Source organism: Microcaecilia unicolor, chromosome 7, assembly GCF_901765095.1.
Source record: "Microcaecilia unicolor chromosome 7, aMicUni1.1, whole genome shotgun sequence".
Taxonomy (NCBI): Eukaryota; Metazoa; Chordata; class Amphibia; order Gymnophiona; family Siphonopidae; genus Microcaecilia; species Microcaecilia unicolor.
The window spans coordinates 3,441,232-3,571,829 of NC_044037.1; the positions used below are offsets into that span (position 1 = coordinate 3,441,232).

Below are 130,598 nucleotides of genomic sequence, written 5' to 3' on the forward strand. Positions count from 1 at the left end.
AATGCTTGTGGTAGTAGACACAGACTGGAACTGTACTGTTACATACTGTATGATCGGTTGATACTGTTTAATAGCTACACCTATACACATCCACCACCGGCGGGCTTTAAGAGCTTTGTACAACAAGCTATTCTATTTAGTATCAAAGCAATTTTGTTGAATTGGCTGACGGCCTCTGGCCCAACGCTGTCCCGATGGAGAACACTTTTATTGGTTCAGATGTGCATAGACAGACAAGGGATTTCATCGCTGGATACGGGGCCCAATCTCCGGTTTTGAGACTTGGGAACTGCTTTGGCTCACGTTATCTTTTAAAGCCTGGAGTTATTTGTTAAATATTTAACCTTGAACTTTGAATTGACTTCAGGGAGGGAGGGTGGGAATGATGGTGGTGGTGGTGGTGGTGGTGGGGGGGAGTTGGATGGTAAGTTGTAGCTTTACCTTATTTCTGCTGATTTTTCATTATTTTGAAATTTCAATTAAAAAAAAAAAAAAAAAAAAAGATTTCAACATAAAAGCAAGCCGGGAAAAGAATCAGTTGGACTGCTAGATGACCAAGGGGTAAAAGGGGCACTCAGGGAAGACAAAGCCATAGTGGAGAGATTAATAAATTCTTTGCTTCGGTCTTCACCAAGGAAGATTTGGGAGATACAGATGCCAGAAATGGTATTCAAAGCTAACGAGTCAGAGAAACTGAAGATGTAATGGTGCAATTTGACAAACTAAAGAGTAGCAAGGCACCTGGACTGGATGGCATTCATCCAAGAGTACTAATAGAACTGAAAAATGAACTTGCAGAACTATTGTTAGTAATATGTAATTTATCTTTAAAATCAAGCATGGTATTGGAAGAGTGGAGGGTGGCCAATTTGGTGCCGATTTTTTAAAAAGGTGAAAAATTAAGGATTCTGTGGCGGGACAAATTGCCAAAACAACAGATGGAGAACCGCGTGACGGCTGCTAAGTCTAAGCTAGAGGGAGTGGAGGCATAACAAACTCCTTCTGGAATGTATGGAGGGTCAAGAAAATCATGGAAGGCAAAAAAAACATATTCAGATTGTGGGCCTCCCGGAAAGTGTGAAAGATTCAGAGTTGTTGATGTGACCGAGAAATGGATTCCTCAGGCTCTGGGACTGTCCAATTGTGGGCCTGGTGCACATGGAACGAGCGCACTAGGTGGGTCAGTGGTGAGAGGAAGGGGTCGGCTGAGGCCTGTTCTGGCTCACTTTCTCAATTACTCACTCAACACAAAACTTTGGGAATTAAATAAAAAGAAACACGATTTGAATTACAATGAGCACAAACTGCTACTTTTTCAGGATTTTTCACAGCGGGTGGCTGAATGGAGCACTGACACCATACTGCTCCCAGTTATTTATGAGGGGCATTAAATCTGCCTTGCAGTATCTGGCCAAGGTATGGATAAACTCATGACAACCACACTGTGGTTCTTACAAATGCGGAGGAGCTCTGTGCCCTTCTGGACTATTTGCTGCCCTGTTAAGTGACTAGCAATGCTTGTTGGCAAGTGCTTGTTTTGTGGTGTCTCTTGACCACTGATGCATTTTGAATACTGGTGGTTTGTAACATTTTGAACTGAGAAGAATGCATGGAGGACCCTCTCTATGAGCTCCCTCATGTCTGCTGTGGTTGGTTGGATTGTAGACCATGAGCACATAGCAACTTATTTCTGTGGATGGGAGGTGCCTTCTGAGAGGTGTTCTGTTTACATGCTGGATGGTGGGACGATTATGACATTGACTGATGATGGTATTTCGACTGGAGATCCCCCTAATGAGAACTGCCTCTTTTTCCTGGGTGATGCCCTTGGTCAGCGGGTTCAGAAGAGACTAGATGCCCCGCAATCTGGTGATGCTCACTTTAGCTACATCCTACTACTACTACTTGACATTTCTAAAGCGCTACTAGGGTTACGCAGCGCTGTACAATTTAACATAGAAGGACAGTCCCTGCTCAAAGGAGCTTACAACCTAAAGGACAAATGTACAGTCAGTCAAATAGGGGCAGTCTAGATTTCCTGAAAGGTATAAAGGTTAGGTGCCGAAAGCAACATCCTACTGTTCTCACCTGCCTGAACATTGTTTTGATTCTCATCTGTGGGTTCCTTCTTGTGCTGTGGCTCTGTCACTGTTTTTCTTTCAGGTTACTTTGGTGGCCCAGCAGTTGTGATTATTTTACATTTTGGGTGTGTGTAGGGGGGGGGGGGGGGGAGGCAGGCTGCAATGATTGTGTTTGGAGAGTTGCTTAGGGGCTGGAGTAGGGGTAGCTTGAGGATGACTCTGCAGGTGCAAATACAATTGATGGGTGTTTTGGCAACTGTGTTAGGCTTGGTGAGAGGGGCTAGTTTTGGGGGTGGAAGAGCTACAGGAAGCTAGGGATGTTGGGAGGGAGGGGCAGGAGGCCTTGAGTCCTAATCATCAGGGAAGCACGAACACCGTGAGTTTGTACCTGGCTGCTGGACGATCAGCTAGGAGGCCATCTCCAGCAGAACAGACATCACGTGATCTTTGATATATCTCTCCCCCTTACTGGGCTATGGGTAGTGTGAGGGTTGCTATGTTGAATGTGGATGGAATACATTCCCCTGTGACACACACAAAAACTTAAGCTACTGCAGGCGTACATAAGTATTGCCATACTTGGCCAGACCAAAGGCCCATCAAGCCCAGCAGCCTGTTTCCAACAGTGGCCAATTCAGGTCACAAATACCTGGCAAGATCCAAAAAAAGTACAAAACATTTTATACTGCTTATCCCAGAAATTGTGGATTTTCCTCAAGTCCATTTAATAATGGTCTATGGACTTTTCCTTTAGGAAGCCGTCCAAACCTTTTTAAAACTCAGCTAAGCTAACCGCCTTTACCACATTCTCTGGCAACGAATTCCAGAGCTTAATTACACGTTGAGTGAAGAAAAATTTTCCCCAATTCATTTTAAATTTACTACATTGTAGCTTCATTGCATGTCCCCTAGTCCTAGTATTTTTGGAAAGTGTAAATAGACGCTTCATGTCTACCTGTTCCACTCCACTCATTTTATAGACCTCTATCATATCTCCCCTCAGCTGTCTTTTCTCCAAGCTTAAGAGCCCTTGCCGCTTTAGCCTTTTCTCATAGGGAAGTCGTCCCATTCCCTTTATCATTTTCGTCGCCCTTCTCTGCATCTTTTCTAATTCCACTATATATTTTTTGAGATGCGGCGACCGGAATTGAACACAATATTCAAGGTGCGGTTGCACCATGGAGCGATACAAAGTCATTATCATGTCCTCATTTTTGTTTTCCATTCCTTTCCTAATACCTAACATTCCATTTACTTTCTTAGCCACCGCAGCACACTGAGCAGAAGGTTTCAACGTATCATCAACACCTAGATCCCTTTCTTGGTCGGCGACTCCTAACATGGAACCTTGCATGACATAGCTATAACTAGGGTCCCTCTTTCCCACATGCAGGTAGGCATCCTGCTTATGCAAGAGACGTCACTATTTCTGAAAATGCTAAAAATTACAGAAGGATTGGGTGGGGAATTTGGCATTTGCATCCTTTAATGGGAGACAGCAAGGAGCTGTGATTCTTATTCATAAGCGCACACCATGTCTGGGTCAAACTTATACAACACCTGGAGGGAAGGTATGTGTTATGGGCAGGAGAGATTTGGGGTAAGAAGCTTGATCTGTGCTCCATTTAGGCACCTGTTTATTCTCATACATTTTTCTCCCATCTTCTGGCTGTTTTGGCTCCCCTGTAGTAATAATTAATTTTGGGCAGGGATTTCAACATAACATCTGACCGCCCCTCAAATCGAGAACAAGAGGCGTAGCTGATAAAGGGGTTAACTTTGTCATGCAGGAGCTGGGGCTTTAGATATCTGGCAAATGTTACACCTGGATGATTATGATTTTACATTTTACTCCCATGTCCACAAAGTGTATGTTCGCTTAGACTATATCTTGCTGTCACCATCTCTTAACTACAGCCAAAAGTGCAGGTATTGATAGGGTGATCTCTGATCGTCATACGGTGTGGGTGGTTCTAGAACTTTTGCAGGGTAACAGTACTCCCTGCTAGAGGATGAACCCAACTTTATAATTAGATTCAGATTTCAAAACGTTTCTCCGGCAGGAATGGGAGCATAATATTGTGGAGAATGATCCCTAGGATGTATCTCCAATGACATACTGGGAGGCTAATAAAGCAGTTATGAGGGGGAATATTTTGGCATATACCACTAGGACGAGAAAGGAGCAAGATAAAGCACTTTTAGACTTGGCATACAAACTGCACTTCCTCTGGGGTGCGATGACGAGCAAGTCAGATAAGAACACAAGACAGGAATTTTTTTAATCTATGGAAGCAATTAAATGCAGTGCTGAACCAAAAGGCCTCCAAGAATATACAATTATACAAATATAAAATTGCATATGTGGGGGAATAAGACAGATAAATTAGCCACTCTAGTTATGCAGAGAACTGAGACGCAATTACATGAATTAAAACTCTTGAGGGCTCGATGTTACAAGCTGCTGTTGCAAAATTTTACACATCTTTGTACGATAAAGGGACACAGACAAGTAGACTGAATTGTTTCAGGAATGAGCACTGCTCTCCCTAACTCAAAAGCAGAGGGAGGAGCTCAACTCTCCCATATCTGGACAGTTGGCAAATCATGCGACTGAAATTGGCCAAGGCACCCAGGACCCGATGGCTTGGGACCAGTATATTGCAAGATCTTAGGGGTTAAGTTGGTGGGGCCTTTTCAAGTTTTCTGTCAAGACTTGTTCAAATTGGACTCAGAACAGGTAAGACTGACACATGCCACCATTGTGGTATTATCCAAGTTGGGAAGAGGTAGGGAGCAGTTGGGCTCTTATTGCCCAATCTCTTTGAGACATTAAGCTTTTTGCTATGATTTTGGTCAGTCGCCTAGGGAAGGTTCTTCCCTTTTTGGTGCATGCGGACCAAACAGACTTTGTCCCTTGCAGATATGCATCTACCAATATTCTTCAGGCCTTGGAGGTGTTACAGGGAGAAGACCAAACAGGATGATGCTCATAGAGAGCTTAGATGTGGAAAAAGCATTTCACAAAACCTTGTGGGACTCTTGGGTACTAACCTCAGTTTGGCAGAATGGCAGAATTTTTAATGGGAGCCCTGGCATTCCTATAGCCCAAATTCTTATTAATGGCGACCTTACTCCCACTTTCACAGGGAACCTGGCAGGGATGTCCCCTTTTCCCTGTTATTCATGCTTTCTCTGCAGCTTTTGGCCGTCAAAGGGGATTATGTTAGACCCAAAGGAATATAAAATCTCTTTGCAGATGACATGCTTATTTTTCTGGGACAAGCTTCCAGGGGAGTTGGTCACTCAGCATGGCTTTTATGTTCATGTGCAACATTTCTGCCCTGGTCTCTTCCTTTCTCCAACTTTGGAAAGGGAGTGGTTAAGACTATGCTGCTGCAGTTGGAGAAAGGAAGAGACCAGGGCAGAAATGTTGCACATGAACATAAAAGCCATGCTGAGTGACCCGATGTCCTTTGAGCCCAGCATCCTTTTTTCAATAGTTGCCAATTCAGGTCACAAGCAACTGGTAGTTACTAAAAGGTAGCTCTCTCTCATAACTCATTTCCAGAGAATAGCAATAGCTTTCCCAACTCTATCTTTGGTGAGGGGGGGGGGGGGGGGGGGGGGGGGAGGGGTTAAGGGGGACTGGATACTGGGACCAACTACCCCTTTGACCACAGAGCTGCCAAGTGAAATCCTCTATCCTTGGGTCACTGCAACATTTTCTTTTTCACAGAAAGGGACTTCACAAGTTAAACAATGCAAAAATATCCTCTGTGTGAAATAATCACAACACTTAGCATATCAGGGCCCTAAGCGTGCCCCAGACACTAGTACCCTGTACAAGTGCCAGCACAGGCACCGTCACTGTCACCCATACTCTTAGCATTAAGGTAATCAGATATAATGCAGGCACATTTTTACCCCAGTGGTGTTACCTTATTCAGGCATGTACAGCCAATAGTGGCATAAAGAACCTTCTCAATGAATGACTTACACTAAATCTCTTTATTGTTAAGACCTACAAAAATTAATGGTTTATGACAATGACTTAAAAAACAGGCCAGAAGAGAAAGTTGTCCAATGTTTTCAGAAGAGCAAAGGAAGAACAGTAGCCTTGATCATGCTTCAAAATCCAGCGTTTGTGTGCGCTGTTTTTCAAGCTCCACTTTCAAGTTCTGGGACAGATGTATTCAGTCTGTCTTTAAAGGCTGCAATTTGAGGCATCTGTTTGGGCATTTCCTTATCCTACATGTCTCACTACACAAGTTCAGCAGACCATGCCACCACCTCGCTCCAGTCCTGGTACTGCTATTCTGCCCCATGTTTTCACACAAATATTTACATGAGACTGAGCTGAGTTCACTCCCTCTCGTCAGTGTGCAAGTCAAAGAAAAAGCTGGTGCTGCTGCCCAGAACACGTTTGTTTTTCTTTAGCACAGAGATCTGGTTTTCCTGAGCCTCCATATCAGAGCTACTGGTAAAGATTCTGCTGGGACTTGGCTTCTTCTGCAGCTTTAATGTTGACCCCACCTGGCTGAAGTCACTGATCTCTCTCAGCACCTGTCACAGAATTAAAAAGGACTTACTACAAGAGCCATACTTCTGTACATTGCTCAGCCCTGCTCCCATCAAACGTCAACCTCCACCAGCAAGGCTTGACACAGAGCCATGTTTCAGCGTAGCCACCTGTCTCAGGAGTCTAAAATACATGCAAAATTAAAAAGGTAAAAAAAGTAAATAGATACAAATTTGTAAACATAAAAAATACAATGTGTAACACACAAAGATTAAAAAGGCAAATTTTACAAAAATGCGATGCATTAAAAAAAAAAAAAAAAAAAAAGATGAGAGCCACAGATGAATATCTGAGTATCAAATCTGAATATCCTGTATAATAATTTGCAACTCCAATGTTCTACGTCTGGATGCCTGCATTTGTAACATCCATAACTACTCATTGCCCTGCCCTCGCGTCAAAACATAATGACATCAGAGGGCGGAACAGTGAGGGAAGGGAAGCCAGCGCCAGCCAGCCAGATAACGTTCAGGTACAAATCGAGGGAAGGAGAGAATCGCCCCCCTCCCTCACCCCCGAGTTACAGGCCCCCTCCCTCACCCCTCTCCTCCGAGTTCCAGGCCCCCTACCTCCCTCTCCGAGTGCTAGCCCGACCTGCGCTGCCTGCCCTCTTCTCCTAGTCCTTTGCCTGCTCCTCGCCTTCCTATGTGCTGGCCAGAATTTAAAAGTTCTTAACTCAGGGTCCGGCGGCAGCAGTGAAAGGCGAGCAGGCACGGTGCTTCAGCCTGCCTTCCCTTCTCTCTCAGCTCTGCCTCTGGTCCCGCCCTTGCAGAAACAGGAAATGAGGGCAGGACCAGAGGCAGAGCTGAGAGAGAAGGGAAGGCAGGCTGAAGCACCGTGCCTGCTCGCCTTTCACTGCTGCCGCCGGACCCTGAGGTAAGAACGTTAAAATTCTGGGCGGCATGCAAGGAGCAGGCAAAGGACTAGGAGAAGAGGGCAGGCAGTGCAGTCGGGTTAGCACTCGGGGGGGGGGGGAGGAGCCTGGAACTCGGAGGAGAGGGGGGCCTGGAACTCAGAGGAGAAGGAGAGGGGCCTTGAACTCTGATGAGAGGGGGGGAGGGAGGGGGCCAAGATGGAACTCAGAGGATAACCTTGCTAGCGCCCGTTTCATTTGTGTGAGAAACGGGCCTTTTTTTACTAGTGTATAAATCAGTGAAAAACTCTTACCAAGAGCCATAGCCACCATAGAATGTAATTCATTATCTGTTGTGGCTCTTGGCGAGCATTTTTCACTTATCATTTATACATATTCAGATTAGATACTCAGATATTCATCTGTGGCTCATCTTTTTTTTTTTTTTTTAATCCTCTGGTTTTATACATCGCATTCTTGTAAAAATTTGCCTTTTTAATATTTGTGTTTTATACATTGTATTTTTTAAGTTTACAAATTTGTATCTATTACTTTTTTACCTTTTAATTTTATACTCCTGTAGCAGGTGGCTACACCAAAACACGGCTCCATGTTGAGTCTTCAAGATGTATTTATAACAACACTATATGACAAGATTCCCAACTCTCATATTCCTACTCCACTAGAACTTTTTCTCTATGTTCCTGTTCCACCACCCCAGTGGTTTCTCTACCTTCACCCCATATTGTTACATACTGCTGAATACCTCCCATGTAAAGCTATCCCATTCAATGCCAACCCTCTACGCCTTTTCATACACTGCATGCTGCCAACTCTACCTCCACCTACCAATCTCGATATGCACGGTTAGTCCTCTCCATAACTCATTACCACCCTCCAAGAACAATGCCAGTTCTTTTCTATCCCAGTTATGCCATGAAGTGTCAGTTCCCTCCCGATCTAACAGACCCAGAAGAATCTGTACCTTGCCGGGAAGTGAAACACAAGGTGGCGTGAAGAAGGAATCTGCTGATGCCACCTCGGTGAGGTCTAGAAGCTTGGGAAAGATTTCAGAATCTTGAGAGTGATCCTCACTGCTTGTGCCATCCTTTAAAAAAAAAAAAAAAGACAGGTATATTATTCTGCTCATCATTGTTTCTGCTGGTACTGGCCTTTTGATATTTTCTGCAGGTTGCCGTGAGCATATTAATGTTATATAAACGGACACCTCAGTGAAAAGGAAGTCAGTACCCCAAATCTTCATCACTTTAACACAACAGCAAAGGACCCACAACGGAATAAGAGGCAAGCCCCTTTGTATTGAAAACACTCCTCCATATTGGAAATTTGCCTGGATGTGTTTCAGCTACTTGTCCAAGTTATAAAATGGTTCTCAATTCCAGTAGTTAGGAACAAAGGGCAATGCCAGACAGATTTCTACAGGCTGTCCCCCACATATGGCGAAAGACAGAAAAAGGTCAAGTCTGTGCATGCTAAAAGTGAGGGTGCTGTACATCTCAAGGGGGAGGAGGAAGACATCTTCACATTGAAATTAACATAATACTGTTAGAAATACTTTTGGTTTTGCAAATATAATGCAGTCTTGGAATAATATATAAGTGCCTATATGTGGCTGGCATGATGGCAAATTGCCAATGGTAATGATGCTTGTAGTCTGCCAACTCCCAAATACAGATTTAAAGCGGATATCAAAATAGAATTATACAATTATAACAGATGAAAAGAGGAGCATCAATTAAATAACCAGCCTAATAAAAGAATTTATTAAATAAATACGCCTTCAATTGCTTGCAAAGCAGCACATAAGAGGGAATCTAAAATCAGCAGGTAAAGAACCCCATGCAGAAACGATGAGGAAATGAAGTTGATAAAGACTTTTTAAACTTAACTTTTTTGTAAAAATAAATAAATAAGACAAGAATCAATAGCTTGTGATGAAGGTGACAATAGAATAAGGAAAATATTCTGGACATGCGCCATTAAACATCTTTAACACCCAGCATAATATAAAAATACATGCTTTAATAGGTAGCCAATGTAATTTAATTAAACAGGTGTAACATGACCTCTTCTGGTCAAACCAGTGTTTAATCAAGAATGACTGATCTGTACAGAGTGGTGGGTGTGACCCTGGCTGCTTTGCTGGGCAGTCTGGATGGACCAGGCAGACCTTTACCTGCTGTTATTATAGATTGTGATTTGCCAGGCAATCCCATGTGACTGGGTCAAACCTCCAGTGTAGTTAGTAGAGCTGTATCGAAAAGCATATTTTACTATTCGGCCGAATACAATGGTGAAATTAGGCCTTACCTGCTCATTTTCTTTCCTCTAGATCCTCCAGACCGTTCAAGACGCTTGGGTTATGCACTCCTACCAGCAGAGGGAGACTGAGAACACTAAAACTTCTTATACAAGTAGCCTGTGCAGACCTTCTACTAACCAGTAAAACAGTAACAAAGCAGAGGAACAACACACCTCCACCTAAACAAAACCACTGAATCCACACTCAGATCTCCTCCCCTTAAGACGGGGGAATTCAACTGCAGATGGCCACAAACGGTACCACAAACTGCCCTTAGTAAAACTCCAGGACCCAAATCACAGGAGCTACTAGAAATATCAGCAACAGAAGTCTAAAGAAATTATTATACTGAACTGTCCAATACACTGGGTGGGCTCTTGAACGGTCTGGAGGATCTAGAGGAAAGAAAATTAGCAGGTAAGGCCTAATTTCACCTTCCTCAGGAATCCTCCAGACCGTTCAAGACGCTTGGGACGTACCAAAGCAGTAAACACATCTAATGGTGGGACCTGCAAAGCCCAGAGGACAGAACTGCAGCTCCAAAACTGGCATCCTCCCTTGCCTGTACACCCACTTTGTAATGTTTGACAAAAGAATGCAGGGAGGACTACACTGCCGCTCTACAAATGTCCACCGGTGGAACAAAACTACTCTCTGCCCAAGAAGCCGCCATCCCCCTAGTGGAATGTGCCTTGAGCCCCACCGGCACCGTACGGCCATGCAATATGTAAGCCGAAGAGATGGCATCCTTCAACCACCGAGCTATAGATGCCTTAAAAGCAGCCGCTCCCTTCTTGGGCCCCCCATGAAGGACAAATAACCTGTCCAAAGACCTGACCTGAATTCCTCCAACCTGCGCAAGTAAACCTTCAACACTCTGTGCACATCCAATTTCTCCAAACGACGCTGAGAAGCATCCCCCGTCCGGTCCCACAAGACCGGCAACAAAATCACCTGAATGACATGAAAGGAGGATACCACCTTAGGCAAAAACGAAGGGACTGGACGCAGCGAAACCTTTTCCTTAGAAAACCACAGAAACGGAGGCCTACATGAAAAAGCCTGAATATCCGAAATCCTGCGAGCCGACGATATAGCTACCAAAAAGAAATATAAAATGCCCCAATCTATCCACCCTATCAGATTAACTGTTCACTCGTCCTCTAGATTGCTCACTTGTCTTTAGTTTGTTCTCTTGTCTTTTAGATTGTAAGCTCTTTGAGCAGGGACTGTCCTTCTATGTTTAAATTGTACAGCGCTGCGTAACCCTAGTAGCGCTTTAGAAATGTTAGTTAGTAGTAGTAGTAAAAAGACCACCTTCATAGTAAGGTCTTTTATCGAACAAGACTCCAAGGGCTCAAAAGGAGAACCCGCCAAAGAGTCAAGAACGATATTAAGATCCCACTGTGGAACTACCGGCCGCTGAGGAGGACAAAGCAACTTCACCTCCCTCAAAAAACGGACCACATCCGGGGAAGACGCAACCGACCTGCCCTGCACCTTACCCCGAAAACACGCCAAAGCAGCCAGCTGCACCTTCAAAGATGACAATGAAAGGCCCTTCTCAAAACCATCCTGCAAGAAATCTAAAATGCACAACACAGAAGCTGTTGAAGGGACACATGCCCGGTCCCCACACCAATCTTCAAATATGCGCCACACACGCATATAGGCCAAAGACGTCGAACTTTTGCGAGACTGCAGAATCGTCTGAATCACCTGAGGGGAAAACCCTTTCCTTCTCAACCGTTCCCTCTCAAGGGCCACACCGTAAGAGAGAACAAATCCGGATCCGGCATGACAATTGGACCCTGACACAACAGCACCGAGCCCCCCAGCCGCAGAGGCTCGTCTTCTAACAAGCACATCAGATCCCCAAACCACGGCAGACGCAGCCAATTCGGAGCCAACAACAACACCGGACCCGCATGACCTTCTACCCTCTGTAGGACTTGACTTATCAAGGGCCACGGGGGAAACACGTACAGCTGAGGCCACGGAAGGACCAACGCATCGATCCCTTCCGCTCACGGATCCCGACGCCGACTGAAATACCGAGGAACCTGAGCTTTCTGTGCTGAAGCCATGAGATCCACTACTGGCATTCCCCACTTTAAAACTATCTGGTCGAACACCGACCGGTGCAGAGACCATTCTCCGGGGACCAACATGTGTCTGCTTAGAAAATCCGCGTTCACGTTGTCCACCCCGGCCACGTGCGCCGCCGAAATCTGCACTAGATGCCTTTCCGCCCAACTCATGAGCAGAGCCGTCTCGACTGCCAACCGAGGACTCTTTGTACTGCCCTGCCGGTTGACATACGCTACCGCTGTCGCGTTGTCGGACATGACTCTTACCGCCTTTCCAACCACACTTGAGCGAAACACCAACAGAGCTAGCCGAATTGCCCTCATATCCAACCGGTTGATAGACCACTGAGCTTCCTCCGTCGACCACCACCCCTGTGCAGACCACAACAACACTTCCCTCAATCTCCGCGACAGACCACCTTGCTCCCGATCCATCGCGTGATCCGCGGCTAAACTAGGCGCGCTTCCCACCACACATGGGTCCCCTGGCGCCAGTACGGCATGCGCGTCCAAAAGGGCCGCGCTTCCTGCCAAAAATGGCTCCATCGAGGCCGTCCCGGGATGCGCAGCCAAAATGGCCGCGTTTCCCGCCAAAACCGGCCCCGCTGTTGCCTGCCCGGAATGTGCGGTCAAATCGCCGCCCAACACCTCCGCCGACTCAGGGGAAAGCACAGGGGGCAAGAGCGCTGACAACGTAGGCTCTCCACAAAATCTACATTGGCCACCTTTCACTTCAACGCCGCGCTTCGCGCAAAACAGACACCTCGCTGGCTTAGACATAAGGGCCGCGAACACAATAAAAACAAACAGTTGCTTTGTGCTCTGACAGACTAATAGGCAAAACCGCTTAAGGCAAGAACGCCCTTGAAGACGTTTTATCTCTGAACTGCCACAAGAACGGCCAAAATAGCCGCCTTTTAAAAATGTTTATTTTTTTAAAACCTCATTGCTGATGCCTAAACTCCTCAAGGGTACAGAACGAGGTCTGTAGCCGAAGTTAAGCAGTCCTCCAGAGGAACAGCACAGGGGGAGGGACCCGGCCACCCGGGTGTGACACCCCACAGGGAATAAGAAGCCCCTTAGGACTTACACCCTGTAATAGAGATCCAAGTGTGGGTTCTCTTAACATTTACAACCCAACCTAGAAACCCCAAACGGGCTTACCAGACTGAGTACACTGCACAGGCTGCACACCCTCTGCTGAGACTGAGAAAATACTGGTTAGTAGAAGGTCTGCACAGGCTACTTGTATAAGAAGTTTTAGTGTTCTCAGTCTCCCTCTGCTGGTAGGAGTGCATAACCCAAGCGTCTTGAACGGTCTGGAGGATTGCTGAGGAATAATGAAAATTATTTGGCTGAATATATAATAAAAGCAGCAACATGAAATCAGGTCAAGTAGGACTTAGCATGGTAGAGCCCCAGATTATATTTGAATTTAAAATTGATATTTGGCAGAATACGAATAATGTATTTTAGGCACTATTTGGGGCCAAATCAAATAAGAATATTCAGTATAGCCCTAGTAGTTAGTGTAGTGGTGAGGGTGCTCTATTAGTGATTAGACTTAGAGATTTCACCACCATTAAGAACAAATCAAAAGTCACAGCCTAATCCAGAATTTCAGGACAAAATACAACCCAGCTGGGATCTCAGTAGCACTTAACACACCATGAAATTTTCACGGTTTCGACACTTAACAGGGTCACAGTTACAGCCCTCATTGCACTCCATCTTATGTTTCCGACAGCCACACAATTTATTTCCACAGCAGCCTTTGCAGGAACACTGTAGAGACAAAAGCAAAAAAAAAAAAAAAGTTAGACCGTCTGCTTTTGCACCTTCTACATCCAGAGTCACAACAGGGTGTGAACCCACAGCTGTTCTTACTGTCCATATGCTGCCCACACTGGATGGTCAATAGCTCTTCCTGGAAACTTCATTTACTTGGTCTCTACAGCTGAAATGAGCTCAGTCCCAGCCAATCCTGTGCTAGCCTGAAAGACCTGATCTCCAGAGAGAGATTCCAGCCAATGTATTGATTGATTGCCAGTTCATTCCTTTGGCTAGTCCTGAACCAGGTCCATTTACAATAGCTCATGTTTCCTCAGGTTACAGCAGCCTCCAGACTTACCCCAATCTTCTTAGCAACTTTACTAATATTACTGGGAATCCATTCTATATCTTCTTCCTCATTCTGTGATTCCTCCGATTCCGAGATGAGCTCCTCTAGCTTCATGCGTGGTGTCAAGCCTGGAGCCCTGGCCGTAGTACGCCTGTAGTTCCTTGGCTGAGACAAAAAGGTCACATGGCTGCTGTTACATAAGAATAGCCATACTAGATCAGGTCAGCTACCGTCCCCCCTAAAGTATGCTAGACAATGGGAAGAAGATCTGGGAACGGGAAGGGATTTATAAAAACCTTTTGAAGGTCTCTATATCTAGTAGTCTAACAGAGAATGGATATAAAATGTTATACCATTGGCATCTCACCCCAGTACGCCTGAAAGCTATATATGGGAAGGCATCTGATAGATGTTGGTGTGGCTGTGGGGGTCCGGGCACCTTTATACACATTTGGTGGTCTTGTCCCAAAGCTCAACGATACTGGGGTGAGATAGTAGGTTGGGTGTCAGATATTCTGGGAGTTCGGGTGAACCCAACTATAGCCAGCTGCTTGCTCCATTTCGGACCCAGCGAATTACATACACAGTCGCAGGCTAACATCATATATTTATGGCAGATCGCCTATCACTCACGACAGCCTGGAAGCAGCAGGAGACCCCTGCACTTCTTCAGGTCCAGAGCAAAGTAAATTTGTGTACCTTATGTCTAAGCTCACTGCCTTTCGCAGAAATAGATTAACGTGATTCCATAAGACATGGGAGGCATATATTGGCTGGCTCGAGTTTGCCTGCTCCGTATTGAGAGAGTTATGACCTCTTGGAATTGGGAGTTTGTCTTACTCACATTGTAACAGTTTTGTTCTATTAGCTTAATACTAGACACGAGGGGGGGGAAGGGGGGAGGGAGTATGAGTTACTTGTAATTGATATGAGCCTCATACTGAAGAGTGACAGTATGTTATTAGCTATTTTCCTGTATAGGTTTGGGGATTGAGACAATTGTAGTGGGAGTGGGGGGGGGGGGGGGTCCGTTTGTTGCATTACGTTTAAACTTTCATTAAAAATAAACAAGTAAAATAGAATAGCCATACTAGGTCAGACAAAATGGACCATCTACCACAGTGTCCTGTTTCCAACAGTGGCCAATCCAGGTCACAGATACCAGTAGAAACCCAAATAGTAGTAACATTACATACTACCAATCCCGGGGCAAGCAATGGCTTCCCCCATGTAATAAAATAAATGTCTCTCTCAAACCTTTTTAGATATGCTAACCGCCGTTACTATATCCTCTGGCATTGAGTTCTTTGAGTGAAAAAATATTTCTTCCTATTTGTTTTAAAAGTATTGCAATGTAATTTCATTGAGTGTCCCCTAGTCCGTACTTTTTGAAAGAGTAAAAAAAATCAATTCACTTTTACCGTTCTACACTACTCAGGATTCTGTAGACCTCAATCATCTCTTTTCCAAGCTGAAAAGCCCTAACCTCTTTAGCCTTGCCTCAAATGAGAGGTGTTCCATCCCATTTATCATTCTGATCGCTCTTTTTTTGAACCTTTTCTAAATTCTGCTATATCTTTGGAGATATGACTACAATTGAAAGCAATACTCAAGTTGAGGTTGCACCATGGAGTGATACAGAGGCATTGGTCTTATTTACGATCTCTTTCCTAGAATAGTTTGCTTTTTTTGGCTGCCACCGCACACTGGACATAAAATTTCAGCATATTGTCTACAATGACACTTAGATCTTTTTCTTGGGTGCTGACTCCCAAGGTGGACCCTAGCATCAGGCAACTATGATTTGGATTATTCTTCCTATCACTATAGTGCACTTGCGATCATTCCACCCCTTCTCCTAAATAAAAGATAGCTGTAAAGAGCCATGTCCTTACTTTATACATTAAGAGCACATGTTCACGTTACCTTAGGAGGGACATAATCAAAGGGTGAATCAGAGATCTCAATGACCACATCATTCTTGAGTCCACACAGTTTCTTCCCACTTGCCACCTGAATCAGGGTTAGTTTCTGTAAAAAGAGGAAATTGGATGTTACTACAGGAGTTGGTAAAAGTGGGCCAAGGCAAAAGGAAGAATCTGGAGGAGGAGACATGGAGGGTTAAAGAAACAAAGTACCTGCTTCAATAATTCATTCTCTTGGATGAGATGCTGGTTTTTCTCACAAAGTTCTCTCATTTTCTCAAGCTCCTCATCCTGTAAGCCAAATGAAAAATTCTTTAAGATGAATCAAACAGGAATGCTAAATTCAGAGAGGGATGTAGGAACATATGGGGAATTATGAATCTTTCCACTTGTGTGCTCAGCATAAGGGCAGCTATGTCAAGCCCATTCTGTAACCAAATTGCTTTATCTGTAAGTTTAGCTACAAGGCCATGTTTATCTGTAACAGGGGTTTCTCTGTGGACAGTATGATACATCAGCCACACATTGACAATGTTATCCAATGATGCCACATCTGGAGTAGCTTCCTTAGAGCTCAGAAAAGCATGTAATGGACATCACAAGAGATGTATAGCAACTGTGACTTTCTACATGGAATGCTAGATACCAAAATTAGATTTTACACACTTCCTAGAAGTCATTGTTTTGGTTTTTTTTACCATCTTAAAGCAACTCTGGCCGTGTCGGGTTTCTGCATATTTATAGGTGGCGAACAGTTGAGCCACGGGATAAATAAAGAAGTGGTGTGGATTTAAAAAGGGATGTTTGATACTGCAGTGCTGACAGTTCCGGTTTATTAGGTGGGGCTCGCTTGAGCAGTTCGAGCCACCAAGCAGGGTTTCTTGTTCCCTGGGACGTATCCATGAAAGATTTAATTGAATGACTTGTAAGCACTTTATAGTAATTTTCAAGGAGACCAATGTTTAAAATAAGAGATTTATTGTGACTAGTAACCATTAAAGTGTTCGGAACCCACTATAGATAGTACAGATATTTCACCAATAAAGTGTTTTCTGCCATACTGATGCTCTCTTCCATTTCTTGTTTGGAATTTTTTTTTAACCTAACCACTTTTACCATCTAACTTTGTCACCAAACAGGTTTTCACCTGTGCTAGTGGTGTCTGTGAGATGCACATAAATGTCTTTAGTTCTGATGCTCTGAGCTACAGAAAGTGATCCTGTAGCCAAGACCTACATTCCAAGTGATGTAATATCCTCTCGCACCAAGGATAACTCTCCAAAGGCGTGTGCACAAGACCAACCAGGTACCAATTAACCTAGAACTTATATACAAATCCTGTTGTGTAGGTGCAGCCTGGAACAGAATGAAAACTGACCTAGGAAGGTGGGGAACTGGATTCTAGACTTCAAATTCTGCAGAACTGTCTAACCGAACTGACCGCCATGTTGGGAATCCTGCTCAAGGTAGTAGTGAGATGTGAATGTATGGACTGAAGACCATGTTGCACCTTTGCAAATCTCCTCAGTGGAGGCTAATTTCAAGTGGGATATTGATACAGCCATGGCTGACATTGTGAGCCATGACACGACCCCTCCAGAGTCAGCCTAGCCTGGGCATAAGTAAAGGAGATACAATCTGTAGGCCAATTAGATAAAATGCTTTTACCAATGGCTGCCCCCATCCTGTTTGGGTTAAATGAAACAAAAAGCTGAACTGTCTATGGGCTTTAGTTCACTCCAGAGAGAAAGCTAAGGCTTGCTTGCAGTCCAAAGTGTGTATTACGCTTTCACAAGGATAAGCAAGATTTTTGGAAAAAATGCTGGCAGAACCAACTGATTAAAGTGGAAATCTAACACTACCTTCAGAAGGAACTTCGTTCCTTTTGTCTTGCGGCACCTTATGCCTGGAACCATCTTCCCGAACCCATACGTCTAGCTCCATCTCTACCTGTTTTTAAATCTATGCTGAAAGCTCACCTTTTCACTACTGCCTTTGGCTCCTAACCACTACTCATTTGCCCTTCTCCTCCCTGTTCCTCTTTACCCTGTAATTCCCTTGCACGTAATGTCTTGTCTGTCCGTTTTACCTAGATTGTAAGCTCTTTGGGCAGGGACTCTCTATGTCAAGTGTTCAGCGCTGCGTGCGTCTGGTAGTGCTATATACATGCTATTAGTAGTAGTAGTAGTAGTAAGATGGGTGTAAAGAACCACTTTTATGATGACATGTATGATGTGGATCAATTACTATGGTCTGAAGCTTGCTAACCTTCAGGTGGCAAGTGTCAAGTGGCTCAAAAGGAGCTTTCATCAGCTGGGTGAGGATAACGAAGTCCAAGGGCACAGTGGAAGGTTTGATTGGGGGTTTCATCAAAAGTAAACCTCTCAAACTGAACTAGAGGCTGTAGAGAGATGGGTTTACCTTACACATGGTGGTAAGTGCCAACTGCACTGACGAACTCTTACACAGTTGGTTTTGAGATTAGATTCAAAAGGATGGTATTCAAGCAGTTTTTGTGCAGGGCAGAAAAAGGGATCTAATGTCTTGCCCTCACACCAGACAGCAAACAGATTCCATTTGAAATTATGACTTATTGGTGGAATCTCTTTTTTCCTGGAAGCAAGCAGAACCCTGGAGACACCCTCATGCAGCTGGACGATGCTAGCTCTATACTCTCAATCTCCAAGCCATGAGGGCTAGGAATTGGAAGATGGTATGCCAAAGAGACCACTCATTCAGTGTGATGAGGGTCAGAAATGACTCCAGTCTCCACAGTTGTTTGGAGGCTAGCTCCAGAAGTAGAAGAAACCATATCTGCCTCGGCCAAAAAGACACGAGGATCATGGTTCCCTGGTTCTGAGTTTCAAAAAAGTCTTTCCTATGAGAAGATGGAGGATATATATACAGAAGATCATTCCACCCAATGAAGGAGGGTGTTCTATGCTAGTCTGCCATGTAATCTCAGCATAGAGCAGAACTGATGGACTGTTGAGATGAGTGGCAAAGAGATCCACCAAGGGGTTGCCCCGCTTTCGGAACAATGTCCATGTTTAGAGACCACTCATGCAGTTGAGTGAAAAAAAAAATTCCTCCCATTTGTTTTAAAAGTATTTTCAAGTAACTTCATTAAGTGTCCTAGTCTTTGTAGTTTTTGAAAGAGTAAAAGATCACTTCTATTTTTTCTACACCACTCAGTATTTTGTAGACCTCAATCATCTCAGCTGTCTCTTTTCCAAGCTAAAGAGACCTAACCTCTTTATTAACTACTACTACTATAAATCACTTCTATAGCACTACCAGTCGTACGCAGCGCTTTACAATTGAACATGAAAAAGACAGTCCCTGCTCTAAAGAGCTTACAATCTAAATCAGGACCAAAAAGGATAAGGGAAGGACAGACAGAAGGACACATAAGGATAAGATAAAAGTTACACGTCAGGAGTCGAAAGCAGCATCAAACAGGTAGGCCTTTAGCCTGGATTTGAGGGCAGCCAGGGATGGAGCTTGATGTAATGGCTCAGGAAGTCTATTCCAGGCATAAGGTGCGGCAAGATAAAAGGAACGGAGTCTGGAATTAGCGATGGAGGAGAAGGGTACAATTAGGAGAGATTTGCCTAGTGAACGGAGTTCCTCGGAAGGAGTGTAGGGAGAGATGAGGGTGGAGAGGTAGTGAGGGGCTGCAGAGTGAATACACTTATAGGTCAACAAGACCTATAAGTGTATTCTGCCCGCAACCTCTGAGTCATCTTCGACTCCTCCCTCTCCTTCTTTGTGCATATCCAGCAGATAGCCAAGACCTGTCGCTTCTTCCTCTACAACATTAGCAAAATTCGCCCTTTCCTCTCTGAGCACACCACCCGAACTCTCATCCACTCTCTCACCACCTCTCGCCTTGACTACTGCAACCTACTACTCACTGGCCTCCCATCTATCCCTCCTTCAGTCCGTTCAGAACTCTGCTGCACGTCTAACCTTCCGCCTGGACCGATATACTCAAATCGCCCCTCTCCTCAAATCACTTCACTGGCTTCCGATTAGGTACCGCATACAGTTCAAGCTTCTCCTACTAACCTACAAATGCACTCAATCTGCAGCCCCTCCCTACCTCTCTACCCTCATCTCCCCCTACGTTCCTACCCGTAACCTCTGCTCTCAAGACAAATCCCTCCTTTCAGTACCTCTCTCCACCACAGCCAACTCCAGGCTCCGCCCTTTCTCCCTCGCCTCACCCCATGCCTGGAATAAACTCCCTGAGCCCATTCGCCAGGCCCCCTCCCTGCCCATCTTCAAATCCTTACTCAAAGCCCATCTCTTCAATGTCGCCTTCAGCACCTAACCACCATACCTCTTATTCAGGAAATCTAGACTGCCCCAACTTGACATTTCGTCCTTTAGATTGTAAGCTCCTTTGAGCAGGGACTGTCCTTCCTTGTTAAACTGTACAGCCCTGCGTAACCCTAGTAGCGCTCTAGAAATGTTAAGTGGTAGTAGTAGTAGGAGCTTGAATTGTATACGGAAATGGATAGGGAGCCAGTGAAGTGATTTCAGGAGAGGGCTGATATGGGCATAACGACTTTGGCGAAATATTAGTCGTGCGGCAGAGTTTTCAACAGATTGAAGAGGAGACAGATGGCTGAGTGGAAGACCTCAGAGAAGCAAGTTGCAGTAGTCTAAGCGAGAGGTGATGAGAGTGTGGATGAGGGCTCTGATAGCGTGTTCAGAAAGTTAAGGGCAAATTCTGGCAATGTTATAAAGGAAGAAACGACAGGTTTTAGCAATCTGTTGAATATGGGCAGAGAAGGAGAGGGAGGAGTCGAAGATGACCCCAAGGTTGCGAGCAGACGAGACAGGAAGAATGAGCGTGTTGTCGACAAATAGAGAATGGGGGAAGGGGAGAGGTTGGTTTAGGACAGTGGCGTAGCCAGACCTGACATTTTGGGTGGGCACTGTGCATATAGGTATGAATAGTGTTTCTTGGGATACTACAAAATAATGCCTTAGAATGCACTTTTTTTTTTTTTTATATTTGTACCCCGCGCTTTCCCACTCATGGCAGGCTCAATGCGGCTTACATGGGGCAATGGAGGGTTAAGTGACTTGCCCAGAGTCACAAGGAGCTGCCTGTGCCTGAAGTGGGAATCAAACTCAGTTCCCCAGGACCAAAGTCCACCACCCTAACCACTAGGCCACTCCTCCACTGTTGCTACTATTGGAGATTCTACATGGAATGCTGCTATTCCACTAGCAACATTCCATGTAGAAGTCGGCCCTTGCAGATCACCAATGTGGCCGCGCAGGTTTCTGCTTCTGTGAGTCTGACTCACAGAAACAGAAGCCTGCACAGCCTTCTACATGGAATGTTGCTAGTGGAATAGCAACATTCCATGTGGAATCTCCAATAGTAGCAACATTCCATGTAGAATCTCCAATAGTATCTATTTTATTTTTGTTACATTTGTACCCTGCGCTTTCCCACTCATGGCAGGCTCAATGCGGCTTACATGGGGCAATGGAGGGTTAAGTGACTTGCCCAGAGTCACAAGGAGCTGCCTGTGCCGGGAATCGAACTCAGTTCCTCAGTTCCCCAGGACCAGAGTCCACCACCCTAACCACTAGGCCACTCCTCCACTTGATGATGAATTGCTAAGTAGTCTGCCCAACAGCTGCCCTGCATCGACAAACCACAGACATACTTAAAGGAGAATCGATATTTTTAAATATATTTACATTATGCCATATCAAATTTGACCAGACATAGATCTACTATAATGGCAAACATATCAATGCATGTGACAGGATCCTGCAATATAATTACAGCAATGATGTACAGCAATGTATTCAAATTCTGATAGCAACAAAATCCCTTCACTGCCAGGTAGTTTGTAAAGTAACACTAAATCCTGCAGAGGCTTCTCAGATCCTATGTTGCAAACCTTAACACCAGTTCCAATAACAGAACCTTTACAAAGGCAGCAGTGAATATACACAACAGCACTACATATCCCATTGGGAAAGCCAGACAAGTCATACTCAAAGATCCCCAACAGCACTACACATCTCATTGGAAAAGCCAGACAAGTCATGCTCATAGATCCCCACACAAACCACATGCCAGCAGAATCTCTCACCTACTCGGACACATGCAGGACATACACAGACCAACCCTCATCAATTACAGAATAATGGAATAAAAATTAGAAATTGTTCTTTAACCCAACATCAGCTTTTCCCCTCCCTATCCCCCCCATCCATCTCCGTAGCCCAGAATCTGCCCTTTCTTTCCTTCCCCCATCTATCCCAGTAGCCCAGCATCCATCCCATAGCTAGGCATCAGCCCTACCCTGCCCCCCACCCCTCCCTGTAGCCTAGCATCAGCCCTGTCCTACGCCCATCCATCTCCCCCATGGTCTGGCATCTCCCCAACCCCACCCTGAAGGACACAAGCATTAAATATAAGACCTTTTTTATTTTAATGTCCTGGGCACTGCAGAGTTCACCTCCACCCAGAAACCCACCTACATTACATGTAAAACTTTTTAAAAAAATGTTAACCAAGGCACTGCAAAGACCAACCCCATCCAAAAACCCACAAAGGCACCAACCTATATCTTTTTTTTGCCCTACGCAGTGCAGGACCCACCCCCACCCAGAACCCCACCACCAGCCAGCATTAGACTGTACACATTAAAATTTTAAAAATATATTTTACCTGGGCTGGGTAGCTGTGCTTCGGCGGTGGCAGGCACTGGTGCAGATTCAGAAAGCACTGTGCTCCGCTCCGTGTGCGCTGTTGTGGGGCCGCAGGGGAGTGCTGAGGCTAAGGCCTTGGGGGGGGGGGGGGGGGGAGATCAACAAAAATGGCTGATTCATCCATGGAAGGGTCAGTGAGGAACGCAACACCGATGGTGATGAAAGCCAGCAAATTTTCCCACGCAGCAGATCCACATGACAAAACCAGAGGACCAAATAACATGGCTTCAAAGTTTCCAGACATTATACTTACTTGTCCACGTTTAGGCAGACTGTCAGTTAAGTGAGTAAGTTTGAAGTAACTTCCCCACATGGTTTTACACATGTGAGAGCAGTGAAAGAAGCAGACTCGTGCTTTCCAAACCACCCTGGACAATTTTCAAAACACACACACACACAACAAAACACGAATTCCATTTGTAGCACTATGTAGCACAAAACAGGGACAAAAACAATCTCCTCGAGAATGAAACATCTGACAAATATTTTGTTTAAAGTTGGCATGGTCAGCTTTACATTTTCTCTGGCTCGCTGGCACAGATTTCGATGCCCTGGATCAAATTTGCACTTTCCCAAAGGGTTTTTTTTTCTTAGAGTCTAACTGGTTTCACTATACCTCACTCGGACACATATCTGTTGTAGCAAACTCTTTGGCACTTTTAAGATTCAGCAAACCTTCATTTCTGTACAGTTCTGCACATCTCCTGATACTTCAGGTTTCCTAATTCATATGTTATGTACTTGCTTTACTACGTTCCCAGTTGCGATTTGTGTATGCCGTGCTATTTTTCCCCTCTCCTGTCTTTTCATCTGTGATTACTAAATGCACTTTTTTTTGCCCCAGTAAAAAGGTTCCTATAGCAGGATTTTATTTTTGTTACACTTGTACCCCGCGCTTTCCCACTCATGGCAGGCTCAATGCGGCTTACATGGGGCAACGGAGGGTTAAGTGACTTGCCCAGAGTCACAAGGAGCTGCCTGTGCCTGCAGTGGGAATCAAACTCAGTTCCTTAGTTCCCCAGGACCAAAGTCCACCACCCTAACCACTAGGCCACTCCTCCACAACAAAGCCCAGCGTGCTTTTGTCCTTTCCCAGCCAAATGCTGCTTAGCTCTAGAATGACAAGTGGTCAAGGGACTGTTGTAAAATAATTAGCAACATTTGTTCACGGCACTTCACCCCATGATGAAACTCAGCCAGTCTGAGAAGAAAGAACGTTTGAGGATCACTCATCTTGTTTTTCCAAAACCAGTTTATCAAATGTCAGCGTCCCTCTTCTCAATGCCTCGCTCGTCTATCATAGTTGTCCATGATGAGGTGGGAGTTCGAACTGCATAATTTGGGTGGCGAGGAAGAGGTTACCCCTGGTAAGTTGCCGCTCTGCCTAGTGGTTTGGAGCTGGTGTTGGGGGGCAGCTGCACTGTGATGCCGTCATGCGCACTGTAGTGTGGAGGAGGAGCACAAAGCAGCAGATTCCAGAGTGAGACCGGATGGGGAGTGACAGAGTAGCGGTGCCGACGTGCAGTGCTACAATGCCTACGCCTACCCACTTCCGGATCAGGACCTGGCCCACACTTTTAAAAAAATGTGGTAGGTAAGAGGAAGAGGACCGGAGAGTTGTCAGTTGCGTGGGTGGGCCTGAGCTGAGGCCCACCCGTAGCTACGCCCCTGGTTTAGGAGGGAAGATAAGGAGTTCAGTTTTGGACATATTGAGTTTCAGGTGGCGGTGAAACATCCAGGTAGCAATGGACTGGATTTCTGCTGAGATTACTGGTGTGGAGAGGTAGATCTGGGAGTCATCAGCGTAAAGGTGATATTGAAAGCCGTGTGATGATCAAAGCACCAAGGGAGGAAGTACAGATGGAGAAAAGGAGAGGTCCTAGAACAGATCCTTGAGGTACACCCACTGACAGCGGGATAGAGGAAGAGGAGGAACCACCAGAGTATACATTAAAAGTACGCTGTGAGAGATAAGCAGAGAACCAGGAGAGAGCAGAATTCCGAAATCCAAGTGAGGACAGCGTGTCAAGTAGGCTGTGATCAATAGTATCAAAGGCAGCAGAAAGATCAAGAAGGAGGAGGATAGAATAGAGTCTTTTGGATTTAGCCAGGAATAGATCATCCCTTCCATCCCCTTTATCATTGTGGTCACTCTGAACCTTTTCTAATTCCACTATACCTTTGAGATATGGTGACCAAAACTGAACCTAATACTCAAGGCGAGGTGGCACCATGGAGCAATGTAGAGGACAATTCAGTCTACTATAATGCCTCTGTATTGCTCCATGGTCTACTATAATGCCTCTGTATTGCTCATTTGTGACAACTGCTAGGTTCTCTGAAGCTTGACAGCATTGGGAAACTATGGTTCATTGGGCCTCTCTCAAATGGAGATGTGCTATGTGTGTGACATGCACTGTAGAGGCCATGTGGTCCAACAACCCCAATATTTGCTGAACTATAGCCTTCTTGCTCTGGCAGGCATTCAGGGTGATGGCGATCAAGACCTTGTCTTGAACTCTATTTAAGTAGGGCTTACAAAGCAAGGGAGGCTAAAGGCTCATGCCGCTGTAAGGCGCGTTTTCTAAAGCTTTGGGGGCCATTGTTAGACATATTAACCCAAAGAGGACGGAGTCTTGTACTTAACACGTTATAACCGAGAAGCAGTCAAAGATACATATTTATGACCATATTTTTTAGAAACACACATTCGATGAGATTCAAGGAGGGAGGGGGTAATGGGGGGGGGATAAATGGATTGGGGGGGGGGGGTAGGAGCATTATAAGGAGTGTTCACTTGCTAATTTGTTATAAAAGTTCCTTTGAGTGTTGGTTTAATTGGAAGAGGAAAACACTAAGATGCAGGTTGTATATCATGTTCATTATGGCTGACAATCTTTGTTGCCACAATTAATAAGGCCAAAGGTTAATGTATACTCAAACTGCATGTAATCTGATGGCATACAGGTAGAAACAACACAATGCACAGACTGATGAACAACTGGCTATTAGAAAACCTGTTTGTTTAATTATAGATTCGCAATAGATTTACTAAATAAAGGTTTAAAGACTATATAGGACACAGTTTCATAGTTATCAGGGTATATGGTTTACATACTGTCCATCTAACAGCGAGCAGACGAGGATAATAGTCACACAATTGCTGATTGTATGGAGCCTCTTGTACTGACTGCACGAAAATTTCAAATATTTACCTGAGGATCAGATCCATAATCTGTGTGAAAATTCCATGTACAGTCATTACTAAAGCAATGCGTAAATGACATGGGGACATCCCTCCTATCAAAGAGGGGGAAGGGGATAAAATGTGATAATTGGTTGGCACTCTGTATTAGCTTAACAAAAAAAGTTTTTCTTTATGAACATTTGTACCTGTGAGGCTGTATATATATGGTCAAGTATGTATTTTATTGAAGTGTCACTAATAAAAATGTTGTAAAATAAGTAGGGCTTACAGGCTCCAATAAACTCCAATAGCTGAACGGAAAGGAGCTGGGACTTTGGGTAGTTTAGAACAAATCCTAGTAGCTTTAATACTTGAATGGTTCTCTGGCTGGTCAAGAGCACATCCAAGGACAGCCCAGGAATCAATGCAATCGTCCGAATAGGGAAACGTGCACTCCCAGCCTACACAGACATGCTGTGACTATGGCGAAGCTCTTGGTAAAGACCTGGGGAGTGGATGAGAGGCTGAAGGTCAGGACTCAATACTGGTAATGGCATTTCCCTACTTAAAATCTGAGAAAATTCCTTGAGTGGAACATATCTGTATATAAGTGTAAGCATTCATTATGTCCAGAGAAGCATAGCCTATCACTTGCCTCAATCATGGAAAGCAGGGTGCCTACAGAATACATCCTGAACTTTCTATAACCAGATATTTGTTCAGGGCCTTTAGGTCTAGGATAGAATGAAATCCATCATTTTGGAGGGTACAAGGATATACTTGGGAACAGAATCCCTTGCCATCTTTCCCTGGTGGCACTGGCTTGACTGAGTAGTCTGTAGAAGGGAAGAGTGTCAAAGTTCAGCTTATCACTTATCAAGTGGCCCCAGCTACATTACCTCCTGCACCAGATCATGCGCTCCACTAAGGACTAGGTCTAGAATTGTTCCTCCTTTTTTGGTTCCTGAACCAGCTGCTCCATAAAGCAGTCATTGATTTTATCAAGGAATGTTACCTCCTTACCATGCCCTGATATATTATATTTACCCATATAGTGGCCAGGAAGCAATATACACAGGTTCCAGAGCCTGATTTTGGTGCTTGGCAAAAGAGTAGAGGGTATTATAAAGAACAAAATTACTGAACATATACATAGGCATGGATTAACAGGACAAAGCCAACGTGGATTTATTTATTTTTATTACATTTGTACCCCGCACTTTCACACTCATGGCAGGCTCAATGCGGCTTACATGGGGCAATGGAGGGTTAAGTGACTTACCCAGAGTCACAAGGAGCTGCCTGAAGTGGGAATCAAACTCAGTTCCTCAGGACCAAAGTCCACCACCCTAACCACTAGGCCACTCCTCCACTCCAATCCCCCCTCAGGCACAGATCCAGCCAGCCACTCAAAGGGTTCCCTCCCAGGCTTGCTTGATGCTTCCAAGTTCAATGGCTCTGCTCGTGTCACTTTCTATATTATCTTCCTTGCCAATCTAAAGCCTGTAAGCTAGACTCTGGAGCTGAAGAGAACTTTACCTCCAATTCCAAGAGAAGTGTCAGCCCGAAGACTCAACCACAAGGGATGCAAGCTGCAGGTTGTGTCCCAGGGAGTCGGGTCTACTGCACCATCCCAGACCTACACCATCTGCTAGAGGTAGAGAAATACTGGAGAATTCCAGGCTGCACCAGCCTTTATATCAGTGGTATCACTGGAAAAGTTCACTATTTTCTACCTCCCTCTGTTGTTCCACTGACATCACCTGTAAAAGGGCTGGTGCAACCCTTGTGTAAGTTATTGCCCAAGCAGAATAGGTTATGACACGGAATGGAACACTAAATAAAACACTCCTTAAGAAAATCTCTGCAGAACTATCGCTACTCACCAAAGACCCCCTTGAATCAAACCTCTGTCAAAGGCTGCATCATCTTTGGCAAACATGCCAATTTTGGAGTGTGGTGATGACCATGTTGCTGCCCTACAGATATCCTCAGATGCCACCACTTGGGCCTCCGCCCAAGGCATCATATGTTCCCGCAAGTAATGTGCCCGTAATCCCTCCGGAACCAACTTGTGCAAAACAATGCAAGCCACCTCAATAGGCAACCTGATCCAGCTGGCCATCGAAGATTTGAAAGCTGCTTCACCTTTGTAAGTCCCATGGAACAAGATAAAACAGCATGTCCAACCTCCTAAATTAATTTGTGACTTCCAAATAATGCAGCAGAAATATATCCAATTTGTGAATTCTGCGTGGGTTCTTCAAAGGCAGGGAAAGACACTACCTGGTTCAGATGGAATGGAAAGACTATCTTTGACAAGAAAGACAAAACCATCCTAGTAGACACCATATCTTCTAAGAATAGTTACAGGTCCCTACAAGACATGGCCTGTAGCTGTTACTCATTTGGCTGAGCAAATGACCATCAGGAAAACAATCAGGAGTGAGATTCTTCAAGAAGGCTCACTTTGAGGATTGAAAAGGTAGTCAAGCAAAAAGATCTAGACTCAATCTGCTACATTTTCTACAAGGTGAGCTGGTTGATATTGTATCTGGATTTTCAGAAAGCATTTGACTTCATGAAAGACCCTTGAGGAAATTTTTAAAAAGCATGGTACGGGAGGCAGTTTCCTACTGTGGATTAAGAGTCCAATAAAATATACAAAACACAATAGGGTTAGAGGGCAAATATTCTGAATGGAGAAGGGTAAATAGTAGGGTTCCCCAGGGCTCTCTGTCCTGGGACCCAGTGCTGTTTAACATTTATAATGATCTGGAAACAGGAATGAGCGCGGTGATCAAATTTGCTGACTACACAGTTATTCAGTGCTGTTTAAACCATAAAGAGATTATGAAAAATTGCAAGAGGACCATATGAGTCTGGGTATCCAAATGGCAGATGATATTTAATGTGAGCAAGTGCAAGTGATGCATGTAGGGAAGAACCCAAACTAATTAAATAATCCACAGTAGAAGTCCCTGCCTAGGAAAAGAGTCTTAAGTGTCACTATGTCAAAATCCTCTGTTGTGTGTAGCCGTGGCTAAGGAAGCAAACAAAATGTTAGGAAAAGAATGGGGAAGAAAACAGGTTATGCCTTTTGTATCACAATTCTGGTCATTGCATCTCAAAAATAGATATAGGAATTAGAAGGGGATGAGACTACTTCCCTATGAGGAAAGGCTAGAGAGGCTAGGGCTCTTCAGTTCTAAGACAAGACAGCTGAAGAGACAGGATACAGGTTTATAAAATCCTGACTGGAACAGGTAGTCAAACTGCCCGTTTACTTTTTCAAAAGTACACAAGGACTAAATACTGCTGGGCAGACTTGTACGGTCTGTGCCCTGAAAAAGGCAGGTACAAATCAAGGTAAGGTATACACATATGAGTTTATCTTGTTGGGCAGACTGGATGGACCATGCAGGTCTTTTTCTGCCGTCATCTACTATGTTACTATGACTAGGGGGCACGCAATGAAGATACTAAGTAGTATATTTTCTCCAATTTTTTAAAACTATTTCTTCACTCTGTGTAATTAAGCTCTGAAATGTGTTGCCAGAGAATGTGGTAGAAGTGGTTAACAGAGTTTAAATAAGATTTGAACAAGTTCCTAAAAGAAGGGTCCATAAACCATTTTGGGATCTTGCCAGATTCTTGTGACCTGGATTGGCCACTATTGGAAAGAGGAAACTGGGTTTGATGGACCTTCGGCCTATTCCAGTGTGGCAATACTAATGTACTTATGTAGCCATGCCATGCGTCTCTTACCAAGGGCCATTCTAAAAATGCAAGTGGATTACATGTTTTCCATGTCCAAGAACTCCTTGAGATGAAATAAAAATCAAACAGCGGTTAATTGCATGTTCAAGTAGCTTGGATTAGAAAGGGAGGAAGGAGACTGGACAATAGTTGGAAAGGCAGATAGGGGCCAAAGTTGGAGTACTGTAACCACAGCATGCAGAAGTAATGTGGTAGTGGCATCAGGTCCATTAATGAAACCCTCTGATAGTTGTAGTGGGAAGTGTTGCATCATGAATTTGTTGTGGAGGTCTAGGAGCTTTCCTTTAAGAACATTCAACATGATTTACGATATTGAAACACACACAAAAATCCCCTAAGACCCCTCCTCCCCAAATAGAAACACTGCAACCATTTGCCCCCATCCTACTGCACAGCCCTTAATATACTCTAGCTTAAAAAAATGCTTTCTTCTTAGAGAATGCCAAGATTGGAAGCGTATTCCACAATGGTGAGGCAATCACTGTAAATGCATGTGATCTTCAGCAATCCATGCACAGCTCTGCTCCAGTAGGGCTTAAGATATTTACGATTTTGCTGTATACCCTGACCTTAAAGGTTTTTGGCAGGTTCCTACCATCACACTCTTCCCTAAGCCTTCCTAGTATGGAGCACCTTAAAAGCTAGTTTCATAACTTTTGTAAACTGACACAGGTCTTGCTGCTACAAGTTCTGCTAAAGCGAATGCTACATACCTGTAGAAGGTATTCTCCGAGGACAGCAGGCTGATTGTTCTCACTGATGGGTGACGTCCACGGCAGCCCCTCCAATCGGAAACTTCACTAGCAAAGTCCTTTGCTAGCCCTCGCGCGCCCGCGCGCACCGCGCATGCGCGGCCGTCTTCCCGCCCGAAACCGGCTCGAGCCGGCCAGTCCAGTATGTAGCAAGACAATACAGTTCAAGGGAAGACACAACTCCAAAGGGGAGGCGGGCGGGTTGGTGAGAACAATCAGCCTGCTGTCCTCGGAGAATACCTTCTACAGGTATGTAGCATTCGCTTTCTCCGAGGACAAGCAGGCTGCTTGTTCTCACTGATGGGGTATCCCTAGCCCCCAGGCTCACTCAAAACAACAACATTGGTCAATTGGGCCTCGCAACGGCGAGGACATAACTGAGATTGACCTAAAAAATTTACCAACTAACTGAGAGTGTAGCCTGGAACAGAACAAACAGGGCCCTCGGGGGGTGGAGTTGGATCCTAAAGCCCAAACAGGTTCTGAAGAACTGACTGCCCGAACCGACTGTCACGTCGGGTATCCTGCTGCAGGCAGTAATGAGATGTGAATGTGTGGACAGATGACCACGTCGCAGCTTTGCAAATTTCCTCCATGGTGGCTGACTTCAAGTGGGCTACCGACGCTGCCATGGCTCTAACATTATGAGCCGTGACATGACCCTCAAGAGCCAGCCCAGCCTGGGCGTAAGTGAAGGAAATGCAATCTGCTAGCCAATTGGATATGGTGCGTTTCCCTACAGCCACTCCCCTCTTGTTGGGATCAAAAGAAACAAACAATTGGGCGGACTGTCTGTGGGGCTGTGTCCGCTCCAGATAGAAGGCCAATGCTCTCTTGCAGTCCAATGTGTGCAGCTGACGTTCAGCAGGGCAGGAATGAGGACGGGGAAAGAATGTTGGCAAGACAATTGACTGGTTCAGATGGAACTCCGACACAACCTTTGGCAGAAACTTAGGGTGAGTGCGGAGGACTACTCTGTTGTGATGAAATTTGGTGTAAGGGGCCTGGGCAACCAGGGCCTGAAGCTCACTGACTCTACGAGCCGAGGTAACTGCCACCAAGAAAATGACCTTCCAGGTCAAGTACTTCGGATGGCAGGAATTCAGTGGCTCGAAAGGAGGTTTCATCAGCTGGGTGAGAACGACATTGAGATCCCATGACACTGTCGGAGGCTTGACAGGGGGCTTTGACAAAAGCAAACCTCTCATGAAGCGAACAACTAAAGGCTGTCCTGAGATCGGCTTACCTTCCACTTGGTAATGGTATGCACTGATTGCACTAAGGTGAACCCTTACGGAGTTGGTCTTCAGACCAGACTCAGACAAGTGGAGAAGGTATTCAAGCAGGGTCTGTGTAGGACAAGAGCGAGGATCTAGGGCCTTGCTGTCACACCAGACGGCAAACCTCCTCCAATGAAAGAAGTAACTTCTCTTAGTGGAGTCTTTCCTGGAAGCAAGCAAGATGCGGGAGACACCCTCTGGCAGACCCAAAGAGGCAAAGTCTACGCCCTCAACATCCAGGCCGTGAGAGCCAGGGACTGGAGGTTGGGATGCAGAAGAGCCCCTTCGTCCTGCGTGATGAGGGTCGGAAAACACTCCAATCTCCACGGTTCTTCGGAGGATAACTCCAGAAGAAGAGGGAACCAGATCTGACGCGGCCAAAAGGGAGCAATCAGAATCATGGTGCCTCGGTCTTGCTTGAGTTTCAACAAAGTCTTCCCCACCAGAGGAATGGGAGGATAAGCATACAGCAGACCTTCCCCCCAATCCAGGAGGAAGGCATCCGACGCCAGTCTGCCGTGGGCCTGAAGCCTGGAACAGAACTGAGGGACCTTGTGGTTCACCTGAGATGCGAAGAGATCCACCAGGGGGGTGCCCCACGCCTGGAAGATCTGTCGCACCACACGGGAATTGAGCGACCACTCGTGAGGTTGCATAATCCTGCTCAACCTGTCGGCCAGACTGTTGTTTACGCCTGCCAGATATGTGGCTTGGAGCACCATGCCTTGACGGCGAGCCCAAAGCCACATGCTGACGGCTTCCTGACACAGGGGGCGAGATCCGGTGCCCCCCTGCTTGTTGACATAGTACATGGCAACCTGATTGTCTGTCTGAATTTGGATAATTTGGTGGGACAGCCGATCTCTGAAAGCCTTCAGAGCGTTCCAGATCGCTCGCAACTCCAGAAGATTGATCTGTAGATCGCTTTCTTGGAGGGACCACCTTCCTTGGGTGTGAAGCCCATCGACATGAGCTCCCCATCCCAGGAGAGACGCATCCGTGGTCAGCACTTTTTGAGGCTGAGGAATTTGGAAGGGACGTCCCAGAGTCAAATTGGAGCAAATCGTCCACCAATACAGGGATTCGAGAAATCTCGTGGACAGGTGGATCACGTCTTCTAGACCCCCGGCGGCCTGATACCACTGGGAGGCTAGGGTCCATTGAGCAGATCTCATGTGAAGGCGGGCCATGGGAGTCACATGAACTGTGGAAGCCATGTGGCCCAGCAATCTCAACATCTGCCGAGCTGTGATCTGCTGGGACGCTCGCACCCGCGAGACGAGGGACAACAAGTTGTTGGCCCTCGCCTCTGGGAGATAGGCGCGAGCCGTCCGAGAATCCAGCAGGGCTCCGATGAATTCGAGTTTCTGCACTGGGAGAAGATGGGACTTTGGGTAATTTATCACAAACCCCAGTAGCTCCAGGAGGCGAATAGTCATCTGCATGGACTGCAGGGCTCCTGCCTCGGATGTGTTCTTCACCAGCCAATCGTCGAGATATGGGAACACGTGCACCCCCAGCCTGCGAAGCGCCGCTGCTACCACAGCTAGGCACTTTGTGAACACCCTGGGCGCAGAGGCGAGCCCAAAGGGTAGCACACAGTACTGGAAGTGGCGTGCGCCCAGCTGAAATCGCAGATACTGTCTGTGAGCTGGCAGTATCGGGATGTGTGTGTAGGCATCCTTCAAGTCCAGAGAGCATAGCCAATCGTTTTGCTGAATCATGGGGAGAAGGGTGCCCAGGGAAAGCATCCTGAACTTTTCTTTTACGAGATATTTGTTCAGGGCCCTTAGGTCTAGGATGGGACGCATCCCCCCTGTTTTCTTTTCCACAAGGAAGTACCTGGAATAGAATCCCAGCCCTTCTTGCCCGGATGGCACGGGCTCGACCGCATTGGCGCTGAGAAGGGCGGAGAGTTCCTCTGCAAGTACCTGCTTGTGCTGGAAGCTGTAGGACTGAGCTCCCGGTGGACAATTTGGAGGTTGAGAGGCCAAATTGAGGGTGTATCCTTGCCGGACTATTTGGAGAACCCACTGATCGGAGGTTATAAGAGGCCACCTTTGGTGAAAAGCTTTCAACCTCCCTCCGACAGGCAGGTCGCCCGGCACTGACACTTGGATGTCGGCTATGCTCTGCTGGAGCCAGTCAAAAGCTCGCCCCTTGCTTTTGCTGGGGAGCCGCGGGGCCTTGCTGATTCGCACGCTGCTGACGAGAGCGAGCGCGCTGGGGCTTAGCCTGGGCCGCAGGCTGTCGGGAAGGAGGATTGTACCTACGCTTGCCAGAAGTATAGGGAACAGTCTTCCTTCCCCCGAAAAATCGTCTACCTGTAGAGGTAGAAGCTGAAGGCTGCCGGCGGGCGAACTTGTCGAATGCGGTGTCCCGCTGGTGGAGAGACTCTACCACCTGCTCGACTTTTTCGCCAAAAATGTTATCCGCCCGGCAAGGCAAGTCCGTAATCCGCTGCTGGACTCTATTCTCCAGGTCGGCGGCACGCAGCCATGAGAGCCTGCGCATCACCACACCTTGAGCAGCGGCCCTGGACGCAACATCAAAAGTGTCATAAACTCCTCTGGCCAGGAATTTTCTGCACGCCTTCAGCTGCCTGACCACCTCCTGAAAAGGCTTGGCTTGCTCAGGGGGAAGAGCATCAACCAAGCCCGCCAACTGCCGCACATTATTCCGCATGTGTATGCTCGTGTAGAGCTGGTAAGACTGGATCTTGGACACGAGCATAGAGGAATGGTAGGCCTTCCTCCCAAAGGAGTCTAAGGTTCTAGCGTCCTTGCCCGGGGGCGCCGAAGCATGTTCCCTAGAACTCTTAGCCTTCTTTAGGGCCAAATCCACAACTCCAGAGTCATGAGGCAACTGAGTGCGCATCAGCTCTGGGTCCCCATGGATCCGGTACTGGGACTCGATCTTCTTGGGAATGTGGGGATTAGTTAATGGTTTGGTCCAGTTCGCAAGCAATGTCTTCTTCAGGACATGGTGCAAGGGAACAGTGGACGCTTCCTTAGGTGGAGAAGGATAGTCCAGGAGCTCAAACATTTCAGCCCTGGGCTCGTCCTCCACAACCACCGGGAAGGGGATGGCCGTAGACATCTCCCGGACAAAGGAGGCAAAAGACAGACTCTCGGGAGGAGAAAGCTGTCTCTCAGGAGAGGGAGTGGGATCAGACGGAAGACCCCCAGACTCCTCGTCAGAGAAATATCTGGGATCTTCCTCTTCCTCCCACGAGGCCTCACCCTCGGTGTCAGACACAAGTTCACGGACCTGTGTCTGCAACCTCGCCCTGCTCGACTCCGTGGAACCCTGTCCACGATGGGGGCGTCGAGAGGTAGACTCCCTCGCCCGCATCGGCGAAGCTCCCTCCGCCGACGTAGTCGGGGAGCCTTCCTGGGAGGTGGCCGCGGTCGGTACCGCACGCGGTACCGACGTCGGGGACCTCAACCTGGGCGATGGGCCAGCCGGCGCCACGCTCGACGGTACCGGTGGCGCAAGCACCGCCGGTACCGGAGGGGTAGGGCGCAACAGCTCTCCCAGAATCTCTGGGAGAACGGCCCGGAGGCTCTCGTTTAGAGCGGCTGTAGAGAAAGGCTGAGAGGTCGATGCAGGCGTCGACGTCAGTACCTGTTCCGGGCGTGGAGGCTGTTCCGGGCTGTCCAGAGCGGAGCGCATCGACACCTCCTGAACAGAGGGTGAGCGGTCCTCTCGGTGCCGATGCCTGCTGGGTGCCGAATCCCTCGGCGACCCAGAGCTCTCGGTGCCGACACGGGGAGGAGACCGGTGTCGATGCTTCTTCGATTTCTTCCGAAGCATGTCACCGGAGCTCCCCGGCACCGACGAGGAGGACGTCGAATCCACCCGTCGCTTCCTCGGGGCCGAGACTGAAGAAGGTCGATCTCGGGGGGGCTGTACCGCAGGAGCCCTCAGGGTAGGCGGAGACCCACCCGAGGGCTCACCGCCACCAGCAGGGGAATGGACAGCCCTCACCTGCACTCCACCCGATGCACCACCGTCCGACGACATCAGCAGACGAGGTCCTGGTACCACCGACGTCGATGCAGCTATCCGATGTCTCGGCGCCGATGCAGAGGCCCGATGCCTCGATGCACTCGATGCAGGGGCGGCCGAGAAAGATGGTCTGGACGCTGACGACGTCGATGCACTCGAAGATCCCGGTGCCGATGCCGACGAAGAGCCCGAGAACAACACGTTCCACTGGGCTAGTCTCGCTACCTGAGTCCGCCTTTGAAGCAGGGAACACAGACTGCAGTTCTGAGGGCGGTGCTCGGCCCCCAGACACTGAAGACACGACGAGTGTCGATCAGTGAGCGAGATAACCCGGGCGCACTGGGTGCACTTCTTGAAGCCGCTGGAAGGCTTCGATGTCATGGGCGGAAAAATCACGCCGGCGAAATCAAAAGCCGAAATGGCGAAATTCGAAGCACCAAATTTAGAGGGAGAAAAAATCTCGACCGAGGCCGAAAAAAGGCCTACCCCGACGACGAAAGAAAACTTACCGGGGCAAAAAAGCTGGAAGTACGGGGAGGATTTACACGAAACCCGGCGGGGGGTTTGCGGAGCACTTCCCGACTAGGACAAAGCTTTCCCGAAGGAAAAAAACACGTTCAAACAAATTGGACGCGCGAGGTCGACTTTCCGGGGCTCGACACGGCGAAAACACGACCGTACCGAGTGCGGACAAAAGAAGACTGGCCGGCTCGAGCCGGTTTCGGGCGGGAAGACGGCCGCGCATGCGCGGTGCGCGCGGGCGCGCGAGGGCTAGCAAAGGACTTTGCTAGTGAAGTTTCCGATTGGAGGGGCTGCCGTGGACGTCACCCATCAGTGAGAACAAGCAGCCTGCTTGTCCTCGGAGAATGTACAAATATTGAAGTATATGTGAATGAAGTACCTGGAACTTTAAGCGTTCTAGTAGTTGTTTCTCCTGTTCAGTGTGCATGTCTTTGTGGGACTGCTCTTCCATATTCACATCTTGCTTCTGTTTTAACTGATTCAGCAGGAACAGAATCTTAAAAAAAAGAGAGTGGGAGGAACAATGAATCAGGTGGTCGGGTAAAAAGACTCAGACACCAGGGTGACCATGCTCCAGTGACAGCAGCTCTAGATACATGCCCCCCTCCCCGGAATTATCTGGCTGGATAGCTGCTACTCCCAATATATGAAGCATTTTGAGTCTGAAGACACTGTTGTTTTACACTGATTTTTCAGCAAGACCCTCCTGCAGCACATTTATCAGGGTGGGAAAGCCACTCTCCCAAAAGCAGAAACCAATATTTTTCTAAAAGGTCCCAAGTCCAATTTAATAATGGTCTATGGACGTTTCCTTTAGGAAGCTGTCCAAACCTTTTTAAAACTCTGCTAAGCTAACCATCGTTACCACAGTCTCTGGCAACGAATTCCAGAGTTTAATTACATGTTGAGTGAAGAAAATGTTTCTCAGATTCATTTTAAATTTACTACTTTGTAGCTTCATCACATACCCCCTAGTCCTAGTATTTTAGGAAAGCATAAACGGACACTTCACGTCTACCCATTCAACTCCACTCATTATTTTATAGACCTCTATCCTATCTCCCCACAGCCACCTTTTCTCCAAGCTGAAGAGCCCTAGCCGCTTTAGCCTTTCCTCACAGGGAAGTCGTTCCATCCCTTTATCATTTTCATTGCCCTTCTCTGCACCTTTTCTAATTCCACTATATATTTTTTGAGATACGGCGACCAGAATTGAACACAACATTCGAGGTGCAGTTGCAACATAGAGCGATACAAAGGCATTATAACAGTCTCATTTTTGTTTTCCATTCCTTTCCTAATAATATCTAACATTCTACTTGCTTTCTTAGCCGCAGCAGCATACTGAGCAGAAGGTTTCAACGCATCATCAACGACGACGACACCTAGATCCCTTTCTTGGTCTGTGACTCCTAACGTGGAACCTTGAATGTCACCATTATCTCTCTCCACATACCCCTACCTCCCTAATCGTATCTTCCAATACATTTAACTCCAAAACGTTTAATGCATCTCCCCCCATCCAGACATTGTAGTTGGATCCAAACCGGCGCATGGTCAGAGATCTGAATACTCTCTGTGTGGGAATCCATCACCTGCCCCATAAACTCCTTTGGCACCATTACTACTAAGTACATAAGTATTACCATACTGGGAAAGACCAATGGTCCATCGAGCCCAGCATCCTGTTTCTAACAGTGGCCAATCCAGGTCACAAATACCCGGCAAGATCCCAAAAATGTACAAAACATTTTATACTGCTTATCCCAGAAATACTACTACTATTTAACATTTCCAGAGCGCTACAAAGTGTACGCAGCGCTGTACAAACACAGTGGATTTTCCCCATTTCTACAGCGCTACTAGACATACTCAGTGCTGTACACATTATATGCAGATACTGTCTGTCCCTAGAGGGCTGACAATCTAAGTTTTGGTACCTGGGGCAACGCAGGGTTAAGTGACTTGCCCAAGGAAACAAGGAGCTGCCAATCAAACCCAGGTTGCCAGGATCAAAGCCTGCTGCCAGGATCAAAGCCTGCTGCACTAACCATTAGGGCACTTCTCCTCCCTAAATCATCCCACCATAAATAATCAATGCATGTGTAGATCTCTTTAGAAAGAGTAAAAAATGTTTTTTTTTGTGCCGGATGCTGAATCCTCTCAACATGCAGTAAATCAAAAGCCTGGCCTGGTTTGCTTATATATTTTGGTGCAAAGTGGCAATAAAAATGCTGTTGATCCCATCCCAAGGAGTGCTGATGAATCCTTACTCCACAGCTCAATCTGGGAAATCTCTGTCTTTGCTTAGAGCTAGGTATTAGCCTCCACAGATATCACCTGCCCACCTGCCTTTTCCCATGCCAGGCTAAGTGTACTGGCTGACACCCTGAACTCATGACCAAGAAACAGATCGTAGACAAGAAGGAATCTATAACAGAGTAAAATGTTTTAACTTTTGCTTTTTAGATATCTTTCCTCTGTTAACTTTGCTCCTCTGACATACTTACTTGCAAGCATGTCACCTCCTTTTATTCCTAAACATACTTGAAATGAAGGGAGACTGGATTTACTTGCCTAGCTGGTGCCTGCTCCCAAATGAACCAGCTGCCATGTTGAACTGTCATTATGTACCTGCAGCATGTTATCTCCATTCTCCCCCCGCCCCCCACCAAGGACATGCTGGAAACAAATGGAGGGAAAGAGAAAGAGCAGTGTGATCACTTTAGATGTCCTGATCAAGCCTTAATCCAACACCGTAACATAGGAGACCAGGAGGCAGTCTGAAAAGAGGCTATGCTGAAGGAACTTACCCCGATCCTCCCAAAAGTAGGAGAAGTCGACAAGCACTGCAACCATAAACCCTACAAAGACCGGATGGAGAAGGGACCTGGCTCAACTGGGTTTGGACCCCTTGGGCTCTGTGGATTGGCCTCTGCAAAGCCTAGCCCTCTAGTCTTTCAATTTGGGGGGGGGGGGGGGGGAGGAAACCAGACCCCAAGGACTATTGCCTGCAGCACCCCATGAACTGTCTACAGTTTTCCTGGGAGGAAAGCTAGTAGCATCTGCACCAGCTGGTGAAGCCAGAGAAATACCGAGCAGCTAAAGGCAGCACCAGCCCCCTATAGGAGAAGTGAAGCAATCTATGAGCTGTTTGTCTGGGTCCATCTGCTGGCAAAAAGACAACCTACTTGACTGGACTGGCACAGATGATACAGAAGTAATTTTGTAATGAAAGAAAAGGAATGAAAGGAAAAATAGCCTTGTCTGTATCTAGTAGTGTATCCTTGGGCTTTCTAGCTGACACCGGGGCCAGCTCTATTACATTATGGTGCCATCAGCCTTCACTCAACTACCTAAGATTTCTTTCTACTTTTTCAGCCCTCAATTCAGCTCAATCAGGCTGAGAGCCCTAAACCAGGGGCCACAAGTCATGACTCCCTCCTGAACCTACCTAATCCAGACAGTAAGCTGGTTTTTAGATTATAAGCTCTTCAAGCAGGGACTGTCCTTCCATGTTAAATTGTACAGCGTTGCGTAACCCTAGTAGTGCTTTAGAAATGTTAAGTAGTAGTAGTAGTAGTAGTCTCACCACTGATCAATAGTGAACACACCCCACCCACAAGTCATAAGGGGTTGAGAAAGCTGCTTCGGCAGCATCCCCAACCACTAAGACTAGAAGACCCAATCTAAATTGAACCCAGGTCATCCATGTGGCAGAATACGTCACTTACCACCAAGCAGTCAGGCTGACCCCTGTAACAAGGTGGGTTTCTGAGCCTGAAAACTTAATTATTTCATGAAGTGTATTTCTCTTAATTGCCAGCAGATGGCACTCATTTTGAGTTTTAAAGCTGTTGCAGAAAAGACTTTCCCAGTTTAAGCTTATGGAAAGGCAGTTCGCAGGAAGGGCAGCTACTTCCAAAATTGATGCCCAGGGCTCCGATTGGCCCTGTATTTCAAATCTAGCCTGAAGGTTCTAGACCTTACCTAGTCTCAGCCAGAGAGCAGAGTGAGAAAGATCTCTTTACTGAGGTCCTGTAAGCAGTTATATTTTATAACCTGTGAAAAGCTATATTTCCTGAACTCCCCAGGTAGTAAATAGATGTTTAGATAGTTTTATAATAATTGATCCATATTCAGTTACCTGGTTTTGTTTGTTGATTTCAAATGTTTCTGTTCACTGTTCAAGTTCTGTGACAATAACACCTTTCCATCTAAATCCTCATTTACCCTCAACTTATTATCGACTGTATCTAAGATTATGTAATGACTATATCATATTAACACCCTGTAAGCCACATTGAGCCTGCAAAAAGGTGGGATAATGTGGGGTACAAATGCAATAAACAAACATTATTAGTTTATTGTCTCTGCTGCCCAGGACCAACTAAGAATCCTGGTTTGTGTTTTGCGGTCCGTGGGTGCTTTCTAGTAACTGTGGGTCCCCTGAAGCATGGCTCCAGCATCCTAGAAATTACCAAGGAATAACCTGAGAGCGAGAGACTAGTCCAGAGGCAAGTGGGACCCAGTCGGTGGGAGGAGAGTGCTAGTATAGATCACATGCCCAGGTGCAGGCAGGCCTGAGCAGTGCTGGGGACAGACCCTCCAGGTAGCCGCAGGGTTAACCCCAGGCAGGTGCTAGGCGTTGTGACAACCCCTTTAAAAGAATGTTTAAGCCTAGAATGCAGTACTTGAGATGTGCCCAGATTCTGGCAACTCCTTTTCCAGAGCAAAAGTAAAATTTCAGTTTCATACCTTTTCCTCATGCTGCTGTTCTAGCTGCATGAGTTGACACTGGTGATCCGTTGCCATCTCAGCCATCTGACTTCGATCCTCAAAGATGGTTTTCTGCAAGTCTGCACACAGACCATTACTCTGCTTCAGGGCACTCTCCAACTTACTGCTCTGCACTTTGGAAGAAACCAGCTGCAAAGACAGACAGCAAGAGCAAAAAATATGGGATAATATGGGATTTGGGCATCACAGCCTTATCATGCTCAGGACAACATGCTGTGGAAGGATATACAACAGTCCCAGCACACAAGCATTCAATGTGCAATCACACTTATAAATGCTTTCATAACATTAAACGGGTCTCGATGGTGACTATTTCACATGAGCTCACTCCACCCATGGCTCGCTTGCCTCCTCGATGGTCCCTTATCTTAAGCACATGAGCAATATTGTGCATCTTTATATCATTAAAAATACTAAAAGTATGTAACAGAGTACAGGAACCAGATGACAAAACACGAACATGCACCATGTTTTGCTCAACGCTGCCTCAGGGTGTGGTCCAATATCAGTGTTTCCAGAAGTTCCCAATGGGCTGGGTGGACTGTGCTCATGTGAAACAAGTTACCATTGAAAAAGTTATGAAAGCATTTATAGGTGTGATCACACATAATGCTTGTGTGCTGAGATTGTGCTATATGATTTTGGTATCCCTGCATGAAAAGATTAGACCATTAAAGTGATTCATCCTGTGGAAGGATTTAGGTCACATGCAAAAACAAGCGAAAACTAAAGTTTAAGGCTTTTTGTCCAGGATTGGCCACTGTTGGAAGGATTCTGGGCTAGATGGACCATTGGTCTGGCCCAGTATGGCTATTCTCAATTTTTATCTGAATTGTCTATTGGAGCAAGAGCACATGAGTCCTGTGGAAGCTGCCCCCCCCCCCCCCCCCCCCCCCCCCAATCTAATGCAGCTATCAGTGAATCCTCAGTCAGAAGCAACAGATTGCAAAACTCCAGTCAGTAGTGCTGCTGTTATATAGCTACATTTCATCTTAGTGATTGCTACCTTCACGGCTTCCTCAGCTACTGGTGGCTGAGCAACAGAACCTTGATCACCACAAAACCACTGCAGCCACAATGTAGAGAATAAATGCTACAGCTCAGAATTTAGTGAACTGAACCCTAATGAATTTCAGATATTTTTACACACAGGGGATACCACGCCAGGTGAGCAGAGTGGAAGGGGGTGGGGGTAGGGTGGTAGAGATAGCACATAATTGCATACAGGATACAGGTAGATCTCAAGGTAACATCGTAATTTACTTTGAGATCTACCACCCATATGCAACTACATATTAACTAGCTCCACTACCCTGCCGCCCCCCCCCCCCCCCCCCATGCCTCCACTCTGCTCACCTGGTGTGGTGTCCCCTTGTCTAAAATACGAAGAATGCAGGCCCCATCCTTTCTATGCAGAATAGACTATGGGGCTCATTTTCAAAGCTTAGACTTACAAAGATCCATATGGAATGAGCTCCAAATGTAAACTGCCACATGCTCTTGGGCCTTATTCAAATTTAGACTAAAATCCCCCCCTCCTTACTTTTGAGGCTGTTTTTATATCTTAACCCCTAGAATCAGACTGTCCAGCAATCAGCCAGCAGGGAAAAAGTTTGGCTTGGTAGTGTAATCTAAGGATGTATGATGTAAAACCCTGAATCTTTGGTTCTGCCTTGAAGAGCAGACAGATGCAGGCTTCTTAGAAAGAGAAATGACGGCAGATAAAGACTGTCCTAGTTTGCCTAACCATACCAACTACTAAAGCTCCCTTCCACTCCTTTCAGAGATCCTCATCACCACCTCCGCTGGGAGGCTGTTCCATGCATCCACCACCCTTTCCGTAATAACATTTCCTTAGATTACTCTCCAGTATAACCCCTTTCACCTTCCTCCTATGCCCCCTTGTTCCAGAAGTTCCTTTCCATTCAAAGGGGCTTAATATTATGAATATATTTAAATGTTTCATACTCTGCTTTCCTTCCAATGTATACATCTTGAGGTCTTTTAAGTCTGCCCACATATGTTTTATGATGAAGACTACCGACTATTTAGAATAACTAGTGTGTTCTTTACTCAAGAATTTGTTAGTTACATAAATCAAAATAAGCAAAGAACAGCAGCAAGCTTATTTCCCACACTATGGATAATGTAAACAATCAGATTTCGAGTTTTACAACAGAGAAGTAAAGAAAAGAAGTTTCAGATGAGGGGCTATTACAAGAAGAAGTAGAAGCAATCCGGTACGCAATCCAACTCCTCTTACCTGTCCGATGAGGTACTTAACGGCGCATTTTGCTTCAACAATGGTGACAATCATGTCCCAGCGTTGTTTCACTCGATCCTCACTGTCTGCGTCTAGCAGCTTCTGTTGTAAGTCAGCAATCTGGGCACTCCTTCAGAGGGAGGGAAACAATGGACATAAGCTGTCAAATGCCTGGGTACAGGGACAACTTTTAACACCCATCCTATATCCACCAGAAGATAAATTTGGAACATGTTTAGTATCAAAAGAAAAGTTGGAGCTCGGGATATGAAAGCTGAGTTTTAGTAAGCTCAGATAGTGGCTACTCACTTTTGAGTGCCCAGTAATGTTCTGAGTACAAGATAAAGCAAATTGGTTTCTGTAGACAGCAGAATTAATTAGGCACAGAAGTGGGTGACATCACATAGTATGAGATGAAGAGCCCTCCCAAAGTTCAGTGTAAAAATTGAGCACACATGGCTTCCAGTGTGCAAGGGTTTAGTTTTCCTTTTATCCCCAGTTTCATAGCTAAAGTAGTACAATTTGAAGAGGTGTGAAGGATTATGTGCCTGATTAAATCCTGTTCATAGAAAAAGCAAAGACATATACCTGCAACAGGTGTTCTCCAAGGACAGGACATTCATTCTTATATGTGGGCGTCATCCAGGTCACCTGGTGCAGAGCTTAAATAAAGCTAATACAGCTTTACGAGCACATGCACCAGTGCTTTCCCGCCCACTGCAAGCACAGCAGTACAACAACATAGCATGGAGTATGTGGGAATGAATGGTCTGCTGTCCGGTAAGTATTTTCACTTTCTCCGAGGACAAGGCGGCCATATTCTCAAATGTGGGAATCCCTAGCTACCAGGCTCACCAAAAACCACCACAGGTAAATTGGACCTTCCAACGGTGAGGGCAAAAAGCGAAGATACTTATCAGTAGCAGGTATTCTCCGAGCACAGCAGGCTTCGTATTCTCACAAGTGGGTGACGCCGATCCGTGTTGACTGGTCTGGCTTTTGCTATAGTAAAAGAGAGCTTTGTGGAGTGCGAGCCACACTCCACCCCGCATGCACGAGTGCCTTCCCACCCGTCACATGAATGCAGTCTTCCTCAGTTTAATACTAAAGTAAAAATAACCAAGGAGAAAACATGCAAGGGGAGGTGGGAGGGATTGTGAGAATATGAAGCCTGCTGTCCTCAGAGAATACCTGCTACAGGTAAGTATCTTCGCTTTCTCCAAGGACAAGCAGGCTTCTATCTTCTCACAAGTGGGGAAACCCTAGCATCCAGGCTCACCCAAAACAACACTGGTCAACTGAGCCTCGAGGACATAACAAATTAACCTGAAACTATATACAATCTGAATGAGGATGCAGCCTGGAACAGTAAAATGGGTCTAGGAGGGTGGAGTTGGATTCTAGACCCCAAACAGATTCTGTAACACTGACTGCCTGAACCGACTATCGTGTCGGATATTCTGCTTAAGGCAGTAATGTGATGTGAGTGGGTGGACTGAAGGCCACATCGCAGCCTTGCAAATTTCTTCAATGGAGGCTGACCTCAAGTGGGCTACCGATGCAGTCATGGCTCTGACATTATGAGCTGTGACATGACCCTCCAAGGCCAGTCCAGCCTGGGCATAAGTGAAGGAAATGCAATCTGCCAGCCAAATTGAAATGGTCTATTTCCCAATGGCGACCCACATCCTATTGGGATCAAAACAAAAAGCTGGGTGAAGTGGGGCCTGGACCACTCCATGTAGTAGGCCAATGCTTTCTTGCAATCCAAGGTGTGCAAGCTGCTTTCGCCAGGATGGGCATGAAGCTGGAAAAAGAATGTTGGCAAAACAATCTACTTGTTCAGATGGAACTCAGACACCACCTTCGGCAGGAACTTAGGGTGTGTGCAGAGGACTACTCTGTGATGATGAAACTTAGTATAAAGTGGATCCACTACTAAGGCCTGAAAGCTCACTGACCCTACGAGCTGAACAGCCACCAAGAAAATGACCTATTTAAATACATATTGCTGTTTAATTGTTATTCCAATCTTACTCTTCAATTTGCAAAATTATATTTCTCGCATTGTAGCTTTACTACAGTATTATGTAAGCCACTCTGAGCCTGCAACCAGTGGGAAAGTGTGGGATACAAATGTAATAATAAATAAATTTGTTACATTTATATCCCACATTTACCCACCTGTTTGTAGGCTCAATGTGGCTTACATAGTACCGGAGAGGTTGTTACAGACTCCGGTGTAAACACTTGTAGGTCAAGTATTTCAGATGGTAGGAATTCAGTGGCTCAAAAGGAGCTTTCATCAGCTGGGTGAGAATGACATTGAGATCATTGAGGGAGGCTTTTGTCAAGAGTAAAACCACTCATGAAGCAAACAACTAAAGGCTGTCCAGAAATGGGCTTACCTTCTATACTTTGATAAGAATTAATTGCACTAAGATGAACCCTTACAGAGTTGGTCTTGAGACCAGACTGATAGGTGTAGAAGGTATTCAAGCAGGGTCTGTATAGGGAAGTAAGTGCATCTAGAGCCTTGCTCTCACACCAGACAGCAAACCTCCTCCATTTAAAAGAGTAACAGTGAAATCTTTCCTGGAAGCCAGTGAGACTCAAGACAAGTGAATTCTAGGCTTTCAACATCCAAGCTGTGACAGCCAAAGAATGGAGATTGGGATGTAGAAGTGACCCCTTGTTCTTTATGATGAGGGTCGGAAAACACTCCAATCTCCACGGTTCCTCGGAGGATAATTCCAGAAGAGGGAACTATATCTGCCGTGGCCAATACTGCGCAATCAGAATCATGGTTCCAAGGTCTTGCTTGAGTTTCAACAAAGTTTTTCCCAATAGAGGTATAGGAGGATACACATTCAGAAGACCTGCCTCCAACTGAGAAGGAAGGCATCCGACGCTAGTCTGTCATGGGCCTGGAGCAGAACCGAGGGACTTTGTTATTGGAATGAGTGGCGAAGAGATCCACTGAGGGGTTGCCCCACACACGGAAGATCTTACAGGCAATGCCAATGTCGAGTGACCACTAGAGTGGCTGCATGACACTGCTCAGTCTGTCAGCCAGGCTGTTGGATTTGCCTACCAGGTAAGTGGCCTTGAGAAGCATCCAATGCTGGACTGCCCAGTGCCACATCCAGCCATCCTCCTGACACAGTGGGCATGATTCGGTACCCCCCTACTTGTTGGGTTTTGTACATTGTATCCTGATTGTCAATTTAAATGAGTACAATTTGGTTGGAAAGCTCATCTCAAAGCCTTTAGAGCATTCCAGATTGCCCATAGCTCCAGGAGGTTGATCTGAAGAGCTGATTCCTTAACCAACCAAGCACTCTGAGTGTGAAACCCATCCAACATGATCTTCCTACCCCAGGCAGGATGCATCTGTCATCAGCACCCTCTGGGGCTGAGGAATTTGTAATCGAAGTCCCATAGTCAAATTGGACCAAACTGTCCATCAAAGCAGAGACTGAACCAACTTTGGTGTTACTTGGATAACATCTGCTAGGGAAGCTAGGGTCCACTGGGCATGACATGGACAGTGGAGACCATGTGGCCTAATAACCTCAACATCTTCCAAGCTGTGACCTGCTGGCTGGCTTGGACCTGAGTGGCAATAGCAACAAGTGTCTCCACCCTTAGCACAAGGAGAAAAGTCTACTCCTACTGTGTGTCTAAAGCACGGCTCCTATGAGAACTCCAGTTGTTGAATTGGATGGAGATGGGACTTAAAGTAGTTTAAAACAAAACCTAGTAGCAACACACGAATAGTTCTTTGCATGGACTCCTGAGCACTGTCCGACACTCTTCAGCCAATTGTCCAGGTAGGGGAACAAGTGGACTTGGTATGCTTAGCAACGCTGCGACTACTGCAAGACATTTGGTGAAAACCCTGGGAGCCGACACAAAGCCAAAAGGCAACATGCAGTATTGGAAGTGATGTGTCCCCAGCCGAAACTGAAGATACTTCCTGTGACCTGGAAGTATTGGGGTGTGTGTTTAAGCATCCTTTAAGTCCAGAGAGTACAGCCAATCTTTTTCCTAACTCATGGGGAGAAGGGTGCCCAGACAAACCATCCTGAAGGCTTCTTTGATCAGGAATTCATTCAGGGCCCTTAGGTCTAGGATGGGACGCATCCCCACTGTTTTGTTTGGCACAAGTAAGTACCTGGAATAGAATCCCTTCCTTTCTTCCCCTGGTGGAATGGGTTCAACCACATAGGCCTTTAGAAGGATAGAGAGTTCATCTGCAAGTACCGTGCTGAGAGCTGAAGCGAGACGCTCTTGATGGGCAATTTTGTGGTCTGACGCCAATTCAGGGTGTAACCGAGATGGACTATTTGAAAACCCCACTGGTCGAAGGTTACAAGGGGCCTCTTTCCTGGAAAAATAAATTTAGCCTCTCCCCAATTAGTAGGCCTCCCAGAACGGTCAGTTCTACTGTAGGTATGCTCTGCAGGAGCCAGTCATAAGCTCATCCCTGGCTTTGACTGGAGAGTTGGCTAGGCCGTGGGTGCATCTTGTTGATGAACGAGTCTGCAGGGACTGAACCTGCTGAGGCTGGCGAGAAGGAGCATGCCTATATCTGACAAAAAACCTACTAGATGAGGAGAAAGGTGTAGAAGACATCTGAGAGACAGTGTCAATGGTGTAAATGTGTTTCTTCACGAGGTCAGCAACCTTCTCCAGCTTGTTTCCAAAAAGGCTCTCTCCCCAGCAAATGACATCTGCCAACCTCTGCTGGACTGCAGGGTTTACAGACAACCTTGAGAGTCTGCAAATTGCTATACTATGGGCAGAGATCCTGGACGCCACATCAGAGATGTCATAAGTGTCCGTGGCCAAGAACTTTCTATACACCTTCTGTCGCTTGACCAGCCTGCTCCAGTGGGAGAGAACCCGCCAAACCAGACATACTGTGCACCAAATTCCACAGTATAGGCTCATGTATGGGACTGAATATGGGAGATGAGCATAGAGGCCCAATACATCTTCCACCCCCAAAAATCTAGGGTTCTAGCTTCTCTGCCAGGGGGCATCGAAGTTTTAGTCTTGTGTGGATTCCACCAGGGAATTATGACTACTACTACTTATTTCTATAGCGCTACTAGACATACACAGCGCTTGTCAAACTCTGGAGAGCTCTAATACATGGCCTCTATCTTCTTGGGCTGGAAAAAGAACTGATAGAGGGGACTCCTAGTTCTTCACCTGCACATCTTTTAGGATCCAGTGAAGGGGGACGGTCATAGCCTCTCTCTAGGAGGAAATTTGTAGTCCAGTACCTCAAACATCTCAACCCTGAGCTCGTCCTCCCATCTGCAAATGAATGGAAATTGCAGCCGCCATTTCCCATACAAAACCTGGGAAGGAAAGGAACTCAAGATAGGACAGCATAGGATTTCTCCTCCAAGAAGTACCATGGATCCTAAAACTCCCACAAACGCTCCTCATAGGTGTCGGCAACAAACTCCTCTTGGGAGGGCAGAGACCAAGCCTGCCTCAAAACAAAGGAACCATGTCTCTGAGATGGGCATCGAGGCGTCAGCTCTGCCCTTGACTCTGGTGAAGGGGGTCCAACACTGGAAGCGCTCAACAATGGTGCTGCACATGCCACTGGCATCAGAGACCCCACTACAGGCTGAGGGTCTTGCGGGGCAGCAGCAAGAGGCACGGCTGGTTTAAGCACCCCAAATGCCGTTGCACACTGTTAACATCTCTAAGTGCTCATGGAGTATGGCCTGGATGCATTCATCGGAGAATGAAGAGACATTGCTGGTCCCATTCTCTTGCGGCTGGCCAGAATGCACTCATGCATACGAGGTGGAGACACTGTGCTCTTGTATGGGAAATGGTGGCTGCTATTCCCATTCATTTGGAGATGGAGGATGAGCCCAGGGCTGAGATGTTTGAGGTCCTGGACTACAAATTTCCTCCTAGAGAGAAATTGTGACCGTCCCCCTATACCGGATCCTAAAGAATGTGAACGTGGATGAGAACAGCTTAGAGGCAAGTAACTTTGCTTTCTCCATGGAAAGCAGAATACAACTGGACAATTCAACTTTGTACATGAGTCTACAAGAGGTGCTAAAAGAGAGGACTTCCAGAGAAACAAAAACTTCACTGGTGAGTATTTTACTTGCTGCAAAATTACAATTAAGCTTGGGAAAAGGTAAACAAAACAATCCTAGATTATCTATCTATGGAATAGCTGGTTCAGGAACCAACAAGAGGGGGAGCAATTCCAGATTCTAATCTCTAGTGGGCAACATGATCTGGTGCAAGACGTAATAGTGCTGGGGCCACTTAACAGTGATTATAACATGATCAAATTTGATTTAATAACTGAAGTACACACAGGAAACCTAACATACATTAGAATTTAACTTTCAATAAAGACTGAAAATGAGGAAAATGATCAAAATCGTAGAGGAACAGCTGCATAGGTCAAAAATTTATATCAGGTGTGGATGTTCAAAAATACCATTCTGAAAGCCCAGACAAGATATATTCCAAATATTAAAAAACTGGAAGGCCAAACAGCTGGAATGGTTAAAAAGCAATGTGAAGGACGCTATTAGAGCTAAAAGAATATCCTTCAGAAAATGGGAGGATCTGACTGAAGATAATTGGAAACAGCATTAGGAATGGGACGACAGATACAAAGCACTGATAAGGCAAAGAGACTTTGAAAAGAAGCTTGCCTTGGTAGTAAAAAAATTTAAAGCAGAAGCTGGTAAAATTTGGCTAGACTGCTAGATGATAGAAGGATAAGAGGGGCAGTCAGGAAAGGCAAGGCCATAGTGGAGAGACTAAATTAATTCTGTCTTCACAGAGGAAGAGGTGGGGGAGATTTCATCATTAAATACCATTTCTGGTACAGTAAGTTGGAGGAACAAACAAATCTGTTGTATGCTATCACATCCAGGTGATTTCCTACTTTTTAGTCTGTCAAATAACTCCACTACATCTTCCAAGTTTACAGAGTACTGATATAACTAAAATATGAGCTTGCAGAGATTCCAAGATGGCCACCGCTAGGAATGGACGTGTGTGAGCCCGCTCTAATTCCGCAGGAAAAATAATGCCTAAACGTAGAGGTCGGGCTGCTGCTGCTACCCCCAGCGTTGCCCAGAATCCATATTACCTTTTTTGCAGCGGGCCACGGAAATATCGATGTCGGAAGGCAGCCTGCTTGCTTCACCCGATACAAGGGGAGAGTCGGAGAGGAGCTATGGGCTGGAAGTCTCTCTCAGCCCCGACACTCGAGCCCCGCCCCCGCAGCCACTTGGCGCTAGCTCTCCCATTGCGGCGTCTTCGAGCTCGGAGAACCCAGAAGCTCAAGGTTGGGAGGTCCAGAAGGATGTGGAAAGCGAAGCGGAGAGAATATTAATCTCTCCGGGATCATCTGAAGGAACAATGTCGGGGGAAGTTTTGCTGATGGATCAAGAGAAGGATAAACATACAATCCAACTTCAGGTACCGACCAAACAAACTTCCTTTTCTTTTGTAAAACCGAGTGAAGTGACTTTAGATAGTTTATGGACCTTAATTGCGGATTTTACAAAGAATATTTGTCCTGAAGTCAAAGTAATTTCGGAAGAAATAACTGATTTGAAAAGAAATTTGAGAGAAACTGAGAATAAACTGGAAACTATGGCATGGCTCCAGAATAATGGTCACTCGTTTGATAATCTCTCAGACATTAGTTATTTTCACAAGTGTAGACTGGTCCGTATCACACCCAACATGTCAGAAGCATCAAGCCCCATACTTACCGGAGCTCCATTTCAGTCTCCAGGCTCTCTATCTGCTTGGCTGTAGATGTACCCTCGTCTTCAATATTTGCTAGTTCTTTCACAGTATAGGTGCGCCTCTGAAAGATACCATACAGAACAGCTTTAGGGAGAAAATATTAAAAGAAGAAAGTAGATACACAGATATAACAATACCCAAACTAAATCCTGACACAACCAGATCATTGGATTTTGGAACTCTAGGGTATATGAGGGTACCCTGCTGTGAAGCAAGAGCTGGGGTCTGAATTATTAGACCAAAAATCTCTCTCTAGCAGTGAAGACCTGATAAAGTGAACATTTACAGACCTGTATTAAGAAAAAAAAAAAAGTTGCTCACCTCCATTCTCCAAATACTACAGATCAGTCCTTACAGAGGTGACTTCAGATGAAAACAAGGCCAGGGTGTCACTAATCTTCCAGGGATTTCTGGTATGCTCTATTCACCCTAAGTGGGATGTACTGGTTTTACAGCCATACAATTTGACAGCTAAAAAGCTTGGAGAATGCTAATTCCTTGGAGAGGGTTCTGCAAGTACCAATATCCAACTGCCCTTGAAGAATATTGTTACAAACCAGCAATTTTACTTTCTCCAGAGGAGAAGCAGAATAATCATCAGGTGTGAATCCCTAGTTACAAGCTGCTTTAAACAGGAAAAACACAAGCAGTGGGAAATGCATTACCTCTTAATTTCCATTCCTTGAATGGGGCTTCTCCAGCATGTTCTGCTGTCACATTGATCCCCCTAGTCCCAGCAGTTTGAGGCCTGGCTTTTGCTTTTGGTGACTCTCAATGAACAAGGCAGTTTATAACAATTCAAAACAGAAAAGGAACAAGTTACAGTTTCAATAGAGATAGAAAAGGAAACTGCCATTAATTGCTCACTGATATGCCATTCTGTAATATTCTAAGCAAATGGTTTTTAATGCAGCCTTAAAGCAGTTACAGAGCCTGTACCCATAGATCTGTGCAGCAGTATTCTGTACAAGTTGTAGTCTATGAACTAGAACACAATTTAGTCTGCGATACACAGAACTGCAACAGTCAATATAAATCAGGACCAAAGCAAAAGCAAGAAATGTTAAGATTACTCAAGGCACCAACTTCAAAGTAGCCACCACAGAGCCAGGCAGCTGCAGATAGACCCAGGCCCTTTGTGCCTACTACACAGAACACTTTTCGGGACCAGTATCATCCACTCTTGAGTATGGAATATTTTTACAGCTTTGGGGAGTCCATTCCATATTTGTGCGCTTACGTAGAAGAAGCTGGATGCATAAGTTGTTTTGTATTTAAGTCCTTTACAATTTGGATAATGTAGGTTTAGGTATGATCGTGATGATCTGATTCTGTTTCTGGTTGGTAGATCTATAAAGTTTGTCATGTATCCTGGGACTACGCTGTAGATAATTTTGTGAACAAAGGTGCAGATTTTGAAGATGATCCGTTCTTTGATTGGGAGCCAGTGCAGCTTTTCTCGGAGGGATTTAGCACTTTCAAAGCATAATTTACCAAATATTTATTTGTTGCATTTGTATCCCACATTTTCCCACCTATTTGCTGGCTCAATGTAGCTTACAGTATGCCGTAATGGCGATCGCCATTTCCGGAATGAGAAATACAACGTATTATTACATTAAAGTTCATAAATGTTGAAGTAAATTATAAAATAAGTTGGATAAACAGTTCATTTCAGGCATGAGAGATAGGGGGGTAGGACGTTAATGTTCATTGGTGACAAATTGATTGAAGCAATCAGGTGTAAAGAATTCGGTTTTATCTGGTTCTGCTAGAGTTTTGATGTTAGGTCATTTATGTCAGCTGCATTTTGGGTGGTCTGGAGTTTTTTTGCAAGTTGTTCTTTACATCCCACATAGATTGCGTTGCAGTAGTCTGCATGGCTTAGGACCATTACATAAGTACATAAGTAATGCCATACTGGGAAAAGACCAAAGGTCCATCGAGCCCAGCATCCTGTCCCTGACAGCAGCCAATCCAGGACAAGGACACCTGGCAAGTTACCCAAACGTACAAACATTTTATGCAAGTTATTCCAGAAATTGTGGATTTTTCCCAAGTCCATTTAGTAGCGGTATATGGACTTGTCTTTTAGGAAACCGTCCAACCCCTTTTAAAACTCTGCCAAGCTAACCGCCTTCACTACGTTCTCCGGCAACGAATTCCAGAGTTTAATTATGCGTTGGGTGAAGAACATTTTTCTCCCATTTGTTTTAAATTTACTACACTGTAGTTTCATTGCATGCCCCCTAGACTTAATATTTTTGGAAAGCGTGAACAGACGCTTCACATCCACCTGTTCCACTCCACTCATTATTTTATATACCTCTATCATGTCTCCCCTCAGCCGTCTCTTCTCCAAGCTGAAAAGCCCTAGCCTCCTTAGTCTTTTTTCATAGGGAAGTCGTCCCATCCCTGCTATCATTTTTGTCACCCTTCGCTGCACCTTTTCCAGTTCCACTATATCTTTCTTGAGATGCGGCGACCAGAATTGAACACAATACTCAAGGTGCGGTCGTACCATGGAGCGATACAACGGCATTATAACATTCTCACATCTGTTCTCCATACCTTTCCTAATACTCAACATTCTATTCACTTTCCTAGCCGCAACAGCACACTGAGCAGAAGGTTTCAGTATATTATCAACGACAACACCGATATCCATTTCCTGGTCCGTAACTCCTAACGTGGAACCTTGCATGACGTAGCTATAATTCGGGTTTTTTCCCCACATGCATCACCTTGCACTTGCTCACATTAAACGTCCTCTGTCATTTAGCCGCCCAGTCTCCCAAGGTTCTTCTGTAATTTTTCACAATCCTTTCACGAGTTAACGATTTTGAATAACTTTGTGTCATCAGCAAATTTAATTACCTCTCTGGGTACTCCCATCTCTAAATCCTTTATAAATATATTAAAAAGCAGCGGTCCTAGCACTGACCCCTGAGGAACCCCACTAACTACCCTTCTCCATTGTGAATACTGCCCATTTAACCCCACTCTGTTTCCTATCCTTCAACCAGTTTTTAATCCACAATAGGACATTAGGTTGCGAAAGACTTCCCTCGGGAAGAAAGGTTTTATTCGTTTAAATTTCCACATTGAGTAGAACATTTTCTTTATTACGTAGTTTACTTGGCTCTCAAGGGTAAGGTTGCGGTCTATTGTGACACAGAGTATTTTTAGGCTGTCTGAAGTAGGGAGAGTGTGTTCAAGGGTGTTTATGGTTGTGGGTATGTACTTGTTATGTTGAGATGAAAGGATGAGGCACTGTTTTTTCAGTGTTCATTTGGAATGAATTTGTCCAGGAGTTCATGATGTTCAAGCCATCATTGATTTCATTAGTTATTTCTGTCAAGTCATGACTGAAGGGAATGTAGATTGTGCCGTCTGCATAGATACATAGAGGCATATTTTCAAAGCACTTAGCCTTACAAAGTTCTATAGGTTACAATGGAACTTTGTAAGGCTAAGTGCATTGAAAATGAGCCCCATAGTAACATAGTAGATGACAGCAGAAAAAGACCTGCACGGTCCATCTAGTCTGCCTAACAAGATAAATTCATATGTGCTACTTTTTGTGTATACCTTACCTTGATTTGTATCTTGTCATTTTCAGGGCACAGACCGTATAAGTCTGCCCAGCACTATCGCTGCCTCCCAACCACCGGCTCTGGCATAGACCATACAAGTCTGCCCAGCACTATCCCCACCTCCCAATCTCGGCTAAGCTTCTGAGGATCCATTCCCTCGGAACAGGATTCCTTTATATTTATCCCATGCATGTTTGAATTCCGTTACCGTTTTCCTCTCCAACACTTCCCACCACCCAATCTCAGCTAAGCTTCTGAGGATACATTCCCTCGGAACAGGATTCCTTTATGTTTATCCCATGCATGTTTGAATTCTGTTACCGTTTTCCTCTCCACCACCTCGACATGTCGAATTGTAGGAGAAGTATGCTTTTACCTGTGGCTATTTCTTGCTTGAATTTGGCCAGGAGCGTGACTAGGACAGTTTCAGTACTGTAGTGGGGGCGGAATCTTGACTGTGAATCGTGTAGTATTGAGAACTTGTCCATGTATTCTGTAAGCTGTTTGGTCACCAGGCTCTCCATCAGTTTGACTACTAGTGGGATAGACGCAACTGGGCGGTAATTGGTGAGATCGTTTGTGTTTTTCTTGGTGTCTTTTGGTATTGGGGTGAGTAGGATGTTGCCATATTCCTCGGGGAAGAGACCTTGTTGTAACAAGAAGTTTAGGTGGGATGTGAGGTCTGCAATGAAGCGGTCAGGGGCGGATTTCAGTAGGTGACTGGGACCTGTGTCCAGTTTGCAGTGGGTGTTGGTAAACCTATGAGTCATTTTTGTAACTGATTCAGTGGTGAGGAAAGTGAATGTTGACCGGATACGGTCAGCTGGGCATCCACCAGGGGATTAGGTCCAGGTCATTGAAGAAGTTATCAACGTTAGTGTTGTGCTGAGGAAGTGTGCTGCGTAGTTTTATTATTTTTTCGTTAAAGTAGTTAGCAAGTTTGTCTGCGGGTGGGGAGTTTGTGTTGGTTGAGGTGATAGGGGTTGTGTCTAAACTTATTTACCAGTTGAAATAGTTTCTTCATATCATTGTAATCCGGTCCTAATATAGCTTTGTAGTAGGACCTTTTGGTTTGTCTTATTGCATATTTGTATTTTCTATGTATTTGTTTCCATGCATTGAGTGTATGTTCATCTTTTGCTTTTTTCCATGCTCATTCAAGTTTCCTGGATTGTGTTTTGAGTTTTTTTTTAGTTCGTCATTGAACCATAGTATCGAGTTTTGTCTTCTTGATATTCTTGTCTTTAAGGGTGCTATTTTGTTTAGTACACGTCTGCATTTGTCCTCCCAATGGTTGAGGTAGTGTATGGAGTCCGTACGTGTTTTCCATTCATTGTCATATCCGGAGACACCCTCTGAAAGACCCAAGGAGGCAACTTCTAAGCTCTCAACAGGCCGTGAGAGCTAGAGACTGGAGGTTGGGATGTAGAAGCGACCCTACATTCTGGGTGATGAGGGTCGGAAAACACTCCAATCTCCACGGTTCTTCGGAGGACAACTCCAGAAGAAGAGGAAACCAGATCTGATGAGGCCAGAAGGGAGCAATCAGGATCACTGTTCCGCGGGCTTCCTTGAGTTTCAGCAGTCTTCCCTACTAGAGGTATGGGAGGATACACATACAGAAAGCCTGTCCCCCAATGGAGGAGAAAAGCATCTCACGCTAGTCTGTCGTGGACCTGAAGTATGGAACAGAACTGAGGGACTTTGTGATTGATCTGAGTGGCAAAAAGATCCACCGAGGGGGTGCCCCACTCTCAGAAGATCTTGTGGACAACGACCATGTTTAGCGACCACTCGTGAGGTTGCATGACCCTGCTCAACCTGTCGGCCAGACTGTTGTTTACGCCTGCCAGATACGTGACCTGGAGAAACATGCCGTGATGGTGCACCCAAAGCCACATCCGGACGGCTTCCTGACAGAGGGAGATCTGGTGCCCCCCTGCTTGTTGGTGAAATACATAGCAACCTGATTGTCTGTCTGAATTAGAATGATTTGGTTGGACAGCCGATCTCTGAAAGCCTTGAGAGCGTTCCAGATCGCCACATAATTCCAGGAGATTTATCTGAAGATACTTTTCCTGAAAGGACCAAGCTTCCTGAGTGTGAAGTCCATCTACATGAGCTCCCCACCCCAGGAGGGATGCATCCATCGTCAGCACTTTTTGTGGCTGAGGAATTTGGAATGGACGTCCCAAGGTCAAATTGGATCGAATGGTCCAACACTGAAGGGAACTGCAAAAGTCAGTGGAGAGATGGATGACATCCTCTAGATCCCCTGTAGCCTGGCACCACTGGGAAGCTAGGGTCCATTGAGCTGATCTCATATGTAGGCGTGCCATGGGAGTTACATGAACTGTGGAAGCCATGTGCCCTAGGAGTCTCAACATCTGCCGAGCTGTGATCTGTTGAGACGCTCGAGCCAAGGACATTAGGGCCAGGAAATTGTCTGCCCTTGCCTGGGGAAGATAAGCTTCAGACGTCCATGTGCCCAAGAGAGCTCCAATGAACTCCAATTTCTGAACCGGGACAAGATGGGACTTGGGATAATTGATTACGAACCCCAGTAGCTCTAGCACTCGAATAGTCATCTGCATGGACTGTAGAGCACCTGCCTCCGAGGTGCTCTTCACCAGCCAATCGTTGAGATAAGGGAACACATACACTCCCAGCGATGCTGCGACAACAGCCAGGCACTTTGTAAAGACCCTGGGCTCAGACGCGAGGCCAAAGGGCAGTACACAGTACTGAAAGCGCAGAGTTCCCAACCGAAACCGAAGATACTTCCTGTGAGCATCGAGGTGTGTATAGGCATCCTTCAAGCCCAGAGAGCATAGCCAATCGTTTTCTTGAATCATGGGAAGAAGGGTGCCCAGGGAAACCATCCTGAACTTTTCTCGGACTAGGAATTTGTTCAGGGCCCTCAGGTCTAGGATGGGACGCATCCCCCCCTTTTTTTTCTTTTGAACAAGGAACTACCTGGAACAGAATCCCAGCCGTTCTTCCCCTGGTGGGACGGGTTCGACCGCATTGGTCTTTAGAAAGGCGGAGAATTCCTCTGCAAGTACCTGCTGGTGCTGGGAGCTGAAGGACTGAGCTCCCGGTGGACAATTTGGAGGCATGGATTCCAGATTGAGAGTGTATCCTAACCAGACTATTTGAAGAACCCACCTGTCAGAGGTTATAAGGCCACCTTTGGTGAAAAAAATATCAACCTCCCTCCGACCAGCAAGTCGTCCGGCATGGACACTTTTTCTGAGGCTATGCTGCACTGGAGCCAGTCAAAAGCCCGTCCCTTGCTTTTGCTGGGGAGCTGCAGGGGCCTTAGTCGCACGTCGTTGACGGGAACGCGCGTGCTGGGACTGAGCCTGGATAGGCTGCCAAGAAACAGGAGTGTACCTACGCCTATTGTAGGAATAGGGAGCACTCTTCTTACATAAGAACATAAGTAATGCCACACTGGGAAAAGACCAAAGGTCCATCGAGCCCAGCATCCTGTACACGACAGCGGCCAATCCAGGCCAAGTGCACCTGGCAAGCTTCCCAACTTACAAACATTCTATACATGTTATTCCTGGAATTGTGGATTTTTCCCAAGTCCATTTAGTAGTGGTTTATGGATTGGTCCTTTAAAAAACCATCTAACCCCTTTTTAAACTATGCTAAGCTAACCGCCTTCACCACGTTCTCCGGCAATGAATTCCAGAGTTTAATTACACGTTGGGTGAAGAAAAATTTTCTCCGATTTGTTTTAAATTTACTACACTGTAGTTTCATTGCATGCCCCCTAGTCCTAGTATTTTTGGAAAGCGTGAACAGACGCTTCACATCCACTTGTTCCACTCCACTCATTATTTTATATACCTCTATCATGTCTCCCCTCAGCCGTCTCTTCTCCAAGCTGTATAGCCCTAGCCTCCTTAGTCTTTCTTCATAGGGAAGTCGTCCCCATCCCCGCTATCATTTTAGTCGCCCTTTGCTGCACCTTTTCCAATTCTACTATATCTTTCTTGAGATGCGGCGACCAGAATTGAACACAATACTCAAGGTGCGGTCGCACCATGGAGCGATATAACAACCTCACACCTGTTTTCCATACCTTTCCTAATAATACCCAACATTCTATTCGCTTTCCGAGCCGCAGCAGCACACTGAGCAGAAGGTTTCAGTGTACTGTCGACGACAACACCCAGATCCCTTTCTTGGTCCGTAACTCCTAACGTGGAACCTTACATGACGTAGCTATAATTTGGGTTCTTTTTTCCCCCACATGCATCACCTTGCACTTGCTCACATTAAACATCATCTGCCATTTAGCCGCCCAGTCTTGTAAGGTCCTTCTGTAATTTTTCACAATCCTGTCGCGATTTAACGACTTTGAATAACTTTCTGTCATCAGCAAATTTAATTACCTTGCTAGTTACTCCCATCTCTAAATCATTTATAAATATGTTAAAAAGCAGCGGTCCTAGCACAGACCCCTGAGGAACCCCACTAACTAACCTTCTCCATTGTGAATACTGCCCATTTAACCCCACTCTCTGTTTCCTATCCTTCAACCAGTTTTTAATTCACAATAGGACATTTCCTCCTATCCCATGACCCTCCAATTTCCTCTGTAACCTTTCATGAGGTACCTTGTCAAGCGCATTTTGAAAATCCAGATACACAATATCAACCGGCTCCCCTTTGTCCACATGTTTGTTTACTCCTTCAAAGAATTGAAGTAAATTGGTCAGGCAAGATTTCCCCACACAAAAGTCGTGCTGACTTGGTCTCAGTAATCCATGTCCTCGGATGTGCTCTGTAATTTTGTTTTTGATAATAGTCTCTACCATTTTCCCCGGCACCGACGTCAGACTCACCGGTCTATAATTTCCCAGATCTCCCCTGGAACCTTTTTTAAAAAATCGGCGTTACATTGGCCACCCTCCAATCTTCCGGTACCATCCTCGATTTTAAAGATAAATTGCATATCACTAACAGTAGCTCCGCAAGCTCATTTTTCAGTTCTATCAGTACTGTAGGATGAATACCATCCGGTCCAGGAGATTGGCTGAACTGCCCCATTACGTCCTCCAGGTTTACCGTGAAGTCAGTAAGTTTCTCCGACTTGTCCGCTTGATATACCATTTCCAACACCAGTATCCCACCCAAATCTTCCTTGGCGAAGACCGAAGCAAAGAATTCATTCAATCTCTTCGCTACGTCTTTATCTTCCTTGATCACCCATTTTACCCCTCGGTCATCCAGCGGCCCAACCGATTCTTTTGCCGGCTTCCTGCTTTTAATATACCGAAAAAAATGTTTGCTATGTTTTTTTGCCTCTAATGCTATCTTTTTTTTCGTAATCCTTCTTGGCCTTCTTTATCTGCGCCTTGCATTTGCTTTGACACTCCTTATGCTGTTTTTTTTTATTTGCAGACGGTTCCTTCTTCCATTTTCTGAAGGCGTTTCTTTTAGCCCTAATAGCTTCCTTCACCTCACTTTTCAACCACGCCGGCTGTCTTTTAGACTTCCGTCTTTCATTTCTAATTCACGGAATATGTTTAGCCTGGGCCTCCAGGATGGTATTTTTGAACAGCATCCACGCCTGTTCTACAGTTTTTACCCTCTCAGTTGCCCCCTTAAGTTTTTTTTTTTTTAACCGTTCTTCTCATTTTATCATAGTCTCCTTTTTTAAAGTTAAACGCTAACTTATTTGACTTCCTGTGTATAGATACTTCAAGGTTGATATCAAACCCGATCATATTATGATCACTTATCAGGCAAGTACCATAACGTCCCTCACCAGATCATACGCTCCACTAAGGAGCGAGTCTAGAATTTTTCCTTCTCTCGTCTGCTCCTGCATCAGCTGCTCCATAAAGCTGTCCTTGATTTCATCAAGGAATTGTACCTCTCTAGCGTGTCCCGATGTTACATTTACCCAGTCTATATTTGGATAATTGAAGTCACCCATTATCATTTCTGCGTCTACCTGCTCATCCTGGCGAGGCGGACGGTAGTACACTCCTATCACCGTCCTTTTCCCTTTTATACGTAGAATTTCAACCCACAATTATTCAAAGGTGTGATTTGTGTCCTGCTGAATTTGTAATCTGAGTCAAGGCTCTCCTTAATATCCCTCCAAAACACCTCCTAGATGAGGAGGCGGTAACAGAAGACGCCCGGCGGGAGAAAATCCATAGCATCATGGTGCTTTTTGATCTGATCAACCATATCCTCTACTTTTTCGCCAAAAAGGTTATCCCCCCGGCAAGGAACATCCACCATTCGCTGCTGGGTCTTATGATCTAGGTGAGAGACACGCAACCATGAGAGTCTGTGCAACACTATACCTTGAGCAGCTACTTGGGATGCCACATCAAAAGTGTCGTTAAGTACCCCTGGCCAGAAATTTGCGACATGCCTTCTGCTCCCTGACTACCTGCTGAAAAGGTTCAGCAAGCTCCAGAGGAAGTGCTTCGATCAAACTGGACAGTTGCCTCACCGAGTTCCACAAGTGGGTGCTCGTGTAGAGCTGGTAAGTTTGGATCTTGGCGGCAAGCATAGCGGCCCGATAAGTTTTCCTCCCAAAAGAATCCAATGTCCTAGACTCTCTGCCTGGGGGCGCCGAGGCATAGTCTCTAGAACTCTTGGCTCTTCTGAGAGCAGAGTCCACCACAATGGAATCGTGAGGTGGGCCTTCACCATTACTGGCTGTCCATGGACTGTACTGGGACTCAGCTTTTTTGGGAACCACTGGATTAGATAGAGGGAGCGACCAATTTCGCATAAGAACTTCCCTGAGTGTGTTATGCAAGGGGGCCATTGCAACCTCTGTGGGTGCATCTCGGCCCTGGGCTCAACCACAACCTCCATAGGGAAGGGAATATCCTTAGATATTCCCCGAACAAAGGAGGAAAAAGAAAAACTCTCAGGGGGAGACATCCTTCTTTCAATTGGCAGAGTAGGATCAGAGGGGACCCCATAGAATTCTTCAGAAAAGTAACTGGGATCTTCCTCTTCCTCCCACGAGCACTCATCGATATCTGACAACAGCTCTTGTAAGAGCAGCCCGAACCCGAGCCTGTCTCGATGTCGAGAAATGACAACCTCGAGGGGGATGTCGAGAAGTCTACCCCTGCCTGGACTGTGGCGAAGCTTCCTCCGCCGAATCAACCTGGGTGGCAGCCGACGCCCAGGACCTCACCACAGGCGAAGGCCCAGATGCCACTTCCACAATTGATGCAGAAGGTGCAAGCACCCCTTGCACCAAAGCAGACTGGCGCAGCAATCCCTCCAGAAGCTCTGGAAGAAGGGCCCTGATGTGCTCGTCGAGAGCCTCCATCGGAAAAAGCTGTGGGGCCGGTAGCAGAATCTGATGGGGCTCGAGAGCCGGTACCAAGCTGCCAGAAGACAGACACATCAGCACCTTCTGTATAGAGGGTGAGCGGTCCTCCCGGCGCCAACGCTTTTCGGGTGCCGAATCCCTCTGCTCCCTGGAGCTCTCAGTACCGCGCATGGAAGGAGAACGATGACGGTGCTTCTTAGCCTTTGCTCGACACCCGTCATCGAGACTCCTCGGTACCGAAGAGGACGTGGAATCCTCGCGCCTTCCTTGGGGCCGGGTCCGACGAAGGTTGGTCCCAGGGGGGCCTGCATAGCAGTAGGCCTCAAGAAAGGTGGAGACCCACTCGATGCCTCGCTGCTCCCAGCGCGATGTGGTCTTTCGGCAGCCATTACCTGCGCTCTCGAAGTCAATGCTTCCCTCGATGCCACCGACCTCGGTACTGATGTCGATGCAGACGTCGAAGGACCGGACCGATCAGCAAAACATTTTTCACGTTGAGCCTCTCGAGACACTTGGGTCCGCTTTTTCATTAAAGAACACAGCTTACAAGCAGCTGGCAAATGGTCAGACCCAAGGCACTGGAGACACAACGCGTGGGGGTCGGTACCCGAGATGGTCCGGTTGCAGCGAGTACAACGCTTGAAGCCGCTGGGAGTCCTCGATGACGGACAGAAGAACGGCGGCTGTGAAATTAAAGGACTCTATCGTGCCAATTAAAAAGGCACAAAAAAGGGAAAGAAAACCCGTCCGAGCAGCCTAAAAGGTGGCCGTGAAGAAAAAAGAAGAAAACTTAAACAAGTGTGTAAAAAACTTAAAAAATAAGGGAAAAACTTTTTTTAAAAAAAATTTTGTAATAAACAAAACAAAGAAAAAAAAGAGGAGCGGTAAATGCTAGAAGAAGTCTCCTGGGCCAAAAATGAGCACAGCGAAAAAAAAGTGTGTCACTCAAGATGCGGATAAAAAGAACTGAGGGAGGGCACCTATGAGAGAAGATCACAAATCATGAGCCCCATAAGAGTACAAGCAGATAGGGTCGCATGACCACAGTGGTTGAACCAAAATTGTCTTTCCATCTTCTATATTCCAAGGTAATCGACTGAAAACACCTGGCACCTGCATCATCAACCAAGTCCTTGGGATATACCCAGCCTGTCAAGTTTACATATAATAGAAACAGTACATACAAACTTCTCAAAAATATTCAGTATGGATATCTTGACATCTAGACTGGCTTGGTATGTCTCACAGATCTACTTCTATAGAACATATGAGGAAAAATGAACTTTAATATAGTATCAGGCTTTGTGTAGTGCTCACCCGAATTTTGGTAGGGATTTGCTCTCCAGCTGCATGCTTCTCCTTCAGCAAAGCTAGATCCTGGGCTAGTATCTTCCTGTCTTCCAGAAGATCATTTAGATGTCGCTGGGCTTCTTCTGTACTGACCAGAACTTCAACCTCATTAGCAAGCCAACTCTAGTGAGAAACAAGTAAAAATTACTAGTGAAAACCTATTAAAAATGGAAGCAAAAGAACAAAAAAACCAACCCCCCTCCCCCAACCAACCTTCCCAATATCAGAACCAGAGACTGACAGAGCTGGACAAAAATGCAGCCCAAATTCAATCTTTGTCCAGTTTCCCCCCCCCCCCCCCCCTTATATTTGAGGTGTTGAAAGGACATTGAGGTGTGTGCACCTCAGAGCCTCAGTCACCTTCACAGTACTGCACCTTTATTCTTGAGGCCATTCCTTCCATGCCTCTGCTCTGAGGTTCCTTGCGTCTATCTGCTGCCTCTTTTTGTTTCTGTAAAGCCTCCCGCAGTCGTTTGTTAGCAGCCCCTGCCTAAAAAAAAGCAGCACTTCATGGAATGTTCAGTAGACTTACATGGGAAATATTCAGTAGACTTACACATGTGTAGTCATACATTGTTGGATACATCACTGGCTATAGCAACCTTACCTCCTCTGTTTTTCTTCGAAGGACATTAGCCTGTTTCTGGAAGTCTCTCTCTAGTTTCATTATCTCGTATTGCCTTTTCCGCTCCTAAAAGAGATGCAATCCAATTAATGTCTAATTGGAAAAAGCACATATTTAGAGAAACCAAAAGGATTATCTGCATAAAGAAAAGGTGAAATTAGGCCTTACCTGCTAATTTTCTTTCCTCTAGATCCTCCAGACCGTTCAAGACGCTTGGGTTATGCACGCCTACCAGCAGAGGGAGACTGAGAACACTAAAACTTCTTATACAAGTAGCCTGTGCAGACCTTCTACTAACCAGTAAAACAGTAACAAAGCAGAGGAACAAAACACCTCCACCTAAACAAAACCACTGAATCCACACTCAGATCTCCTCCCCTTAAGATCGGGGAATTCAACTGCAGATGGGCATAAACAGTACCACAAACTGTCCTTAGTAAAACTCCAGGACCCAAATCACAGGAGCTACTAGAAATATCAGCAACTGAAGTTTAAAGAAATTATCATACTGAACTGTCCGATACACTGGGTGGGCTCTTGAACGGTCTGGAGGATCTAGAGGAAAGAAAATTAGCAGGTAAGGCCTAATTTCAGCTTCCTCAGCAATCCTCCAGACCGTTCAAGATGCTTGGGACGTACCAAAGCAGTAAACACATCTAAGGGTGGGACCTGCGAAGCCCAGAGGACAGGACTGCAGCTCCAAAACTGGCATCCTCCCTTGCCTGTACATCCACTCTGTAATATTTGACAAAAGAATGCAGGGAGGACCACATTGCCGCTCTACAAATGTCCACTGGTGGAACAAAACTACTCTCTGCCCAAGAAACCGCCATCCCCCTAGTGGAATGTGCCTTGAGCCCCACCGGTACCATACGGCCATGCAATACGTAAGCCGAAGAGATGGCATCCTTCAACCACCGAGCTATAGATGCCTTAAAAGCAGCCGCTCCCTTCTTGGGCTCCCCCATGAAGGGCAAATAACCTGTCCGAAGACCTGAATTCCTCCGACCTGCGCAAGTAAACCTTCAACACTCTGCGCACATCCAATTTCGCCAAACGACGCTGAGAAGCATCCCCTGTCCGGTCCCCCAAGACCGGCAATGAAATCACCTGATTGACATGAAAGGAGGATACCATCTTAGGCAAAAACGAAGGGACTGGACGCAGCAAAACCTTTTCCTTAGAAAACCACAGAAACGGAGGCCTACATGAAAGAGCCTGAAGTTCTGAAATCTTGTGAGCCGACTATATAGCTACCAAAAAGACCACCTTCATAGTAAGGTCTTTTATCGAACAAGACTCCAAGGGCTCAAAAGGAGAACCCGCCAAAGAGTCAAGAACGATATTAAGATCCCACTGAGGAACTACCGGCCGCTGAGGAGGACGAAGCAATTTCACCCCCTCAAAAAATGGACCACATCCGGGGAAGACGCAACCGACCTGCCCTGCACCTTACCCCAAAAACACGCCAAAGCAGCCAGCTGCACCTTCAAAGATGACAATGAAAGGCCCTTCTCAAAACCATCCTGCAAGAAATCTAAAATGCACGACACAGAAGCTGTCGAAGGGACACACGCCCGGTCCCCACACCAATCTTCAAACATGCAATACACATCCACATAGGCCAAAGACGAACGTTTGCGAGACTGCAGCATCGTCTGAAGCACCTGAGGAGAAAACCCTTTCCTTCTCAACCGTTCCCTCTCAAGGGCCACACCATAAGAGAGAACCAATCCGGATCCGGCATGACAATTGGACCCTGACAACAGCACCGAGCCCCCCCAGCCGCAGAGGCTCACCTAACAGTCGTTAAATCGCGACAGGATTGTGAAAAATTACAAGAGGACCTTACGAGACTGGGAGACTGGGCGGCTAAATGGCAGATGATGTTTAATGTGAGCAAGTGCAAGGTGATGCATGTGGGAAAAAAGAACCCGAATTATAGCTACGTCATGCAAGGTTCCACGTTAGGAGTTACGGACCAAGACAGGGATCTGGGTGTCGTCGGCGAAAACACACTGAAACCTTCTGCTCAGTGTGCTGCTGCGGCTAAGAAAGCGAATAGAATGTTGGGTATTATTAGGAAAGGTATGGAAAACAGGTGTGAGGATGTTATAATGCCGTTGTATCGCTCCATGGTGCGACCGCACCTTGAGTATTGTGTTCAATTCTGGTCGCCGCATCTCAAGAAAGATATAGTAGAATTGGAAAAGGTGCAGCAAAGGGCGACTAAAATGATAGCGGGGATGGGATGACTTCCCTATGAAGAAAGACTAAGGAGGCTAGGGCTATACAGCTTGGAGAAGAGACGGCTGAGGGGAGACATGATAGAGGTATATAAAATAATGAGTGGAGTGGAACAAGTGGATGTGAAGCGTCTGTTCACGCTTTCCAAAAATACTAGGACTAGGGGGCATGCGATGAAACTACAGTGTAGTAAATTTAAAACAAATCGGAGAAAATTTTTCTTCACCCAACGTGTAATTAAACTCTGGAATTCGTTGCCGGAGAAAGTGGTGAAGGCGGTTAGCTTAGCAGAGTTTAAAAAGGGGTTGGACGGTTTCCTAAAGGACAAGTCCATAAACCGCTACTAAACGGACTTAGAAAAATCCAAAATTCCAGGAATAACATGTATAGAATGTTTGTACGTTTGGGAATCTTGCCAGGTGCCCTTGGCCTGGATTGGCCGCTGTCGTGGACAGGATGCTGGGCTCGATGGACCCTTGGTCTTTTCCCAGTATGGCATTACTTGTGTACTTATATATCAGATCCCTGAACCACGGCCGACATGGCCAATTCGGAGCCACCAACAACACCGGACCCGCATGACATTCTACCCTCTGTAGGACTCGACCTATCAAGGGCCACTGAGAAAATACGTACAGCAACACCCGCTGAGGCCACGGAAGGACCAACGCATCGATCCCTTCCGCTCGTGGATCCCGACGCCGACTGAAATACCGAGGAACCCGAGCATTCTGTGCCGACGCCATGAGATCCACTACTGGAATTCCCCACTTTAGAACTATCTGGTTGAACACCGACCGGTGCAGAGACCATTCTCCGGGGACCAACATGTGTCTGCTTAGAAAATCCGCATTCACGTTGTCCACCCCGGCCATGTGCGCCGCCGAAATCTGCCCTAGATGCCTTTCTGCCCAACTCATGAGCAGAGCCGTCTCGATTGCCAACCGCGGACTCTTTGTACCGCCCTGCCGGTTGACATACGGTCCCATGACTCTTATCGCCTTTCCGACCACACTTGAGCGAAACACCAACAGAGCTAGCCGAATCACCCGTCTCCAACCGGTTGATAGACCACTGAGCTTCCTCCGTCGACCACCGCCCCTGTGCGGACCGACCGAGACACTGAGCTCCCCAGCCCAGCAGACTGGCATCCGTTATCAGAATCACCCACTTAGGAGGTTCCAACGGCATGCCCTTTTTCAGATAGGCCGAGCACAGCCACCACTGGAGACTGCGCTGAGGAGCCCCCCTCAATGGCAACCAGAACTCCAAACTGTGTACCTGGGGAGACCACCGGAACAACAGAGCCGCCTGAAGCTGATGCATATGCGCCCTGGCCCATGGTACTACCTCTATTGTCGCTGCCATGAGGCCCAGAACCCGAACGTACATTCAAACCGACTGACTCTGAACGGACATTAACAGCCGGACCTGCTGCTGAAGAGAGGCGATCCGAGAATCCGGCAGAAAAACACGACCCACTGCCATGTCGAACCGCACTCCCAAGTACTCCAGACTCAGCGATGGGATCAACTGACTTTTGGCTAAATTCACTACCCATCCGAGCGATTCCAGAAACACGAACACCTCAGCCGTCACTGCAACACTGTGAGCCCGAGACTTTGCCCGGATCAACCAGTCGTCCAGATACGGATGCACCAGAATTCCCTGCCTCCACAAAGCTGCTGCTACCACTACCATTATCTTGGAGAAGGTGCGTGGAGCAGTTGCCAGCCGTTGCCAGATCAAAAGGCAGAGCACAGAACTGAAAGTGCCTCCCTAAAACAGCAAAACGAAGGAAGCGCTGATGGGCTATCGAATTGGGACGTGCAGATAAGCTTCCGTGAGATCCAGTTATGTGAGAAATTCTCCCTGACGAACAGCCACTATGACCGAGCGCAGAGTCTCCACGCGGAAGGATGGCACCTTGAGCGCCCCCAATTGACCCTCTTGAGATCTAAAATGGGTTGAAACTGGTCCTTCTTCAGCACCACAAAGTGAACGGAATAACAGCCCATTCCCTGCTAGTGCCGAGGAACGGGTACCAAAGCTCCCAACTGGATTAAGTGACCCAGAGTCTCTTGAATAGCCTTTAACTTGACTCGAGAGTGACAAGAAGAGGGAAGACACAGATCTGGCAGCGCTCAAACTCGAGCGCATAACCGTCGCGAACGACCTCCAGCACCCACTGATCTGAAGTAATTTGGGTCCACCCCTGATAAAACAGACGAAGTCGCGCCTCGACCTTCACCAGAGGCTGGATCCGCACACCTTCATAAGGAGGACTTATTACCATTTCCGGCACTTCCGGATTCCTCAACAACCCCCTCGAAAGGACTGCATCCGCTGGAAAAACCGGCTTTTAGAAGGAGATACAAAGATGCCCGGCCTGTACCGCCTCGCGTCCTTAAAACCAACCTCTAGCCGAACCACCTCGACTAGCCGACTTAGGCTGTACCTCCAACAACCGTGAGACCTTGGTATCCCCAAGACCACGCATCAGTTTATCCAAGTCCTCTCCAAACAACATAGAACCTTTGAAAGGTAGAGAACACAACTTTGCTTTAGAGGTCGCATCTGCCACCCAGCCCCTAAGCCAAAGAGCCCTGCGAGCAGTCACCGCCAGAGCCATATTCTTAGCCAAAGCCCTTAGCAAATCATAAAGGGTGTCCGCCAAAAACGAAGACCCCATCTCCAATTTGGCCAGCTCCTGAAACAGTCCTAACTAACGCAGGCTCATCCAAGAGCTTCAAGGGTACAGAACGAGGTCTGTAGCAGAGGTCAAGCAGTCCTCCAGAGGAAGAGCACAGGGGGAGGGACCCGGCCACCTGGGTGTGACACCCCACAGGGAATAAGAAGCCCCTTAGGACTTACACCCTGTAATAGAGATCCAAGTGTGGGTTCTCTAACATTTACAACCCAACCTAGAAACCCCAAACGGGCCTACCAGACTGAGTACACTGCACAGGCTGCACACATCTACCCTCTGCTGAGAAAATACTGGTTAGTAGAAGGTCTACACAGGCTACTTGTATAAGAAGTTTTAGTGTTCTCAGTCTCCCTCTGCTGGTAGGAGTGCATAACCCAAGCGTCTTGAACAGTCTGGAGGATTGCTGAGGAATCTATATTTGTGTGGTGGGAACAACTGGGTATATTGCATTTCCGAGCTGTGCGGCAGGGGGGTGGGATGAAGAGTTTTGATACGCTGCGCTCCATGTATGGCCTGCCCGGGGGACATATTTTTTCCTACATACAGATTCAACACTTTGTGGGGACACTGGGTTGGAGGGGGGAGAACCTTCAAGAGATGGAAAGTTTGGAAAACCTGTGGCGCTTGTTGAGGAGGGTGCCCCGACTGATATCAGTGATTTCTGGGGGATGTGATCCCAGGCCATTTGGCTTTCAGGAGCTTGGGAAGAAAATCTAAAGTGCCACTTTTCTGATCAGGAGTGGGAATCTGTGGCGAGGTTCAAAAAGCCTCGGTGCGTGTTTTGGTGCAGGAAAATGCGTACAAAGTCCTGACCAGGTGGTATTACACACCGGAGAGGTTGCAGCAGATGTACCCGGGTACTTCGGGTCTATGCTGGAGGTGTAACTCACAATTGGGATTATTTTTACATATATGGTGGACATGCCCCAGGGTGGCGCCATTTTGGCAGGCTGTTATGAAGGCGTTGGTAAAGTTGATTGCATCATCTTTGGTGTGCCTCTTGGGCTTACATAATGAGAGGGACTCTTGGGAGGAGAGCAAATGGATGCGATGGGGGTTGGCAGCAACTAAGTGTCTTATAGCACAGCATTGGAAGAAAGTAGATCCCCCGACACTGGGTGATTGGAAGTGCAAATTGGCTCAGTTAATACAAATGGAGCGCCTAACGGCATACTGCAGGGAGGGGGTACTTCGACAAAGGTGGATGGGCTTGATTACAACAGCGATTGACAGGCACTTAGGATGGTGGAGTATTATAGGAGGTGGGTGGGATTGGGGGGGGGGGAAGGGAGGGGGAGAGAGTGTGTCCCAAAGAACCAGGGGGCATTCGCAAGTTGTGCCGGAGTTGGATGTGGTTGGTGGGGAGAGGTGCTGGTGTGTATCATGGGTGCATGGTCTGTTTGGGGTGTGGATACTGTTTATGGGACTATTTTGCTAACACGTGTTGTGGAGAAGTGTATATAGTTAAGCAGGTTTAAGATGTTATTCTCCCACAAACGAGGGCCCCTGCGTGGGCAAATGTGAGCAGGATGTGCCCTTTGCGAAAATGACTGTTACAGAATTACTACAATAAAAATTTGAAGTGGAAAAAACAAAAGAATGCAATGAGGGCTTCTTAATGCCCTCCAACAACAGGTCTTCTGCCTTTGCACTGTGTGCAGGTCATTCATCTAAAAGCTTGAGAACCTACAGTGCCTGGGAGAACAGGGAGGCAAATCACCCCAGAGAAAAATACACACCTCTTCCTCTGCTAGAAACTCCACCTCAAGGTCTACTTAGTTCCCTCTCATATCTTTCCAAGTCTAGGAACAGGTAAAACAAGGATTTGGTGTTAAATCTAGCTGAACACTACTACCTAAGTAGTACCTAGGGAGGTCGGTGGGGGGGGGGGGGAACACACAACTCACAGGAATTGAACAGGGCCTCAGTGCGGAGGTCTACTACCTACACACTCCCAGCTGAGACTGAGGAACTCTAACAGTGACATTCTGGGCTAGGTCTTTGGCTTCAGGGCTAATCGGAACACAGAGCATTTGCACTGAAGATGTTTGACGAATGACACTGCAGGTTACTTTTTCCTTTTGGGGAATGCAGCTAAAAAGATAATAGACCTCTGTTACAGCTATAATACAGAGATCAAACATACGCTGAAGGTGAAAAAAAGTGTCATAAGGCAGCAATACAAACCACAAAGCATGGAAGTCATACTCTTACAAAACTGATTTCTGCCAGCTTGTCAAAGGAGAAATTAAGATTTTACCTGCTAATTTTCTTTCCATAAGTCTTGCCAGACCAGTCCAGACATATGGGCATATGCTCTCCTGCCAGCAGATGGGAGCATGAGAACCACTGGCTCAAAGTGTCCTGTGCAGCCCAGACCTAGCCAGTATTTCTCCAACAACAGAAAGCAAAGAAGCAACTAATACTCTCACGAACAAGGAGCAACAAAGAATACAATTCTTTACAATTTGAATCGTTCTGAATCCTGAACAACATGGGAACTAGAGAGAGCCAACTTCCCCTGGCTTACTTCTAAATGCACTCTGCTTCTTTCTACTTTCTAAAATCTTAAGCCCAGGTGGGTTCTGATTAGTCTGGTCTGAAGGACTCAGGGAAAGAAAATTAACAGATGAAAGGGTGGTGTCTTTCCAGACCAGTCTAGACATGTGTTAAGTACCAGAGAAGTATTTAATCAAGGGAGAGTTCCAGATAAGCCAGCCACAAGACTAGTCCCAAAGGCTGCACCTTTACAAGCCTGCACATCCAATCTATAGTGCTACATGAAAAAAATGACCAAAGTGGCCTCCCTACAAATGTCCTGCAGTGGAATTAGGCTATGACCCACCCAGGAGACGCCCCGAGACTCAGTAGACACTGAACGTCCCCACACAATGTACACTGATGCTATGGCCTCAACCATAGTCACTGTTGCCTTAGAAGCAACACATGAGCATTTTTACTTCTTCCGTCATATACTGGCTCTTGGTTCTGCCTTGCTGATTGACATATACCACTGTCCTGTCAGTGTGATCAGAGAAATAACAATGCCAAAGTGTAATCGTGAACAGATGTTTGCACTAATCTGTTCACAATTTCACTTTGGCATTGTGATTTCTCTGACAACTAAGCTTCCAATTCTATTCACCCCTTTGATGTACATATGTAATACTATAAAGGGTATGATACATACCTGTAGCAGTTGTTCTCCGAGGACAGCAGGCTGATTGTTCTCACGACTGGGGTTGACGTCCGCGGCAGCCCCCACCAACCGGAAAAGCTTCGCGGGACGGTCGGCACGCAGGGCACGCCCACCGCGCATGCGCGGCCGTCTTCCCGCCCGTGCGCGACCGCTCCCGCCAGTTGAATGACTAGCAAAAATATGAAACACACAACTCCAAAGGGGAGGAGGGAGGGTAGGTGAGAACAATCAGCCTGCTGTCCTCGGAGAACAACTGCTACAGGTATGTATCATACCCTTTCTCCGAGGACAAGCAGGCTGCTTGTTCTCACGACTGGGGTATCCCTAGCTCTCAGGCTCACTCAAAACAAGAACCCAGGTCAATTGAACCTCGCAACGTCGAGGGTACAACAGAAATTGACCTACGAAGAACAACTAACTGAGAGTGCAGCCTGACCAGAAAAAATTCGGGTCCAGGAGGGTGGAGTTGGATTTACACCCCAAACAGATTCTGCAGCACCGACTGCCCGAACCGACTGTCGCGTCGGGTATCCTGCTGGAGGCAGTAATGTGATGTGAATGTGTGGACAGATGACCACGTCGCAGCCTTGCAGATCTCTTCAATAGTGGCTGACTTCAAGTGGGCCACCGACGCTGCCATGGCTCTAACACTATGAGCCGTGACATGACCCTCAAGAGTCAGCCCAGCCTGGGCGTAAGTGAAGGAAATGCAATCTGCTAGCCAATTAGAGATGGTGCGTTTCCCGACAGCGACCCCTAGCCTGTTAGGGTCGAAAGAAATAAACAATTGGGCGGACTGTCTGTTGGGCTGTGTCCGCTCCAAGTAGAAGGCCAATGCTCTCTTGCAGTCCAATGTGTGCAACTGACGTTCAGCAGGGCGGGTATGCGGCCTGGGGAAGAATGTTGGCAAGACAATTGACTGGTTAAGATGGAACTCCGACACCACCTTCGGCAGGAACTTTGGGTGGGTGCGGAGCACTACTCTGTTGTGATGAAATTTGGTATATGGAGCATGAGCTACCAGGGCTTGAAGCTCACTGACCCTACGAGCTGAAGTAACTGCCACCAAGAAAATGACCTTCCAGGTCAAATACTTCAGATGGCAGGCATTCAGTGGCTCAAAAGGAGGTTTCATCAGCTGGGTGAGGACGACGTTGAGATCCCATGACACAGCAGGAGGCTTGATAGGGGGCTTTGACAAAAGCAAGCCTCTCATGAATCGAACGACTAAAGGCTCTCCAGAGATGGCTTTACCTTCCACACGATAATGGTAAGCACTAATCGCACTAAGGTGATTCCTTACTGAGTTGGTCTTGAGGCCAGACTCCGATAAGTGCAGAAGGTATTCAAGCAGGTTCTGTGCAGGGCAAGAACGAGGTTCTAGGGCCATGCTCTCACACCACACGACAAACCTCCTCCACTTGAAAAAGTAACTCTTTTTAGTGGAATCCTTCCTAGAGGCAAGCAAGACCCGGGAGACACCCTCAGACAGACCCAACGCAGTGAAGTCTACGCCCTCAACATCCAGGCCGTGAGAGCCAGGGACTGAAGGTTGGGGTGCAGCAACGCTCCGTCGTTCTGCGAAATGAGAGTCGGAAAACACTCCAATCTCCACGGTTCTTCGGAGGACAACTCCAGAAGAAGAGGGACCCAGATCTGACGGGGCCAAAAGGGCGCGATCAGAATCATGGTGCCGCGGTCTTGCTTGAGCTTCAGTAAGGTCTTCCCCACCAAAGGTATGGGAGGATAAGCATACAGGAGGCCGGTCCCCCAATGGAGGAGAAAGGCGTCCGACGCTAGCCTGCCGTGTGCCTGAAGTCTGGAACAGAACAGAGGCAGCTTGTGGTTGGTCTGAGAGGCGAAAAGATCCACCGAGGGGGTGCCCCACGCTCGGAAGATCTTGCGTACCACTCTGGCATGGAGCGACCACTCGTGCGGTTGCATGACTCTGCTCAGTCTGTCGGCCAGACTGTTGTTTACACCTGCCAGGTACGTGGCTTGGAGGAGCATGCCGAACCGACACGCCCAACGCCACATCCCGACGGCCTCCTGGCACAGGGGGCGAGATCCGGTGCCCCCCTGCTTGTTGACGTAATACATTGCAACCTGATTGTCTGTCCGAATTTGGATAATTTGGCAGGACAGCCGATCTCTGAAAGCCTTCAGTGCGTTCCAGATCGCTCGGAGCTCCAGGAGGTTGATCTGCAGATCCTTTTCCTGGAGGGACCACAGACCCTGGGTGTGAAGCCCATCGACATGGGCTCCCCACCCCAGGCGAGATGCATCCGTCGTCAGCACTTTCGTGGGCTGCGGAATTTGGAATGGACGTCCCAGGGTCAAATTGGTCCGGATGGTCCACCAGAGCAGTGAAGTGCGGCAACTGGTGGAGAGGCGGATGACATCTTCTAGATTCCCGGTGGCTTGGAACCACTGGGAAGCTAGGGTCCATTGAGCAGATCTCATGTGAAGACGAGCCATGGGAGTCACATGAACTGTGGAGGCCATATGACCCAGAAGTCTCAACATCTGCCGAGCTGTGATCTGCTGCGACGCTCTGGTCTGCGAGGCCAGGGTCAAGAGATTGGTGGCCCTCGCTTCGGGAAGGTAGGCCTGAGCCGTCTGGGAATTCAGCAGCGCTCCTATGAATTCCAGAGACTGAGTTGGCTGGAGATGGGACTTTGGGTAATTTATCACAAACCCCAGCAGCTCCAGAAGTTGAATAGTGCACTGCATGGACTGGAGGGCTCCTGCCTCCGAGGTGTTCTTGACCAGCCAATCGTCGAGATATGGGAACACGTGCACTCCCAGCTTGCGTAGGTAGGCCGCTACCACCACGAGGCACTTTGTAAACACTCGTGGGGCAGAGGCGAGCCCAAAGGGCAGCACACAATACTGAAAGTGCCGTGCGCCCAGGCGGAATCTGAGATACTGTCTGTGAGCTGGCAGTATCGGGATGTGAGTGTATGCGTCCTTTAAATCCAGGGAACATAGCCAATCGTTTTTCTGAATCATTGGCAGAAGGGTGCCCAAGGAAAGCATCCTGAACTTTTCTTTGACCAGGAATTTGTTCAGGCCTCTCAGGTCTAGGATGGGACGCATCCCCCCTGTTTTCTTTTCCACAAGGAAGTACCTGGAATAGAATCCCTGCCCTTCCTGCCCGGGTGGTACGGGCTCGACCGCATTGGCGCTGAGAAGGGCGGAGAGTTCCTCTGCAAGTACCTGCTTGTGATGGGAGCTGAAAGACTGAGCTCCCGGAGGACAATTTGGAGGCAGGGAGGTCAAATTCAGGGCGTATCCGCACCGCACTATTTGGAGAACCCACTGGTCGGAGGTTATGAGAGGCCACCTTTGGTGAAAGAATTTTAACCTCCCTCCGACCAGTAGATCGTCCGGTACGGACACTTGTAGGGCGGCTATGTTCCCATGGATCCAGTCAAAAGCCCGTCCCCGGCTTTTGCTGTGGAGGCGCAGGGGGCTGCTTAGGCGCACGCTGTTGACGAGAACGAGCGCGCTGGGGCTGTCCCTGTGCCTGACGAGGCCTTCGGGCCGGCTGGTTGTACCTACGCTTTGCAAAAGAATAGGGTGCAGCCTGCCGGGCCCGGGAAAAACGCCCGCCCGTGGGGGCGGGTGCTGAAGGCGCCCGGTGGGAGAGCTTGTCGAGAGCGGTTTCCCGCTGATGCAGTTGGTCAACCATCTGCTCGACCTTCTCGCCAAAAATATTATCCCCCCGGCAAGGGACGTCAGCCAGTCTCTGCTGGGTGCGGTTGTCCAGGTCAGAGGCACGCAGCCATGAGAGCCTGCGCATCACTATACCCTGGGCCGCAGCACGAGATGCCACGTCGCAGGTGTCAAAAATCCCCCTGGACAGGAACTTTCTGCACGCCTTCAGCTGCCTGACCACCTCCTGATAAGGCCTGGACTGCTCCGGCGGGAGCTTATCGACCAGGTCCGCCAGCTGTTGCACATTGGTCCGCATGTGAATGCTCATATAGAGCAGGTAAGATTGGATGCGGGTCACGAGCATGGAGGATTGGTAGGCCTTCCTCCCAAATGAGTCCAGAGTGCGAGCCTCCCGCCCCGGGGGCGCCGAGGCGGTATCCCTCGAACTCCGTGCCCTCTTGAGAGCAGAATCCACGACCGCTGAGTCATGGGGCAACTGGGGCCGCATGAGCTCTGGGTCAGAGTGGATCCTGTACTGGGACTCTGCTTTCTTAGGAATGGTGGGGTTAGTTAGTGGTCGCACCCAGTTCCGGAGCAGCGTCTCCTTCAGGACATTGTGCAGCGGTACCGTGGAGGACTCTCTAGGTGGTGATGGATAGTCGAGGACCTCGAGCATCTCGGCCCTCGGCTCTTCCACAGAGACCACGGGAAAGGGAATGCTTATAGACATATCCCGCACAAAGGAGGCAAAGGAGAGACTCTCAGGAGGTGAGAGTTTCCTCTCCGGTGACGGCGTGGGGTCCGAGGGAAGGCCCGTAGACTCCTCTGAGGAGAAATATCTCGGATCCTCCTCTTCCCCCCACGAGTCCTCATCCTCGGTGTCGGACATTAGCTCATGTAGCTGAGTCCGGTACTGGGCCCGGCTCGACGTCGAGGCACCAAGGTCTCGGTGTCGTCGAGCGGTGGACTCCCGCGCCGGCGGGGACGGAGCTCCCTCCATCGACGTCGACTCCACCTGCGTGGCTGTCGAGACCGGCACCGCAAGCGGCGGCGGTGTCGACGTCCCCGGCGCCGGGCTAGAGCTCGCCGGCGCCACAGTCATCGGCAGCCTGGCGCATCAGCCCTTCCAGGATCCCCGGAAGGATGGCTCTGAGGCACTCATCCAGGCCCGCTGCCGGGAAAGGCGGTGGGGCCGGTAAGGGTGTCGGTGCCAGAAGCTGCTGGGGGCCAGGAGACGGCACCGAGGTGCCGGAACCCCGACGCGTCGGTACCTCCACAACCGACGGAGACCTCTCCTCTCGATGATGACGCTTCGGCGTCGACTCCTCTTCAGGATGCACCGAGGGCTCCCGGTGACGGCGCTTCTTATCTTTTTTCCGGTGCACGTCACCGGCGCCGGAGGGCATGGAGGAGGAGGAGGTCGATCCCCCTCGGTCTCGAGGTACCGGGTCCGACAGGGTTCGGTCCCGTGGCTCACGAGCTGAGGGAGTGACCGGGGCCGACTGCCCACGCGGCCTCTCAACCCCACTCTCACCGGCGGACCGGCGGGCCGACGGGACCTGTTCTCCTGGGGTCGCTGCCATCGGTGCCGATGTCTCGGGCATCGATACCGGTACCGAAGAACCGGCCTTCGATACCGATGCCGTCGAGGTCGACGTCGAGGGGCCGGCGCAAGTTCCAAAAAGACGGTCCCGTAGAACTTGCCTCGCAACCTGAGTCTGTTTCCGGAGACCGAGACACAAAGCGCACGACTTGAGATTGTGCTCCGGCCCGAGGCACTGGAGGCACCAAGCGTGGGTGTCGGTCTGCGAGATCGGCCGGCCGCAGCGACCACACTTTTTAAATCCACTCGGGACCTTCGAGGACATCGACGGAAAAATCGCGTCGGCGAAGTCAAAGTCGGCAATGGTGGCTAAAATCACACCACGAAAATTTAAACCGACCGAGCGGCCACTAGGCCGCAACGTGGCGTCCCCGCTAGTAAGCGAGGGAAAAAGGGGAGCGCGTGCTCCACACGCGCGAAAATCCTTTTTTTTTTTTTTGCTTTACAACAAAGAAAAGAAAATAGGGAACCGTACGGTCCAAAAGCGACGACCCGCGTAAACGCGGTCGAAAATCCGGCGGCTGAAACAGAGAGAGAGGCAATTGCACAACTCTCTCCAGTCGCGGAAAAAAAGTAACTGGCGGGAGCGGTCGCGCACGGGCGGGAAGACGGCCGCGCATGCGCGGTGGGCGTGCCCTGCGTGCCGACCGTCCCGCGAAGCTTTTCCGGTTGGTGGGGGCTGCCGCGGACGTCAACCCCAGTCGTGAGAACAAGCAGCCTGCTTGTCCTCGGAGAATATGCATTATGCATGTGTATTACTTTTCAGTATTTGTTAAAAATGTATTGTATTAGTTATATCACCAAGTCTCCTGTTCACTTCCTGATGGACATATTGTACATGCATATATTTGTCATAACATGCTATATAAACATACAGCATTACAAAAAATATATAAAAATATGTAAATATGTTTTAGAGACTTGATTCCTGAAACATACAATTTTCTTGCAGGAACAGACCATGTCAAGTCTGTTGTATCTGATTTTCTCAAATTTAAATTTTGCTACAATCAACCTATGGAAAGAAGTGTTTGATTTGGCCTGTATCCCTTCCCCCTCGGCTGTCTTAAACGTGAAACAAACTCAATGAAACTATTTCCACTCCCACCTCCCTTTAGAAACTTTCCCTTCTGTCTCTGGCTGAATGACTCAATGTTGCACTTATTTTTTGCTCCTGGCTGAAGGCACTCTAGGACCCCCACCAAAAGCAAGGAAGGGGGGGGGGGGGGGGGGTATGGCTCCCAGTAAGGTTGAGCTACTGTTACTGGATGTGGTGGTGGGGACCTGGAAACCTGGATTTAAAGACACCTAGGTTATGCGGCCCTGATGCTCCAAGTTCTATAGAGTTTTTTTTTTTCAGCTCTGACGAAAACAGTGGGTTTTAAGTTTGTAATAGAGAGTTGCACGGGGACAGAAATCCTACCCATCCCCACCCGTCCCTGCTGGAATCTTACCCGTCCCCACCCATCCCCGCTGGAATCTTACCCGTCCCCACCCATCCCCGCAAAAATTAAAACCATTCCAACCCGTCCCCACCCGTCCCCGCAAGAATTTAACCCATCCCCACCCATCCCCGTAAGAATTTAATAGTACATAAAAGAAAGTTCCAGTCAGCTCCCTTTCTGGATTTGAGCCACAGCACTGTAGGCAAGGAAGGAATAGAAGTTGGAACTTGGAACACTCTGGTGCGCACATGTAAGATTTGTCTCTGATTCACTGGCAGTGTGTGCTGAGGATGAGTCCATTCACGCCACATGCACGCGCCAGTAGGTCAGGTGACATCTGATTCTCGTGCCTGTGTCAGAGCTGAGGTCTGTGCACCAGCCTGGGAGCAAAGAGGATTAACAGTAACATAGTAAGTGACAGCAAATAGACCTGAACGGTCCATCCACTCTGTCCAATAGTCACACTCATGATCAATTCATCATTAAATCAACGAATGTGATATTATATACTTGATTATGGTCTTTCTTTCGTGTTTCTGGAACAAAGACCACAGGAGTCTATCTGGCCCCATCCTTATGTTCCAACTGCTGGAGTTGCCATCGAAGCCCACTCCAGCCTATTCATGTTCTCATTTGTGGGACACAGACCGTAAAAGTCTGTCCAGCACTGTCCTTATGTTCCAGCCACTGAAGTTGCTGTCTAAGCCCTTTCCAGCCCATCCTACACCAGATTGCCATGTATGAGACACAGACCATACAAGTCTGCCAGGTATCAGCTCTAGTTCATCACAGCCAGAGTCGCCAACTAAGTGTCACTTGACATATCCACACACATGCAGCCATTTAAGGTTAGCTTTTATATAACTTCCATTTTCTAATTAGAGATCCTCTGTGTTCATCCCACGCCTTTTTGAATTCCTTCATCATTTGTGACTCTACTACCTCCTTAATGGAAGACTTTCCACATTTATGCTGTTAAAGCAAGGAAGAAGAGGAGGAAGAGACAGCGCTCAAATAAATTGGTATTCGGTAGATGAGAGGCTGGTGCAGGTGCAGCTTACACTTCCACGGGAAGCCCACAGAACTGGTTCCATCCCCGCGGGAACCCCGCAGGAACTGCCTCCGTCCCCGCGGGAATCCCGCGGGTTCCGCGGGATTCCCGCGGGGACGGAAGCCGTGCAGCTCTCTAGTTTGTAACTTGTATTATTTCTTCAAGTGTATTTCTCTAGTTTGGCCAGCAGGAGTGTGTGTGTGTGTGTGCGTGCATGTTTATGTTTAAAGCCGTTACAGAGAATTTTAGTTTATTGCCTCTGCTTGTCTGGACTAAGAATCCTGGTGGTTTGTGTGTTGGCTCTGTGACTGCTTTCTGGGAACTGTGGGACCACTAGGAGTGTGGCCCCAGTAACCTAGAAATCACTGGGGATAATTTCAGAGCGGGAGACTTGCCAAGAGGCGGTTGGGACCCAGTCGATGGGAGGGGGGTGGAAGTGTAGAGCACAAGCAGCAGGTGCAGGCGGACCTGAGCTGTGCTGGGGATAGACCCTTTAATTGGCTGCAGGACAGCCCCAGGCAGATGGCTAGGTGTTTCATGACCGGCTCCTGTGGAACCTACCAAACAAGGGTCTCAGCTCCCTTCACAACCTACCTGATCAGATGTAGACAGTACAAGCTCTCACCTAATACCTGCTACAGATCGAGAAATACTGGCTGGGTCTGGGTTGCACAGCATCCTTTATAGGGTGAAGACTGAGCCTGTAGTTCTCAATCTCCAACTGCTAGCAGGACAGCATATTATCTACACATCTCATCTGGAAGAACAATTGTTAACATGTACAAAACCCACATTCTTCTTCTTCCTATTGTTCATAAATACTCACCCGTTCCTTCAGCTGCATAACCTCTTTATCTTTTTGCTGCTTCCAGTGACGGAACTTCTCTGCTTCCTCTTTCATTTGCCTCATCAGTTGCACCCTCTGTGTCTTCATCAGCTATATAAGAAACAAGGGAAAAGGGGTTGGTGGTGGGGAGGCGAAGATAGTGGTGGGCAGACTTATACGGTCTGTGCCAGATTCGGTGGTGGGAGGCAGGACTGGTGGTTGGGAGGCGGGGAATAGTGCTGAGCAGACTTATACGGTCTGTGCCAGAGCCGGTGGTGGGAGGAGGGGCTGGTGGTTGGGAGGAGGGGATAGTGCTGGCCAGACTTATACAGTCTGTGCCCTGAAAAAGACAGGTACAAATCAAGGTAAGGTATACACACGAGTTTATCTTGTTGGGCAGACTGGATGGACCGTGCGGGTCTTTTTCTGCCATCATCTACTATGTTACTATGTATGTTATGTCTATTAGAGAGGCTGCCAAACTTCTCACACAATACTGGGATAATCAATGCCTTTTCAATTTCTAAATACTAATGCTTAGGGGTTTGGAATTCCATAAACTACTTTTGCTCTAAAAGTTTAAAAAGAGGTTCATAATACCTCAGAAAGTATACTAACATAATTCACTTTAGTGGTTAAAGTCATTTTTATAATTTCTAAATGCCCCCCATTATGACAAACAGTGACCAGGTGATGTTAAATCAGAAATTATACTCAAGGCTCTGTGTCCTTAGCAACCATCTCTTCCATGGTTAGGATATGGGCAAGCCAAAGATATCTTAAGAAATGAGGGTTGCATTTAATAGGAAAGCAAAAACCCAATGATTACAGAAGGGTTGTCTCTTATCTGTCTTTAACAGACCAACCAAGAAAAAGGGGGGGTTGAGAAGAGGGCAACTTTGTCTAGTCCCTCTAGATAATGAAAAAAATGGGCAGTTTTCCTGTTAAGAAGAAATTAATCTTACCTGCTAATTTGCTATCCTTTAGTCCCTCCGGACTGGCCCAGAATGCAACTGATGGGTTGTGCACCCCTTCCGGAGAGAGAGCCAATAAGAGCCCTGGCTAACTAACTAGACTCAGTATTATCCTAACAAAGTAGAAGAAAAGACAAGAAACATTCTGTGCAACTGGGAAACTTGAGCATCCACCCGGGACATAGTCCCATTGGCAAGAGGCCTCATGAGAAATGGGCCTGTACCATCGCAAGGATAACTGGGGAATACAGTTATATATTTTCCAATGCCTTTTTTTTTTTTTAAACAGCAAATGCTCAAAGCAGCTCCATGGAAAAAAAAACAAAAAAAAAAAACTACGCGCTAAACAAAACTAGACGTCGTACCAACAAGCACTGATCGGGAGGGATCTGGGCCAGTCCCGAGGGACTAAAGGAAAGCAAATTAGCAGGTCAGATTTAGTTTCTCCTTCCTTAGCATCCCTACGAACTGGCCCAGAATGCAACTGTTGGGAAGTAAATAAGTTATCATGGGAGGGACCCTAGCAATCCCTCCATGAGAACGCGTGCACCAGCTTCCTGACGACACTGAACATCCAACCGATGTTTCAAGAATGAATGCAAAGACGACCAAATAGCCGCCTTACAAATCTCCAATGGAGGTAACAGTAAACGCTCTGTCCATAACACAGCTTGACCTGTGGTAGAATGGGCCTTAACTCCATCCAGGATAGGTTTACCGGAAAGTAGGTAAGCGGAAGCAATCATCTCCTTAAGCCACTTAGAAATGGTAGGTGTAGATGCTGCGGACCTTTCCTGGAGCCTCTAATCAGCAGGAACAGACGATCTGAGCATCTAAATTCAGATACCTCAAATCGACATTGACTCTCTGAACCAGAGGAAGAACGTAAAACCGTCAAAACTACTGACAAATGAAAACATGACAGTACTTTAGGGAGAAAAGAAGGAACTGGGTGTAAAACTACCCTCTCCTTAGAGAACTCCAAAAATGGAGACCGACAAGAAAAGGCTTGCAACTCTGAAACTCTCCTAGCCGAGGCAATGGCTACCAAAAATACTGTCTTAACAGTCAGGATGCTGAGGCCTCAAAAGGTGGCCTAGTAAGAACTGAGAGGATGAGATTCAAATCCCAAGTCGGAAAGACAGCCCTAAAAGGAGAACAAGACGACTCGCTCCCAGAAGGAACTGAGAGACATCCGGATGGCTAGATAAGACTTTACCCTGCATACGCCCTCCAACACAAGACAACGTCACTATTTGAACCTTAAGAGAAATAAGCGCCTATGCTGTAAAAAATCCAAGACTTCAGACACCAAAGCCCAAAACAGAGCAATGTGATCGGAACACCACGACTCAAACACCCGCCAAGTCCTGATGTAATTAAGAGAAGTAGAACAACGTGACCTAAGCATCATGGCAACTACATTGGCGGAGTAATCCCTTTTTGTCAGCCTAGCCCACTCAAGAGCCAAGCCGCAAGACAAAAATCGAGCCAAGTCTGGATGAACCACTGGTCCCTGTACTAACAGGCCGGAGACTCAGGCAATCTGAGGGGAGGGCCTACACGAAGTAGCATGAGATTAGCATACCATGGCCTGCGAGGCCAATCCAGAGCTATCAAGATTACCCAACCCCTGTGTGCTTCGATCCTGTGAACCAGACGACCCAGAAGAGGCCATTGTAGGAAAGGCGTACAGAAGCTCTGACGGCCAGGGCTGGAGCAGAGCATCTACTCCTCTTGCTTTGAGGTCCTGCCTTCAACTGAAATATTGAGGAACCTATGCGTTGAGATTTGAAGACAGAAGATCCATGACTGGACGCCCCCAGTGATCCACCACTGCTTGAAACGCTGTCACTCAGAGCCCATTCCCCCAGGTCCAGAGTGTGACTGCTTAGAAAATCTGCCAGAATATTCGCTGCTCCCGCTATATGAGATGCCGAGATAGCAGAGAGATGGCTCTCTGCCCAACTCATAAGCTGAGCTGCTTCTCTTGCCAATAAAAGACTTCTTGTCCCCCCCCCCCCCCCCTGTCGGTTGACATACACCACCGCCGTGGCATTGTCTGATAAGATGTGAACTGGTTTGCTCAGCAGCAGAGGGCAAAATGCCTCCAATGCTAACCGAATCGCCCTGGTTGCCAAAAGATTGATCAAGCAGGAAGCCTCTGTCCAAGAACACACGCCCTGTGCATACTGACCCCGACACAGATACCCAACCTTTCAGGCTGGCATCCGTTGTGACTACTATCCATTGAGGAGGATCCAGAGGCATTCCCTTGGTCAGGTTGGGTGTCCGAAAACAGAAGAAGGCTGGCATGTTGCTGGGCTCTCACAGGCAATTTCATCAATACAGCATTCTTCCGCAGAGACCATCTGGATAGAAGAGATTTCTGTAGGGGCCTCATATGCGCCCTGGCCCACGGCACTGCTTCTATCATTGCCGCCATAGAGCCCAATACTTGAAGATAATTCTTGCACAAGGAGGTGCCCTGTGCAAAGGAAGCCTTAATTTGGGCCTGCAGCTTGAGAATCCTGGATGGAGGGAGAAATACTCGACCTGTATTGAAGCACACTCCTAAGTAGTCGAGGGACTGTGACGGAACCAGTCGACTCTTGAGAGAGTTGACCATCCAACCAAGGGATTGCAGAAACTGAACCACTCGATCCGTGACCTGCAAGCTCTCCTAATACAACTTTCCTCTGATCAACCAATCGTCCAGGTACGGATGAACCAAAATGCAGCCACCATCACCTTCATGAACGTGCAAGGCACCATAGCTAATCTGAACAGAAGAGCACGAAACTGATAATGCTTGCCTAAAACCGCAAAACGAAGAAACCACTAATGCATGAGCCAAACTGGATTATATGCAAATACGCTTCCATCAAGTCCAGCGCAGTCAAAAACTCCCCGGACCTGACCGCTACTATGACTGACCGGAGAGTCTCCATATGAAAGGAGGAGACCTTGAGGTCCCGATTGACAGCCTCGAGATCCAAAATTGACAGAGCATTCCCTCCTTTTTTGGGAAGACAAAATAAAGGGAATAACAACCCTGTTGAATCTTTGAGGCAGGAACCAGACAAAACTTGCAAATCGAGAAGCCTTTCTAGAGTATCCCGCACTGCACCCACCTTGAGCTGGGAGCGACAGGGAGACTCCATAAAAGTGTCCAGAAGATGCCGAGCGAATTTTAAGGCATATCCGTCTCAAATAACCTCTAGCAGCCAACGATCGGTGGTAATCTGGGCCCACCTCCAATAGAACTGTGTTAGCTGAGCTCCCACAGGAACTAGAGGCTGGAACCAGACAGACACTTTCATTGGTCAGGACGGGAGGAAGACTGGAAGGAAGCTCCAGAGTCATGACCCCATCTCTGCAAGACCCTCAAAAGGGCTGACCTCTCTGAAAAAAATGGGACCGCTGAGCCAGAGCTACTCTCCCTAGCCTACATAGATGAAAATATCACCCGCTAATAGGATAGGATAGGGTGGTGTCTATCCTCAGGGAGCCGGGCCACTTTAGTATCACCGAGACTTCGGACTAACTTGTCCAACTTGTCTCCAGAAAGAAAAGATCCATTGAACGGAAATTTACTCAACTTTGACTTACCGCATCCGCGGACCCACCGAGCAACCACAGCGAGTATCTAGCAGCTACACTTAAAACTATGGATGAGGCTCTGAGCAAATCGTATAAGGAGTCTGCCAAAAAGGCGGAGCCCAACTCAATTTTGGCTGCTTCCGCATCTACCACTGCCCAATCATCCAAAGCTCTATTCAAGACTCACTCAGACCATCAGAAATACACTCTAGCCACCAGGGAACCACAGATAACTGCCTGAACCACCAAGCAGGAGACATCAAAACTACTCCTTAAGAGAGCTTCCATATGCCTATCTTGAACATCCTTAAGAGCCGTGCCTCCATCTGCAGGGACTGTATTTCTCTTAGTGACCGCCGAGACCACCACATCAACCACAGGAGGTCTAAGAAGGGACTTGTCAGCATCCGGAACTGGATAGAGACTAACCATAGACCTAGAGAACCTAAAGGGGGAATCTGGGACATCCCACTGAGCCTGAATAATATCCCTTATATCCTGATGCATAGGAAATGTCTTACCTGGTTTTCGAATACCTTTCACCAGAAGATCCACTGTACAGCCCTCCATAGCCGTCTGCTATTCCTCCTCAAAATGAAAGGTAGTAGCCACCAAAGAAATAAACTCCTGCAAATCTTCCTTGTGAAAAATCTGGAACACAGATGGATCCTCTCCTGGAAGAAGGGATTCCTCACTCTGTTCCATCATACCGGCCTCATAAGAGATCATATCTTCTCCCAAATAGCTCCCTCCAAAGCTAGCATTTCCTGCTCATGATCAGAAAGCAGATCCTCCTCTAAGTTCCAGGTCCCCCGGAACACTTTGCAAGCAATATCTGCTTTTCCAATGCCTGTTCTAGGGGAACAGACTGAGGACTGGTCTTGTGCAGCAAAAAGGCTCTAGACATTTGCAAAACAAACTCCAGCGGAAAACCCCTCAAGGGCACTGATAAAAGCCACCTCTGTTTGGTCTGAAATTGTGGACTGCAGTGCAGGGCCGGCACTGCATGAGGTAAAATGGCAGCGTTTCCCGCCAACACAGAAACTGGCGCCGACCCTGAAACCAAAAATCTCTAGGCACCGCAGCCGCCGGCAAAGCAACGGGTCTCAGCAGACCAGCCTCCCCATCATTTTCAACGGCGATGCAAAATTTTACATACCCCCTCAAAACCGCAAGCCCCCACCGCAGGCACACAACATCTGAGCTTCTCTGACATGCCAGTGATTCAAATGCGCTGGCACAGCTAATGCTTCTTTTTTTTTTTTTTTAACAAGCTGAGCACCTTAACAAAACAAAACCCCGAAGGAAGCAAGCTGCCACAGATAGAGGCAAACAGAGATGCCCTGCTCATTCGTGCCTTTTATTTCCTTTTTTTTTTTTTTTTTTTAAAGCAGCTGCCTCTCCCAAAGCCATCCAACACTCTTCCCTTGAGGCCAGCTAACAACCTACAAGAAAGTTACAGAAGGGAGACCAAGGGAGAATTGGGGTGGGGGTGGGGGTGGGGGGACCTGGCCACCCAAGTGTCACACCCCCGAGGCTTCAGGAGACCCCTGTAGGTCTCAGCCTCCAGAACTGCAAGAAACACCAGGGCACAGAATAAACCAACACCAAATAGAAAAACCTAAGACACACTATTCTCTAAATTAATTCCCAGATAAATCTGCTAAAAGAAAAAGGCGTAGAGAGACAGACGGACACTGAAAGGGCTCACTACCTTCCACCTGCTGGAGACTGATAATACTGAGTCTAGTTACAGTTAAGCCAGGGCTCTTACTGGTTCACTATAGAGAGATGTTTTTCAGTCTCCACAACCCATCAGTTGCATTTTGAGCTGGTCCGGAGGGACACTAAGGAATGAGCACTTGGGCCCTAGGGTAAGAGTATATGGCTTGACTCAACTCATGAAATATGGTATATACTGAACCATTCCAAAATAGCACATAGGGTGACTCCATGTGGTTGAAAGCTTTTTCTATGTCACTATCATATCTACTATAGCTGAAGAAAAGACGGCAAACAGCCTAGACCTGTCAACTGTGGAACAGGAGTGCACAAATCCACACTGATCCAGACTGACTAGCCAAGATTTTTAGCTACAGTGTGGTAAATTTAAAACGAATCGGAGAAAATTTTTCTTCACCCAACGTGTAATTAGACTCTGGAATTCGTTGCCGGAGAACGTGGTACGGGCGGTTAGCTTGACGGAGTTTAAAAAGGGGTTAGATAGATTCCTAAAGGACAAGTCCATAGACCGCTATTAAATGGACTTGGAAAAATTCCGCATTTTTAGGTATAACTTGTCTGGAATGTTTTTACGTTTGGGGAGCGTGCCAGGTGCCCTTGACCTGGATTGGCCACTGTCGGTGACAGGATGCTGGGCTAGATGGACCTTTGGTCTTTCCCAGTATGGCACTACTTATGTACTTATGTACTTTTTTCTTTCCAGATTCAGTAGGGAAATTGTTTTTTTACCTGCTTTGGGGAACATCATAAAGTATTAACACTGCCTTTTACAAATCATTCCCATTATTGAGAACCTCCTATTCCCAAATCACAGGATTCAACAGCTCTTCCTCTTCAAGTCTTACTAAACCTGAAAAATATGCTACGACAACAGTGAGTGCACTGCCTACCTTAACACTGTCAGCAAGTAGTACCTGTATCTCCTTGTTCAGTTTGCTGACAGTGTGATCTGTTGATTCTCTCATCTTCAGCAGTTTTGACTGCTCAATCAGTTTCTTCTTCAGCTCTGACATTTTGCCTTCCAATTCTTGCAGTCTTTTCCGGCGGCGCTCACTTAACCTATAAACAACGTTTCAAATCTGTAATATTCTTAAGTCTTAAAGGTAGCGTATTCCAGTGAACTGGACCAGCAATATAATATGTCTACATTCATCAATCCAAATAATATGAGATGGAATATCTAGCAAAATTTTGGTTCCCAATCTCAAATCGATTCGGTTGGTAAATATGCAACCTTTCAATATTTCAGATGTCATTTTCAAAGCATTTTAACTGGACCCTTTGCTCAATAGGCAACCAGAGCAAACTCTTTAAAACAGGAATAACAACAATGCACTATTGTAATTAAAACATGGAGTGATTAGTTGGGAGCGGTGGTGGACTAGCAAAGAACTCCAGAGCAGCAGTGGGTTGAAAGAGCAGAATTAAGAAGGCAGTAGGTCACTTCATTGTTATGTATGAACGTCCTGGGGCAGGATAGCTAATCCTATCATTCTACATACCCTGAGTTTATGGTGAGAGCAACAGGTCAGACAGTGGCAGTAGGCAGGTCTCAAGCCTTATACATTTAGGGCATAATCCCAATTTCTGTCTGGAGGGGTACAGTGCTTCAGGTGTATCATGATAACAGCAGAAAGGGCTGAGCAGTTTAGCAGTTTATGGAGGGCAAGCCGACGCATTAGACCAATATGTCTTGATATTAGGTTTCATTTTTATTTGCCAGCTTGTCAGTTCAAGAGTGAAAAGCTCTGGAAGGGGAGCAGTCTGATGTTGAAGAACTCTACAGGAGTACTAGTGCAATGTGGAATTTAGTACTAAGAATCTAGGCCTTACTGCTTCCCCTGCTAGAGTACGCTAAAATGTTAGGGAACGAGACCAAAACCTGGGAGGACCTCTCTGATAAAGGACTAATATTTCTAGGGCAGCTCCCAACCCCCCTCTTTAGTGGAAATCACTAAGGTACTTCACCAACGGTACTGTATACCAGAAAGGATAATTGGATGTATCCTGCAGTTTAATACGGCCAGATTGAACCAATCTTCCATATTTGATGATCCTATCTGAAGGTATAAGTCTATTGGGGAGAGTGTTTAGAATTGATATGGCAAGTCAGAGGTCCAGCTTCCAAAAAATCTGAAAATATATTTGCTTCATTCTTTTTTTAAGTGCTTGTTGAGTATAAGATACTTAGGACATGGAAGGACCTCCCTGGTGTGGCAGAACTTCAGAAATGATTGTGGAAGGTAGAGTATGTCTGATCTGCATCTTCAATGAATCCAGAAGCAAAAGTGGAAGGTAAGGAAGGAATCAAAGCAAGATACAGGATTTGGGGGTGGGGGGGTGGGGTGGGGGGTGGTAGTCATAGTTATGAGTCGAGATGTGTAGGCAAGAGTTGCTAGGGAGAACTTTGAAGGTCTAAAGCTCTTACTCTGGTAGTGAAGGTCGGGTACGGGGAGGTGGTGGGTGCCATACTTTGGAGAGTTTCTGTAGTAAAAGTTGGTTGTGGATTGGCAATGTGTTTCAGTGCATAAAACAACCAAATTGTAGCAGTATACTAAAAAAGTTATAATTTTCTTATCTGCTAGACCAGTCCAGATATATGCAAAAGTACCTAAGCACCTAAATTCCAAGGTGGGAGAAAGGTATGGCTGTCCTGAGAACCTGAGCCGAAAACCAGCCTGTCCACATATTGAGCCTATAAATTCTTAGTAAAGGAATGCAATGACCAGGCTGTGACTCTGCAATATCCTCAGGAAAACTGACCAAAACAATGCCAGAGGCTTAGTCAAGTATGCCTGAAGTTAAACCAAAACCAGGCATCCTTTTATCAAATAGGCTAATGTAATATCAAGATTTTCATACAACAGAAGCAGTACATATAAATCTCAAATATTCATTGTGGAAATCTTGAAAACATGACTGGGTTGTGGCCCTCAAGGATTGTGGTTATTCATCCCTGCATTTGGGCTGGTCTTGTCGCCCTTTCTGAATAAACAATATCACTCAGACGTTCTCATTCTCATTGCATATTCTCACTACCAAGTGAAACCTGGAACACAGATCTGCAGTACAACTCTTACTTGGCTTGGTTGGCATCCTTCTTGGCCATGTGAAGTGCAAGGATCAGGTCTTCCTTCTCTTTCAGCAAAGCTCCCACCTCAGATTCTAGATTCTTGATATTATTCTGAAGATAGATGACAGATTAGAACCATCAACTAAACCCAAGATATGCCTTTACCCCCACATGAAGTCATTCCAGATATAACACCGTGATTTCCCTTTTAACCAACTCATACCAGGGTAGATGAGAACCAGCTACACCACACCCATGAACTAAAGAACTAAGCAACCATATTTTCAGGGACATGATACCTTACAATTTCTCTCTGTCTTCCTTCAATAGAGAAAACGTTGAAAACCCTAATTTTTAAAAAAACGACCCTATAAACCCAGTTTTTTCCCCTTAACTCACTACGGTATTAGCTTTGATTCATCTGCCATGTTTGATAAAGAGAACAATCGAGTTTACCTCATACTGGCTCTGACCTGGCTCCAACTGGATATTATTCTGTGTCATCTTTTTGGCCAGAGCCTCTTTCAGCAACAGAGCTTTATTTAACTCAATCAATTCCTTGGACATGTGTGCTTGCCGCAAAGCATGTTCGGTAGTGAAGCCAGATGGGCTGGTGTTCATTTCCTAGGGAGATTAACAAGAAAGTTAACATCAGGAAAACCGTGGTGTGTTTTACATTTATGTCAAGGCAGGGATTATTTACCATCTTTACTCTTACAGTTTACTTAGTTACACATTAGTCATTCAGGACATTATTGGACCCTTCACTAAATGCCTGGCACAGGGAAGATGATTAAAAACTCATGTGCAGGCAGTTTATTTTTGTTTGTAAAAATATAGAGAACTTGTATAGAATCAATGAAAACTCAAAATACTGATTGTTTTGACTTAATTTTCACCACTGGTGTCCCGGTATTTCCTAGTATTAACAGTGAATTAACCATAAAACAGTTCCTGATCATATACCATACCATGTTGCTATTCTTTCTGGAGTACGTGTATAGGGTATGATACATACCTGTAGCAGTTGTTCTCCGAGGACAGCAGGCTGATTGTTCTCACGACTGGGTGACGTCCGCGGCAGCCCCCACCAACCGGAAATAAGCTTCGCGGGACGGTCGACACGCAGGGCACGCCCACCGCGCATGCGCGGCCGTCTTCCCGCCCGTGCGCGACCGCTCCCGCCAGTTGAATGACTAGCAAAAAATATGAAATACACAACTCCAAAGGGGAGGAGGGAGGGAAGGTGAGAACAATCAGCCTGCTGTCCTCGGAGAACAACTGCTACAGGTATGTATCATACCCTTTCTCCGAGGACAAGCAGGCTGCTTGTTCTCACGACTGGGGTATCCCTAGCTCTCAGGCTCACTCAAAACAAGAACCCAGGTCAATTGAACCTCGCAACGGCGAGGAAACAACAGAAATTGACCTACGAAGAACAACTAACTGAGAGTGCAGCCTGACCAGAATAAATTCGGGTCCTGGAGGGTGGAGTTGGATTTACACCCCAAACAGATTCTGCAGCACCGACTGCCCGAACCGACTGTCGCGTCGGGTATCCTGCTGGAGGCAGTAATGTGATGTGAATGTGTGGACAGATGACCACGTCGCAGCCTTGCAAATCTCTTCAATAGTGGCTGACTTCAAGTGGGCCACTGACGCTGCCATGGCTCTAACACTATGAGCCGTGACATGACCCTCAAGAGTCAGCCCAGCCTGGGCGTAAGTGAAGGAAATGCAATCTGCTAGCCAATTGGAGATGGTGCGTTTCCCGACAGCGACCCCTAGCCTGTTAGGGTCGAAAGAAACAAACAATTGGGCGGACTGTCTGTGGGGCTGTGTCCGCTCCAAGTAGAAGGCCAATGCTCTCTTGCAGTCCAATGTGTGCAACTGACGTTCAGCAGGGCGGGTATGCGGCCTGGGGAAGAATGTTGGCAAGACAATTGACTGGTTAAGATGGAACTCCGACACCACCTTCGGCAGGAACTTTGGGTGGGTGCGGAGCACTACTCTGTTGTGATGAAATTTGGTATATGGAGCATGAGCTACTAGGGCTTGAAGCTCACTGACCCTACGAGCTGAAGTAACTGCCACCAAGAAAATGACCTTCCAGGTCAAGTACTTCAGATGGCAGGTATTCAGTGGCTCAAAAGGAGGTTTCATCAGCTGGGTGAGGACGACGTTGAGATCCCATGACACAACAGGAGGCTTGATAGGGGGCTTTGACAAAAGCAAGCCTCTCATGAATCGAACGACTAAAGGCTCTCCAGAGATGGCTTTTCCTTCCACACGATAATGGTAAGCACTAATCGCACTAAGGTGATTCCTTACTGAGTTGGTCTTGAGGCCAGACTCTGATAAGTGCAGAAGGTATTCAAGCAGGTTCTGTGCAGGGCAAGAACGAGGTTCTAGGGCCATGCTCTCACACCACACGACAAACCTCCTCCACTTGAAAAAGTAACTCTTTTTAGTGGAATCCTTCCTAGAGGCAAGCAAGACCCGGGAGACACCCTCAGACAGACCCAACGCAGTGAAGTCTACGCCCTCAACATCCAGGCCGTGAGAGCCAGAGACTGGAGGTTGGGGTGCAGCAACGCTCCGTCGTTCTGCGAAATGAGAGTCGGAAAACACTCCAATCTCCACGGTTCTTCGGAGGACAACTCCAGAAGAAGAGGGAACCAGATCTGGCGGGGCCAAAAGGGCGCGATCAGAATCATGGTGCCACGGTCTTGCTTGAGCTTCAGTAAGGTCTTCCCCACCAAAGGTATGGGAGGATAAGCATACAGGAGGCCGGTCCCCCAATGGAGGAGAAAGGCATCCGACGCTAGCCTGCCGTGTGTCTGAAGTCTGGAACAGAACAGAGGCAGCTTGTGGTTGGTCTGAGAGGCGAAAAGGTCCACCGAGGGGGTGCCCCACGCTCGGAAGATCTTGCGTACCACTCTGGCATGGAGCGACCACTCGTGCGGTTGCATGACTCTGCTCAGTCTGTCGGCCAGACTGTTGTTTACGCCTGCCAGGTACGTGGCTTGGAGGAGCATGCCGAACCGACACGCCCAACGCCACATCCCGACGGCCTCCTGGCACAGGGGGCGAGATCCGGTGCCCCCCTGCTTGTTGACGTAATACATTGCAACCTGATTGTCTGTCCGAATTTGGATAATTTGACAGGACAGCCGATCTCTGAAAGCCTTCAGTGCGTTCCAGATCGCTCGGAGCTCCAGGAGGTTGATCTGCAGATCCTTTTCCTGGAGGGACCACAGACCCTGAGTGTGGAGCCCATCGACATGGGCTCCCCACCCCAGGCGAGATGCATCCGTCGTCAGCACTTTCGTGGGCTGCGGAATTTGGAATGGACGTCCCAGGGTCAAATTGGTCCGGATGGTCCACCAGAGCAGTGAAGTGCGGCAACTGGTGGAGAGGCGGATGACATCTTCTAGATTCCCGGTGGCTTGAAACCACTGGGAAGCTAGGGTCCATTGAGCAGATCTCATGTGAAGACGAGCCATGGGAGTCACATGAACTGTGGAGGCCATATGACCCAGAAGTCTCAACATCTGCCGAGCTGTGATCTGCTGAGACGCTCTGGTCTGCGAAGCCAGGGCCAAGAGATTGGTAGCCCTCGCTTCGGGAAGGTAGGCCTGAGCCGTCTGGGTATTCAGCAGCGCTCCTATGAATTCCAGAGACTGAGTAGGCTGGAGATGGGACTTTGGGTAATTGATCACAAACCCCAGCAGCTCCAGAAGTTGAATAGTGCACTGCATGGACCGGAGGGCTCCTGCCTCCGAGGTGCTCTTGACCAGCCAATCGTCGAGATATGGGAACACGTGCACTCCCAGCTTGCGTAGATACGCCGCCACCACCACGAGGCACTTTGTAAACACTCGTGGGGCAGAGGCGAGCCCAAAGGGCAGCACACAATACTGAAAGTGCCGTGCGCCCAGGCGGAATCTGAGATACTGTCTGTGAGCTGGCAGTATCGGGATGTGAGTGTATGCGTCCTTTAAATCCAGGGAACATAGCCAATCGTTTTTCTGAATCATTGGCAGAAGGGTGCCCAAGGAAAGCATCCTGAACTTTTCTTTGACCAGGAATTTGTTCAGGCCTCTCAGGTCTAGGATGGGACGCATCCCCCCTGTTTTCTTTTCCACAAGGAAGTACCTGGAATAGAATCCCTGCCCTTCCTGCCCGGGTGGTACGGGCTCGACCGCATTGGCGCTGAGAAGGGCGGAGAGTTCCTCTGCAAGTACCTGCTTGTGAAGGGAGCTGAAAGACTGAGCTCCCGAAGGACAATTTGGAGGCAGGGAGGCCAAATTCAGGGCGTATCCGCACCGCACTATTTGGAGAACCCACTGGTCGGAGGTTATGAGAGGCCACCTTTGGTGAAAAAATTTTAACCTCCCTCCGACCGGCAGATCGTCCGGTACGGACACTTGTAGGGCGGCTATGTTCCCGTGGATCCAGTCAAAAGCCCGTCCCCGGCTTTTGCTGTGGAGGCGCAGGGGGCTGCTTAGGCGCACGCTGTTGACGAGAACGAGCGCGCTGGGGCTGTCCCTGTGCCTGGCGAGGCCTTCGGGCCGGCTGGTTGTACCTACGCTTTGCAAAAGAATAGGGTGCAGCCTGCCGTGCCCGGGAAAAACGCCCACCCGTGGGGGCGGGTGCTGAAGGCGCCCGGTGGGAGAGCTTGTCGAGAGCGGTTTCCCGCTGATGCAGTTGGTCCACCATCTGCTCGACCTTCTCACCGAAAATGTTATCCCCCCGGCAAGGGACGTCAGCCAGTCTCTGCTGGGTGCGGTTGTCCAGGTCACAGGCACGCAGCCATGAGAGCCTGCGCATCACTATACCTTGGGCCGCAGCACGAGATGCCACGTCACAGGTGTCAAAAATCCCCCTGGACAGGAACTTTCTGCACGCCTTCAGCTGCCTGACCACCTCCTGATAAGGCCTGGACTGCTCCGGCGGGAGCTTATCGACCAGGTCCGCCAGCTGTTGCACATTGGTCCGCATGTGGATGCTCATATAGAGCAGGTAAGATTGGATGCGGGTCACGAGCATGGAGGATTGGTAGGCCTTCCTCCCAAATGAGTCCAGAGTGCGAGACTCCCGCCCCGGGGGCGCCGAGGCGGTATCCCTCGAACTCCGTGCCCTCTTGAGAGCAGAATCCACGACCGCTGAGTCATGGGGCAACTGGGGCCGCATGAGCTCTGGGTCAGAGTGGATCCTGTACTGGGACTCTGCTTCTTGGGAATGGTGGGATTAGTTAGTGGTCGCACCCAGTTCCGGAGCAGCGTCTCCTTCAGGACATTGTGCAGCGGTACCGTGGAGGACTCTCTAGGTGGTGATGGATAGTCGAGGACCTCGAGCATCTCGGCCCTCGGCTCTTCCACAGAGACCACGGGAAAGGGAATGCTTATAGACATATCCCGCACAAAGGAGGCAAAGGAGAGACTCTCAGGAGGTGAGAGCTTCCTCTCCGGTGACGGCGTGGGGTCCGAGGGAAGGCCCGTAGACTCCTCTGAGGAGAAATATCTCGGGTCCTCCTCTTCCCCCCACGAGTCCTCATCCTCGGTATCGGACATTAGCTCATGTAGCTGTGTCCGGTACCGGGCCCGGCTCGACGTCGAGGCACCGAGGTCTCGGTGTCGTCGAGCGGTGGACTCCCGCGCCGGCGGGGACGGAGCTCCCTCCATCGACGTCGACGGGGACTCCACCTGCGTGGCTGTCGAGACCGGCACCGCAAGCGGCGGCGGTGTCGACTGCCCCGGCGCCGGGCTAGAGCTCGCCGGCGCCACAGTCATCGGCGCCGAGGGCGCAAGCACCCCCGGCGCCGGCACAGCCTGGCGCATCAGCCCTTCCAGGATCCCCGGAAGGATGGCTCTGAGGCACTCGTCCAGGCCCGCTGCCGGGAAAGGCGGTGGGGCCGGTAAGGGTGTCGGTGCCGGAAGCTGCTGGGGGCCAGGAGACGGCACCGAGGTGCCGGAACCCCGACGCGTCGGTACCTCCACCACCGACGGAGATCTCTCCTCTCTGCGATGACGCTTCGGCGTCGACTCCTCTTCAGGGTGCACCGAGGGCTCCCGGTGACGGCGCTTCTTGTCTTTTTTCCGGTGCACGTCACCGGTGCCGGAGGGCATGGAGGAGGAGGAGGTCGATCCCCCTCGGTCTCGGGGTACCGGGTCCGACAGGGTTCGGTCCCGTGGCTCACGAGTTGAGGGAGTGACCGGGGCCGACTGCCCCACGCGGTCTCTCTACCCCACTCTCGCCGGCGGACCGGCGGGCCGACGGGACCTGTTCTCCTGGGTCGCTGCCATCGGTGCCGATGTCTCGGGCATCGATACCGGTACCGAAGAACCGGTCTTCGATACCGATGCCGTCGAGGTCGACGTCGAGGGGCCGGCGCAAGTTCCAAAAAGACGGTCCCGCAGAACTTGCCTCGCAACCTGAGTCCGTTTCCGGAGACCGAGACACAAAACGCACGACTTGAGATTGTGCTCCGGCCCGAGGCACTGGAGGCACCAAGCGTGGGTGTCGGTCTGCGAGATCGGCCGGCCGCAGCGACCACACTTTTTAAATCCACTCGGGACCTTCGAGGACATCGACGGAAAAATCGCGTCGGCGAAGTCAAAGTCGGCAATGGTGGCTAAAATCACACCACGAAAACTGAAACCGACCGAGCGGCCACTAGGCCGCAACGAGGCGTCCCCGCTAGAAAGCGAGGGAAAAGAAGGAGCGCGTGCTCCACACGCGCAAAATTCTTTTTTTTTTTTTTTTTTTTTTTTTTAATAAAAGAGAAAGAAGAAGAAGAAGAGGCCGAACAGGCCAAAAGCGACGATCCGCGTAAACGCGGTCGAAAAAATCCGGCGGCTGAAACGAGAGAGAGGGGAAAACACAACTCTCTCAGTCGCGGAAAAAAAGTAACTGGCGGGAGCGGTCGCGCACGGGCGGGAAGACGGCCGCGCATGCGCGGTGGGCGTGCCCTGCGTGTCGACCGTCCCGCGAAGCTTATTTCCGGTTGGTGGGGGCTGCCGCGGACGTCACCCAGTCGTGAGAACAAGCAGCCTGCTTGTCCTCGGAGAAGCCATTATACATGAAAATACATTAAGATGATGATGGGGGGGGGGGGGGGGGGGGGGGGGGAAATCCTCTAATCACATATGCTGATTTTTTTAAAAAGGTTACAGGGTGATCTGGGAAATTACAGACCAGCAATCCTGAATTCAGTGCCAAGCAAAATAGTGGAAACTGTTAAGAATAAAATGACTGAACACTTAGGCAAACACGGTTTAATGGGACAGAGTCAGCATGGATTCAGCCAAGAGAAGTCATTCCTAACCAATTGGATTCATTTCTTTGAAGAAGTGAATAAACGTGGATAGAGGTGAGCCAGTTAATGGCATAATCGAAAGGGACGCCCAAGTTTTGCTGAGGACGTCCTCGCAAAACGTCCTGATGGAGGGGGCGTGGAAACCCATATTATTGAAACAAGATGGACATCTATCTTTTGTTTCGATAATATGGTTGGGGACTCCCAAATCTTGAAATTTAGGTCGTCCCTAGACTTGGTCGTTTCTGATTTTCGGCGATAATGAAAACCAAGGACGCCCATCTCAGAAACGACCAAATGCAAGCCCTTTGGTCATGGGAAGAGCCAGCATTTGTAGTACACTGGTCCCCCTGACATGCCAGGACACCAACCGGGCACCCTAGGGGGCACTGCAGTGGACTTCAGAAATTGCTCCCAGGTACATAGCTCCCTTGTGTGCTGAGCCCCACAAAAACCCACTACCCACAACTGTATACCACTACCATAGCCCTTACGGGTGAAGGGGGCACCTAGATATGGGTACAATGGGTTTCTGGTAGGTTTTGGAGGGCTCACATTTACCATCACAAGCAGGTTGGGGGGGGGGGGGGCCTGGTCCACCTGACTGAAGTGCACTGCACCCACTAAAACTGGTCCAGGGACCAGAGTATGACATTTGAGGCTGGAATAGAGGCTGGCACAAAATATTTTTAAAGATGTTTTTTTGAGGGTGGGAAGGGGTTAGTGAGCACTGGGGGAGTAAGTTTGGGCACCTTTTTGTGGCTTGTTCGTAAGAAAAATAGGATCAGGTAAAGTCGTCCAAGTGCTTGTCAGGGATGCCCTTTTTCCATTATGGGTCGAGGATGCCCATTTGTTAGGCACGCCCAAGTTCCACCTTCGCTACGCGTCTGACACGCCCCCGTGAACTTTGGTTATTCCCACAATGGAAAACAGTTGGGGACGCCCAAAATCGGCTTTCGATTATGCCGATTTGGGCGACCCTGTGAGAAGGATGCCCATCTTCCGATTTGTGTCGAAAGATGGGCATCCTTCTCTTTCGAAAATGAGCCCCGATAGTGTATCTAGATTTTCAGAAAGCTTTTTACAAAGTGCCTCAAGATACTCCTGAGAAAATTTAAAAATCATGTGATAGGAAGCAATGTTCTGTTGTGGATTAGGAACTAGTTAATGGATAGAAAACAGAGGATAGGGTTAAATGTCCATTGTCCTTCTTGGAGGAGAGTGAATAGTAGAGTACCCCAGAGATCTGTACTGGGACCTGTGCTATTGATCAAATTTATAAATGATCTGGAAATTGGAATGACAAGCGAGGTGATTAAATTTGCAGATGGCACAACTTTTCAAAGTTATTAAAACACAATATGGACTTTGAAAAATTCCTGGAAGAACTTAGGAAATTGGAAGACTGGGCATCCAAATGGCAGACGAAATTTAAATGTTGACAAATGCAAAGTGATGCAAATTGGAAAGAATAATCCAATTCATAGTTACTTAATTCCAGGGTCCATCTTAGGAGTCAGCACCCAAGAAAAAGATCTAGGTGTCACTGTAGACAATACACTGAAATCTTCTGCCCAGTGTGTGACGGTGGCCAAGGAAGCAAACAGGGTGCTAAGAACTATTAGGAAAGGGATGGAAAATAAGACTAAGAATATTATAATGCTTCTGTACTCCTCCATGGTGCGACCTCACCTTGAGAACTGCAAGCACTCTGGTCACCGTATCTTAAAAAAAATGTAGCTTAAAGAAATACGAAAGGTTCAACAGGTGCAGACCAATTTAATCAAAGAAAATCAATATCTCCAGAATAAGCTTGGAGAATACACAGAGATCTAATACATTTAGATTGTTAAACTTACCAAAGCAGCCTTTGATAGCTCCATTAATAACTTTTAAAAGATATTTAGGTGAAGTTTTGAAGATACCAGAAAAGGCATATCCTCCAATATCAAAATTTACTATTTATTACCATTTAAAAAAGAGAGTCAACAACTACAAGATCAAGAAACAGAACATCATTTGATAGTTTGGATTTAAACCTGACACAAACTCTGGAAGATGATAATTTGGGAGTAATTCCAATGACCTTAATAGTTTCCTTTGTATTACAACCGGATAGAGATTGGATGCTAAAACAGTTTTTCCTACATACAGAACTTTTGATGAACTATAAAATAAGAATGTTTCCTGATATTTCTAAAGCATCCCAAAAACGGTGTAAAGAATTTCTTAAATTACGCCCAAGGATACAACAATTGGGAGCTCTCTTCTGGTTAAACTTTCCATGTAAATGCGTTGTTAAATTAAACTCTGTAAAGTATATATTCTTTGATACCAATTTAATTCTTTTTTGGATTCTAGAATAGCCCAATTGCCTTCAGCACAGCCAAGACAAATGATTACATCTACTCCGTAACATATTTGAACTCGTGGAACTCCTCATTCCTCAATTTCCTAAAAGAAAGAATTTTAGGTTTATTCTTTGTAATTACTTAGGTATTGTGACATGCCTCCTATGTTGTGGACTATAGATGAATATATTGAGTTTTGAAAAGAGAGAAATTTAATGTTACCTTTAAATATGTTATTTCTTCTTTTGAAGTTTTTTCTTTAGTCTCTTTTCAATGTAAGATGGGTAATTATAGAATTATGTTTGTAATTCTTTTCTTCTGTTAATCATCTTTACCAATCAAGCTGTACTCTTGAAATTAATGTAAAATTGTAAAAATAAAATAAAATGTAGCAGAATTGGAAAAGGCTCAAAGAAGAGTAACCAAAATGATAAAAGGGATGAAACTCCTCATATGAGGAAAGGCTAAAGAGGGTAGGGCTCTTCAGCTTGGAAAAGGGAAGGCTGAGGGGGCATATAATAAAGGTCTACAAAATTCTGAGTGGTATAGAATGGGTAAAAGTGAATTGATTTTTTTACTCTTTCATAAAGTACAAAGACTAGGGGTAATACTTTATAAAGCAAATAGGATAAAATATTTTTTCACTCAACAAATAAACTGTGGAACTCGTTGCTGGAGGATGTCGTAACAGCAGTTTGCATATATAGGTTTAAAAAAAGGTTTGGATAAGTTCCTGGAGGAAAAGTCCCTAGTCTGCTTTTTAGATAGACACGGGGAAAGCCACTGCTTGTCCATGAGATTGGTAGCATGGAATCTTGCTACTGTTTGGGGTTCTGCAAGGTACTTGTGACCTGGATTGGCCACTGTTGGAAACAGGATACTGGGCTAGATGGACCATTAGTCTAATCCAGTATGGCTATTCTTATGAAAAGCACTTCAAAGAAAACTCCTGCTCTATTCAAATAGGCAAATATCTCAGAGCATGTCAGAGATCATGTTTCTACATATCATACTTATTCATTGAGCAAATGATCCTAGAAGCAAGAGGGAGGCTATTTAGATTTGGCACAAAAGATACTGTGGTAAAGCCACTTGGCAATAGTACTACTACTACTTATTTCTATAGCGTTACTGGACGTATGCAGCGCTTTACACTTGAACATGGAGATACAGTCCCTGCTCGACAGAGCTTACAATCTAATTAGGACAGACAGGACATAAGGGATAAGCGACAGTTGAAGTGAGGATGATAAGGTGAGGGTTCTGAACGGGCGAGTGGTGGGTTAGGAGTTAAAAGCAGCATCAAAAAGGTGGGCTTTTAGCTTAGATTTGAAGATGGCCAGAGATGAGGCTTGACGTACCGGCTCAGGAAGTCTATTCAAGGCATATGGTGTGGCAAGATAAAAGGAACGGAGTCTGGAGTTAGCGGTGGAGGAGAAGGGTGCAGATAAGAGAGATTTACCCAGCGAGCGGAGTTCATGGGGAGGAGTGTAGGGGTACTGATCACACTCCTTCATTGATTAGGCACCATTGGCTACCAATAAAATACCAAAATCAAAACTAGTGCCAGGCAGACGTTTATGGTCTATGTCCTAAAAAGAATAGGCAAGGATAAATCAACATCAAGTATACATATGATGTATCACTTCATACTATATGTAATGAGCATCTTGTTGGGCAGACTGGATGGACCATACTGGTCTTACCTGACGCCATCTACTATGTTACTATGTCAATCCATTATAAGATTCTTACAAGACACAAATTACTGACTGCATTCCACTCTGTCATCCATTGCTATTGCACATATCCCAGCACAAACATTAAGATGCCTAAATGATGGATGATTGCACATCCCTTCTCATTTAGCCCATCTAGAATCTACCCAATAACGTGCATTTTTGTGTCACACCTCTATTCTGAACTCTCTGTCTCTGGACTGTGCCTTCCTGTCATAAGTTTAAAGCTGCTTTAAAGGCCTACCAGTATCTCTAAGAAAGTCTGTGGGCGAGCAGGGAGCACATGGTCAGCAGCCTATTTATACCTATGCATTCTTGTCCTCTTTTTTATTAATTGCAGTTCCTTTCTTTTATCTGATTAGGTAACTGTCTTATTGTGATTGCTTCATGACTCGCAATATATTAAGCTAAATAAGTCAAACATGTCACTTAGAAGGACGATAAAACCTTTACTTACCTGTAGTAAGCATTCTCCTTGCAGAGCAGGATACAAGCCCTCACAAGGGTGGCATCAGACAGTCCATGCAGGATAATGTCTTCAGCTTAGTAATTACTAGAAGCTTTTGAGCCACTTCACTAAGCATGTGTGCCATTCCCTGCCTGCTGTATGAGACCACCTCAGTCTGTCTATTCAGCTAGAGTAGATTAGAACTCCTTGAAGACGTAGGCAAGTTATGCGAGGATTTACATCCAGCTAGCCATGGCAAAATCTGCTACAGGTAAGTAACTTGGTTTTGAGAACAAGGATTGCAAGTCCTCACAGTAGAACTCCCTAGCTACAGGCTGCCCTCAAATGAAAAAGAGAAATCAAGCAGGGTGTTACAATTGTAGATACCAACATATTTTTAGTGCCAACCAGTTTTCTCCGCTTAAATATTTGGGGAGGGGGTACAGAGCTGCAGCAGTAGCAGCCCAAACAGAAAAGCAGGTCTAAATGAGATGGGAGATAGATTCTAATTCCCAAAGATTCTGGAAGACTGGCCAAACGGTCAAGCCAGCATGGAAACAAGTAAAGGATATGCAGTCTTCTAGTCAATTAGATAGCTAGAGCTTGCAGCAGTCCCTATTCTGTTAGAGTCAAAGGAAACAAAAGTTGGCTGGACTAAGTGCTTTAGGCCACTCCAAACTGGTGGCCAAGGCTCTCTTGCAATCTAGCATGAGCAGGGCACTCATTTTTGTGAGTATGACACCTAGGGGAAAAAAAAGAAAAGAATATTGGCAGAATGACAGTGATTAAGTTGTAAATCACCAGCTTAGGAAGGAACTCAGAACGACTGTACAGAACCACTTTGTTGTATAAATTTAGTGTAAGCTGAAATCAGTTACTAGAGCATGGAGCTCTCGGCATGTAAAATTACCACAAAAAAAGACTTTCCAGGTCAGGTACTTCAATTTGCAGATATCAAGCGGCTTAAAGGGAGCTTTCATCAGCTGGGTTCATAACCCATTGAGACCCCCATGGCACTGTGGGAGGCTTCAATAGATGCAAGCCCTGCATGAATTGCTGAGATGGGTTCCTTCTACATGTTGGTGATAAGTGTCAGTTGCACTAAAGTGTACCCTAACAGAGTTGTTTTCAAACCTGACTCAAATGTAGAAGGTATTCAAGCAGTTTTTGTGTGGGACAGGAAAAAGGTGTCTTCTAGGGCCCGTCACACCAGATGGCAAACCTAATACATTTAAAACTTCTAAAGGAAATCTCTCCTGCTAGCCCGTAACACCTGCAAAAACGCCGTCAAATTCAAAGTAGCTATAGTTATCCTCTCAACATCCAAGTTATGAGGGCAGACAGGGACTCTGTTGGGCGGTAGCAGAGTTCCTAGAGCTTGTATGATCAATGTTGAGGAAAGTCCACAGTTTTATGGGTTTTCTTATGGAGACCTCCAGAAGATAGAAAACTTTGTCTCAGCCAATAAGGAGCTGTGAGAATCATGGTTCCTTGGTCCTGTCAGTTTCACGTAGCTTCTCGCTATTAGGGGTATTGGAGGACACATATACAAAAAACATTTCCCCAATCTAAGAGGAAAGCTTCAAATCCTAGTTTGCTGTACCTGCAGTGTGTCCAAATCCTGGAACAAAAAGTACTGTCCTGTTCTGAGGAGCTACAAAAAATATCTATTCAGGAAGTGTTTTACTCTGAATTTTTTCGTTCACTTCCTTGTCCAAGAATCACTTGTGTCAAAATATACAACTCTGCTTTTCTACCAGGCAGGTGTCCATCCCTGCCAGGTAAGTGCTCCAGTGATCATTCTCTGAGAAATGGCTCAGTTCCGAGTCTGACAGTCTCCCAACACAGGAGGTTCAACCCTGTTCCTTACTGCTGGTTGATTTAATACATCAGAACTTGTTTGTAATATAATTTAGCTGGACAACCAATTTTCAAAGCCTTTAGGAGTATTCCAGACTGCTTAATTCCAGAAATTTATCTGAACGTTTCTCCATAGAAGACCACAACTCCTAAGTCTGAAATCCATCTACATGAGCACCCCAGTTGAGTTTGGATGCATCCGTCCTATTTGAATCTGTTGAATTTGAAAGGGGATGCCCTTTTACAGAATGGATTGAACCATCTACCAGGATAATAGGCAGACCCAACCCCTTATAAAAAAGGAGATACATCAGTTTCCATCTGCTGGCAGAGGGAAATAACCAACTTGTCCGGACTAGCCTGGCATAAACAAAGATTTTAACAGATTCTAAAAAGATAAGGAAACACTAGCATGATGCAAGACTTAAGTTATGCACATAATTTGCCCACCTTGCTGGTAGCAAGAAACCAGTGTCTCAGCAGTCCCATCAGGACAAGTGCTTGCTTTGAGTGATACTTACATTTTCTCCATCCACGTCAGGGCTTTGGCTTCCAGCCTCTGCAGCCAAAGCTTCAATGGATGATGCAATAGCAGAACTTTCATCCTAAAGCAAAGACAGATGTTAGAGGCCATGGGAAGGCTTCCTAGTAAGAGTGCAATAAGGGGCAATATGTGCTTGCTTTTACCTGTAGCTGAATGATGACTTGTTGCAGATTACGAATCACTTCTACATTCTCTTTTAGTTCCTGATCCTGCAGTGTTTCTACCAGCTTCTGTAGATCCAGTTTACACCTTGGGATTAACGTACACAGCAAGTGAGTAATCTTGCCCCTCTATCCTAGATTTTTTACTCAATTCTCTAGAACTTCCAGATATATAGTAAAAGCATCAAAATTCCTGAGTGCTTGCCATATAAAAGGGAAGGGATGGAAATGGGACTTGATATACCACCTTTCTGAGGTTTTTTGCAACTACATTCAAAGCGGTTTACATATATTCAGGTACTTATTTTGTACCAGGGGCAATGGAGGGTTAAGTGAGTTGCCCAGAGTCACAAGGAGCTGCAGTGGGATTTGAACTCAGTTCCCCAGGATCAAAGTCCACTGCACTAACCACTAAGCTACTCCTCCACTGGATTAAAACCCTACTAAGTTAACTGCTTTTACCACATTCTCTGACAATTCCAGAGTTTACTCCAAGTAAAGAAATTTTCTACAATTTTGTTTTAAATTTACTACTTAGCTTCATTATGCACTCCCTAGTCCTTGTATTTTTGGAATGAGTAAACAAGTGATTCATGTGCACCTGTTCCACTCAACTCATTATTTTACAGACCTCTATCATATCTCCCCTCAACCATCTCTTCTCCAAGCTGAAGAGCCCTAGCTGCTTTAGCCTTTCCTTATAGGGAAGTCGTCCCATCCCTTTTATCTCTTTTGTTGCTCTTTTCTGTACCTTTTCTAATTCTGCTATACCTTTCTTGAGATGCAGTGACCAGAACTGCACACAGTATCCCAGGAGTGCAATATAAAGACATTATAACATTCTCAGATTTGTAGAAGGACACCCCATAGTGTGCTTGTATTCTTCAGTTAAAGATATATAAAACGGGGAACTTCTTTAACTATTTTCCATATTTCAAATTATACAATCACATCACAAAGAAATGTAACCAGAATGTAACCTCACTGCTACGAGGTCTCCCTGGGGACTGTCGCTCCAGCTATTCACAAGCTGAAAAGCTTTCTAGGACAGTTTCAAGCCCCTGAATCCAAAGCATTTCCAACTCATATAATCCAGTTACATATTGTCAATGCCAGCATGAGCAGCCAAGAGGGACAGCAAGCTCTCCTCTGCCCAACAAAACAGCTTTTCTACATCCAGCAAAGGGGAACCAGAAGCAATGCCTGGATTCTGGCTCACCTTTGCTTGATGACATACCACAACTACATTCATTATTCCTATCGTCGATTCTAAATACTTCTGCCTAATCATAGAATTACCAGAATCACAACAACTTGTGGTAACCCTGTGAAAAGGGTTTCAATTTGTATAAAACTCTGCTCAGTGATGCCTTATACAATAGGTTTCTCTAGTTTGTGAAATATTCAAAGTTGTACCATTCAATTCCAAACAAAACAGCAAGCTGCACCTACAAACCCAATGTCCTTTATTGTGAATAGCAAAAATGCTGGATGATCTAACTGCATAACTGGCTTGTGTGAGGAGTTTTGAGTTTCAGATAAAGCCTGTGAACACACACACACAATTGTGTCTGAACCCTGAAGCTGCCACAGGATGAAACATGGTGACTTGTCAGATCTTTTTTGCTGTTCACAGTAAAGGATGTCAAACTTCTTGGCAGCTGCTGTTTTGATTTTTGGATGTTTTGTGATACTTTTACTTTTTTTTTTTTTAATCTATGCTACCATTGTAGTCCGAGTACTGAAATTAGCATTCCTCCCAGTATATCCATTCCCAGAGTAGTACAAACTTACGCAGCATGACTCTGCAGCTCAGTCATCTTTCCCAACAGCTTTTCATTTTCCTGTTCAGTCTAGAAGAAAAACGGAGAAAGTTCAGTCTACATCACGATAGGCAAACTGCAAAATCTCAGCCTTCAATCAACCGCAGAGAGCCCCTTTCACATACACCTGTCTCCTGCTACCCAGTACTGAGACTACCCTCACATGTAGCTCATATGCAGCTTTCCTGCCCTGCAGTATCCATTTTAGAGCAACATTTTGTTCTCAAAAGCAAATACTGACACTTATACTTTGTGTATAGGTTTTACCAAGACCCATTAGAAGGTAGCTTACCTGCTTTCCTTGGAGTACTGCCAAACCAGTCCAGATGCCTGGTTTATGCTCCACTAGCAGCAGATGGAGACAGAACCACTGATTTGATGACATCAGCCTATAAAAGGGTTCCACACTATACCCTCTAAACACAAAATTAGGATGTTCTGAACCAATAAGACATCCCACACCCAGCCAATCTCTAATAAACAAAACTGCAACCACAGGAACACAGCATGAAGAAGACAGCCAAATCAGATAGGTAGGCCAAAAATGCATTCTAGCCAGCTCCTGGAGTAGTCTGGCTGAACTCAAGGAAAAGAAAGTGAACCAATTCAGTCAAAGTGTCACCTCCCTTATTGCCCTGCCAGACCAGTACAGATGCATGGGATGTACATAGGCAGTCCATCAAAAAAGAGAGTGGCAGGTCTCAATAGCCTAAACATCAAGCCAATGCTGCTTCTCAAAAGGCGGCACATAGAACCATCCTCCAAATGTCTGCTGAAAGCACCAGCTTCTGTTCAGTCCAAGAAGCAGCCTATGCCCCAAAACAGAAACCAAGAGAACTTAATACAAGCCAAAATAATGGCAACCTTAATCCGGCAGCCCACCAAAGTTGTAGATGCCCCTTCCCCCTTCTACCATCACCGAGCACCATGACAAAGATGATATAAATTGGTCACTTCAGATACTGAAGCAGAACCCTACACATCCAAAAGTGAAGTCCAAATATCTCTCTGCAGCACACTTCTTATAAAGGCTGAGAGGAAAACTGAAAGGCTCAGATGGAAAAGAAAAAAAAAACCCACCACCACCTTAGGCAAAGGAGAAGGCACCATATTCATGCCTTCTGAACACACCAAAAAGGATCCCTATAAGACAGAGCCTGCAACTTAAAAATGCTACTGGCCAACTTGACACAAGGAAGACCCTGATAACAAATCGTCTGAACTCAGAGCAAAAATGATCAAGCACCTAACCCTTAAAATGGAGTTAAGAACTAAAATCAGATTCCAGAAGGAACAAATTGACATCCAAGAGGGTAGATGTGCTTCACCAACCCCTCCTCCATCAAGGAACACATTGCATCAAAACGCAACATCAGAGTTTCCTGACCTTCAGAGAATTGAGGGCCAATCTGTTCAATAAAGTCCTTTCCCAGAAAGGATATGATCTTGGAAAGGGATGCCCTAGTAGGTAAAATTGATTTTGACAGGCACCAGATCTGAAAGATACCGACATACACGAAGAACCTCTTCCTGGCCTACAAGCCACTGGTGATATCACTCGGCAAAACACAGTTAATTCATAAGTGTTACCTCTCAACCCTCCTCTCTCCCCTGCCCTCCCCCCATGTCCAGCAACCCTCTTCTCTCCCCTGCCCTCCATCGATCCATGTCCAGCAACCTTGCCCTCTCCCCTGCCCTTCCCCCCCATGTCCAGCAGCCCTCCCGTCTCCCCTGGCCTCACCCCATCCACCGACCCTCCTCTCTCCCCTGCCCTCCCCCCCATATCCAGCAACCCTCCTGTTTCCCTTGGCCCCCCCCCACCCTATTCTCTCCCCTGCCCTCCCCCCATGTCCAGCAACCCTCCTCTCTCCCACCTGCCTTCCCCCCATGTTCAGCTACCCTCCTTGCCGCCACTCCCTCCCCCCTCCGTGCCGGGCCCCCTGCACTGACATGAGAGCGCCTCTCACCTTCGTGTGAAAGCGCTGCAGGCAGCAGCAGATTGCTCTGCTGCTGCCTGCAGCGCTTCTACACGGAGGCGAGAGGCGCTCTCATGTCAGTGCAGGGGGCCCGATACAGAGGGGGGAGGGAGCGGCAGCGACTATCCTTTCCTTCGTCTCCAGGCTCTCCAGTGGCAGGCTAAGGCGCTCATGTCAGTGCAGGGGGCACGATACAGAGGGGGGAGGGAGCGGCAGCAACGATCCTTTCCTTCGTCTCCAGGCTACTACTACTACTAAACATTTCCAGAGCGCTACTAGGGTTATGCAGCGCTGTACAAATTAACAAAGAAGGACGGTCCCTGCTCAAAGGAGCTTACAATCTAAAGGACGAAATGTCAAGTTGGGGTAGTCTAGATTTCCTGAGTAGAGGCTCTCCAGCAGCAGGCTGGCAGCATCCGTTTCCCCTCTCTGTTTCGCCCTCTGACGTCATCACATCTTGACGCGAGGGTGGGACAGAGAGGGAAGTGTCTACTGTGCTTTTGCGGGTGAGTCAGTCACTTGTCTTTTATATGTTTGATGTGAACTCTTTTCATAGTAACAATTTAAGGACTGAAAGTTGTGCAATTGCACGTCACAGGGAAAATAGCACTGCACTTTAGATCCACTGATACATAATTACTTGCATTCTGTATGTAAGTAAGAACTATTACATCTTATATTCCCATATAATTTTAGAGTCAATTTTGCGTGTTATTGCATGTATTTTATTTAAATTGTTTTGTATATGATTGAATATGAGAATTTTATACATATGTTATTATACTTGTTTTTATTTTGTAGTTTTTACCCCAATGCAGCCTGAGTGCGAAATATGGCCACATCAGGTAACCATTTGAATAAACCACTTATTTTTATTATTTTATTTGTTCTGCTTTAAAGTTAGAAGAATGGTCTAATGTTTGGCAATTAAAATTTAATGCAAAGAAGTGCAAAGTGATGCATTTGGGGAGTAGAAACCCAAGGAACTCGTGTGTCCTAGGAGGCGAGAGGCTGATATGCACAGAAAGAGAGAGGGACATTGGGGTGATGATGTACGAGGATCTTAAAGCAACAAAACAGTGTGACAAGATGGTGGCCGTAGCCAGAAGGATGCATCGAGAGAGGAGTAACCAGCAGAAGAAAGGAGGTGTTGATACCCCTGTACAAGTTGCTGGTGAGGCCCTACCTGGAGTATTATGTTCAGTTTTGGAGGCTGTAGCTTGCTAAGGATCTTAGAATATGTATAGCCTAGAGGAAAGAAGGGACAGGGGAGATATGAAACAGACGTTTAAATACTTGAAAGGTATTAATGTAGAAAAATCAGATTTTTACGGTCTATGTCCCAGAAACACCAAAGACGACTATGATCAAGTACATAGTAGATGATGGCAGAAAAAGACCTGCACGGTCCATCCAGTCTGCCCAACAAGATAAACTCATATGTGCTACTTTTTCTGTATACCCTACTTTGATTTGTACCTGTCCTCTTCAGGGCACAGACTGTATAAGTCTACCCAGCACTATCCCCGTCTCTCACCACATTGTTGATTTAATCAACTGCTAGTAAAGAATATCCAAAGAGAAAGAACAAAATGATTGTCATCAAACTAATTCTATTAACCTACACAATATCCCTGATTCACAAAACACCAGCCACCCCCCTCACAAACACCAACATACCCACAATAATTAACCTCTGCAGATTACCTAAGCACAACTCACCTCACCAGAATAACAATAATCAAAATAATGAAAAAACTACCCCACGAGGACAAACATATCACAAAGGAAAGAAAGGACATAAACCTACACAACTTAAGAAAATCATCACTACCACGAACATAAAAGACCCCTACCAAACAATTCAGGTGGGATACATAAACGCCAAATCAGTAGTAAATAAAACAACTACAATAACAGATTGGCTCACGGCAATCTCGACATAGTAATCAGCGAAACCTGTATCTACAACCACAAGGACCCCATAATCCTAGAACTCTGCCCCCCAGGTTACAAAATTACACACTGGACAAGGAAAGGAAAAAGAGGAGGTGGAATAGCAATAATCTATAGATCCCACTTCACCGTAACAACTGCTGAATCTATAAACACCAAAACTCGAAATTGCCTCAGTTAGAATCCACCATGACACCCTGCTCAACCATCTTAACGTGATCCTGTTCTATAGACCACCAGGAAATTGGCAAGAATGCTAATCAAACTTTATGGATTTTATATCGAATACATGTGTATCCAACTCCAACATTATCATAGGGGGCATAAACCTACACCTGGAAGACCCTAATGCAACACACGTGACTGCAAAGACTTCCTACAACTATGGGACCTCAACTTGCCTAATACTCAAGCTACACATATCAAAGGACACACAATTGACCTTATTACACACAAACTATCCTTAGACTCAAACCTTATATTAACAGATACAAAATGGACATACCATGGTCAGACCACCATAAATTAAACGTAGCCCTACAATGGCAGAGTGGAGTAGCCTAGTGGTTAGGGTGGTGGACTCTGGTCCTGGGGAACTGAGGAACTGAGTTTGATTCCCACTTCAGAAACAGGCAGCTCCTTGTGACTCTGGGCAAGTCACTTAACCCTTCATTGCCCCAGGTACAAATACCTGTATATAATATGTAAGCCGCATTGAGCCTGCCATGAGTGGGAAAGTTCGGGGTACAAATGACACACAAAAAAAAAGAAAAAGACATGCACACCAAACAAGAATGTACAACCTACTAGAGGACAGATTGATCCTGTTGAATTCTGGCAACAAATCTACAAAAATGACTGGGAACAAAGACTCCAAACACTATCTCCAAAACTGGGATGACAAATGCAGGAACATACTAGACGAAATTGCACCACTACAAACAAGAACCACACGAAGACACAGCTCAATACCTTGGTTCAATGAAGAACTGAAAAAACTAAAAACACAAGTCAGGAGACTCGAACGTGCATGGCAAAAAATAAAAAATGAACATACACTTAAAGCTTGGAAACAAATGCAAAGAAAATGTTCTACTCAATGTGGAAACTTAAAAGAATCAAACCTTTCTTCCCAAGGGAAGTATTCCGCAACCTAGTACAAGCAATGGTACTAAGTCATCTGGACTACTGCAATGCCAGCTATGCTGGATGCAAAGAAATCAATAAGTAGCTCCAAACCGCTCAAAACACAGCAGCCAGACTCATATTTGGGAAAGCGAAATACAAAAGCGCCAAACCCCTAAGAGAAAAACTACAATGATTTCCACTAAAAGAACGAATTGCGTTCAAAGTTTGCACCTTGGTCCACAAAATCGTTCACGGAGAAGCTCCGGCCTATATGTCAGACCTTATAGACCTGCCTATTAGGAATGCGAGGAGATCAGCACGCACATTCCTCAATCTCCACTATCCTAGCTGTAAAGGACTAAAATATAAATCCACATACGCACCAGTTTCTCATACATCTGCATGCAGCTATGGAACGCACTACCGAAGGCCATAAAAACAATGCAGGACCTAACCATCTTCCGAAGGCTACTGAAAACAGATCTTTTCAAGAAAGCATACCATAAACATCCATCTTAAATACTAAATAATGCTATACACGATCTATACATAACCGATCTTTTACCTCATGACTGATTAACCTCTTTGATATTCATGATCAAGCATTACCACTTCAACCTTATACTGAATAAGGACTCTCTATAAATCGATGACCTAATGTATGCTACAATCCAATCTCTATAATCCAACTCTCCATAATCGATGACCTAATACTTTATTTATTTGCAACCCACATTTTCCCACCTATTTGCGGGCTCAGTGTGGCTTACAATACATTATGAATGATGGAAATACAATTTGTTGCAGTACGATTATGGGTTACATTGTGAAGAGTTATGGGAAGACAGAGTAAAGTCAGGATATCATTTGGGAATAGAACATCCTTTAGGAAAGAACAATGGAATATAACAGTGGGGAATAGAGAGGGCGATAAAATAGTATCAAGGGAACATAAAGGTCTAAACAATTTTATCTGTGGGTAGAGTTTTAAGAGTGGTGAAGATATGGGGGAAGAGAATTCAGAAGAGTGTATTGATGCGTATCTATTAGTGTGTATGGACTTCATGCGTTTTGATTCTTGCAGTAGATTCTCTCAAAGAGATGAGTCTTCAGTAGTTTGCGGAAGTCGGTTAGTTCGTAGATCGTTTTCAGGTTGCGTGGTAATGTATTCCAGAATTGCGTACTCATGTAAGCGAAGGTTGATCCATGCAGTACTTTGTATTTTATGCCTTTGCACTTAGGGAAATGGAGCTTGAGGAAGGTTCGGGACGATCTTTTAGCGTTTCTGGGTGGCAGGTCTATTAAATCGGACATGTATGCAGGGGCTTCACCGTGAATGATGTTGTGGACTAAGGTGCATACTTTAAAAGTGATACGTTCCTTGAGTGGGAGCCAGTGTAGTTTCTCCCGTAAGGGTTTTGCACGTTCGTATTTTGGTTTTTCGAAGATAAGTCTGGCTGCTGTATTCTGGGCTGTTTGAAGTTTCCTCAGTATTTGTTCTTTGCAGCCTAGTGAGTTGCAATAATCCAGGTGACTGAGTACGAGTGATTGCACTAGACTGCGGAAGACAGATCTTGGAAAGAATGGTCTTATTCTTTTCAGTTTCCACATGGAGTAGAACATTTTTTTGGTTGTGTTGTTCGCATGAGTCTCAAGTGTTAGGTGGCGGTCAATAGTGACTCCAAGGATTTTTAAAGTTTCTGAGATTGGCAGATTTAGTTTAGGTGTGTTAATGGCGGTAAATTTATTTGTGTTGTATTGGGAGGTAAGTATGAGGCATTGAGTTTTTTCTGCGTTCAGTTTCAGTCGGAATGCATCTGCCCAGGTGTTCATGATGTGTAGACTTTGGTTGATATCGTTAGAGATTTCATTAATGTCTTTCTTGAATGGAATATATATCGTTACATCATCGGCATATATGTATGGGTTAGGTTATGGTTTGATAGAAGCTTTGCCAGGGGGGTCATCATTAGATTGAAAATAGTTGGTGAGAGGGGGGATCCTTGCGGTACTCCACAATCAGGTGTCCATGCGGCAGATGTAGTTGAGTTTGATGTGACTTGATATGAGCGTAAGGTTAAGAACCCCTTGAACCAGTTTAGGACATTGCCTCCGATGCCAAAATATTCAAGAATGTGTAATAGGATTCCGTGGCCTACCATGTCAAAGGCACTTGACATGTCAAATTGTAAGAGGAGTATATTGGTGCCGGTTGCAATCATTTGTTTAAATTTGGTCATTAGGGTAATTAATACTGTTTCTGTGCTGTGATTTGACCGGAATCCTGATTGGGAATCATGTAGTATGGAGAACTTGTTGAGGTAGTTTGTGAGTTGTTTGGTAACCATCCCTTCGGTTATTTTGGTTATTAGTGGTATAGATGCTACTGGTCTGTAGTTAGTTATTTCGCTTGCGTCTTTCTTTGTGTCTTTGGGTATTGGGGTGAGTAAAATGTTTCCTTTTTCTTTTGAGAAAAGTCCGTTTTGTAGCACGAAATTAATGTGGTTAGTTAGGTCTATTATGAATTGTTGAGGGGCTGATTTCATGAGGTTGTTTGGGCAGATATCTAGTTTGCATTGGGATTTGGCGAATCTTTTGAGCGTTTTAGAGATGAGGTCCTCTGACAGTAGTTCGAATTCGGTCCAGATCCTGTCTGCTGGGTATATTCCGTCTTCTGGGTCTAGACAGTTTAGGAGTGTTGCGTATTCTGTAGGGCTGGTTGGTATTTTAAGTCGTAGTTGTATGATTTATTATCAGCAACCTTCATGCAATACCATAATTTATTTTTCTTTACCATGTATGTTTGCACACAGTATATGTATATACCATAATCTGTTCCATGTCATGTTCCATGTATGTTACCATGTATGTATGCACCTTAATGCAATACCATTTGTAATTCTGTTACCCGGAAATGGCAACCGCCATTACGGCAAATGTAAGCCACATTGAGCCTGCAAGTTGGTGGGAAAATGTGGGATACAAATGCTACAAATAAATAAAAAATAGTTTTTACAGCTTTTGGCAGTGCATTCCATAGTTGAGTACTAATAAAGGAGAAGGTGGAAGCATAAGTGGATTTATATTTGAGGCCGTTGCAGCTAGGGTAATGAAGGTTTAAGTATGAACGGGATGATCTGGATGTATTCCTGGAAGGTAGGTTAATTGTGTTGGTCATGTATTCTGGGGCTTCTCCGTAAAGAATTTTGTGGACTAGGGTACAGATTTTGAAGGTGATTCGCTCCTTAATTGGAAGCCAATGCAGTTTCTCTCGAAGAGGTTTAGCACTATCGAATTTGGATGTACCATAACTTAATCTGGCTGTAGTGTTTTGGGCGGTCTGAAGTTTCTTTGTAAGTTGATCTTTACAACCTATGTAAATTCCATTGCAGTAGTCTAAGTGGCTTAATACCATTGATTGTTTCCACAACGAGAAGAACATTTTCTTTGTAGTGGAATTTATTTGGCTTTCAAGTGATAGGTTGCGATCAATTGTTACATCAAGTATTTTTAGGCTCTCTGAGATTGGGAGGGTAAGATCTGGGGTGATTAGAGTTTGGACTTATTGTGTTGAGATGAAAGGATAAGGCAGTGCGTTTTCTCAGTATTCAGTTTCAGTTGAAAAGAGTTTGCCCATAAGTTCATGGTGTTCAGACCAAGATTAGTTTCATTGGCGATTTCAGACAGGTCATGTCTGAAGGGAATATAAATTGTGATATCAGCAGCATAAATGAACAGGTTAAGGCCTAGATTGGATAAGGACTTGGTCAAAGGAATCAGCATTATGTTGAAGAGTGTTGGGGATAGTGATGAGCCTTGAGGGACTCCACAGTCGTCTTTCCACGATGGTGATAAGGCTGAATTAGATTTTACTTGATAAAATCTGGAGGTTAGAAAACCCTTAATCCATCTAAGTACATTTTCACCAGTCCCAAAGTAATCAAGAAGGTTTAGTAGAATGGTTTTTTTCTTACATTTGTACCCCGCGCTTTCCCACTCATGGCAGGCTTACATATTGTATACAGGTACTTATTTGTACCTGGGGCAATGGAGGGTTAAGTGACTTGCCCAGAGTCACAAGGAGCTGCCTGTGCCTGAAGTGGGAATTGAACTCAGTTCCCCAGGACCAAAGTCCACCACCCTAACCACTAGGCCACTCCTCCACTCCATGTCAAAAGCACTCAGCATGTCAAATTGGAGAAGTATGCTTTTGCCTAAAGCTATTTCCTGCTCAAGGTTGGCAAGGAGAGTGATAAGCACGGTTTCAGTAAGGAGCTAAATAGATAAAGGCGGATTTCTGCATAGAAATCCAACATGCCTTCGAAAGATGAGGCATAACCATTTGGAGATCAGCTAGGGAGTGAAGAGGTCTGTTAGGAACATAGTGAAAAGCTAGAGATGCAAGTTAACCGGGCACTAAATCATAATAAGCTTTATATGCAAGCAACAATATTTTAAAACAAATACTGAATCTAACTGGAAGTCAATGAAAGAATACTAAAAAATAAATTTTAAAAAAAGTGGTGAAATGTGATCCCGGTGATAGGAATTACCAGTCAAATTGCAGAATTCTATAGAGTTTGCAAACATTTTAAAGAAATGCTTGAAAGGCCAGCATAGACTATGTTGTAATAAAATATAGACATGAATAAAGTGAATTAAGGCGTGAAAAGCCTTCTTGTCCAATAGACTTTTTAATGCACAGATTTGGCAAAGGGTATGATACAAATGCAACAAATAAATAAAGCTTTTTCTAACAGTAGCAGCAATCTGTTTGGAAAAGGTGAGTTGACATAACTTCCAGATATTTAAATGAACCCACAACAGAGTAAGTGGAGCCCCCAAAATGGAGACCAAGGTAGGATGCCCAGATCTTCCAGTAATCCAACAAGTAGAAGTTTTAGAAAAATTCAAACACATGCACAGGTAGTGTTCTTGTCGATCCATCCCACCGAGGGTAACGTCCAAGGCGGAGAAGATCACATCCTGGAGATGAATTATGTGGCTGCATAGATGGTGTCATAAGAGTGTTTTGGTTTCCTAGACCATGGGATACTTTTCCAAGTGCTGCTAAGCAGAGACTGTTTCCATCTATCAAAAAAAAGGAAAGAAATGTCTTCAGCAGCAGAATGGCTAAGCTACTGAAAGAGGCTGTAAACTACCGCAGATAAGAGAGATTTATCCAGTGAACCGAGTTCCCGGGGAGGAGTGTAGGGGGAGATGAAAGTGGAGAGGTACTGAGGAGCTGCACAGTGAATGTACTTGTAAGTCAATAAGAGGAGTTTGAACTGTATGCGGAAACAGAAAGGGAGTCAGTGAAGTGACTTTAGGAGAGGGCTAATATAAGAATAGCGACACTGGCGGCATATAAGTCGTGCAACAGAATTTTGAACAGACTGAAGAGGAGGAGAGAGATGGCTAAGTGGGAGACCTGTGAGAAGCAAGTTGAAATAGTCTAAGCGAGAGGTGATAAAGAGTTCTGGTAGTGTGCTCAGAAAGGAAAGGGTGAATTTTGGTGATATTATAGAGAAAGAAGTGACAGGTTTTAGCTGTCTGCTGAATGTGTGCAGAGAAGGAGACAGAGGAGTTGAAGATGACCCCAAGGTTACAAGCTGATGAAACAGGGAGGATGAGAGTGTTATCCACAGAAACAGAGAATGGGGGAAGAGGACAGGTTGGTTTAGGGGGAAGATTAAGAAGCTCAGTCTCTATATCATCACCCTTAACTCCCTCCTCAAAGTGCCCTCCGCTCCAACCCCCCCCCCCCCCCACTCTCTCATCAATCACTGGCTGACTACTTCCACGACAAGGTGGAGAAGATCAACTTCGAATTCACTACCAAGCCACCTCTTCCTCTTCACCCTTTAACCCACTCCCTCAACCAACCAACCAAGGCCTCCTTCTCCTCTTTTTCTGATATCACCGAGGAGGAAACCGCCCATATTCTCTCCTCCTCGAAATGCACCACCTGTTCCCTCTGATCCCATCCCCACTAACTTACTAAACACCATCTCTCCTACTGTCACCCCCCCCCCCCCCCCATCTGTCATATCCTCAACCTCTCTCGACACTGCAACTGTCCCTGACTTCTTCAAGCATGCTGTAGTCACACCACTCCTCAAAAAACCATCACTAGACCCTACCTGCCCTTCCAAATACTGCCCCATCTCCCTCCTACCCTTCCTCTCCAAGATACTTGAGCCGTTCACAGCCGCTGCCTTGATTTTCTCTCCTCTCATGCCATCCTCGATCCGCTTCAATCCGCCCCCTACACTCGACAGAAACGGCACTCACTAAAGTCTGTAATGACCTGTTCCTTGCCAAATCCAAAGGTCACTACTCCATCCTCATCCTCCTCGACCTATCCGCTGCTTGTGACACTGTCAATCATAATTTACTTCTTGCTACACTATCCTCATTTGGGTTCCAGGGCTCTGTCCTCTCCTGGCTCTCCTCTTATCTCTCCCACCGTACCTTCAGAGTACATTCTCATGGATCTTCCTCCACCCCCATCCCGCTCTCTGTTGGAGTTCCTCAGGGATCTGTCCTTGGACCCCTTCTTTTTTCAATCTACACCTCTTCCCTAGGCTCGCTGATCTTATCTCATGGTTTCCAATATCATCTTTATGCTGACGACAGCCAGCTTTATCTCTCCACACCAGACATCACTGCAGAAACCCAGGCCAAAGTATCGGCCTGCTTATCCGACACTGCTGCCTGGATGTCCAACCGCCACCTGAAACTGAACATGGCCAAGACTGAGCTTATTGTCTTCCCACTTAAACCCACTTAAACCCACTTCCCCTCTCCCTCCACTTTCTATTCTCAGTTGATAACACCCTCATCCTCCCTGTCTCATCTGCCCGCAACCTCAGAGTCATCTTCGACTCCTTCCGCTCCTTCTCTGTCCATATCCAGCAGACAGCCAAGACCTGACGCTTCTTTCTCTATAACATCAACAAAATTCACCCTTTCCTCTCTGATGTAAAGGGGATATATGATAAAGACATGGAAATATTCTCTACAGGGGGAACTGTTCCAGCAGTTGATAATGGAACACATGCAGGATGTGGCCATACTGGACTTAGTGCTTACTAAGGAGGAGAGTGTTTCTTATGTTGTAGTAGGTGATATCTACATACTAGTGAGCATCAGATGGTTTGCATTAACATCAAGATAGGTGTGGAGAGGGTTCATTCAAAAGTAAAGAAAGACTTAGAAAGAAAAAACCTGTTCAGATGGGGGGGGGGGGGGGGGGATTACCCTCAAAATGTCTAGATGGGAATGGAAGAAGTTGGAAAAATAGATGACCTATTGTAAGGGTAGCAAACTTTTTTTTTATAAGGAAAGTAAATAAGAGGAAAAGGAGGCCACTTTGGCTCTCTAATGTAGAAGCTGAAGAGGCAAGGAAAAAGAGGTTAGCCTTTATAAACTACAAGAGATCATAGAAAGAGGAAGACAGGCGACAAACAATATCTGGAAAAGCTAAGAAGCTGGTAGTCAGGAAAGCAAAAATGCAAATGGAAGAAAAAATAGCCAATACAATAAAAGGAGGGGAACAATTTTTTTTTTTGGATATGTTAGAAATAGGAAGAGCAAAATAGGCATTGAGAGACAAAGATAAAGAGGAGGAGATATTTCTGTTCTGTGTTCACAGCTGAAGGGCTGGAAGCAGGACTGCAGAAGACAAATAGAAATGGATGGGTAGTAGACAACAATTTTCAGAGAACTGTGTTTATGAGGAGCTGGCTAAACTAAGGTGGACGAAGCAATGGTGCTGGATGGCATACATCTGAGGGTACTGAAGGAACTTAGGGAAGTTCTAGCAGCTCCGCTGGGTGACCTTTTCAATGCTTGAAGTTGAGAGTGGTCCCAGAGCACTGGAGAGCAGATATGGACCCTCGCTATAAAAGCGGAAGGAAGAGGTTGGGAACTACAAGCCAGTAAAGTTTTTGGAATTCAAAAAACCTGCAATTGAAGATTCAAATCTTTGCCCTGCTCTAAATGAACAAAGACCTCAAGTACTCCAAATGATCAGTTTTGCCAACAGCAAAACATCTATTACCTACCCCAACTCTCAAAGGCGTACGTGAAGGAGAAGCCCACCCCCCCCCCCCCCCCCCAAACGTTGGACCCTGTTTGCAATCTCAGGTTATTGCTATGGTGCACACATCCTCTAGTTGAACTATGCTGCATCAGAAGGATATCAGAGTTTAAATAGTGAAACAAGGGGGCCCTTGCCAGGGATTTTACCTAAATTGTGACACAAGGAATTGGATCTAACTGGAGATGCAGCTTTGTATAATTTGGGAAATTCTGGATGCGATACAGATAGGTCAATTTTTTCACTGTGCACAGAGTTTTTTGGGTTTTTTTTTTTTTTTTACTTAAGAGTTTTAATCAAGTTTTGTGCCTTGAATTGTAGGCTATTGTAGAGACTGATTTCTATGACATTTTGCTGCCCAAGGTTTTTTTGGAAGCAATGGTTTCTCACTTGTGGAGCAGAGCTTGCCAGACACACAACAGGTTTCAGCGTCTCCCAGGGAAAGAAAACAAAAAATGACCATTCTTACAGCACTACAAGAATTGACATCCACCATGGAGACCATTTAGAAAAACAGGAAGAATCAAAGCAGTCTTCACAGAACAGAAAAAAAAAAGTCCAGTGCAAATTGCCCTAAATTCACATCTTTAACCCAACTTGCTCACAGCTCTTAGACAGACAAGCATTTTTAGATCATTAATATATGTAAATGCATTGGAAGAAATATAAATGTGCAAATCACAATGTGCATTCTTCTCCCTGATGAGGATCAGTTTCTTTTTTTTTGCCCCAGGAAGGGGCTGTCTAGTTACCTAGAGAAGGATACATGTTATAACCGTAGTCTCTATACCCAGTTTTTTATGGTTTTTAATAGGCTTTGGTCTTAGCAGAGTAAATCACAACCCCTTCAAATGTTCTCACCAGGATGATTTTTTCTAGCATCTGTGCCGTTTGTCCTGCAGTCTCACCGAGCTCCTGGCTCAATTTTCCATTTTCCTCTTCCAGAGACCTGTTCCTCTCCATCAGTGACTTCAAATTCTCAGATGGCTCCATACTAACGAAGACAGACAAGTTTAAGCTTCCTCCCACTGAATCTCCATGCATATTGCTCCTGAAGCAATTCTGTACACAATATGTAAAATTTCTGCTTACTTTGACCAAAAAACATTTAAAATTATTCAGAAAAACCACAGCACAAAGAGTTATTCAAATGTAAAAGTCATGTCTTACCTGATAATTTTCTTTCCTATAGTGCTACCAGACTAGTCCAGAACGAATGAATTATGTCCATCAGTGGAAGGAAACCGAAAATAGTAGTACCAAGTAATTCGCCACTAAAGGGTATCGTGCAGCACAGAATGTTCAGCATTTCAAACAGCCAAGCAGTGGTGCTCAAGACAGCTGCCATTCAATGAAGAAAATCAGATAGCCAGTGTGCCAATCAGGTGTTAGCATAAATAAACAAAGAGGCATATATCTCACTGACAGACTGTTTACAGAGAAAGGAGACTGGCAACATCCATGCAATAGAAGGAAAAATCAGCAGCAAAGAATCCCAAGAATTCTTCCAACAAAAACAGGGAGGGATTCTGGACTGGTAGGACTAAAGGAAAAAAGTAACTAGGTAAGAATTTCTCCTTGCTTTTTGTCCATACCACACCAGTCCAGAGTGAATGGGATGTAGCAAAACAGTATCCCCCCCACTAGGGTGGGACTAAATTTCCAACACAATCACAGAAGAACAATGACCTTTTCAGAAGGAAATGTAAGTGGAAGCTAGAGATGAGTCTCTAAGATGGATATTCAGAAAGACCATGGAGGCTGAAAGAAAAAAAAAAAAAAAAAAGATATTAACAAGTGAACAGCTCATCCGCCAAGAATAGAAGGCAGACAAGAGATCTGAAGATCTGAAAGTGGACTGATAAGGCTATTGGGGCAAAAAGAACAAAATTAGAAGCTGCTATAAAGGCAACCAGGTTATTGTGATCCACACTACTGGGGACCACTAGCAAAGAAGCAGCAAAACAATAGTCGGGCAATGAGAGCAGGAACAGCAACTGAAAAGAACAGGATGTTACTGAAGGAAATGAGAAGATAACAGCCAGTGCTGGAGCCAGGAGGGAGAATCTGCACACAGTGCAATAGGGCTGGAATCTATAAGCAGTATAACACCTAGAAGATAATGCAGAGGTAACCATAAAAGGTGACATACAAGCATGGAGCATTAGGCAGCACACAAGTAGCCGCTTATAGTGACACTAAGTACACTTTGTGAACCTGCCAGGGAGCTGGCAGATTCTAGTACGCCACCTGCCAAGACTCACCTCAGTCAGAAGATAAGTGCATACTTTACACCCAGAAAGGCAAACACCAACTTGTAGCCTCAATCCACTACTTATAGATGCCCACATGAAGGTGTGAGCTGGGGGAGGGATCCAGCATCACTGGGTGTCACCCTCCATATGTCTGGAATAGACTTCCTGAGCCAGTTCGTCAAGCTCCATCTCTGGTCATCTTCAAACCTAGGCTAAAAGCCCACCTTTTTGAGGATGCTTTTAATTCCTAACCCTTACTCGCTTGTTTAGTACCCTTATTTATCACCCTCACCTTAGTAATTCCCTTATCTCTTATTTGTCCTGTTTGTCTGTCCTAATTAGATTGTAAGCTCTGTTAAGCATGGCCTGTCTCAAGTGTTCAGCGTTACCTACGTCTAGTAGCGCTATAGAAATGATAAGTAGTAATAGTAGTAGAGATGAGGGATCTGGCCCCACTGAGTGTTATCCAAGCTCAGACTATCTTCAGGCAGAACAGAACACAATTCAATCAGCAATGACCCCCTGTTCAACTGTCACTCAGAATAAACTAAGACAGGAGCTCACAGAGAAAGTCCAAGGAGCTGCTGCACAATACATCTAGCATCCACTTGGAGACAGAAAAAAATACTGAACATTCTATGTAAGTATTGCCATACTGGGACAAATCAAAGGTCCATCAAGCCCAGCATCCTGTTTCCAACAGTGGCCAATCCAGGTCACAAATACATGGCAAGATCCCTAAAAAGGTACAAAACATTTTATGCTGCTTATCCCAGAAATAAGCAGTGGATTTTCCCCAATTTAATAATGGTCTATAGACTTCCTTTAGGAAGCCGTCCAAACCTTTTTTAAACTCTAAGCTAACCGCCTTTATCACATTCCACATTCTCTGCCAACGAATTCCAGACTTTAATTACACGTTGAGTGAAGAAAAGTTTTCTCCGATTAATTTTAAATTTACTACTTTGTAGATTCATCTAATGCCCCCTAGTCCTAGTACTTTTGGAAAGCGTAAACAGACGCTTCACATCTACCTGTTCCATTCCACTCATTTTATAAACCTCTATCATATCTCCCCCTCAGCCGTCTTTCCTCCAAGCTGAAGAGCCCTAACCGCTTTAGTTTCCTCATAGGGAACTCGTTCCATCCCTATTATCATTTTCATCGCCCTTCTCCGTACCTTTTCTAATTCCACTATATCTTTTTTGAGATGCGGCGACCAAAACTGAACACAATATTCGAGGTGCAGTCGCACCATGGAGCTGTATGATACCCTTTAAGAGTGAATTACTTGGTACTACTTTCTCTGTCTCCTTCCACTGGTAGATGGACCTAACCCATTCATTCTGGACTAGTCTGGTCAAAAAGGAAATTCAGAATTAATTTTTTGGAGCCTTATTCTAGTTCTACCCTCTCAGTTCCCCTCTCCTCCAGACCATAACTGCATCTCTTCCCTCCCTCTCCCCCCCCCCCCCCCCCCCCCCCCCCTCAGGGTGAATCCTCCAATTTATGCTCTCCTCTTCTTCCATTCCCAATGGGTGCTCTCCTTCCTGGCTCAACATGCCAGTTCCCTGTTCCCTGCAGAATCAACCCTAAAGTCTAAGTTGGATTCACCCAGTTCATTCAGCTCAAGCCCTAGCAAGACAAGCCCTAGCAAGACCACCCATCTTTCCAGTTTTAGCCTTGCCCTTCTCTTCAAGCTCGCAGGACTCCACCTCACAAATTCCTCCTCTATGCCAGCCATATGGGACAAAATAGAGAACCCCCCTCCCCCCCCAAAAAACATTGTAGGCCCTCCCACCTTACTGATGCTACATTGACCACTTACTACTCCCGACGCCCAAACTACAGCTTCTCTCCATCCAGTCTGCATGGTGCTGCTGGCATCTTCTAGCTATACAACTTATTTTCTTCCAGGTCATGTAACCTGACTGCTCGATCCCTGTCTCCATACAGAATTCTGCATAAGGGGGGAAATTAAACAATGCTAGACTGTGCAGAATCCCTGAGGAGTAACACACCCATCTAGCATGCTGACAGATGCTATACATTGAGTGGCCTAGTAGTTAGGGTGGTGGACTTTGGTCCTGGGGAACTGAGGAACTGAGTTCCATTCCCACTTCAGGTACAGGCAGCTCCTTGTGACTCTGGACAAGTCACTTAACCCTCCATTGCTCCATGTAAGCCGCATTGAGCCTGCCATGAGTGGGAAAGCGCGAGGTACAAATGTAACAAAAAATTCCATGTGTTAAAATATACTGCATTCCTGAAACAGGATACCTAAAGTGGTAAGCAAATGGGCAAAAGCACAATCACAGAGACATACATAGTAACATAGCAGACAACGGCAGAAAGACCTGCACGGTCCTTCCAGTCTCCCCAACAAGATAAACTCACACGTGCTACATTTTGTGTATACCTGACCTTGATTTGATTCTGCCATTTTCAGGACACAGGCCGTAGAAGTCTGCCCAGCACTAGCCCCACCTCCCACCACCGGCTCTGCCACCCAATCTTGGCTAAGCTTCTGAGGATCCATTCCTTCTGAATAGGATTCCTTGATGTTTATCCCACGCATTTTTTAATTCCGTTAACGTTTTCATCTCCACCACCTCCCGCGGGATGGCATTCCAAGTAACCACCACTCTCTCCGTGAAAAAATACTTCCTGACATTTTTCTTGAGTCTGCCCCCCTTCAATCTCATTTCATGTCCTCTAGTTCTACCGCCTTCCCATCTACGGAAAAGGTTCATTTGCGGATTAATACCTTTCAAATATTTGAACGTCTGTATCATATCACCCCCTGTTTCTCCTTTCCTCCAGGGTATACATGTTCAGGTCAGCAAGTCTCTCCTCATACGTCTTGTAACGCAAATCCCATACCATTCTTGTAGCTTTTCTTTGCACCGCTTCAATTCTTTAGCAAGATACGGCCTCCAAAACCGAACACAATACTCCAGGTGGGGCCTCACCAACGACTTATACAGGGGCATTAAAACCTCTTTTCTTCTGCTGGTCACACCTCTCTCTAGACAGCCTAGCAACCTTCTAGCTAAGGCCACCGCCTTGTCACACTGTTTCGTTGCCTTCAGATCGTCAGACACTATCACCCCAAGATCCCTCTCCCCATCTGTACATATCAGACTCTCACCGCCTAACACATATGTCCCCCGTGGATTTCTACTCCCTAAGTGCATCTCTTTGCATTGAATTTTAATTACCAAACCTTAAACCATTCTTCTAGCTTCTGCAGATCCTGTTTTCCACTCCCTCCCGGGTGTCCACTCTGTTACAAATCCTAGTATCATCCACAAAAAGGCAAACTTTACCTTCTAACCCTTCGGCAATGTCACTCACAAATATATTGAACAGAATCGGCCCCAGCACTGATCCCTGAGACACTCCACTACTCACCTTTCCCTCATCCGAGCGAATTCCAATAACCACCACCCTCTGGCTTCTGTCTGTCAACCAGTTCCTAATCCAGTTCACCACTATTTTCAGCCTGTCAAGTTTATTCAAGAGCCTCCTGTGGGGAACCGTGTCAAAAGCTTTCCTGAAATGTAAGTAGATTACATCTATAGCACGTCCATGATTCAATTCTCTGGTCACCCAGTCAAAGAATTCAATGAGATTAGTTTGGCACGATTTACCTTTGGTAAAACCATGTTGTCTCTGATCTTGCAACTTATTGGCTTCCAGGAAATTCACTATCCTTTCCTTCAGCATCACGTCCATTACTTTTACAATAACCGAAGTGAGGCTTACCGGCCTGTAGTTTCCAGCTTCTTCCCTATCACCACTTTTGTGAAGGGGAACCACATCCACCGTTCTCCAATCCCACGGAACCTCTCCCGTCTCCAAGGATTTATTAAACAAATCTTTAAGAGGACCCGCCAGAACCTCTCTGAGCTCCCTCAATATCCTGGGGTGGATCCCGTCCGGTCCCACGGCTTTGTCCACCTTTAGATTTTCAAGTTGTTCATACACACTCTCTTCCATGAACGGTGCTCTATCCACTCCATTCTCATTAGTGCTTTCGCCAGTCAATCGCGGTCCTTCTCCAGGATTTTCTTCTGTGAAAACAGAAGTATCTATTCTGTATAGCTATTTAGCAAATTAGCTTTTTTTTCATCATTATCTACATAGCGATTCGCACCATCTTTCAGTCTTCCTCCTTTCACTAACATACCTGAAAAAATTTTTGTCACCACTCCTTACATTTCTAGCCATTTGTTCTTCCGCTTTCGCCAGACATCTCTCTCTCTTGACTTCTTTCAGTGTCATCTGGTATTCCTCTCCGTGTTCCTCTTGAGTTCTTCTGTATTTCAGGAACGCCAACTCTTTAGCCTTTATTTTCTCTGCCACTTGCATGGAGAACCATATTGGTTACCTTTTTCTCTTGCTTTTATTTACTCTCCTTACATAAAGGCTTGTAGCCATATTTATAGCTTTTTAGCCTGGACCACTGTCTTTCCACTTCTCGTTCGCCCTTCCAGCCCATCAGCTCCTTCCTCAGGTTTTCCCCCATTTTACTAAAGTCAGCATGCTTGAAATCCAGGACTGAGCTTTGCGTGGCCGCCCTCCACTTCAGCTGTCATATCAAACCAAACCGTTTGGTGGTCACTGCTGCCCAGGTGGGCACCCACTCGGACATTTGATACAATATCCCCATTTTTGAGCACCAGAATCAGCGTCGCTCCCTCTCTCGTGGGTTCTGTCACCATTTGTCTGAGCAGAGCACTTTGAAAAGCATCCACAATCTCTCTAATTCTTTCCGATTCCACAGTTGGAACCATCCAATCTACATCCGGCAGATTGATATCTCCCAGCAACAGCACCTCTCTCTTTCCCAGCTTTTGAATATCTGCTATCAGATCTTTATCCAGTTTCTCCAATTGTGTCGGGGGTCTGTAGATAACACCCACGTGGACAGAGGTTCTATTATCTCTTTTTAAGGTGATCCATATCGCTTCTTCCTTTCCCCAGATCCTTGTCATTTCAGTCGCTGCGATATCATTTCTCACATACAGAGCTACTCCTCCACCTTTACGACCATCTCTATCCTTCCTAAATAGATTATAGCCTGGTATGCTTGCATCCTATTCATGGGAACCATTGAGTCACGTCTCCGTGATTGCAATAACTTTTAAGTCTGCCTCCAACATCAGGGCATGAACTTTATTGCTCAGACTGCGAGCATTTGTGGTCATTGCTTTCCATCTACATTTTCCTGGTATGTGTTTCAACATTTGTGATTTGGGGGTGTCTTTTCTCTTTGGGTAGCTTCATATCTTTTTGTTCCACCTTCATTGCTTTTTCTTCCGCCTCAGTTCTATTTTCAGGATCACCACAGTGCTGTAATGGAGCAAAAGAATTCAGTAGGGGCAACACTTGTAAGGGCAGATGTTTCTGTGTCACATAACGAAGTCTGCCTGAGCCTGCCGTGAACCATCTATTCTTAGGTGGTTTTATCCTTTGAGGCAGTGGTGAGAATTTGGTATGATTCTGTGCAGACCTAGAAGCTACTTTGAGTGCATTCAATTCCTGCTTTACCATGCAAAAATGGTTTAAAAACCACACCCATATGATGATCAAGTATGACCACCATGACCAGGCCCCTTCAAAATACTATATGAGGAGCAAAAACTTGTTAATGTTATTTAAATTACCAGTTGTAGTTGGAGATGATTGCATAGGTCTGAATCACCAATAAGGAGAGACTGAACATAAATTACATCATACCTTATACTATGAGTTATCTTGTTGGGCAGACTGGATAGACCATACACGTCTATCTGCCATTATCTACTATGTTAGCAATATTAGAAACCTCAAAGCACCCAGTTGTTGCCAGAATGTGGTACATGATATCAGCCAGGCTCAGGCTTCCAAAACTCAAACCAGTATCATTAGAAGAGACATGCCACTCTTTTACTATGACAAAAAATTTCAACTGTTACTCTGTTTGAAATTAGCCAATTTATAAATCTCTTTAGAGAGGCAAAGAGGCAGACCTTATAAGGAACAAATAATATATACTGATATTCAAAAGCTCCCAGGGATTGAAAATCTGTGCCCAATATGGCCATGTTTCACCTGAAAACAGATTGCATCAGGGGGTTACTGGGAAAATAAAAACACAAAAAAACAAAAACACACACACATACAAATATGCTTAAAACAGATTCACATTTACGACATCCGTAATCAATAAATTAACACATAAAAGTGACTAACATGTGCAACAGTAACTAAAAATACAAGTACCAGACTTAAAAAAGAAAAATGGCTTACCCAGTTGGGGTAACTATAGAAGAGGTCTTAGCTAAGAAACACACTTAAAGACTTCAAAGGTGAAATTAGGCCTTACCTGCTAATTTTCTTTCCTCTAGATCCTCCAGACTGTTCAAGACGCTTGGGTTATACACTCCTACCAGCAGAGGGAGACTGAGAACACTAAAACTTCTTATACAAGTAGCCTGTGCAGACCTTCTACTAACCAGTAAAACAGTAACAAAGCAGAGGAACAAAACACCTCCACCTAAACAAAAACACTGAATCCGCACTCAGATCTCCTCCCCTTAAGACGGGGGAATTCAAATGGGCACAAACGGTACCACAAACTGCCCTTAGTAAAACTCCGACCCAAATCACAGGAGCTACTAGAAATATCAGCAACTGAAGTCTTAAATTATCATACTGAACTGTCCGATACACTGGGTGGGCTCTTGAACGGTCTGGAGGATCTAGATGAAAGAAAATTAGCAATAGGCCTAATTTCTCCTTCCTCAGCAATCCTCCAGAACGTTCAAGACACTTGGGACGTACCGAAGCAGTAAACATATCTAAAGGTGGGACCTGCGAAGCCCAGAGGAAAGGACTGCAGCTCCAAAACTGGCATCCTCCCTTGCCTGTACATCCACTCTGTAATGTCTGACAAAAGAATGCAGGGAGGACCACACCGCCGCTCTACAAATGTCCACCGGTGGAACAAAACTACTCTCTGCCCAAGAAGTCGCCATCCCCCTAGTGGAATGTGCCTTGAGCCCCACCGGCACCGTACTGCCATGCAATATGTAAGCCGAAGAGATGGCATCCTTCAACCACCGAGCTATAGATGCCTTAGAAGCAGTCGCTCCCTTCTTGGGCCCCCCATGAAGGACAAATAACCTGTCTGAAGACCTGAATTCCTCCGACCTGCGCAAGTAAACCTTCAACACACTGCGCACATCCAATTTCGCCAAACGACGCTGACAAGCATCCCCCGTCCGGTCCCCCAAAACCAGCAACGAAATCACCAGATTGACATGAAAAGAAGAAACCACCTTAGGCAAAAACGAAGGCACTGGACGCAGCGAAACCTTTTCCTTAGAAAACCACAGAAACGGAGGCCTACATGAAAGAGCCTGAAGTTCCGAAATCCGGCGAGCCGACGATATAGCTACCTAAAAGATCACCTTCATAGTTAAGGTCTTTTATCGAACAAGACTCCAAGGGCTCAAAAGGAGAACCCGCCAAAGAGTCAAGAACGATATTAAGATCCCCCTGAGGAACTACCGGCCGCTGAGGAGGACGAAGCAACTTCACCCCCCTCAAAAAACGGACCACATCTGGGGAAGACGCAACCGACCTGCCCTGCACCTTACCCTGAAAACACGCCAAAGCAGCCAGCTGCACCTTCAAAGATGACAATGAAAGGCCCTTCTCAAAACCATCCTGCAAGAAATCTAAAATGCACGACACAGACGGGACACATGCCCGGTCCCCACACCAATCTTCAAATATGCGCCACACACACACATAGGCCAAAGACGTTGCACGTTTGCGAGACTGCAACATCTGAATCACCTGAGGGGAAAACCTTTCCTTCTCAACCGTTCCCTCTCAAGGGCCACACCGTAAGAGAGAACCGAGCCAGATCCGGTAAGACAATTGGACCCTGACACAACAGCACCGAGCCCCCCCAGCCGCAGAGGCTCGCCTTCTAACAAGCGCATCAGATCCCCGAACCACAGCTGACGCGGCCAATTCGGAGCCACCAACAACACCGGATCCGCATGACATTCTACCCTCTGTAGGACTCGACCTATCAAGGGCCACGGAGGAAACACGTACAGCAACACCAACTGAGGCCAGGAAAGGACCAACGCATCGATCCCTTCCGCTCGTGGATCCCGATGCCAACTGAAATACTGAGGAACCTGAGCATTCTGTGCCGACGCCATGAGATCCACTACTGGCATTCCCCACTTTAGAATTATCTGGTCGAACACCAACCAGTGCAGAGACCATTCTCCGAGGTCCAATATGTGTCTGCTTAGAAAATCCGCGTTCACGTTGTCCACCCCAGCCACGTGGGCCGCCAAAATCTGCATTAGATGCCTTTCCGCCCAACTCATGAGCAGAGCCGTCTCGATTGCCAGCCGCGGACTCTATGTACCGCCCTGCCGATTGACATACGCTACCACTGTTGCGTTGTCGGACATGACCCTTACTGCCTTTCCAACCACACTTGAGCGAAACGCCAACAGAGCTAGCCAAATCGCCCTCGTCTTCAACTGGTTGATAGACCACTGAGCTTCCTCCGTCGACCACCGCCCCTGCGCAGACCGACCGAGACACTGAGCTCCCCAGCCCAGCAGACTGGCATCCGTTACCAGAATCACCCACTGAGGAGGTTCCAACTGCATGCCCTTTTTCAGATGCCCAAGTACAGCCACCACTGGAGACTGCGCCGAGAAGCCCC

The 130,598-nt window shown here is 46.4% G+C and overlaps 1 protein-coding gene across 1 annotated transcript; it reads right to left on the minus strand.

Annotated features, from left to right (window-relative positions):
- Positions 1-6,114: 6,114 nt before the first annotated feature.
- Positions 6,115-120,638, minus strand: KIF4A (kinesin family member 4A). Its single transcript, XM_030209792.1, has 21 exons — positions 120,456-120,638; positions 106,402-106,460; positions 104,590-104,695; positions 104,424-104,507; positions 90,640-90,807; positions 90,191-90,294; positions 88,025-88,169; positions 80,791-80,901; positions 64,032-64,115; positions 63,801-63,914; positions 63,392-63,547; positions 51,109-51,206; positions 43,322-43,451; positions 41,017-41,187; positions 36,638-36,754; positions 16,190-16,267; positions 15,978-16,082; positions 14,061-14,216; positions 13,598-13,714; positions 8,502-8,624; positions 6,115-6,647 (listed from the first exon to the last, which is right to left on the minus strand). Exons 1-21 carry the CDS (start codon positions 120,636-120,638, stop codon positions 6,447-6,449), a joined length of 2,610 nt encoding a protein of 869 aa, XP_030065652.1. The 3' UTR covers positions 6,115-6,446.
- Positions 120,639-130,598: the final 9,960 nt, after the last annotated feature.

Bases quoted from the DNA above. Each gene is read 5' to 3' on its own strand.
- KIF4A (XM_030209792.1), bottom strand. From the start codon at position 120,638: ATGCATGGAGATTCAGTGGGAGGAAGCTTAAACTTGTCTGTCTTCGTT. The intron at 63,548-63,800 runs GTGCAGTACTGT...GTTTCTCACTAG, and splicing joins GAATGGCCTCAAGAATAAAG to AGTTGGCTTGCTAATGAGGT. The intron at 16,083-16,189 runs GTACTTTGTTTC...CTCTTTTTACAG, and splicing joins AGAATGAATTATTGAAGCAG to AAACTAACCCTGATTCAGGT.